Source organism: Salmo salar, chromosome ssa09 (genome assembly GCF_905237065.1).
Source record: "Salmo salar chromosome ssa09, Ssal_v3.1, whole genome shotgun sequence".
In the NCBI taxonomy this organism is placed as follows: domain Eukaryota; kingdom Metazoa; phylum Chordata; class Actinopteri; order Salmoniformes; family Salmonidae; genus Salmo; species Salmo salar.
In genome coordinates this window covers 103827942-103949837 of record NC_059450.1, presented here as the reverse complement: position 1 = coordinate 103949837, position 121896 = coordinate 103827942, and the positions used below count along the sequence as shown (strand labels likewise).

The following is a 121896-nucleotide window of genomic DNA, read 5'->3' as shown; positions in this document are numbered from 1 at the left end:
TCTGTATACTTTCCGAATGCACTGTGTATGCCCTCCAAAGAAAGGTTGGTGGCAGTGGCATGTATTCATGGAGGCCAAGGAATTGTATCCTTGGCATCCATGAATATTGTATCTCACAGGAGAAAGCATCCGAGTGAGCGAAACAGCACCCCTCTCTCTCTATGTGTAGGCTATGTATCTGATGTTGTCTGGGACCAAACAAGTATTGTTGCAGCCCATAGCATTGAAGGGAAGGGAAGCCAGCGAGCATCTGGCCTCCATTGACAAAAAACTATAAATAAATAGCCAATCAGCATTGAGCTAAACTGAGCGATCTCAACTGTGAATGGTCCTGTTGCACCAAAGAAAAGTGTCAAGGGAAGCCAACTTGGATTTGGCGTCAGTCCTATCAAATCCCATTGAGATCATTCGTCATTGACAGAAAAACTTGTTGTTCTATGTCGTTGTGTTGTTGTCCTCCGGTGGTTAGCTAGCCAGCTAGCTAAAATTGGCCCTTTCCTAAATTAGCCATGGATGGAGAAAGGGATTTGGACTTGTGCTTTTACTTTATCCTCTGTACTGGCCAATGATTATAATGCCAATTCTGATCCAACCATTATGTCATACATTGTTGTGCCCCTGGCCTGAGAGGATGGAAGTTCACTTTGTAGCTAGATGTAGAAGGCTAATGTTAACTAGCTAATGTTGCCCATGAATGGAAGTTAGGCTAGCGAGCAAGCATTTTAGCCAGGTAGCCTAGGACAATAAAAATAAATACTTTACTGTATGACAGAGTGATAGACCGTTTCGTCAACTTGAAAGAGAGGAGGATGGCATTGGTGTTTCTCTACAAGTATGGTGAGTCAACATGTTTTACTACTTGTACAAACGCATGTGCAGCCACATCATATTTAGCTTATGTTGATTGGACTAAATTGTTTTTGGTATCTTTTAGTTGTGACTGTATTAGACTAAGCAGAGGTGATTTGTGGATGTTGAAATGTTGAAGTTGAAATGGTCCTAGAATAGTGGAGGCAGCTCCTGTTTTCGTTGCGACTTGCGTTAACTGTCTGTTGTTCTAAATTAATAGTTGTTTAGTGGTCTGCACATGTCGGATACATTCACTTGCTTGACCATGATGTAGGTCATGTAACGGTCTGTTACTGTACATGCAATATTCTTCGTGTACTTCACTGAACAGAGGTTACTATCTGGTTTTGTGATAAAACAAAGGTGTGGTTGAATTTATTCTGCCACTGTGTCTTCTTATTGTCTTGGCCTTTAGGCCTATATATCATGGTCGCAGGGCATAGGAATTAACAGGTTATAGAGCAAACAACACAATTATCACAAAACAGGTTGTATTATGGCTTGAAATCATCATCACATCTGGTTGGCAAGCATGTGAATGGTTTGTGTATGGTAGATGAAATGGTGGAACATGTTATATTGTTTTATGTTGAAGAGAGGCGAAAGGCTATAGTTATTGAGGTTGGATGGAGTTTGGAAAGGGATTGTAGAAGTTAGTAGGGCTCTTTTTTCTCAGAAGTACTGAGTCAGGTAGAATGATTTAGAAATGTGGAGCTTATGTTGTAAACCGTGATTGACCACACACTCCAGCACAGTAAGTGGCGGCATGCACCTTTAACGTTTGTTTGCAGAACCGCCATTATATCATAGAAGAAGAAGGGTAAGGTCAAAGTTGATTTTGCCCATGTGTGTCGCTGTTGCTGCCTGCAGTGATTGCTATCTAGCTTGTAAAGGGTTTCTTGCATTTTTGTTTCAGATTGTACAGCTGTCGTAAATGGATTAACTGCCAAAGTGGTGCTATAAGCAAGACGTGTATTTAACGATTTTTTGTGGATCACACGTGAGTCTCCTGCAAAGGATTTTTCCTATTTATTGCTGGTCATGGTAGCTAGTTAGCTGGCAAGGTAGAAAACCATAGGCAATTTGTATTTGTTGTGTGATGAAGCTAGTTTGCCTAGCTGAATCGGTAACGATAGCTAGCTGGCTCCTATTTAGATCTTCAGAACTTAAAACATGATCAAATGTCATTAAATGAAGACTTAAGAAATGATGAAAATGTGTCCACCAGTGTTGCGTATCAGAAGCGACAGTAAACCTAATTTAACGAAATTAGCTGACTACTTTGGAAGAAAGTCAAATTAAGAGAATGCATATTGTTGTGGTGTTCTAGTGTTAGTAAACGTTCATGTAATGATGAGCATTAGCTCCTCCTCCAGGCAGGTAGTCATGTAGATCTGAAATGATTGGATGTGTTACCTGTAGTGATTCTAGAGTACCTAGGGGAAAGGGGCTAGGTATCGATTTCAGCCTTAAGCCCACTGCTGGATTTCATTCCAGAAGGTTGTTCCCTCCGTTCTGGTCTCCTTCACTCCCCTTCTCAGATAGGATTTTTTAGATATGAAGTGATTTATTAGGAGAAAGGAACAGGGTGGAAACTTAACTCACTCACAATACTATCCCTTTAACTTGCTGTGTTTTCACCAGGTTGGCTTTACAAGTGTGCAGGGATCCGGTGGATGATGAGTGAAGAAGAGTCAGGAAATATGCTGATCAAGCCACTGAAACGAGTGGAGGAAGGAAATGGAGAGTCGGGTGAGAATGGACACATCAGAAAGAAGCTGAAGTCTGTAGAACCGACTGGCAATGAGAGGAAACACCCCAAAAGAAAAGTGGTCCTGCTTTTGGCATATTCAGGCAAAGGTTACTACGGTATGCAGGTTGGTATTAATCTTAATCTTTTCATGAATGGATGTTTTAATATAAATAGCTAGTCCTCCATTTAGGTGCAGCTTTCTAAATATACTGAACAAAAATATAAACTCAACATGTAAAATGTTGGTCCCATGTTTCATGAGCTGAAATAAAAGGTCCCAGAAATGTTCCATACGGACAGAAAACATATTTCCCTCAAATTTTGTGAACAAATTTGTTTACAACCCTATAATCCATCCATCTCCTGTAACAAGATAATCCATCCACCTGACAGGAGTGGCATATCAATAAGCTGATTAAACAGCATGATCATTACACAGGTGCACCTTGTGCTAGCGACAATAAAAGGCCACTCTAAACTGTGCATTTTTGTCACACAACACAATGCCACAGATGTCTCAGGTTTTGAGGGATCGTGCAATTAGCATACTGACTGCAGCTGTTGCCAGAGAATTTTAATGTTCATTTCGCTACCATTGGCAATGCGTCCAACCGTCCTCACAACCGCAGACCATGTGTAACCACTCTAGCCCAGGACCTCCACATCTGGCATCTTCACTTGTGGGATGGTCTGAGACCAGCCACCCAGACAGCTGATGAAACAGGAGTATTTCTGTCTCTAATAAAGCCCTTCTGTGGGGAAAAACATATTCTGATTGGCTGGGCCTGGCTCCCCAGTGGGTGGTCCTATGCCCACCCTTGGCTACGCCCCTGCCGAGTCATGTGAAATCTATAGATTAGGCCCTTATTTCAATTGACTGATTTCCTTATATGAACTGTAACTCAGTAAAATCGTTGAAATTGTTGCATGTTGCGTTTTAGATTTTTGTTCGGTATGCTTAATCTGCTGGGTTTTGTGTTTCAGAGAAATGCTGGATCCTCCCAGTTCAAAACCATTGAGGATGAGCTGGTCACAGCACTGATTAAGTCTGGGTGCATCCCAGACAACCATGGAGATGACATGAAAAAAATGTCGTTCCAAAGATGTGCGAGAACAGACAAGGTATGGGAGGCAAGCATGGAAAAGGCTTGGTTGCTGTCTGCACAAATGCATCCCTTGAGCAAGTATCCTTACAAATGTTTTATACCTGAAGATATTAAATGCACAGGAAAAGACATACACTTTGTGTGGCCTCAAACACAAATTCATTGTTATTACCTTGCTTTGTGATCAGCTTCATTTGTTTTCTGTCAGGGTGTTTCTGCAGCAGGTCAAGTGGTCTCTCTAAAACTGTGGATGATTGAAGACGTAATGGAAAAGATCAACTCCAATCTTCCACCACAGATCAGAGTGCTGGGTGAGATCGCACTGCTTCCTGTCAAATGTGTTGGAGACAAGCCTAAAACCGTCACAAAGCAGCCTATGGTTCTTGTATAAAGACAAGTCTTGGTGGTCCCTTTTGGGAAGTAATTGATTCAAGGTGTTATGTGAAAATGTGTTGGACATGCGCTGGCAATGCAATGTTGTTTGTCCAATGCTGTTTATTCTGCCTATTGGCTTGAACATATAATAAAAACAATTGATATCAAAAATAAAACTTTAAAGACGAGAACAGTTTAGTTACCAATGTTGTTCTGCATCGTTTGTGATCTTTTGTCCCTATAGGTCTGAAACGAGTGACTGGGGGCTTCAATTCTAAAAACAGCTGTGATGCCCGCACATATTCCTACATGCTCCCCACTGTGGCCTTCTCCCCAAAGGACTATTACACCAAGAATTACGCTGCGTTCCGCCTTGAGCCAGAGACACTGCAGAGAGTAAACCAGCTGTTTGGCAGCTACAAGGGCACCCATAACTTTCACAACTTCACCTCCCAGAAGGCCGCATGGGACCCCAGCGCCCGCCGCTACATCACAGAGATGTCCTGTGGCGAGCCCTTTGTTCGTGGCGGCGCCGAGTTTGCAGAGATTACTGTGCGTGGCCAGAGCTTCATGATGCATCAGATCCGGAAGATGATCGGCCTGGTGATAGCTGTGGTGAAGGGCTATTCGGGGGACGAAGTGTTAAAGCGAAGCTGGGGTGAGGAGAAAGTGGACGTGCCCAAAGCCCCCGGGCTGGGCCTGGTGCTGGAGAAGGTGCACTTTGACAGGTACAACAAGCGGTTTGGTGGGGACGGCCTCCATGAGTGCCTGGAGTGGACTGAAGAGGAGCAGGCCATCTTGGCTTTCAAGGAGGAGCACATCTACCCCAGCATTGTGGAGACAGAGTGCCAGGAAGGGTCCATGGCTAGCTGGATGGCCACACTGCCCATACATGACTTTGAGGCAACTGCAACAGGAGCTCAGGATAAGGATAGGGAGCAGGTGGGTGAATACAACACAATTATATATTTGCCAGTTCAATTATCAGTGGTTCTTTGTTAAAGTCCTACAAAATATTGAACATTATTAGATGAATCATCAACTATAAGCACTTCACACCCAGACCTCATAAAACCTGCTGTGTTTTTGGGAGGTGCCATCACCTTCACTTTTTTGAAACTCATAAAACTATTTTCCATTTTCAGGATGATGAGGAGGGTAATAGATCAGATTCTGCACTTTGAAGTCTCTGGCAAGTGGAAAGACACCTTTTGCTTTGCTGTATCTCAAGAATGAGCTTTTGTTTTGCTATGGAAATGCATCGTCAGTAATGCCACTGATTTACTCAATAATGAAGACATTTTAATAAACATTTTTGTTATTTTTAAATCATTGTGTGAATCCTTTCTAGTAAAATCTTTCAACACATTTTATTTGTAAGGATTTGTTAGTTGGATGTGTTTCATGAAACAAACACAGCTTGATAAGACATGTAGGTCTAAGACAGGATGCAATGATAGGAATGATGGTATTTTTATAAAGCTTTCAATTTGTTTTGCGATGTCACATGTAAATTATGGTAGTACATTTGTTACAGTACTGCTAGAATATTTATTTGAGATATTTGGCCAGGCCCTGCACCGTACACGCCGACCGCAAGGGGGCGAAATTAGAACGTAAAGGACGTCAACACTACCCTCATCTGGGGGGAAAATGGCGACTTCGAAGAGGTGCAACGTGAGTTCGGAAAACTTAACCGTAAATGATGTGAAAACACCTAAAATAGACATCAACAGTAAAGTAGATCTGATTATTCAGAGCAAAAAACATGCCAACGATGTGTTCGACGTTCTTGAGTATCTTCAGGTATGTAACTTAACGGAAACGTTCTAATGTGTGTGTGTTCAATGTTAGCTTTGCCTCTTGGTTTTGGAAAGCTAGCTAGCTAGCCCCCCACATTTTGTCCCCATGGTTCTCTTGGTGATTGACGATCTATATTACATATCAATGCACATTCTCCCCACTTTCATCCTCAGTCAGAGAAAGAGAAGAACGTTGTTTGTGCGATTAATGGATGTACTAAACTGTTCAGCACGTTGTTGGAGAGGGGAGACCTGTATGTTGGGCAACTGCCCAAAGAAGAGTTGTTGATTGGTGGTGAGTATCAGTTTTGCTCTGCAACTCCAGATCTGGCAACCAGAAAAAAGGTATACTAAAAATATATAAACGCAACGACCAACAATTTCAACGATTTTACTGAGTTACAGTTCATATAAGGAAATTGGTCAATTTAAATAAATTCATTAGGCCCTAATCTATGGATTTCACATGACTCGGCAGGGGCGCAGCCATGGGTGGGAGCCAGGCTCATCCACTGTGAAGCCAGGCCCAGCCAATCAGAATGGCTTTTTCCTCACAAAAAGGCTTTATTACAGAAAAATACTCCTCGGTTTCATCAGCTGTCTGGGTAGTTGGTTTCAGACTATCCCGTAGGTGAAGAAGCCGGATGTGGAGGTCCTGGGCTGGCGTGGTTACACGTGGTCTGTGGTTGAGGGCGGTTGGACGAACTGCCAAATTCTCTAAAACAACATTTGAGGCGGCTTATGGTAGAGAAATGAACATTCAATTCTCTGGCTACAGCTCTGGTGGACATTCCTGCAGTCAGCATGCCAATTGCATGCTCCCTCAACTTGAGACAGCTGTGGCGTTGTGACTAAACTGCCCATTTCAGAGTGGCCTTTTATTGTCCCCAGCACAAGGTGCACCTGTATAATGATCATGCTGTTTAATCAGCTTCTTGATATGCCATACCTGTCAGGTGGATGGATTATCTTGATACAGGGGAAACGCTCACTAACAGGGATGTAAACAAATTTGTTCACCCAATTTGGGAGATTTGTTTTTGGTGTGTGTGTATGGAACATATCTGGGATCTTTTATTTCAGCTCATGAAACATGGGACCAACACTTTACATGTTGAGTTTTATATTTTTCTTCAGTATTATTGTGGCATTTCCTCACCAAGGACAACAAATGTAGTCTGATTGGGAAAAGTCTTTAGTTCAGTAACATCTATAGAGTTAGACTTCACAAATGAATGATATACCTTTAGGTGTCTTGTATCTCTATGTTGCTTGGGCCTCAGTCTATGCCGGCCACTGACTTTTTGTGTCCTGGCAGGTGATCGCAGTGCGGATGAGAAGTACTGCATGTTCATCCGCCACCGATACAACGGTTGTTTGGAGCTGCTGCTGGAGCACATTAGCCATGAATCATACCAGATTAAGGCGAGTTACTTTTTTGCCAACACCAAAAGGTCATTGTTAGGGCCAGGAGGGAAGACTCTGGCCTGGTCCCAGATCAGTTTGAACTCTTGCCTACTCCTTATCACTCAATTTCATAAGGAGTTTGTGAGAGAGCAGAAACACTGGCAACCAGGCTAAGAAAACTCTGGGCCCTAGTTAGTCCCAATTGTGGCACATAGAAGAAAAAAACGAAATGTCCCTTGTCGGTCACAAACGTTATATAAAATTATATTTGAACATACTCTGCCGATTGGCCGTCGGGGTTGTCCTTCAGTGGGTTGAAATTTGAAACAAAATATCCACAGGAAAGTATTATTAAAACTACTTCTAAACGCAAGTCTCGGGCTGTGGCAATCAAGAGTTGTGCACGTGCTTTAGGTCAAGAGCAAACAAGATGGAAGTACATGCACTTAATGCATTCATACTAACTGAAGTCTTGCAGGTGTTTACATTTGCACATATGCTAGGGGTAGACATTTCAACAGCAGTACTGGCACTCTAAAAATTCTGATAAGTAATACTTTCCTGTGGATATTTTGTCAAAAATGTTGACCCACTGAAGGACCAAACTCACAGACAACCGGTCAAGTAAGTTAAAATTGTATTTAACATTCTGGCTTGTAATTAAACTGTTTGCAGTGCTTTGTTTCAGACTGTATACCAGTAATTGGTATCTCAGTCTGATTTAGGTTCTAGAATAAAGGGTCAGCTGCTTCATAAGTTCTGCTTTATTAGGGCCTGGTGTTTTTATGGTGTCTGGTCACACGGTAAAGAAAAACATTGGTCCTAATCATTAGTAACGTATGGTGTGTGTGAAATGTACTTTTTTTAAATGAAGGATTTAGTAAAATGTTGAGTGTGTTTGGGCTGACGATGCTATTTATTCCGATGCAGGAGAGTGCCCTGTGTGCACTGATGGAGTTTGCCTCCATGGAAGGGAAGTTCCCCCTCCAAGACTTGGATTGGAGCGAACACTACAGCTTCCCAAGAGAACTCATCCAGGTAGGGGTTTCAGTTAAATACTGTACTACATGTTAGTTGCCTGGCGCAAATGTTACACAATTTAAACTGTCATAAGGGTGCATTTGCGCACCAAGATGCAAGTTTGAAGCTGGACCACATCTATTTATGTTTTATTCAAATCAAATATATTTTATTCAAAGCGACTTAGTCAAGTGTGCAGACATTGTTGGTATGGGTGGCACCAGTGGCAATCGATCCCAGAATCCTTGGCGTTACAAGCGCCATGCTCCACCAACTGACCCACACCTGTTACATTGAGATTTTGTCTGTAACGATCCATTGCTCTGTGACCAGGCAGTGGTGGAGCGGCTGCTCTCTCAGGAGGAGGATATGGCAGTTCTTATCTCCAGATTTCAGGAGTACCTGGATATGGAGGATGTGCGTTACTACGTCATGAGCTCCGTCCGGGAGAACGTGGGCAGGGTGATGGACAAAACCAAAGGGGTAAGCCCAACCAGGACTTGTGTCTGCGTTTGGAGGTTCTAAATGAGATGGTTTATTGTAACTTGTTTAGGTGTTTGTTTTTTATAGCAGTTATGTATTTTTAACATTCTTCACTATTTTGTCTTCAATCACCTCAGTTGACTTGTGCTCCATGCCTTAGCTCAAGTGTTGGGCTGTCATATCTGGCTGATATTGTTTGTTTAGAATGGTCTTGTCTTGTCGCTTCAGGCAGTGATGCCCATTTACCAGAACAACGTATTCACTCTGCTGTCCAATATCAACATGCCTAGCCAGGAGTCAGAACTCACCAACTACCTGGTCAAACAGGAAGGTCGGCCTGCTGTTTTGCTCTTATGCTATATATTAAAATGAAAACAATGCATTTTTAGTAACTTGTATGCAACATGTTCTTAAAATTGTCCATATTATTCAATGGGAAGGTGCATAAAGATGGAGGCCCCCCATGTACTTAGCACAAATGCTTAGTTCGCCGTATTGTACATTGCTCCGTTTTTTTACAGCATTAGCACAGTATACATGATCCAAATTCTAGCTCCAAGACGGTGGCAATTGGGAAAAAAACAAAGTAAATTGTGCTGGTTTACTGGTACATTGAACCATGTCGTGCGCCGTAGTTTACGAACTCTATGGGTAGTGCTAAAAACAATGATGTCATATCTGAATTCCTCTATCTTTATGCACCTTCACCATTGTTATGCAAAGGTACCGTTAATTTATCCGAGTGGCTGTGTTGCCAAATTCTCTGGATGTCTCTTCCTATAGCTAAACACCTGAAGCTTCTGTGTGTGCGTGGGATTCTCTACGCACAGATTTTTTTTTAGCTGCTGCTCCTTCCACTGCCGCTTCCCCCTTCCTCTCCGCAGCGATGATCGGACGTCTTTGTCTGGTGTAGCCGACAACCTTTGACATGTTGTAGAAAAGATGATTTAACAAACTTTGTCTGTTGTAACAGTAGGCTATTATAAAACATAAGCACAACAGACGGGCAGTCTAAATAGCGATTTCATGTTCTTTTTACATGAGCTATGTAGGCAGCAAATCAAACACAAGCAGAACACAGGCAGTCTAAATAGAGATTTAATGTTATGTTTTCATCGTCATTCAAACATTGTCGAGGCAGACAGTCAAAGTTGTAGTGTTTTTTTTGGGGGGGGGGGTAAGTAAGAAATGTGAAGGGAGGGTGAGCAGCAGCTACGTAGAAAAAAGGTGTGCGTAAAATAACACATAAGCAGAATGTGATTCGGTTCTTTAGCTCTGGGGAAGATGCTTCCAGACTTCCTTCTGTTGCTCAGCCTTAACTTACTGTGTGATCGATTGCCCCTTGGTTCATTTTACAGCTAAACATGAAGACTGGAAAGCAGCCAAACTAAAAGTAAGCAAAGCCTCCTATCAACTGGAGAAAACATGCTTTTTGTGTCTCATGATTAGAAGTATTGCTATAAGTGTGAATGTAATGATTATCTCTCCTTCCCATCAGGAACACAAGCGTGCCTTTGAGCGGTTGTGGCTCGGGTTTCTGAAGTATAAGGTATAAGATCCACTTTAACATATAGACCACCTTTGTTCCAGCCTAGAGTCCCAGAATTTTCAGTCTCATGTCTTTCATACCCTGTAGTTGCCCAGCAGCATGTACAAGAAGGTGCTGGTGATCCTCCATGACTCAATCCTGCCCCACATAAGCAATCCCACAGTGATGATCGACTTCCTGACTGCAGCCTATGATGTTGGTGAGTTGAGTTTCCATAGTTTGTCACCTATAGAACAATCTGACTAGATGCCACACTGTACTGAAAGAGAAGAGTACTGCGAGAAATATCTTATTTGTGGTGTACTCTAACCATGAGTGGGCATGAGTATGTTAGAACTTCTGTAATACAGCCATACTGATCACCCACAGTGGCATCCTGTGTAGCTTTTTTTTGTACGACTGGGAAAGTTAATTTCTGGTATATTGTTTTTTCTGTGTCTGTACAGGAGGGGCAATCAGTCTGCTGGCTCTCAATGGCCTGTTTGTGCTCATCCATCAGCACAACCTGTGAGTATTCCACACTCTTAGTGCAGAAAGTACTGAACCAGGGAACGTTGTCTTCATTAAGCTTCTGAAGGTTTAGGTTTTTGCATTGGATGCAAACTATTTAAACAGAGGTAGACATTACCCACTATCATAGGAACAAAAAAACCTGGTCCTAGCTATTGAATATGTTTCAGTTGGAGTTACTTTCCCTCAACACTAGAGTCAAGTGACTATTCTAGTAATAACCGTCTAAGTGTGTGCCTGTGTGTTTGCAGAGATTATCCCGATTTCTACAAGAAGTTGTACAGCCTGCTGGAGCCCTCTGTTTTCCATGTGAAGTACAGAGCACGCTTCTTCCACTTAGCTAACCTCTTCCTCTCCTCCACGTAAGACCTCTCTGTCATGATCACTCCATTAACTATCGATGACTGGCATTTTATCCTCACACTTGCTGTAAATCAGTAAACAGTTATCAACTATTTGTCCATGGTGTCTTTTCTTTCTCTCTCCAGTCACCTGCCAGTCTACTTGGTGGCAGCGTTTGCCAAGCGTCTGTCCCGCCTGGCCCTCACGGCGCCACCTGCTGCTCTGCTCATGGTACTGCCCTTCATCTGCAACCTGATCCGCCGCCACCCTGCCTGCCGAGTCCTCATTCACCGGCCTAGTGCAGCAGACGGTAAGTGTCCCCATTTCACCCCATACATTCACCTGTCTGGAGATGGGAATGAATTAATTTGATTATGATGATAATATTGTGGTGGTTTGACATATATAGGCTAGGTCTTAAAAGGGCTTTCCAATAGATAGATTTTTTGACATGGCTTGTCATTTTCTGTGTGTTTGGACAGAAGCCTGTGATGACCCCTACCTGATGGAGGAGGAGGACCCCTCCCAGTGCCACGCCCTGGAGAGCAGCCTATGGGAGCTTCAGGTGTTTAGGGGCATCCAGAGAAACAAACACATTATCCATAGAGATGAACACAGCCAAACTCACTGTGCTCTTCACTTTCCCCTCCTGCTCTCCTGAGTGTAGACCCTGCAGAAGCATTACCACCCTGATGTGGCCAAGGCTGCCATGGCGATCAACAAGCCACTGTCACAGCAGGAGGATGACATCAGTGAGCTGCTGGAGCTATCCACCTATGAGGTGAGGTGACATGACCAAATTCTGATTGTCCTTTCGTCCACTTTTTGGTCCTCCTGGTGGTTCACAATCCCAAGTGTTTTTACTTTGTTGGTGAGGATATTAATCATTTGTTAGCATGTTATGTTTGTCAGTGTATTGGTGTCTGTCACTAAATGATAAAAGCCATGCATGTACACCATGTTGTTGATGGAATGTGGCTCTGTGTCTGTGCACACAGCTGATGGAGCGGGACCTAAAGCATAAGCAGAGCAAGACTGTGCCGCTGGAGTTTGACCCTGCCACCCAGCTGCTGCAGGGCTCTGGGGGGGTGCTGGGCCTGAACTTCTCTCTAGAGTAGAGACAAACAACCCCAGGACACTCGCATACCTAGCTCTCTGAACCTCGCTGTCTCTCTCCCATATCCCCTTTTCATTCCACATCCACGATTACATCTTTCTGTTTGGAATTAATTGTACCCCAATAAACCTTTCTAGAAAACTGTGAGCTGTGTTTATAATTTAGTCTTATTGTCAGATAAGATTTACAATGTGTTGTAGATGTTGACTCATTGGTATGAATGTCAGCAATCTCTGTGAGACTGATATAATTTTATACAGAAGTTAAATAAGGTTTGACAGGGAGGGAGTAGCACTTGAAAGATACATTCACAACTCTATGCATTATGTTTATAATGCATTCGAATGGGGGCATTGAGATAGAAAGTAAAGCAATGAAGTTCAGAAAATGGAAAGAATCCACCTTGCTCACATTCGAGTATGTTCTACATTGGCCTCCGTAAAATTGCTCGGCATTCATTGGCTGATTGAATGACTTAGTGTAAACGTCATTACGTTTTCTTGCGTAGCTGCTTCCTGAAGCCCAACAGCAAAATAGACGATGGTAAGTGAAAATAAAGTAAATATTAGATTTTTTTTTAACCTTATTTATTTTTCGTTAACAGTGCTTGTATGTTGATGTATGGACTAATTGCCTTGTGACCGTAAACTCTCTAGATCCCAGCATATAAAGCATGTTGGTCTGCTAGGTAGCCCGAGATGGATGAACGATGATCACATGACAAAAAGTGGTCTGAATAACCAAACGCAGCACTGCTCAAATCAATCACCCTTTCAATCTGCATTGGGTTCTACTTTAAATTTGTCATTGTCTGTGAATCTGTGTGATGAGATTGAGTTTGCTCGAGTAGCTAGCTAACGTTAGCTAATTTCCTTCTCCATGTCTTAGCTAGCAGGTGATTTCTTCATTTTCTCTGGTTGTTTAGCTACCACACCATGTCATTTCTCATTCGTACTCATCGCAGCAAGTTACGTATTTAAATTCAGTAATATTCGTTTTTGTATTTTAGTTTGATTTCAACTTTATGGACCTTTTTACTTTGTGTCAGTGCACAAACCTAACGTTAGTGTTTGGTAGGGGCACTACTATAATCACTCACGCTTTAGTTTTGATCTAACTTGCAACCCACTAACAATTAAGCCTATCATCTATTGTCACCTTACTAACATTTATTTGTTTGTAGTTTCCTTAATTTTTTAAGTTTTCACTTTTGTCCCACCTTGTTTTATTTTTTTCCTTTCCAATCTTCGATCTTGCTTCATGTCAATCTCTCCACACACATCCTGTTACCCACCCTACCCCTGTCTCCAATCGTCTTCTGCTCTGTATTCAGGCTGGTCACCGGGTAAGTGCACGCTCTCTGTGTTGGACCCTGTCCTCTGCCTGTTCTACCTCTTCTGGAGGCTTGTGTTGCAGACTAATGGAGCGATGCCTGTCATAGTAACACCCCGTACCTTGCTAAACTCTAATTGTTAGCCCAATAATGATGTCCTGGTAATAAAGACATTTTACATACATACATACATACATAAACACCAAGAATGTTGCCATGTATTCAGGTGAGGTTATTGAGCAATCTGTTTGATACATTTAGAGGCAACTCTAAAAACAAGCTGTCTTATTTTGGGTACACTGACCCTTTGCTGGATGGTTGGTGATGTAGTATGACCTTTCTAATGTGTGATGTGGAAAAATAAATACACTTTAATTATTTGTTAGATCAGTTTGTCTGAACAGCGACTATCTGTGGGGATAGAGTATTCTGCGGAATTGGACCAGAAGCTTTAGTCCTTGATCAAATTGGCAAAACACAATCTTCTTCTAATTACCATGGAGTACTGATATACCCTACTCGAGAACTTATAGTTATCTTCCAAATCAAGGACCAAAGTTGTGGCATTTTTAAGATGAATTGAAATTCAATACGACAGACTAGTTGAGCATTTGCAAGTCACATGTTGAATTTCATTTCCTGAGTTGGCTGAGCTGAAATGGTATCGACTCCAAACTTGATGTCATCCTCCTAATGGACAGCCTACATTTTGTAAGTATGACAGAGCTCCCTCCTGTAACTGTTGCCAACATATCTCATCTCTCCATCCACTGTTTGATGCCAGTTGGTCCTGGTGTTAGGTGACCTGCACATCCCCCACCGATGCAACACCCTACCAGCCAAGTTTAAGAAGCTGTTGGTGCCTGGCAAGATCCAGCACATCCTCTGTACAGGAAACCTCTGCACCAAGGAGAGCTATGACTACCTGAAGACACTGGCCGGGGACGTACACATTGTCAGGGGAGACTTTGATGAGGTTTTTATATCCGCTTCCCTTATGCTTTATTACATGATCCATTATATCAAAATGTATGTGTAATCTTTTAATAGGTAAGGAAAGTGGATGACCTGTGGTGTTTTCTGCCTTCTCTGCCCTACAGAACCTGAACTACCCGGAGCAGAAGGTGGTGACAGTAGGTCAGTTTAAGATCGGCCTGATCCATGGGCACCAGGTGATCCCCTGGGGGGACATGGCAAGCCTGGCCCTGCTGCAGAGGCAGCTCGACGTCGACATCCTCATCTCTGGACACACGCACAAGTTCGAGGCCTTCGAAAACGAGAACAAGTTCTACATCAACCCCGGCTCAGCAACTGGAGCCTACAACGCACTGGAAAGGTAATGGTGGAATTTCTACAAATTAAGCCGTTGGCATATTTATTGGGTCATTTAGCAGATGTTCTTAAAGTGACTTAGTAAATTGCTAACTGCTAGCATTACACTGGTGTGTAAACATAAGCATTCCTCTCCCCTGTTTGGTTTCTCCTCAGCAACATCATCCCGTCCTTTGTATTGATGGACATCCAAGCATCCACAGTGGTGACGTACGTATACCAGCTCATAGGAGATGACGTCAAAGTGGAGAGGATTGAGTACAAGAAATCCTAAACCCAGGGCTGAAAAGGGAGGGGTGAGGCAAGGGGTGCTGTCGTTCAGTGTATCGTTTCATTCCTTTCTACCTGCAGCTCCAACTACATAACCACAAAAATGCTCTACCATAACTGTTTGCTAACTTAACTCTATAAAGAAATGTATAATATCTTTTATGTCATCCCCATTGGCATGTGTTCCACCCACCATGTGGTGTCTGTAAAATTTTTAAAATAAAAAAATGCAATTGTCACATGAGTTTGCATAATGTCATTCAAATAAATATTTGGTGCCACTTTTTGAATTGTATGTATTGTCATGTAAAATGTCTTGTAAGTACATGTAGCTCCATGGCCTTTTATTTTCCTGTAGCGAGTCTTCTCTTACTAATTTCACCCACAATAAGAATCCCATTTCATTCTCAGCCACCTGTTCATATTAAATTGTAAGACACTTAAAGAAAACACTTTTAGGGATACTTCAGGATTTTGGCAATGAAGTATGCTAGCAGATACATGTGGACTTCCAGTCATTGCGCTAATGCTAGTTAGCATTGGCTCGCAAAACTACCTCTAACTTCCTTCATACTGGACACAGAGACATAAAATGATATCCACAAGATCATCTGACTCTGGGGAAGTAGATAACAGGCCTCATTGCCAACATCCCGAAGTATCCCTTTAACACTAAAAGAAAATTACACCACATGTAAAAACACTGAAAACAAATGAGCGATGCCGTCATATGATTGAGGATAAGTCGTCTTGCTCCCCCATAGACAATGAGCTCATGCATTCACTCAGAGTCATCAGCCATCTAACTCCAGGAAGTATTTTTATGAACACTGATAAAGGCACAGATGTAAGCATGGAGTAATTTGGATAACAAAATGTGTGCAATACTAAAGCAAAAACTGCCCTGAGCACTTTAGTCCTGCTTTTTGGACTTCCTGTCTTTTGACACAGAATAACCTGGTGATGTCCTGTAGGGTTAACCACAGGCAAAAAAAAAGTTTTTGACATCAGATTCTAAAAAGTAAACTCCATACACCTCATTTGTTGATTGGGGATATTTGGTAGAATGGTTTATCCATATGTCCTTGGGTCCACGATGCGGTTGAGGCGTGGTCTTGCTGCGAATTTTGGAATGATGTTAATTCGTCTCATGACTTAACATGGGTGTTCATCCAACCTCTGGATACACATCTAGGACTAGGTCCTTCTCCCTTACAGAACCTACAAACAAAAATGTGAATCCTATGAGCACTTTTCTTATGCCTCAAACAGGTATGACCACCAATCTTAAACATCATCATTGTAGTACTTCACTGTCCCCCAACCTCCTTGTAGGATGTGTCCACCATGGGTATAGAGTAACCCCTATGTCCTACCTGTCCTGATGCATCTGTGCAGCACATTTTAGGTAATGTTTCTGGATGAGTTTATGTGCATGCTCTGTAAGCATCAGCAATCGTGTATGGGTAACGCTTCTGTCCTGGTGTCAGCTCCGAGTGCTGCAGTAGGAGAGGGACAGAGTATAGTGTTTCATGTCTCACCCTAAAGATCTAGAATCTGAAGAAACATTTGATATTTACCAGATTTGTCTTTCAAGGTAGTGTCTGATTTGACTAAAATGTGATGGTTTGCGGATGTGTTATTTGCCCCAAATACCAGCCAAAATGGGGCTTCAGCCATAGTCATAAGACTCTGTATGGTTTATAGTATATGCTGAATTTTTGGTGTCTGCCTTGCAGCTGGTGTTCTTTCCTGGATCTTTGGTGTAAACCCTGCAGCTGGTGTTCTTTCCTGGATCTTTGGTGTAAACCCTGCAGCTGGTGTTCTTTCCTGGATCTTTGGTGTAAACCCTGCAGCGGGTGTTCTTTCCTGGATCTTTGGTGTAAACCCTGCAGCTGGTGTTCTTTCCTGGATCTTTGGTGTCAACCCTGCAGCTGGTGTTCTTTCCTGGATCTTTGGTGTAAACCCTGCAGCTGGTGTTCTTTCCTGGATCTTTGGTGTAAACCCTGCAGCTGGTGTTCTCTGGATTCTCAAGGCTTGATCAAGGTTAACACTGACCAACGCTGCACCAAGAAAAAATGAAAACACATTTTAATTTGACTAATAGCCAAATACAGTTTAGCCGAATTATATTCCCCATGTCTTTTTTTCAACTTTCCTCTCATCGTGTGTGTATATGTTATTATGGATCAATGGGTCTATATAGAGACAGGTTGTTTTACAGTGGAGAATTAAGGAGAGTGGATCAGCAAAATAATAGCACATTTGGTAGCTAACAAAAACAACACCTTTACTTCTACTCCTGAAATAGTCTTATAACTGGTGTGTACTGTAGAAGAAATAAAAAAAAATGAAATAGAAAGGTTGACGGGGCTCCCAGACACTGCGCCAGCCATGACTTAATCAGTGTTACAATGCTGACAACCTCTGAGTCAAGAAGCAATTTTTCCCACATTTCTAACATTACATTTGAAGGACATTTAAGCATCTTTGCGCATAACTTGATACTTGGCAGATAATGGATATGGAGTCCTCCATTCGGTCCTGTCATACTTTGTTCTAAACTCACCATAGAGATGATACTTGCGTACAGTGAATGGAGAAATGATCAACCATCAACTTGACCACATAGTAGTAATGTCATAAATGAGACTGGACATGTCTTGTTAGCAGCCTTCGGTGATATAAGTGACTGTATGGCACTACCATGGCAACTTAATTCCAACAATCCAATCAAACATTCTGAACACCATAACTCATCTTTCTTTCTAGAGAGTGGTTCATTTTCTCTGAGTTTAGTTATTGTATTTGCGATGGTTTTGTAGTGTACTATTGTTGTTTTGTTGGTGTCTCTTTACATGGTTGCTTTACACCCTGGAATCCTTGATGGACTCCCAAATGGCGAAGTGCTTCAGGACACCTTGTTCCCCCCCATGATCCCTAAGGAGTGGGCTGCCACCTCTAAGCTTCAGACCGATACTTACACTGTTCTGAATATTCTCTACGAACGACACCTGAAAACTGAACATACCACGACCACCACCAACACTGAACAAACCTCACACCAGACAACCCAAGATGATGCTACGCCCACCTTTGAATCACTACGGACCCATTTAAGCTGAGCTCCGGACTGGGGAGAACGCTAGAGTGTGTGAGATTATCTGGAGGGGGCTTGTTTAATGAGACTGAAGATAGAAAACTGGAGGCAACAGGTTCTGTAGTTTTAGGTCAGTCCTGTGTGTTGGGTGGACTGGGCCTGCTACTGAAAATCAGTTTCAAAGGCCTTCTACAGGTAAAGTATTTGTATTTATTATGGATCCCCATAAACTTCTCTTAAGGAAGTTATACAATTTTAAAAACATTACAATACATTTCACAACAGATTTCACACCACATGAAGTGTGTGCCCTTGGGCCACTACTGTACTACCACATGTCTACAACACAAAATCCATGTGTACATGTGTGTATAAATCAAATCCAAATCAAACTTAATTTGTCACATGCGCCGAATACAACAAGTGTAGACCTTACTGTGAAATGCTTACTTACAAGCCCTTAACCAACAGTGCAGTTCAAAAAGAGTTAAGGAAATATTTACCAAATGAACTAAAGTAAAAATAAAATAAATACAAAAGTAACACAATAACATAACAATAACGAGGCTATATACAGGGGGTACTGGTACAGAGTCAGTGTGTGAGGGTTGAGGTTAGTTGAGGTAATTTGAACGTGTAGGTAGGGGTGAAGTGACTATGCTGTCCAGTACTTTAAAAATATCTTCTCATGTTGTCCTGGTTTCCAGTGGTTTCCAGAAGAGGATGTCTTCCTTAATTGACCCCCCATAAACGTAACAGACATATACCAGGAGCTGTGCCAGGCCCGCCACGTCTGTTGACTCAATCCATCTGTAATGCATAGAATTGACTGGCTTGTATGCGAAGCAGTAATTGTTTCAAAACATCTCCTGCCATGTCACTGATGCGTCGTGAAACAGTGTTGTTTGATAAAGATATTGTCTGTATAGTTTTTTGGCCTTTCCCCCAGCATTCTCCCAGCCATTTCCGTGGCAGCAGGAAGAATGAAGTCCTCCACAATAGCACGGGGCTTGCCTGTCCTAGCCACTCGGTAGCTCACCATATAAGACGCTTCTAGCCCTTATTAATGGTATTTGTTGCTTTTATACATGTCTTACATCTGAAAAGTCGTCTTAATTCTCGCTCCAAAAACTCCTGTGGCTTATTTTTTATCAAATTGGCATGTTTTATTTCTAAATGTCTGCGCAAGAGTGAAGGTTTCATCGAGTTGTGAGATAGTACTTTTGCACATATAACACACTGTGGCTGAGGAAAGGCACTACTCCCAATATAAGTCAACCCCAAATCGTAGTTTTTGCAACTCTTCGATGGTCCAACGTCCCTGTCCGTTGTTCGGTGCTTTCCTTCAGCTGCATCAGATTCACAACTGTCAGTGTCCATGCTAGCTGGGCTAACAACAAATGTTGAATTACTGGTGCTAGCATTGGATGTCCTCGTGGATGCAGATCAAATTGTGTCGTCGACAGGTGCAGGTGTAGTACTGCTGGTAGTAGCAGTACTACCAGTAGAGCTGGAATGTGTCCATTTAACCGAATGAGCAGCAGCTACGTTTGGCTACATACGGACCATTAGTGGAATTCCCGCGAGAGAGTAACGGTTAATGTGATTGGATGTTAATTATTTGACTAGGCTACCTGCATTTGACATTGTGTTGTTATTTCGCTGAACACTAGGTGGTTTAATTTTATTTTGAGCAGTGAAACGAGGCTACTCAGGTTAGAAAAAAACACACCCAAATGTATAGCTCCTTTGGAAAATAGAAATTAATCACATTTTTATTCGACGGCATTGCGCGTAGCCCAGTTTGGGAATACCTGCTGTAGAGCATCTTCTGTTTCCAAAAGGTGTCAAAGTTACCTATGAAAGTTATGCCAACATAGCTACAGTAGTCTTTTAGCCAAGTGTGACATGCCAGTAGCCTGTTGAATCTTTCACAGACATGTACCAGTGATGGTGTCTGACCCCACATGGACTATGACAGCTTGAGCCCCCAGTGATGTGATGCTTCCTAAGGCTTTAGGAAAACACTACAACGTTATCCATTAATATCAATATAGTTTTGCTTTCCTACTGAGACGAAGGGTCTGGTTGCCTTGGAGCTTGATGTTGACCAAGAGGAGTGGCCCTAGCAAGAAGAGCGGCTGTTACTTATGTTTCCACCACTGAACACACTGCCTGCCAATATGCAACATTCTTCATTTTGATATTTGAAATATTTTGATAAAGATGTTCCTCACTAATATACTTGCTGTTTCCACATAATTCTTGTGCTTATTGGTTACTTTGTAATCTCAGTTTTCCCGCAAATTAACGCGCTGCCACTCAGTCCCCGTTAGAAAAACTCGTCTCAGATTGCAATCTACACATATCATGATATTGAAAACATGTTGTTTTTCCTAAAGTTACCTCTCTTTGAATGATGAAATTCTACAATAGAAAATAGGTATTTTAATTGTCTGGTTAAAGTCCTTGAATTGACCAATTGAATGGATTTATTGACGAAGTGAATTGACCTATTCCATTACTTTATGCCAATGTTACATTTAATTGAACGCTATAACAGAATGTAATCTATAACATTTTTTATGTATTTTTTTTTTATTTCACCTTTATTTAACCAGGTAGGCAAGTTGGGAACAAGTTCTCATTTACAATTGCGACCTAGCCAAGATAAAGCAAAGCAGTTCGACACATACAACAACACAGAGTTACACATGGAGTAAAACAAACTTACAGTCAATAATACAGTAGAAAAATAAGTCTATATACAATGTGAGCAAATGAGGTGAGATAAGGGAGGTAAAGGCAAAAAAGGCCATGGTGGCAAAGTAAATACAATATAGCAAGCAAAACACTGGAATGGTAGATTTGTAGTGGAAGAAAGTGCAAAGTAGAAATATAAATAATGGGGTGCAAAGGAGCAAAATAAATAAATACAGTAGGGGAAGGGGTTGTTGTTTGGGGTAAATTATAGATGGGCTATGTACAGGTGCAGTGATCTGTGAGCTGCTCTGACAGCTGGTGCTTAAGGTTTGTGAGGGAGATATAACATTTAAATATAAAATTTAAAATAATTAATTGTACTATTTCAATAAGGGACATAGACACATGATTAGAAACGTGCAATGTAATTTGTCCTATATGGGTTTCAAAGCAGATAATATTTAAGAATGACATCAAGACCATTGCGCTGAGACAGCCATACCTTTTTGTCAACATTACATATTACATTACATTTAAGTCATTTAGCAGACGCTCTTATCCAGAGCGACTTACAAAATGGTGCATTCACCTTATGATATCCAGTGGAACAACCACTTTACAATAGTGCATCTAAATCTTTTAAGGGGGTTAGAAGGATTACTTTATCCTATCCTAGGTATTCCTTAAAGAGGTGGGGTTTCAGGTGTCTCCGGAAGGTGGTGATTGACTCCGCTGTCCTGGCGTCGTGAGGGAGCTTGTTCCACCATTGGGGTGCCAGAGCAGCGAACAGTTTTGACTGGGCTGAGCGGGAACTGTGCTTCCTCAGAGGTAGGGGGGCCAGCAGGCCAGTGGTGGATGAACGCAGTGCCCTTGTTTGGGTGTAGGGCCTGATCAGAGCCTGAAGGTATGGAGGTGCCGTTCCCTTCACAGCTCCGTAGGCAATCACCATGGTCTTGTAGCGGATGCGAGCTTCAACTGGAAGCCAGTGGAGGGAGCGGAGGAGCGGGGTGACGTGAGATAAAGCAGGATAAATAAATAAATAAATAAATCAAGATACCATCATCGTGTTTCATCCGATGCACTCTGACATAGTCTTGGCATTTTCAGCAAATATCACCTGTTTTTTCATTCAAAATCAGAAGTAGCAATAATATTAATGACTGACAAAATCCAAGTTGCTGTCGATTCTTGACATTGGCGTGTAGGTAAGATTATTTGTACGCATGCGTGAAAATCTACAGCTCACCCTGGTTCGAACGGTAACTTTTGGTCTTCACACAATACCCGTAGTTAGCGAATGTCTTCTGCCTGCATGCATGTTAGCTGTGAATGTAGCCGCCGACATGGTTTAGCAACATTACTCTTTAATAATTAAGCGACTCAAATTGTTTTGTGTAGTTTCAGTCCTTGGGATAGGATAGTATAAATGCCTCGTTATGCTCAACTCGTGATGGGCCCCGCGGGAAGTGGAAAGGTAAGTTGACTAGCTAGCTAGCTAGCTAATGTTGTTAGCGACCCACAACACTTTGAAACGTTACTGTTAGCTTCAGTGGGTAGCTAGTAGCTAGCTAACGTTAAGTGTTTGCTGTTTGTTCCATGTCATTCCAAAATGTAGCTAAATGAGTAGGGCTAGGCTATGTTTTACAATTAAAGCCAATTCACATATTAAAATAGTTATAGTTAGCGCTTGCAGGTTTAGTTGCAACATCCAAGGTCTGAGCTACTGCCATTGACCATGACTTGTCAGTGTCAGAAATGCAGTTCCAGCACTTCTAATGTGCTTGTACTGTAGATGTTGCTTGATTTATCCTATTAAAAGTTATATCATCACGTATGTTTTTGCCACTAGTATATAAACCACAGCTGACTGAAATATCTCCCCTCCTCTCTGTAGAGTACCTACTGCTCTACACTGATCCAGCATGCAGAAGCCATAAACCGCTCTGTACAGGTGGTCAACCTAGACCCAGCCGCTGAACACTTTGATTACCCGGTCATGGCAGGTAAAACACATCTCTGAGGAGTTCTGTGATAGTCCTGTTTCTATGACAGTGAGTGGCGCTGACTGGCTGTTTTTCTACCCTCAGATATCCGGGAACTGATTATGGTGGATGACGTGATGGAGGATGAGTCACTGAGGTTCGGCCCAAATGGAGGGCTGGTGTTCTGCATGGAGTACTTTGCCAACAACTTTGACTGGCTGGAGGAGAGCCTGGGCCACGTGGAGGACGACTACATACTGTTTGATTGTCCTGGTAAAGTGCTATTCATAGAGAGGGGCAAGGAACATGACTTTGATGTAAATGATGATGGATCTGATTTTGATGTTGAACATGATGATGATGATAGTTGTTGAGAAGTTTGTGCAGATGTTGTGGTGAGAGTGGGATTGACTAAAATTATGACGGGTTGGTGATGTCTGCAGGTCAAATAGAGCTCTACACACACCTCCCTGTGATGAGGCAGCTCGTAGAGCAGCTCCAGCAATGGGAATTCCGTGTTTGTGGCGTCTTCCTGGTAGACTCGCAGTTCATGGTGGAGACCTTCAAGGTAATATGGCCACTATTAACACACCTTATTCCTGATCATGCTGCCTTTTACTCTGTCAATAATATGCTCTGACAGTAGTATTTGAAGTTAATTGCTAAACAATTTTCTCTCATCCCAGTTCATCTCTGGTATCATGGCTGCTTTGAGTGCCATGGTGTCTCTGGAGATTCCAACAGTCAACATAATGACTAAAATGGACCTGCTGAGTCCCAAGGCCAAAAAGGAAATTGAAAAGTAGGTGCCAGAATGAAGGAATTCCTCCTTTTTAATGTGTTTATCTGTCACTGTGGTCTTTGTTTATCTGATTTTGTGTGTGTCTGGCTCTGAATGCATCCTATGCACATGCTTAGCGGACCTGTATTGGCTGACACTGACAGATCTCACTCTCCATGCAGATACCTGGACCCAGACATGTACTCAATGATGGAGGACAACTCTGTCACCATTAGGAGCAAGAAGTTCAAGAAACTGACCAAAGCCATCTGTGGCTTGGTAAGTTCCTGCTGTGTACACAGCCATGCTCAGAGAAAAGGCAGCAATGGTGTTAATGATTTGAATGATTTCTGAATTTGGAATTCATTAAAAAATATGTATGTTTGTTTGTTTTTCCAGATTGATGACTACAGCATGGTGAGATTCCTGCCATTTGACCGCACAGATGAGGAAGGCATCAACATAGTGCTTCAGCACATTGACTTTTCCATACAATATGGAGAAGACTTGGAGTTCAAGGAGCCAAAGGTAAATACATAAAAATCCACTATGTGGACTGAAATGTAAGTGTAGTGGTTAACTATAATTCTGCTTTGGGAAGTAATGTACTACATTTCTAAGTATAGTAGTACTAAGTGTTCTCCAACTACTTAAGACCTTTCACTCACTTTACTTGTTTTTCTGTCCTTAGGAGCCTGAGGAGGAGCCTGACAACACAAATTATGATGATTTATTTCAGGACAAAGTAGAGGACTGAGAGGTGCCATAAGAGGCCCAGAAAGAAAAGCAGAACATTTGATGGTCACAGGGAAATGTTAATTGCAGTATCATGCCACCTAATTATTTATTTCTAGACTTATGTCTGTTTTTATGTTTTCAAAATGTTATTTATCATTTTAAGATTGTGTATTGTGACCCTGATATTGCACCCCCCCCCCGTTGAATATTTGGATGATATTTTTCGAATAAAAACTATTGTAAAACAAAGTTTTCACACAAGTATTGCTATGAAAATGTTAAATTGGCACCACCCTGTGGCCATTCAAATATTCTACACACCTCATCTGGCCACTTCCTGTAATTCTGTTGGGTGGGACAGGCGGAAGCAGTGTTCTGGAAAACGATATATTTTTATTTTGCTGGGTTAAAAGATTGACGTTTATTTCTCAAAATGCCGGTAAGTAAATTACAATATGAACACCTCTTAAATGAACAACCTTTATCAAGTGTGTAGCAATACTGAAATGTGATTATTTGTATGATAATTGTGCATGTATCCACCCTAATGACGTACAGACAGTAGAATTGCTAGCTATTGGTGATGCCTTTGCCTCCCCAGAAGAAATTGGCTACGTAATTTGATGTACAATATTGCATGATAGTGAGACAGACTAGTTGCCAATTTAAATGAAAACTAGCAAATTAACATGTTAGCGCGTGCAGCTAATATGGCTAGCTTCTAAATTGGCTAGCTAATCTCGTAACTACTAGTATTATTGACAGCTATCAGGCTTCTCATCTTGTTTATTTATTTTTTATTTAACGAGGCAAGACAGTTAAGAACACATTCTTAATCTCACGAAAGGGCCATTATACTATACAAACATCAACTTTTTCAATTTGTTTTACAGGCGTACCACTCTGGCTTGATGGATGGGGACACCAAGATGGTGGGGAACATGGCTATGCTGCCACTAAAAACCCAGTTCAAGGGCCCTGCAGCAAAAGAGAGTACGTTTCAGCTTGCAAACTCGTACCATTCACACATGGTGTTTAGAAAATAGCCTATCATGTGATACGAAAAAGTTTTCTGTGATTTATAATTAGGCTATCCATACTCTTTCAAACTGCACATTTTTTTCATTCGCTTCTGAATGTGGTTGCATGTTTCTTCCTTATTTGGTGTCATGAGTCAGTCGCGTGTTCATTCTCTTTATTTTGAAGAATTTGTCCATCATTCCCTAACTTCCTGTATACTCAATACTCTTGTTATTTCAGCCAAAGATTCTGACATCATTGATGAGGCCATCTACTATTTCAAAGCCAATGTCTTCTTTAAGAATTATGAAATCAAGGTAAGGGAAAACTGAATTATTTTATTGTCTGAGTAAAATGGTGACTGTAAAAGTAGTCACCTGACGTGTAAGGACTACTGTCTATGTTTTAATGAAGTTACTTTTTTTTTTACAGTACCTACCCTTTAGGCCTCTTGCTACAGTGCTTTGGCCCTAGTTTTCCAACATGCCCCAGCCTGCCTCTGAATATTGCCAATACAATATCGGCAATACAATCTTCTCATAGCACTGTTAGCATTCTAACCAATGCTGCCCATAAGTTGGATGGTGACTGAAACTAGGCTCTGCTCGCATACACCATACATACATCATATTGTTATCAGATAACAGATAGACTAAAGTCAGTAGTAATGAGAATACAAAAGGCTTGGTGTATTCCTGGAGTTAACAACCTGTCCCCCTTCCCAGAACGAGGCAGACAGGACACTGATCTACGTCACCCTTTACATTTCTGAATGTCTGAAGAAGCTACAGAAGGTAACTGAATCTGATTTGATTGCCAACATGATTTTCTAATAAACTAAATGGCTAATGAATCCAAATAACCCCTCCCTAAGTTATAGAATGTTAGGTCCTCAGAATAATGCAAAGAAAGACATTTGTATTGTGAACTCCCCTCCCAAATTCTTTGTGTTTGCAGTGCAGCTCCAGGGGTCAGGGAGAGAAGGAAATGTACACTCTGGGCATCACTAACTTCCCCATCCCTGGAGAACCTGGCTTCCCTCTCAACGCCATGTACGCAAAGCCTAGCAACAAGCAGGAAGAGGGTAAGGAGCGTTAGCACAAGTCCTTGCAGGATGAGATGTGGGAATGCCAGTAGTACGTTAATCATTTATTTTTAATTGATCTGATTTGGTCTCTGGTTGTCCCTGATCAGAGACCATGAGGGCGTACCTGCAGCAGATCCGCCAGGAGACGGGGCTGAGGCTGTGTGACCGTGTGTTTGACCCCCAGTCAGACAAACCCAGCAAGGTGAGACTAATATTTGACCTCCCTATCTGTCACACTAAATCCCAAGTGTACTAACATTGATAAAAGCGAAATTGCCGATTACTTAATTGAACTGCTTTTAATGGACTAACCTGGACTGTGACCTCTTCTTTTTCAGTGGTGGATGTGCTTTGTCAAGAAACAGTTCATGAACAAAAGCCTTTCAGCTCCTGGACAGTAGACAACTCAGGACCGCTGGAGGTTATTCTAAACTAATGCAAGGCAGATGGATTTTTGGGCCTCCACTTTCGTGTGGCTAAGATGATTTTATACTGAATAAGAAATGGACGTGCTATTGTTTCATTGATCATGTTAAGCTGGTGCTTAATGCGTTAAAGTTAGACGTGTACCTGTCGATCTTTGACAAAATGTAAGAACAGCGTTGTGTAAATCAACATGAAGATGATCATTTTCAAAACTTTATTGGGCTCAAGTTTTAGACATTAACTGTGGGTGTAAATGCCTACAATTTCACAACTCATGTTAGCCTTCACATCACACAGGTGAATAGAACTATTGAGCTACAAGTTTTATTTCTTGTTCTAACAATCCATCACCACTTCCATTATCAGATATTTTGCATTACACTTGCGTAAAACGCAAAAGCACCTCTTGGGTTCGAAATTGTTGCGGATGGCCAGTCTAATCCACTTGCACAGGATAAAATGTCAATACTTGAGTAAACTTTCAACCAAAAGTGGCATCACTTCATTCATCACACAAAACACCTTTCAAACAAAAAGGCTGAGCCAAATCTAAAATAAGATTACTTTTCTGTGTACATGTTAACATGACCAAAGCTAAATTGATTCACTCACAAGAATAGACAAAGGGCAAAATGACATGTCCTTAAAAAAAATTCTAAGCTATAACAGCAAGGAGAATCAAGTACACAAACGACAACTAATTTGATACAGAATATATTTACATACACAAAAAAATTACATTTTAGAGATGATCTTTATTACAAAAAAATATTCTCTGTTCTCATGCTAATGTTTTTGGTTTATCCCCAAAAATATATTGATCAAACACAGAAATGTATGTTGACATCACTGGAGACAGTTTCCTTTGCTTACAGGGAAACAACTTAAGGCAGCAGAGTGTATTGACCCCTGTGAAAGGACTTTGCAGAACACTTGAGGGGATGGGCTTCCAGAGGTATAGAACGGGCAAGGAAAGCCTGTTGGTAACAATCTCTTCAAATGCTCTGAACTCGAAAATTGCATAAGAGACAAGTCTAAAATAGATGGCTCAGTGGCAGGTTGAAAATAAAGAACAAGCTCATCAAAACAAAAACCACACATCTTGAATTGTCATTATCATCTAAATAAATAAGTATAAGGTGAGAAAACTGGACGATAACCATGAGGGGGATGTTTATCTCCAGACATTTACTTGACCCTGACCCTATTTACACATCTAAAGAAAAGGGCTGGCTTTTTATTCCACATCTTCCTAAGAGCAGAACACTGGTGCAAAAGTCTTTATTGAAGAGTGACATGATGTATTCGCCAAGGTAAAAATAGCTAAAAAGAAAGAACCGTTAGCTTGCAGACATAAAATATAACAGACAATCAAAGGAGCATCAAGACTGACTAGGAAACCAAATGGAAGATTATTTAGTGACCAACCAAGGCACTGAATGAGTCTCACTTTCTGCAACATGAGTGAGATTATAGCTGTGTGGATCCAGAAAGGGACTCACTGGGTTTGTGTAGAGGAGGCGGCCTAGTCAAACGCCATCTCCTGACTCTTTCGTACACAGCGAGCCACCTTCCTCTTGAACTCGCCGCAAGGATCCTCTCTCCATTCCTTCTGCAGGGCACAATACAATTGTACATCAAAACCCTGGGTTTAACAATCACTACAATCAACTAAATGGTGGAGTATCCCTCACTACTACCAAATTTCAAGACTAATCATGAGCAGTGAAATTTCACATTGAGACCATTAAAAACAAACTAGCACCATAATTTCAGCTTTTTCTAACTGAATGGAATGCATATTTCCCCCGTCTGAGGATGTATGTCTGAATTTATGGGACTTAACGGCTGCGTCCACGTTGGCGGGTGAGTCGCCGTTCGGGTCAGCCAGCATGGAGATGACACTGATCATGATGGTCTCTACAGTGTGGATGGGCAGCCAGCGCTCCTCAGGCTTCTCATAGCCAAACTTGTCCTCTCCGGGCTCGTGCAGAATGGAGATGCACACGTCACCATTCTTTGCCACTGAGAGAGAGGGGGAGGACAGGAATCATAACCTGTGCTGACCAGCTGACAAACACAGATCTTTAGCTAGATGTATAGCACATGAAACAAAACTGACTTGAAATAAAACTGAAGACAAACTCAAAATGTCAAATACATTCTTCTGTACGGATCTGAAACATGGATAACTACTACGAACACGCTGAACAAACTAAAGTCATTCATTAACCACTGTCTTCGACGACTTCTGGGAGTCCACTGGCCAGACTGCATCAGCAACATCAAGCTGTGGGAAATTAAAAAACAGGTCCCAATAGAAGCACAACTTAAAAAAGGAGGAAGTGGTGCTGGATAGGACACACACTAAGAAGAAACAAATCAATCACAAAACAGGCCCTAACATGGAACCCACAAGGCAACCGCTAAAGAGGAAGACCTAAAACCACCTAGAGACCAAGCACATAGCAGATGGTCTGACATCGCTAGGCCTAGAGAGGATGGCACATTTTATTTTTAACCTTCATTTAACCAGGCAAGTCAAAGAACAAACTATTATTCACAATGACAGCCTAGCAAGAGGCCTATGGGGACGGGCTGGGATAAACAATTTAAATGTAGGACAAAACACACATCAGGACAAGAGACACCACAACATAAAGAGAGACCTAAGACAACACGGCAACACAAACATTGTTAGGCACAGACAACAGCACAAAATTGTAGAGACAAAAAACAAGACGCAGCCACAAGTGTCAGAGTGTAGAGATAGAGATAAAACTGTCCAGTTTGAGTGTTTTTTTTGTAGGGAACTGAAAAGAGGAGCGATCCAGGGATGTGGGCCTTTAACAGAATGTGACTGTCAGAATGGGTGCTGTCTGTGGAAGATGAGGGTTGCTGTAGGTATCTTAGACAGGGGGAGTGAGGCCCAAGAGGGTTTTTAATAAATAAGCATCAACCAGTGGGTCTTGCACCGGTATACAGAGAGGGCCAGTTTACAGATGAGTACAGAGTGCAGTGATGTGTCTATTGGTGGAAAATCTGATGGCCGAAGAGTAAAGAACACCTAGCCGCTCAAGAGCACCCTTACCTGCCGATCTATAAATTATGTCTCCACAATCTAGCATCTAAATCTGGGTTAGTTTGGCAGCTGGGGTGAAAGAGGGGCACGCACAGAAAGGGTTGGAAGCGTTCCACGATGGCCTATGTTCCACAAGGAATACAAAGGCCTAAGTAAGTAAGAATACCACATGAAACCAATTACCATTGGGATGCCATATTTCTGTGATGAACTTCATCTTCGGGGGCCTATGAGGGTAGTCATGGGGAAAGGTCAGGTAGGCTTTAAAGAAACCACCCTCACTGTAAAGAGAAGATGAGATTTTTTTTTCAAATCAGATGGACGGTAGCTAAGTAGGCAAATGACTTCCAAACACACCAAGTTAGTAAAACATACTCACAATAATGTATCTTGAGGGCCAATAACGACCACCTCCCACTGATGGATGTCATCATCGTCTATGAGACCGGCAGAAAATCCCTCCACAGGGTTCTTGTTGAGCTCTAAAAAGGGTAAACAAACACGCTGACGTTACCCAATACCCCAACCTTGAAAATGTGCTTTACTTGTAACGTTAGCCATGTGTGTTGTCAAGCTTTTCTCAAACATCCTACTGGAATTCAACTAACTCAGTTAGCTAACGCGGACCAGTTACAATGGAAATGTATTTAGTTTGAGACAGCTGGCTTTGAAGTGACCTAACTGGTACACTACTCGACAAGCCTTAGCGAAATAGCTACTAACGTGTTAACGTTACCATCAATGTTGTGTTTCGCTAGTTAACTAGCCAGCTTGCAGGCTAGCTACAAGCAAAGAAGTGGTATGTCACGCGTTAGCTAGCTAAACATTTATCAGCTGTGGATTTGCATTGCGTAGCTACTAGCCATAAATAGCTAACTAAGTTGACATATTCAATACAAGCAAAACCAACACAATTCGATTACAAGTCATTAGCCACTAACGTTAGGTAGAAAGGTAACGGTAAAAAGCGTGGTAGTTTAACGTTAAGTTAGCTAACGGTTGTGTAGCGAGCTATTTTACCTGCCAGTTGTTTTCGAAGCAGCAGTGATGATTGATCAGTCATTTTATGTGGATTAGTTGAGCTAACTATATAGACAACGACCTGACCTGCCTCTAACATAAAATATAACACAACAAGGAATTAGAGAGACACCTAACTACAGTAGCCTGCTTCCGATGTTAGAATAAGGCCTATTTGGTTGATCGTTTCACACAGGGATGCACAGCTTGCTACACGGCTAGGCTAGCAAAAGCCCCAAACAAACACCGCATGCGCCTTGCTCGTATTCTTCTTCGAGGTTTATTGGCAGACTACACTCATTAGATGTATTGCCGCCACCTATTCTACGAGGTAGTAAAAATACCCCAAAAACGAAATATGTTTTGGATGAACAAATTCATACTAATTACCAAAAACAAAAAACACAAAGCAAATGCACGCTGCATGTCAAACAAAACACTGTACTCCTTCAGTAGGATTTAAATGCCTATTCAGATCTATACACAGCACAGGAACCTCTTCATTCAGTAGTCTGTGTAACATTTCGGCTGTAAAGACCCAGAAATCGACTTGCCGCTTTCACAACAATGTCAAGCTTCTTAGATTTCTGATTTGTTTGACTAGTGCAATTTATCACTTGCACTATAAACGCAACTAAGTCCACCATCTTCACTGTTCGTGTGTCGGGATCCTTCTCCTGCATGGCATTCACTGCAGATGTGGGACATCCACTACCATCTCTACTCTACTCACTCCATCAGCAATTTTCACTGTCTCTACATAGAAAACCTGCTTGATAGTCCTGATCCTAGCTACTGCGACCTTCATCCTTACAGGGCACTCTGGGGACTTGGGAACGTGATTCCCATCACAACTACAGAAACATGCTTAATCTGACTCTTCAACTACTACATACTTATTCTTTCGACAAACACTTTCCACGTGTCCAATGTTTTACATTTGTACCACTGCAGCAATTTCTGTACATAGGGTCTCACAGCATATTTCACATACCCAACTTTTACATAAATCGGGAGAACCACTTCATCAAATGACAGTAAAACCGATAGGCTTAGTTCCTTCTTTCCGTCTATCATTCGATTTAAGCGACGTGCATCTACCACTCCTGGAATGCTATCCCCAAACCACATAGCCTCTATGTCCAACGTGAAACAAAAGATAACACCTTTAACCAGTGCCCTACTCTGAAACGCCAAGAGTTTTGTCCCCGTCCCTCCATTTAGGTAGAAATACTGAGGGATGTGTAAACCACTCAAATACAAATCTATGGTTGCAAAACTGACAACCGATGATATCAACATTATAGTTTTAACCAGGGTTTGAGGCCATATAGTGTTTGTTTGCATTTACTTTGTTTACAAACATTGGAGTAAAACAAGCTTATATGTTGGGTTCTGATGGGGTACAACAGTTGATCTAAGCTCACGAGACATAAATTATATTCTTCCAGGATCAATGAATGGTTACTTATAATTAATGTAGAAGTCCTAAAATGGATGTAGCAAGATAAATCATTTTAAACTTCTTCCACTACTGCAAAAATACTATAAACCCAGGGTCGTTACAATGTAATGAAACAGGCAGGGAGCAGGTCTCGAACCCTCGACCTTCTAGCCCGAAGTCCGGCGCACTATCGACTGTGCCGCAAAAACATTCTCGAGCGGCAGAGTCGATATCCGCGGTTATAAACCCAGGGTCGTTACACTACTTTTAAACAGCTGAAAGAACGCTACACAATGTTTCTTCATATCTTGAAATTATAACATGCCAATGGATACAATTATTCTGAACCAAAAATATAAATGCAACGTAAAGTGTTGGCCCCATGTTTCATGAGCTGAAATAGAAGATCCCAGAAATGTTCCACACACACCAAAAGCTTATTTCTCTCAAATTTTGTGCACAAATTTGTTTACATCCCTGTCAGTGAGCATTTCTCCTTTGCCAAGATAATCCATCCACCTGACAGTTGTGGCATGTCAAGAAACTGACTAAACAGCATGGTCATTACACAGGTGCACCTTGTGCTAGGGACAATAAAAGGCCACTCTAAAATGTGGTTTTGTCACACAACACAATGCCACAGATGTCTCAAGTTTGAAGGAGCATGCCATAGGCATGCTGACTGCAGGAATGTCCACCAGAGCTGTTGCCAGAGAATTTAATGTTCATTTCTCTACCGTAGGCCACCTCCAACTTAATTTTAGATAATTTGGAAGTACGTCCAACTGGCCTCACAACTGCCAACCACATGTAACCACGCCAGCCCAGGACCTCCACTTCTGGCTTCTTCACCTGCGGGATGGTCTGAGACCAGCCACCTGGACAGTTGATGAAATTGTGGGGATGCTCTGGATCGACAGCGTTGTTCAAGTTCCAGCCAATATCCAGGAACTTCACACAGCCATTGAAGAGTGGGAATACATTCTACAGGCCATAATCAACAGCCTGATCAACTCTATGCAAAGGAGATTGTGCTGCATGAGGCAAATTCTGGTCACACCAAATACTGACTGTTTTTCTGATCCACACAGCTACCTTTTTTTTAAGGTTCTTGTGACCAACTGTTCCATATCTGTATTTCCAGTCATGTGAAATCCATAGATTAGTGTCTAATGAATTTATTTCAATTGACTGATTTCCTTATATGAACTGTAAGTGAGTAAAATCTTTGAAATTGTTGTTTCTATTTTTATTCAGTATACAATAATGTTATAAGTATAGAAGTAGCTAGACTAACATCCTTTCAATTACATTTCAGAGTTTGTTGCACACCTCCAGAAGTATAACATTGGAACTTCAACTTCTTAGAATATAAAACACAATCAAATTAACCACATGCACTAGTAAAACAACTTCATTTCTTGCACAATTTTATTATTTTAAACCAAAAAAATGATACATCACACAGACATTTAAATGTGTATAGTTCTTTATCTTTTACAGGCTTAAATGTACAACAGTCAGAGATATACAGTGAGCTCCAAAAGTACAGTGAGATTTGTTGTTTTGGCTCTGTACTCCAGAACTTTGGATTTGAAATGATACAATGACTGAGGTTAAAGTGCAGACTGACAGCTTCCATTTGATGGTATTAACTGTTTAGTAATTACAGCACTTTTTTGTACACTGTCTCCCCAGTTTAGGGGACCAAAAGTATTGGGACAAATGGACTTGTGTATTAAAGTAGTCAAAAGTGTAGTATTTGGTCCCATATTCCTAGAACGCAATGATTCCATCAAGCTTGTGACTCTACAAACTTGTGCATTTGTTGTTTGATTATTTTGTGCCCAATAGAAATTAATGGTAAATTATGTATTGTGTAATTTGAGTCACTTTTATTTGATATTTGTGCATCTAACTTTCCCACTCATCATTATTCAGGAGTATCCATAATCATAGTAGCATCCACATGAATGTAGAAGTCTTCAGAACATATTCTATTCTTATTTACAATAAAAGTGACTCCAAAATGACAATACATTATTTACCATTTCTATCGGGCACAAAATAATCTGAAACAACCAAAACAAACAACAAATGCATCCAACTAGTTTGTAGACTCACACACACTTGACGTAATCCCGGTGTGCTAGGAATATGGGCCCATATAACAAAACATTGAACTACTTTAATATACGTATAAGTGGCACCTTAATTGGGGAGAATGTGCTGGAGCGGAATTAGTGGACTGGTATCAAATACATTAAACACATGGTTTTCAGGTGTTTGATGCCATTCCATTTGCTCTGTTTCGGCTATTAATATGAGTCGTTCTCCCCTCAGCAGCCTCCTGTGAATTTTGTCCCAAAATTTTTGGGGGGGACTATGTACAAAAAGTGCTGTAATTTCTAAACGGTTCATTCACACGATATAGATGAAAATGCCCTCAAATTAAAGCTGACAGTCTGCACTTTAACCTTGTAGTCATTGTATAATTTCAAATCCAAAGAGCTGGAGATCAGAGTAAAAAAAAGAAAAAATAAGTGTCACTGCCCCAATACTTTTGGAGCTCACTGTAACTCTGACTAAAATCTAGAATTTACTGTAGGGAAATGTAGTATTTGTTGTAATACTATTCTTTGGAAAGATATGTGTGTGTGTGTGTGTGTGTGTGTGTGTGTGTGTGTGTGTGTGTGTGTGTGTGTGTGTGTGGGGGGGGGGAAATTCTGTCCATGCTTTGTAATAGAAACACATTCAGAGCAATAACTTACTTTATAATCCTTATTTACAAGTGATGCAGAGTCTGAGATAGTAAGGTAAATTAGCAGTGTGGAACAAACTTGCAGGTATACTGCATTTATAAAGCAAAACTGCAAACCTCTCAAGTTGTATGGCAAAACCTTGTTTTTTCAGCGATATCCCTTATGAAAGTGGGTGTGTATTTTTAGTGTCACCTAAGCATTGGCGTGCAGATCAAGCTTTTACTTCATGGGCTTTTTCAATTAACCACCTTCTAAGTTGTAATTCTTCTACAGAGTGATTTATTTGACATTTATGTGGCTTTAGGCTACTAATCGTAAGAAACAAAACAAAAAAGTGACACATGCATAAAAAGCTTAAAGGTCTACCATTGCCTTGCTACCAGCCACTCGTTGAACATTTCCCACTTTATACTAGCTGATCAGTAGGAATCACACTGGGTGACAAGAAGCATATGGGTCACTAGACATGACATAATAATCTGGAATGTGTATAATATAAACTAGACATTAATGCATTGACATACGCTGTATGCAAATTAAACATGTCAAAGTAAGAACAAAAATACAATTTTTACTGACTGGTGAAAGGAAAAGGCAAGAAAGCATATATGGGGAAACCAAAATATTCAGACAGAATCTTCACAGGGGAAAATGCTCCCTTCCTCATACTGCTCTACCCATGACGAACAAGGCGATCAGGTAGGATCCATAGCTCGATATGCAACAGAGCTGCAGGACTGCTCTCGTTTCTGTTAGTTCCCTGTAGTGAGGAAATATAAAAGCCATTCACTCTTTCACAAACACTGTTTCACACAAATGCATACACGAAACACGCAAGCTTTTTGGAGTGGGTAGAAGTTGCTTCTAACCACTGGTCCATTGCACTGTCAGATATATTGTCAGATATTTTATCTATCCCCAAATTGTTATTGCTGGGATTACAATGATGTGGTCCTAGAGTTGTGGTTAGGGAAACATCCACCCACCTCAAGCAAAACTCTTTCCAGCAAATATAAATTCAACAACCGATACACTACAATTCGATAAACTCCAAGCATCAGTCCTCATTTTGGCTACTGTGAAAGGAAACAAACACACTCAAAACAACAAATATTTTTTCAGTGTACAAATGTAGCGGATTTTTTTAGGGGGGGGGGGTCTTCTTCTCAAAGGCACCTTTCAAAATGTAATAGCTTATGACATTTCCCTGTCAAGATTCAGACACCCATCACACTTAGACATCTGACTATGAATAAACCTAACAAAACCGCCTAAAACTACAATAAAACCCATAGAAATTACTCTATATAAACTGAAATCTCTCCCAATATGTACATGAAAAACTCAACATATAATGTTTCATGTACATCTTATAAGTCACCTTCACTCTTCCTTCTGTACAGTACTGATAAACCTCAACACAGTGCTATAACACCAAACACCAGTAATCAATCCCTGGTGTAGTCATCACAGGGGCTGCTACTCTACTGCCAACATGTCTTACAAACTGATTGTGATTGCTGTACTCCGATAAGAAGTTTGAATGGGAAAATATGCAATAAATAAAGCTCAACTAAATCTCACGTGTTTGGTCAGATCAGTGCAAATTGGTTTATTTTTCAATTTGGGCAATATCCATTTGTCTGATTGGTCTACAAAGTGCTATTCCTGGCCTTCACTGGTTAAAATAACAATATTTGCTACAAACTTCAGGAAATATTAATAAAATGATCCATCTCAAGCACTCAGACTAAAAAGCTCAATGGGTTTATGCAGTTCCAGCTGTTCTTCCACCATGGCAGCCATATCAAACACTTTGGTCAAAAGGAAATGCTCAGTGAGGTCCATTTCCTGTCAAGGCCCAGAAGTGGCACATACAGCAATCCTCTCTACATTCTCCTGTTTATGGTCAAAATAATGTTTCTGCTGGGTCCAAAAGGGCAACATTGTCATTCTTAATACGGCAAACTTAGCGTCAACAAATTGTCACAGACAGGGATGAATAAAGTACAATACTTATGTAACAGCACCTTTATATGGTTCTATCAAAGGAATGTACATTAAGCTGGGTCAATAACAACACATTTTTTTCTCCACACACAGGCCTGTGGGCTGTGACAGGCCATACAATTGTGTTAACGCTCTTAAACTCTTCTGGTTTCCTTGAAAATGACAAAAAAATCTAAATCAAATGTAAACCATCAAAGAAACCAAAAAGAGGCAAACAGATGGTTGACAAGTTAAGCCCACTCACTGTAATATCACGCTATACTATTGTCCACACATCACCATTACAAGCCAAACTAAAAATAGCACAACTATTCTCAATGCCCCGCATAGGGGTTGAGATGAACATTTTTACACAGAGTGGCTTCTTATAGAGTGATACCTCATGTCTTAAGAGGAGTGAGGGTCTAGTTGTGATTGCTTAGCGCTGAATTATTGACAGGATCAAATGGAGCGTGTCTGTGACTGCAGTAGAATCCTCCGGCAGACTGCGTGGCTGTGATTGCTCAGGGCAGCGTTACTGACGGTAAGAGGCTGTGTGTATGGGACACTGCACAGAAATGAATAGTTAACACACTCAGTCTGTGTAGTGGGGTCCTGTCTGACACACGGAGGAGTGTGTAGTGGCCTTCTCACAAGCCCTTCATCTCCAACATCAACCAGGCAGTCACAGGCTCCACTGTGAGTATGAGAGACCAGCGTCACCAGTCCCAAGCATACTCAGTCCAGGCCCTTCATAACACACACACACACCCCACTGGCTGGCATCTCCATGGAAACTAGCGGGTGGAGGGAGGATATTGAGTTGGTAGGGAGGGGGTCAGGTTGAATGGGCATGGTGGTGTCTGTCCAGAATGACTGACATCATAGTTTAGCAGCATCCATGGGTGCTGAGCAGAGTCCTCAGACGCAGAGCCCTGACTGTAGTGCTGTGAGGCGACGCTCGATGCACTCCTTACCTGCAGAGAGAGAACGGGGAGATGGGGGTTTAGAAGTAGTAGTAATCAATGGATATGGTCAAAGGGACAAGTCACTGAGCTAAGTAAACAACAGTATTTAGTGTGAAATTGCATTCCTGTAGCCATGGAAATAAAATGGTGTTCTATGAAGATATATGTTCCTTTATTATTTTCCCCTAACCCTATCACCCCTCCCGACTGGAGAAAACTAATGGACAACAATACTTAGGCTTCTACTTCCAGCTATACGTACATTTTACAGACACAGTATATTTAAGCAATAAGGCACGAGGTGTGGTATATGGCCAATATACCACGGCTAAGGGCTCTTCTTATGCACGACGCGCGGAGTGCCTGGACACAGCCCTTAGCCGTGGTATATTGGCCATATATCACAAACCCCACCGAGGTGCCTTATTGGTATTATAAACTGGTTACCAACGTAATTAGAGCAGTAAAAATAAATGTTTTGTCATACCCATGGTATACGGTCTTATTAGATTTGTTCTCTTTTGTTTGTTTGTTTTAGTCCCATCCTTCAGCTACCCTCAACCCCCTCCCACCTGGGAGCTGATTTATCTAGAGGATGATTTAAATCACGCTACAGAATGTTTTATTGATTTGCTGATTGAGGTAATGGACCATCATTTACATTTACATTTTAGTCATTTAGCAGACGCTCTTATCCAGACCGACTTACAGTAGTGAATGCATACATTTCATACATTGTTTTTTTTTTTTTTTACTGGCCCGTATAAGAAGAAGTACAGTTGGTGCTCGTCCATCTCCATGGATTGATGATAAACTGGGTGAGGCTTTTTCTCAAAGAAATATAGCAAAAGACTTATTGATGAATTGATGAACAGAATTATAGAACATTGCATAATTATGCAGTTAAATTGAATCGAAAGGAAAAAAAAGTTATTTTACAACAATGCTTTTATTGATTGTTCTAAAAAAGGTACGGAACACAGTTAAGGGTTTACTTGGTACATCTATCTCATCATGCCCATCTAGTGTGGAGTTTGACGGGAGAATAATAACAAAACCAGTTAATATTGGCAATCATTTTGCAGATTTTTTTACTAAGAAAATTAATTTACTGAGCAACAATGTAAACATACATTCTTCCAAACAAGCTATTGTCCAATGGATTGATGATCATATTATGAGCAACAAGATCTGCTCTTTTAGTCTGCAAATGGTGTCAGTGGAGGAGGTGTTAAACCTATTGAAGTCATTACCTGATGGGAAATCTACAGGTTATGGTCTTATGGACAATTTTTTGCTTAGCTGTGCTGCTCCCCAGATTGCAGTTCCACTGAGATACATATTTAATTGGTCACTGGAAAAGGGGATTTTTGCAAATTTATGGAAGCATGCGAAACTGTGTCCTATTCCGAAAGACTGCAAAGAACCCATTACTCCTGCCAATAGTCGACCAATTAGTCTACTCCCTACACTCAGTAAGATATTGGAGGGTATTGTGAGTAGACAAATATGGGAGTACATGGAAAATAATGATCTGATTACAGCCAATCAGCATGCTTATGGCAAAAACCATTCCACTACCACTGCATTGGTTGACATGACTGACCAGTGGCTCAATGCTATGGATAACGGCAAGTTTGTGGGTGTACTATTTTTAGATTTCAGTGCAGCATTTCATTTAGTGGATCATGAAATCATTTTGACAAAATTAATGCATTATGCCTCCCTGGTGGCGAAGTGGTCTAAGGCACTGCATCGCAGTGTTAGCTGTGCCACCAGAGACTCTGGGTTCGAGCCCAGGCTCTGTCACAGCTGACCGCGACCGGGAGGCCCATGGGGCGGCGCACAATTGGCCTAGCGTCGTCCGGGTTAGGGAGGGTTTGGCCGGCAGGGATATCCTTGTCTCATCGCGCAGTAGCGACTCCTGTGGCGGGCCGGGCGCAGTGCACGCTGACCAGGTCGCTAGGTGTACGGTGTTTCCTCCGACACATTGGTGCGGCTGGCTTCCGGGTTGGATGCGCGCTGTGTTAAGAAGCAGTGCGGCTTGGTTGGGTTGTGTTTCGGAGGATGCATGGCTCACGACCTTCGCCTCTCCCGAGTCCATGCGGGAGTTGTAGCGATGAGACAAGACAGTAACTACTAACAATTGGATACCATGAAATTGGGGAGAAAAAGGGGGTAAAAAAATAATATATATATTTTTTGAATGCATTATGGTTTTAAGGAGGTAGCATTGAATTGGGTACAGTCATATCTAACTGACAGGAAACAGTCCACCTATATCAATGGTTCCCACAGGGGGCCAGTGCAGAGAATAAAAAAAAAAATGTATAAAATGTATGCATGCACTACTGTAAGTCGCTCTGGATAAGAGCGTCTGCTAAAATGACTAAAATGTAAAAAAAAATGTTCATTTTCTTCCCCTCATGTGTTAAACTGTGGAATACCGCAGGGCAGCTGCCTTGGGCCGCTTCTTTATTTAATATATACCAAAGACCTTCCCTATACCTTAGCTGACAGATTGTAAATTAAAGATACACATTTTTGCTAAGAGTGTTTTGCTACCCCAGTTCTAGGTAAGGGGTTGTGGTGAGAGATGAGAGGTGACTTGCATTTGGTAACGCTGAGGATGTCGTCGTGCTCGGTGAGGAGCAGGGAGAGGCCCTCCATCAGCAGCAGGGCCTTGTGGTAGCGCTGCACCGACGCCTCTCCCTGGTGGAACATCTCATCCAGAGCAGCAGCCTGCACCTGGGGAGAGACAGAGGGGGAGTTAGTGGGCAAAGTCAGAGAGGAGAGAGGAATACTGCCACGATAAAGGTTTGCAAATGGGTTTGAAGACAAGGGATTCTATTTGGGAGCATGGGTGAATAGCCATGACCTCAATCATACTCCTTATTATCAGCTTATCTCAAATATCACTTTATGACAGCTACACACTATATGCACGTGGCTGATGAAAACATGTAGCTGTATAAATGGTGAAACGAGTCAACCACAAGCCTAGTAGAGAGGGTGAAGAAGAGATCAGATGCTGAGATGACAGAAACGGTGTTGAGCTGAACACAGTGTCTCCCTCACCATCTGAACGGTGTTGAGCTGAACACAGTATCTCCCTCACCATCTGAACGGTGTGGCTGAACAGCAGCCTCTCGGCGGTGATGGTGTTAATGTGGTCCATGAGACGGTGCTTCCTGGAGAAGAAGCGCTCCAGCCGGGCGTTGAGGGAGAGGCAGGATGACACGCTGGACTTGAAAAGCTCGTTTAGTCTCTTCACCACTAAACACACAGTCACAGAGGAGAGGGTTAAGAGAGGAACAGTGTTCACGTTGGAAATACAGACAGAGAGCCTACCTACTCCAAGTAGGGTTGGGCTCAAGAAAATTTACTGATATATCAACTACTACTTAGGTTTAATGTTATATCCTCCTGTAAATGTTGGCTTTAAATGTTGGCTTCTCCAATCAGCCATGTTCTAAGGTTGTTGGGTCTTACCTTGTTTGACAGTAGCAGAGGGGTACAGTTTGCCCTGTTTGATGCGCTCCATGGCTGTGTGTAAGGCAGACGACAGGAGCTCTGCAGTCTTCATGTACAACACCAGCTGCTCCGCATAGCTGAGACACAAACACACACAGATCAGACTCATGGCAAGTTTTTTAGCTAGTGCTGCACTCATCGCAAAGTGTCCCTGAATGTCAAAGTGAGCAGTAAACAAGTCTGACTTGCTTTTATCATCCATTTGTAAAGAGCTCCTCTTCCATAAAAAGGAAATACTGGACAAAGTCATTTCAGTAATATTGGTAGAACTGGTTGAGCTTTATTGGCTGGTGGCTCTCACCTCCACTCCCGGCTGAGGGAGCTGATCTGGTCTGCCACCAGGCTCTGCTGCTGCAGGAGGGAGGGTGGGGAGGTGTCCCCTTGCTCCGCCACAGCCCCAGCCCCGGTCCCCCTGACTCCCGCAACCTCCATCAGACAGCAGGCAAAGTCCAGGGTGAAGCGAAGGCTCCTCAGGATCTCTGTGTGCTCCTGCTGCTCTCAGACAGTCAGAGGGAGAGAGATGGAGAGAGACAAGGTCACTCACATTGACCACTACAAAGTTCGGCTATTACAAACCTAATTATACCATAACATGTCACGTTAATTCTCCTAACCTGCTACGAAAAGTCATTTCTGCAATTCAAAACCGGCAAATATGCCCTGAGAACAGTCTTGGTTTACACTAATGCGATAGAGCCGCTCTGCATTTGAGTAGCCATAGCAACTGCTGCGTTTGGCTGCTGCTCCACGCTCACGAGACAGTTGCCTAGGCTGCACACAGGTGATAATAACCACATGAGATTTTGGCAACGAAGCCAGCTCTTGCACTTTATTTGACCTGACGAGAATCTGTTTCGAATGAAAACATTGTCAAGAAAGCAGTGAATTGGGAGCTTTAACAGTGTGTGGGCCTTCATGTTCTATACTAGTATTCTTTATTAGCCCTGCAACTATGTTTTTAAGGATGTGCGTATGACCAAACTTTTCTAAAGACAGCCCTTGTACTTACCCACAGTTGGATGAACTCATGGATATGGACATGTGGAATTGTGTAAGTCTCTGCGTGCATTTGAGGTAAAGTAGTGACTGGCTACAACTGGAGCGAGAGTGAGCCGACAGGAGGGGGTGGGGCAAAATGACCATACATTTTTTTATAGATTTCTATTAAGTAAACTACTAGGCCTACACACAGTCTCCTTCTGAAATGATCCACACATTACATATTAACCCCCCAAACAAACTCTGTTTAGAACTACTGCCCGTTATTGTGGACTGTCGATTCTGTCCTGTCCCAAACTTGACTCTAGAACTTCACTCCCATTCCTGCTGGAATACCACTGGACCTGCAAGACCCACGGGAGTCCTGTTCCCGTGTCACCCTCTAACGAGCATTCCTTAATACAGACACAGAGATGAAATGAGAGAAAGAAACATGCAGAGACAGAGAGAGTGACAGAAAGAAACATGCAGAGACTGAGTGACAGACAGCAACAACCCCACATCCCACCCCATGCCCACTCTCATCCTCTCACCGCCATCAGTGTCTCCTCTGGCAGCTCAGGGGCCAGGAAGGTGACCGGTCCCCCCATGTTGGCCGTGATTGGGTCCGTGAAGCTGTAGCGTGGACTGGAGGGACCCTCGAAGCCCTCCAGATAGGTGCCTGTCTGATATCGGCTGGTAAAGGACCCCACTGGGCTGATAGAGCTGGAGGAGCCTGCTATAGAAAGTAGAGGTTAGAGCATGGCAAGAAGCTCAGAACAGGCACTGAGTAACAGGCACTGGGTAACAGGCACTGGGTAACAGGCACTGGGTAACAGGCACTGGGTAACAGGCACTGGGTAACAGGCACTGGGTAACAGGCACTGGGTAACAGGCACTGGGTAACAGGCACTGGGTAACAGGCACTAGTTCATGGCCAACATAGGGAAATGTATTGTGTACATTGTTGCCACTGAGATGGCATTCTAATTTTGTGGTGGGACAGCTAGGAGAGGTCTCACTATCTTCCCGGCAGGTGGGAGCTGGGGAGGGGGGATGGGAGGGTCAGGTGTATGGGGACCTGGGATTGTGGGAGGAGGGAAAGGGGTTCTTATGGTCTAAAACAACCTTATTTTAGTTTCATACTGCCATATCCAAATTGTACCATTTGTAACCTTTACCAAACTGTGCCATTGTATACTCCACTGCTGTTTTTCATCATTGTTAAAAAATTATGTTGATACCACATTACAGTGGTGCTGTGCTGAGTAAAGGATGACATCACCAGGCTGCTGAGAATTTACCTGAGTACTGCCTGGTCCTGGAGGTCTGTGGTAGGGTGCTGCTGTTGGGCGGGGAGCCCAGAGTGAACACCACCTGGGCTGGGCTGGCTGAGCCTGCAGCCACGGCACCACCACCAGAGGGTGCTGGCGGACAGAAACACAGCACTAATCATCAGAAACACATAGGCCAGAGAGTATGAACCGTGGTAACTCATGACCTAGCTACGTGCAGTGGAGCAAGTAGTGATTTACGCTGGTAGTTAGATGCATGCTTTTAACATCCAGTTTGCCCATATTATTAGCAGAGCAGTAGAAATAAAACCTGATGTCCTCCAACAGTAGGGGTTAAAAACAGTTCATGTTTTAGTATGTTGAAACATAATATTCCACTATGGAAACTTCCATCTTATCAGAATCAACTTTCACTGACCCACTTAGACAGGCAATCTTGAAAAATGATTGGCTCTTTGTGTGGTTTTGCACGCAAAATGTGCTACCGTTACAGACCAAAGCTGAACGCCACACTGAAAGCCTCTATCTTGATCAAACTGACTAGCATGATATTCCACCTTATCTAATCTAGAAAAAAATGGGATCCTTGTCCCTTTTTCAAAGGTTTAAGTGAGGAAATCTGTTTTGTCTTGCTGAACATTCATACAAAGAGTGAACCAACGAAGTTGCTTAATTTTAAACAAGGATCTCCACTGATATATATATCTAGTCAAGCTTAGTTGGTGAACATAGCAGCTCTCTCTTTAGTCATTCAGGTAGTCATCTACTGAAGCGTAAAACTTGGTAAACAGGTCTACTAAGCCCACCTGTGATGTCTATGGCTCCTCTGTTAGAGCCGAGGTTCTCACTGCTGTCCCGCTCCCCCAGCGGCCCTCCAAACGCAGCCATCAGCAACATGTCAGACAGACGACCTGCACTCTGAGACCTGCCAAAGCTCTTGTCCTCTGCGGTCCTGTGGCTGTATTGACCAAGCTGGCCAGTGGGCGGCTGTCCTGGGTCCCTGTGGTCTGAGGCAGTCCTGCTGCCAGGCGGGGCCAGAACCAGGCCCTGCTGGGCCAGGAAGGTCACCAGGTTGGGGGAGCTGGGAGGTTTGGGAAACTCAAAGGGTGGGATGGCCTGTAGACAGGATGTCAGTGTCAGAGGCAAGACACAGCCAAAGTAGAGAATAAAGACTATGGACAGTGGGATTGACTGATTAAAGCCATTTGCTGGATACCTCAGTTTCCTGCAAACACAAGCATAGGTCTTATACTTGATGCGGTGTCCAAAACATGAACTCACTCTAGAGGGAGATCCTAGAATGGTGGGGAGGGGGCTGCGCTGCATGAGTTCACTCAGCCTGGGGGAAGAGTGCAGGGGCCGCATAGTCACCATGCCTGCCTGGTGATTGGCCACCACTGGGTCCGAGTGCTGCTTCCTGATCTTTTGCCGGCCGCCTCTGCTAGCAGCCTCGAGGAGACATGGGGCGCTGTGAAGCCGGGTGACCAGGCCTTGCTGCTGAGGGGGAGACCGCGTGTCGAGGAACTGGAGAGCTGGAGAGGGACAGGGGTTAGAGGTTAGAGGAGGAATAACAGTGCAACACTCCAACACAATGTGAATAATGAAATGTCAATTTACATTATATTAGATGAGGGACTAACTATATACACCGACAAGGTGAGGGAAAGACACATGGAAGTAAAACATCAAAAGGTTCCTTTAAGTCAGTTTTAAACCGCAATGATCAAGCCAACAGGAAAGGGATAACCTTGGGATACCACAAAGCAAGAGTCTCCAGTGCCCCTGACCAGTTTAACCATGACATCCACCACTAACAAAACACAGAAGTTATGGGGACGAACAGGGAAAGAGGGAGGGGAACTCCGGGTTCTCACCTCCGCCCTGCGACCCTCCGCTACCTGTGTCTGTGCCCAGCGGGTGCGCCTGCCCTGGCAGCTCAGGGATGGTACCCACTTCAGACACAGAGGGAGATGAGAGAGGGGGGGGGGGAAAGAAAGAAGAAGAATAAGAGGAGAGAAAGAAGAGAGACATTTTCTGAAACATCAGTGCACTCTAGCAGACCTTGAGGTGAAAGCTGGAAGGGTCTGGCCCCTCCTACAGACAGCCTGCGGAGGCCAGCCAAGGCCCCGTGGCCTCCTGGGTATGGCGGAGATGGGCCAGTCCTTCCGAATCCCAGTGAACTATTGCTGCTACAGCGGCGCACTGGGGTGGACAACCTGTGGTGGGGAGAGAAACAGAGAAGTCACAAAATAAGACAATATTCCCTATTACCGCCAAGCCAGAAATTATACTACTGTTCCACAGAGGAGACTATAGGTTTATATAAGCGTGTGTGTAAATAATGCATGTATATCTGCAGTGCTTTCAGAAACTATTCATACCCCATGACTTATTCCACATTTTGTTGTTACAGCATGAATTCCAAATTGATTAGATAACGTTAGAATCACCTTTGGCAGTGATTACAGCTGTGAGTCTTTCTGGGTAAGCCTCTAAGAACTTTGCACACCTGGATTGTACAATATTTGCACATTATTCTTTTTTAAAATTCTTCAAGCCATTTTTGTGTCTTGCCATAGATTGTCAAGCCGATTTAAGTCAAATTTGTAACTAGGCCAATGTCTTCTTGGTAAGCAAAGGTTCTTGATAAGCAAAGGTTAATTTGTCTCCCAGTGTGTGTTGGAAAGCAGACTGAACCAGGTTTTCCTCTAGGATTTTGACTGTTCTTAGCTCTATTCCGTTTATTGTTATCCAAAACAACTAGTCCTTGCCGATGACAAGCATACCCATAACATGATGCAGCCATCACCATGCTTGATTATATGATTCGTGATACTCAGTGATGTGTTGCATTTGCCCGAAACATAACAATTTGTTTGTTATTCAGAACATGCAGTTTTACTTTAGTGCCTTATTGCAAACAGGATTAATGTTTTTTACCCATCTACCAATAGGTGTCCTTTTTTGCGAGGCATTGGAAAACCTCCCTGGTCTTTGTGGTTGAATCAGTGTTTTAAATACACTGCTAGACTGAGGGACCTTACAGATTATTGTATGTGTGGGGAACAGAGATATGGTAGTCATTCAAAAATCATGTTAAACACTATTATTGCACACAGTGAGTCCCTGCAACATATTATGTGACTTGTTAATTAACTTCTCCAGGATAGGGGGCAGTATTTTGACGTCCGGATGAAAGGCGTGCCCAAATTAAACTGTCTGCTTCTCGGGCCCAGAAGGTAGGATATGCATATTATTAGTAGATTTGGATAGAAAACACTCTGAAGTTTCTAAAACGGTTTGAATGATGTCTGTGAGTATAACAGAACTCATATGGCAGGCAAAACCCTGAGAACAAATCCAACCAGGAAGTGGCTTGTAGTTTTTCTATCTAATCCCTATTCAAACTACAGTGTCTGTGGGGTCATTTTGCACTTCCTAAGGCTTCCATTGGCTGTCAACAGCCTTTAGAAACTTGTTTCATGCATCTACTGTTACTGGGCAGAGAATAGGAGCTCAGTCAATCAGTGGACTGCCTGGGACCAGTGAGTTGTTTACTGCGCGGGGACGCCGCTCCTTCTTTTTCCTCTGTAATGAATACGCTTTTGTCCGGTTGGAATATTATCGACGTTTTATGTTAAAAAGACCCTAAGGATTGATTGTAAACATCGCTTGACATGTTTCTACGAACGGTAATGGAATTATTAGACTTTTCGTCTCTGGTTTTGCACTCTTGCGTTATGCCTTTGGATTAGTGATCTGAACGTGCGAACAAAACGGAGGTATTTGGACATAAATATGGAGATTTCGAACAAAAAGAACATTTCTTGTGGAAGTGGGACGACGAAGATCAGCAAAGGTAAGGGAAGATTTATAATACTAATTCTGAGTTTAGTTGACTCCAGAACTTGGCGGGTAACTGTATAGCTTGCTTTGATGGCTGAGCTCTGTACTCAGAATACTGAAAAATGTGCTTTCGCCGTAAAGCTATTTTAAAATCTGACACAGCGGTTGCATTAAGGAGAAGTGTATCTATAATTATTTCAATAACTGTTGTAAATTTTATCAGCGTTTATGATGAGTATTTTTGTAAATTGATGTGCTCATTCACCGGAAGTTCTGGTGGGAATACATTTTCTGAACATCACGCGCCAATGTAAAATGGGGTTTATGGATATAAATATGAACTTTATCAAGCAAAACATACATGTATTTTGTAACATTGAGTCCTGGGAGTGCCATCTAATGAAGATCATCAAAGGTTAGTGATTAATTTTAGCTGTATTTCTGTTTTTTGTGACGCCTCTCCTTGCTTGGAAAATGGCTGTGTGGTTTTTCTTGTCTCAGCGCTGTCCTAACAATCTAATTTTATGCTTTCGCTGTAAAGCCTTTTTGAAATCGGACACTGTGGTTGGATTAAGGAGAATCCTATCTTTAAAATGGTGTATAATACTTGTATGTTTGAGAAATTTGAATTATGAGATTTTTGTTGTTTTGAATTTGCCACCCTGCGATTTCACTGGCTGTTGATAGTGTGTACCGTGGGGGGACGCTAGCGTCCCAGATGTCCCAGAGAGGTTTTAAGCAAATGTTTACTCCTGAACTTATTTAGGCTTGTCATAACAAAAGGTTGAATACTAATAAAAAAATTCTAAAAACGTAATTCCACAATGTATACAACAAAATGTGGAAAAAGTCAAGGGGTGCGAATACTTTCTGAAGGCCCATACACTGACCGTGGGGAGCCGTCCTGGCTGGGGGAATGGAGGTTCTGCTCCATACGGTGGTAGTTTTGGACCTGAGTGGGAACTGGAATGGGCACCGACTGACCATAGTTACCACAGTTACTGCCAGAGAACTCGTTAGGCCGACTGAAAGAAGAGAGAAAGGGGGAGTTGATTACGTTCAACCATTCCATCTGTTAAATGCATTAACAGAGTGAAACGGCAAAAATACTGGGGAAAAAATCTATGTAAAAGTGTGTGAGAGAAAGAGAGAGAGTGAAAGAGAGAGAGAGAAACAGAGAGAGAGAAACAGAGAGAGAATGAGAGCTGTGAGAGCCCTTGCTTTGGTTGACCTACTGGCCAACCGAGAGGCGCAGCGGTCTAAGGCACTGCATCTCAGTGCTAGAGGCGTCACTACAGACACCCTGGTTCGAATCCAGGCTGTATCACAACCGGCCGTGATTGGGAGTCCCATAGGACGGCGCACAGGGTTTGGCTGGTGTAGGCCGTGAATTGTAAATAAGAATTTGTTCCTAACCGACTTGCCGGTCATCGAGCCTTACACACGAATCCTCTTACTATAGAAGGGTATATTATTCCTCTTTGCTTTCAGTGCACAATACACCACCCAGCTGCCAGGGTGACCTGACTAGCATGTCTAGATGGTTTAATCTGTCTGAACACTGAGAATGAATTCCTTTCCAGTAAGAGTGTGTTTTGCTCTTACCTGATAGGATTGGGGGAGCAGCTGTAGGAGGGGGAGTGGGGTGGGGTCTTGCCCTGACTGCCCAGGCCACCAAAGGCTAGCAGAGAGCTAATGAAGAGTTGAGAACACAAGAGTTTTGTGATTATATTGTATATTATATTACTGTGAAGAAGTGGGATTGGGTGCATTTCCCATCAGCATCCAGGTACGACCCTGACCACTAAACTCACCCGCTGTTCATCAGACTGTCGTGGAACACCTTTCCAGTAGGCCCCTCACAGGTGAGCTCACCTGCTGAGAAACCATGGCAACACATCAAACCAAACTGATGAAACCTTGGAGTAGAAACCTACTACATCCTTAAATCCAGACTTAGTAAGTCTCATTTAAATCATTTGTGATTATGAAATATCAAATTGTCGAGGCGACAAAACAAAACCAGGCAAGACATAATGTAAACAAACCCAGACAAGACGTCATAATGTGCTCTATCAGAGTTCGCTCTATCAGAGTTCTCAAGTGGCTGCTGGGCCAGCCACCCTTCCATCAGTCAGTACCAGACAGCTGGTTTTCTCGTTTGCTTGTAGCCTACAACAAGCATGTAGGTTACTCTACTGTATAAAAATTACAATTTATAAGTGAGTCAGCTATGAACGTTGCAGCAGTAAAATGTAATTCTAATTGACGTAGACAAGTTCAACAATATAGGCCGCCTACTGCCATTCAATGGTAGCGCTGGTATAAGCTTGATCTCTTGCAGTGCAAACACTTGCCTGGAAAAGTTGACACTCAGCAACTATAGGGTTTAATAAATTCGCCATCAAAAATGTTGCAATAGAATAAACTCCACATCCAAGAGGAAAACAATAAGCCAGCTAGCAACTCCAGCTAAATTTGCAAGTGCATGAACGTTTATTTAGCTGTAGGCTAATCACCCAACGGTAGGCTATGCACATTAGCAAGCAATGCGTGTGTGGTCAGATCTATCTGTTTCCTAGCTAGCTTGCTTCACTTACCAGTAGACAGAACTGGCTTTCGTGAATATTATCCATAGTGTCCGGCATGCTGCTGACACAGATCGTGCTGAGAAGTCTGAAATACGGTCAAACTAGCAAGTGCTACACTAGGAAAATATTCTCAATCCCCTGCTGAATGAAAATTGCCCAAAATTAATTCAGTAGCTAAGCTAGCAACATCAAAGCAACTTTAACAACAGACCCACCAGTGGTTTCGAATCTGCAAATCATCAGCTGTCACAGACAGACACACAGACAGCCAGGAGCCAATATTAATAACCTTTACGACATGCATTTGTCAGCTAAATTACATGTTTATTCTGTATCACTCAACTCTCATTTATGAGCCTTGTTTGTATTGAGAGGGATATAGCTAGATTGTGTTGCTGTAGTCGTGGATGAATCAGAGGGACAGATCGGCCTACTGCATGTTCTATGTGTCACAATTACCTGGATAAATCTGACCTGCAATTTCTTAACAATGCTGCTGTACTTATAATTTGTAAAAGCTTCATTTGTATCACTTCGAAGTGATCCAAATGACAAATTCATCTTTCATCTATACATTGAGATATATCTTTTAAAAAGTAACATTTTATTAGTCGGGCTTTAAACCTTTATTTTCTTATTCAGAGAGAAAGTGATCGATTCTAAACAACTTCCCTCACAATTTCTGGATTCTATACATCACTGATTGAGCTCTATGGGAGTACATTGCTAAAGAGTGTACTCACTGGGAAGGTGGGCGGGCACCATGACAAAGTCGTCTGTGTCACAGGAGGAGTTCTTACTGCTGCAGCCCCTCCAGACGAGTCCTTGAGGAGGAAGCCAGGGGAATCCTGGGTAGGAGAGGCAAGTGTCTTAGCACGGAGCTGCTGGACCTCAGCCAGGGACTGCTGCAGAGAGAGAAAGGAGAGAGAAAGATAGAGGTAGGCAAGAAGGATGACCACAGCACTGACCCTGAACTACCCACTAGATCTCAACACCGTCTATGTTTCAAACAATCAACCATCCACCATATACAGTATCACTGATAACAGACTATAATCACAAGGGCGTCATCACAAATTTCACAGGCAGCAGCACATTACACTACAGATTAAACAAAAAGCCCTATACCAGCCAGCAAACCCAAGACTGAACACACAATGACAGTGTATACTGTATTTTATACCATCTATTGTATCTTGCCTATGCCGCTCTGTCATTGCTCATCCATATATTTATATATTCTTATTCCATTCCTTTACTTAGATTTGTGTGTATTGGGTAGTTGGTGGGAAATTGTTAGATTACTTGTTAGATATTGCACAAGCATTTCGCTACACTCGCAATAACATCTGCTAACTATGTGTATGTGACCAAATACAATTTCATTTGATCAACAGTAGCTCTAACCTAGTATGTTTCAGTTAACAACTGTTGGGCAAAAACAGTCCAATCTGCCTGTGGGTCATTAAGTCAAACAGCTGGGCCTTATCACACAGAGTTGAACACATCATCAGTGATAAGACTGAGGCCCCATGGATGACTTACTACGGTCACCTCTGAATCACGATGTTTACAAGATGCTTTAAACAAACACATGGTATATACACTGTATAGCATGCACACAAGCATGTATATATTGATGCACACACACTCACCGGTGGGGAGGCCAGGTGTGAGGTGGAAGAGCTGCTACAGGAGCTGGCTGAAGCAGAGCTGGGAAAGCACGTCATGGTCACAGCAGGAGTTGCTGTATGAAAGAAAAATATCAATATCAATTCTCAAAGTAATAAATCAGACTGTCCTCTTGATATGATAGATAGGCCAATTAAGTCAAACCCATCAAAATTCACCAAGAAAATAAGTGAAAATCAATATTGGCATGGTTTGGATGTTTCAGTTAGGGATGGGTAGATGGATGAATAAGGAGTGTTAGTCACTTTTCTTCATGGACGAGCTCGCCTCCAGGAAGGGGTGACAGAAGAACTCCTCTATAATAAGAAGAGAAAAAGATTGAAAGTGAGGAACATGCTACCCTATCAATTTGAAACATCTCTTAAATAATGAGTGTGGCCCCACTGACCAAAGTCCATGCGGTCCTTGTGGTTGCGCTGCAGAAGACCCAGCAGCAGATGCCTCAGGGGACAGGAGGTCTCTCTGGGGATACTGGGAGGGGAAACACACAAGTCACCATGAACACGTGATGGTACTTTGCACTTCATTCCTGCTGTAACAACTGATCAGGGGCATGTTTTGCAATTCGCCACAAATGGTTAAAGTTACCATTGTGGTAGTGAAAGATGCTAAAAGCAGTGTGTGAGAGTATGATAATCAAAAGTAATTTGTAACACAGGCAATGATGAAATGTGATCTACCACAACATTAGTACATTAAAATGAAAACAACATTCAACAAACAATCTCCTGTGAAAGAAGAAATCTAAGAAATCTGAAACCTCGGTCTCTAAAAACAGACAGTTGGTGAACACTTACTTGGGGCTGAGGTTCTTGTTTTTCTCATAAAATAGCCGGAGGTCCTGGGGACTGCTAGCCTACGGGTAGCACACACACATCAAATCAAAGTTGAATGGTCATGTACACAGACTTGCAGGTGTTATAGCAGGTGCAGTGAAATGCTTATGTTACTAGCTCCAAAAGTGCAGTAGAACGTTTCGCAAATACAATACAAATATTTTTTTTATAGAGACAGAACAAATCACTTGAATGTTTGCATGCACACAAATTATTTTCAGAGTGGAAAGATCTGAAGTGGAAACAGTCAGTTGACCTTTAAAAATCCTGTCTGGCCAGTTTGGGTTACTTGTATGTAGTTGACTCTCAGAGACAAGACACCTCTATGGTTTCCCTAAATTAGACTGTCATGTTTTGACCTACCTGAGAGCCTTAGGAAAGGCTGGATAAATAGTATGGTTGAGATAAGACGGTTTGCACGTGTGTGCAATTGCCTGAGGTACAATGAGTGTGTGCAAATGGCTGGGGAACGACAGCTGGCTGGTGGTCAGTTTGTTCATATGGGCAGAATATAGAGCCTGAATAAATAAAAATGTGCTGCATTCGTTGCCTTTCTTTTAAACAGAATAACCTAAATAAAACCGGATTGGGCGAATAACTTGGCAAATTTAATCCATAAGCATACATTAGTGGGTAAACTCATTTAAAACCCGTCTGAAGGCTTTCATATATTTGTTCACGTATGTCTTAAAATACATTTGTTCATATGGGCAGAATATTGTTTAAAATATATATTGTTTAATGAACTGCAATCGTTGTCTTCCTTTTATACAGAAAATAAATCAAGGTTGGGCGAATAACTTGAAATCGATAAGCCTATTAATATATTAATATATTTAAAACATTCACATATAAATAAAGAAAAGTTATTTCAAGCGTGTAATAATTAATTTTCTTTCAATTTGCTTCATGGAATCTAATTATCAATATAATAAAACTAGGCCTATGATAATTCCTTGATATTTCCTTCCAACCCCTTATGGGCCATCAGCGGGACACGTCTAGCTGAGTCTATAACAAGGAGTGTTATTAACGGCAGCACCGCTTTATCAAACGTTCATATTGATATTTTAGGCTACGCGATGAAAACAGTTTTCCTGGGCACACAAATCCAAAATGATTGCAAATTCAAATGCTTCTTCCCAAAAGAGTCACCTAACTTTTGCATGGCTCTTCAATAGGCTATGCCAAAGTTAATCGACCTACCTGTTGGATGCGCATTTGGTATCCAACTGTTTAATTAGGCCTAGTGATAGTCAACCACCCTGGATCATTTCCAGCTGATCCAGGAAATATTTGAGCTGTTGTGATATAGCATACGATGCAAAAACACCCAGTGCAGAAAACAGTGTCCAGAACATGTTGATGTCTCATTCGCTGCGCGAGGGAAGTTTGGATCCGCGTAAGATCCAATCCAATACCCCTACATTTATGTTGATTATCTGCTATTGTCTACAGATTTACAGTAGGGTCTTAAAGATTTAACAGAGAAACCACCAGGGTCTTAGATATTTAACAGAGAAACCACCAGGGTCTAAAATATTTAACAGAGAAACCACCAGGGTCTAAAATATTTAACAGAGAAACCACCAGAGTCTTAGATATTTAACAGAGAAACCACCAGGGTCTTAGATATTTAACAGAGAAACCACCAGGGTCTTAGATATTTAACAGAGAAACCACCAGGGTCTTAGATATTTAACAGAGAAACCACCAGGGTCTTAGAGATTTAACAGAGAAACCACCAGGGTCTTAGATATTTAACAGAGAAACCACCAGGGTCTTAGATATTTAACAGAGAAACCACCAGGGTCTTAGATATTTAACAGAGAAACCACCAGGGTCTAAAAGATTTAACAGAGAAACCACCAGGGTCTTAGATATTTAACAGAGAAACCACCAGGGTCTTAGATATTTAACAGAGAAACCACCAGGGTCTTAGATATTTAACAGAGAAACCACCAGGGTCTTAGATATTTAACAGAGAAACCACCAGGGTCTTAGATATTTAACAGAGAAACCACCAGGGTCTTAGATATTTAACAGAGAAACCACCAGGGTCTTAGATATTTAACAGAGAAACCACCAGGGTCTTAGAGATTTAACAGAGAAACCACCAGGGTCTAAAAGATTTAACAGAGAAACCACCAGGGTCTTAGATATTTAACAGAGAAACCACCAGGGTCTAAAAGATTTAACAGAGAAACCACCAGGGTCTAAAAGATTTAACAGATAAACCACCAGGGTCTTAGATATTTAACAGAGAAACCACCAGGGTCTTAGATATTTAACAGAGAAACCACCAGGGTCTTAGATATTTAACAGAGAAACCACCAGGGTCTTAGATATTTAACAGAGAAACCACCAGGGTCTTAGATATTTAACAGAGAAACCACCAGGGTCTTAGATATTTAACAGAGAAACCACCAGGGTCTTAGATATTTAACAGAGAAACCACCAGGGTCTTAGATATTTAACAGAGAAACCACCAGGGTCTAAAAGATTTAACAGAGAAACCACCAGGGTCTAAAAGATTTAACAGATAAACCACCAGGGTCTTAGATATTTAACAGAGAAACCACCAGGGTCTTAGATATTTAACAGAGAAACCACCAGGGTCTTAGATATTTAACAGAGAAACCACCAGGGTCTTAGATATTTAACAGAGAAACCACCAGGGTCTTAGATATTTAACAGAGAAACCACCAGGGTCTAAAAGATTTAACAGAGAAACCACCAGGGTCTAAAAGATTTAACAGAGAAACCACCAGGGTCTAAAAGATTTAACAGAGAAACCACCAGGGTCTAAAAGATTTAACAGAGAAACCACCAGGGTCTAAAAGATTTAACAGAGAAACCACCAGGGTCTAAAAGATTTAACAGAGAAACACCAGGGTCTAGAATTTAACAGAGAAACCACCAGGGTCTAAAAGATTTAACAGAGAAACCACCAGGGTCTAAAATATTTAACAGAGAAACCACCAGGGTCTAAAAGATTTAACAGAGAAACCACCAGGGTCTAAAAGATTTAACAGAGAAGGCATCAAGGCAATGAGTTAATGTTTTTATATGTTTCTGTGCATGGGATTGGACACCGAGGTCAGCTACTTTGCGTGACTGTGTAGGATAGGCTAGGCTGTTGTAGAAACACCCAAAGGTATTTCCTTTCTATTATACAGGACATTTAATGACAACAAGTTAGTAGCCTAGTGGGCTTCTAAATACATTATTTGGTGATTTTGAATTATGTAAATCATGATAATGATGATGGTAACAGATGGACTCTGGTCCCTTTAATCATAAACTATTGCCAAGCGGTAGAGAGTCTCTGAAATCACAATGTTCCCATTTCATGTAACAGTCTTGAAAGGACCAAATGTTGTCGGCCTTTCACCAGATGTAATATTTTAATAAATCCAGTAGCCTATGCTACAAAGTATAACATTCTGACCATATGAATTCATTTATTTTAGGCCATAGCCTAAAGAACAGCTACATGATTGAATGTAAAGCAGCAAATAGACAACATTGTTTCACATTCTTCAATAAAAGACTCAAACAGAAACAGGCAATATGCTACGGGGGGATGTCTGTTTCTCTCTCTCCTCTCTCGCTCTATGAATGACTCGTTTTGCATTGAGTGGATTCATTTTAAGCACCCTCTCTTTGAGTTGGGTATATCTGCGTATGATTGAGTCTTATATCGTTGGGACTATGGTGCTCACCTGAAACGGGGCTTTCCCAGTCAGACACTGGAACAAAATGGTTCCTATGCTCCACAGGTCAGCCTTGGCATCATAGTTCTGAGACATGATGACTTCAGGTGCCTGGTGGATACAGGAAAAAATGTCAGAGTTGCACACGACACATATCAAACATTGTACCTAATGGCAGATTAAACATACAAATAAATAAAAATGCTGTATTTAACCTTTATTCAACTAGGCAAGTCAATTAAGAACAAATTATTTTTTACAATGACGGCCTACCCCGGCCAAACCCAGACGATGCTGGGCCAATTGTGCGCCGCCCAACGGGACTCCCAATCACAGCTGGATGTGGTACAGGCTGGTTTCGAATAAGGTACTGTAGTGACGCTTCCTGTAGTGCTTTTTCACCACTCGGGAGTATGACCATAGGCAGTTTGAGGTTGTGTAAGGAACTAGAAGTGCTCACCATGTACATAGGGGATCCACACAGAGTAGCAGCCATCATGTTGTTCTGAAGGTACCGTGCAAACCCAAAGTCAGCTGGAGAGAGGAATAGGAGAGCGAGAGATAGAAGGGGGAAAAAATGATTCAGCAATAAACAGGTTGGTTGTTTAGCAACAAAACCGACGCGTGCGGAACTATGGTGTAAAACAGACAAGGTTGGCTTAGATTGCTGATAACATAAACTATTTGTCTTCTCCAAATGTTTATTGCAACATTTGTTGATTAGCTAGCGATTTTTTGTAATATTAGCATTGACAAGAAATCAGTCAAAACACCTCTACTAAACTAGATGAAATTGTTTTAAGGTCATACCAAGGATCATTTAGCTATTTGATTTTAAGTGTTGAGACCCCTTGAAGTATCAAAATAAATATATATTATTTTTTAGGCCTTACTGCTATTAGCCCATACAAACGCATTGAATAACAGATTCACTACATGGAACAACAGAGTGTGCCATTCATTTTTTCAACTGGTACCGGGGACCTTTGGACAAGTCTTGTGAGACCTGTGGGCGTCCTAAAGCAACATCTACATGTCCGTGAGAGTCTCATCTTACCATAGAGGGGTCATATTAGTGTGTAGGCCAAACCGTTCCGATGCTACAGATGATTTTGTGTGAAGAACAATTTTCGGGATGTCTCATGGTCTGACAAACACTGCTCTAGCTCTGTCACCTTTCACCACAGATGCGGAAGTGCAACATAGGCGGATGCCTGACTGATTTTTATGGGGATTTTGTTTAATGCTAATTAGATTTTCATGGGGGCTCGTACATCGACCTTTGGGGGTTAAAAGGCTAACATTTAAGATCAATAGGCACTGAGAAACAAATGAGCAAGTTTCAAAAGAAGTATCAGGATTATAGCAGTCGGTTGTGAAGCATGCTACAGTCTTCACAAAGGCAATCAATTCAGTCTGCAGGATACATGGGCTTGAGAGGGATTAATATGAGTAAGGTCTAACGATGTATAAAATGCTGCTCTTCAGTCTTCGGCCCTGCACTCATTAATTCTTCACAGCTATAAGATTGAACACGTCACTATCATTTATATGATGCATTACTGAGCATGTGCACACACCCCCCCCTACCTATCTTGATGCAGGTGTTGGTGGAGTGGGACTTGCGTCCTGCGGGGTAGGAGAGCAGAATGTTCTGTGGTTTGAGGTCTCTGTGAATGATCCCCTTGGCCTGCAGCACCCTCATGGCCCCGGCTATCTGCTGCAGGAACACTCGGATGGTGTCCTCACTCAGGGTGCCCTTGGCTAGGGGTGGGACAGGACAGACTGCCATTAAGGGAAAAATAAAAGACTCAACCTTATTTGACTATCAAAAGTATGTAAATTATGTTATTTTTCAATACTGAACTTTCTTTTTGGTGCCATTTGACTGTCGTGTGGTTCACAGACCATAACAAGCATGTTCATTTCACTTCCAAATGTAAAGGCAAAAACAAGCCCAGACAAGGCATCGTCTCTCATTCCACCTTCCTCTGGCTCTCACCGTTCATCACTCCACTGACCTCTCTCTCCAATCACTTCCCTGGCCCAGAGATGGTGTCGGAATCCCTCCCTCCCCCTCAGTCGTCTGTGGAAGTCAGACAGCGTGCCCCCTTGCATCCTAACAGAAACACCAGACCTGTACCCCAGCAGCCTATGAAAACACAGCTTCTCTGTAGCCTGGGACTGGAATCTAAATAAACAAGCAGCCTAGGGAGGGCCTAAACTTCCTGTGCTAAATTCAGAGGCCTGGTTGTTTCAGCCCACACCCTCATTACCCACCATTACATCATCCCAGCTATCATTTTCACTTTGCCAACATACTCTAAAACTCTGCCTTGATGCTCTAGGTGACTTTCATTATACCCAGCTTTTTCCACACACAAGCTGGCTCCAGTCACTGTGTGCTCTGAAACCTTCCCCCATTTCATTGTGTGCTCTGAAACCTTCCCCCACTGAATTTGCCACACTATGTGCTACAGAGGCCCAACTGAAGGAAAGCAAGCAATTCTAATGAGAGCTTCTCTGGGCTTTTGACAGATGAAATAGTCCACTTACAGTGGAGATAGTCCGCCAGGTCCCCACCATTGCAGTACTAGAGAAAGATAGAGATGAAAGGGAATGACATTAGGAGACATACAATCAGCAGAGAGCAACACACAGGTTGAATTGCTGAAGAAACATTAAGGCTTTAAATGTCTGACATTACCCTCAATCAAATTACATTTTTTAACCAGATATACAAAGTTTTAGTCGGGGACAGCCCTAATGGGGATAGATACATAATACTCCTCACTAAGGAGGTGTGTGTGAGAGAGAGAGAGAGAGAGAGGGGTGGCGGCTAAGTGAATGACACTGACGGTGCAGCATTAATATGAATGAAGCCTGGTCATTGGGTGGGGTAAGTTTGGACAACAGGAGGTCTTTTGACTCCTTTGTGTAACCCTGAAAAGGTTTTGTCTTGTGTCACTTCACTCTAAGACATACAAGTTCCCTTTTAACAAGAAAGCTAGAAAATCAGTCAAATTGAGTTCAGCAGGAATTGGGTCTGTTTTATTTTGTTAAACTACCGAGGTGTTTAGTCAGAACCCTCATAGATAGAGGGTGGTTAAGTTGACATGACCCAACGGAACCCATGAAACCTACTAGCCTACAGAGGCAAGAAAAAGAATGTGAACCTTTTGGAATTACCTGGATTTCTGCATAAATTGGTCATAAAAATAAAATCTTCACAACCATAGACAAACAGTGTGCTTATACTAATAACACACAAATTATTGTATTTTTGTCTATATTGAATACATCATTTAAACATTCACGGTGTAGGTTGTAAAAAGTATGTGAACCCCTAGGCTATTGACTTCACCAAAAGCTAATTGGAGTCAGGAGTAGGCTAACCTGGAGTCCAATCAATGAGACGAGATTGGAGATGTTGGTTAGAGCTGCCCTGCTCTAGAAAAACCCTCACAAAATTTGAGTTTGCTATTCTCAAGAAGCATTGCATGACGTGAACCATGCCTCGAACAAGAGAGATTAAGATTAAGAATTGTTGACTTGAATAAAGCTGGAAAGGGTTACAAAAGTACCTCTAAAAGCCTTGATGTTCATCAGTCCACGGTAAAACAAATAGTCTATAAATGGAGAAACTGCAAAGATGACTGCAAGAGCACAGCGCAGATTGCGCAATGAGGTTAAGAAGAATCCTAGAGTGTCAGCTAAATACTGGCAGAAATCTCTGGAACATGCTAACATCCCTGTTGACGAGTCTACGATACGTAAAACACTAAACAAGAATGGTGTTCATGAGAGGACACCACGGATGAAGCCACTACTGTCCAAAAAACAAAACAACGCTGCACGTCTGAAGTTAGCAAAATAACTCTGGATGTTCCACAGCGCTACTGGCAAAATATTCTTGGACAGATTAAACTAAAGTTGAGTTGTTTGGAAGGAACACACAACACTGTGTGGAGAAAAAAAAGGCACAGCACAGCAACCTCATCCCAACTGTAAAATATGGTGGAGGGAGCATCATGGGTTGGGTCTGCTTTGCTGCCTCAGGGCCTGGACAGCTGCTATCATCAACAGAAAAATGACTTCCCAAGTTTATCAATACATTTTGCAGGGGAATGTAAGGCTGTCTGTCTGCCAATTGAAGCTCAACAGAAGTTGGGTGATGCAACAGGACAACGACCCAAAACACAGAAGTAAATCAACAACAGAATGGCTTCAACAGAAGAAAATACACCTTCACCTCCTGACCGCATCCCGATTTGAGATGCTGTGGCATGACCTCAAGATAGCGGTTCACACCAGATATCCCAAGAATATTGCTGAATTTAAACAGTTTTGTAAAGAGGAATGGTCCAAAATTCCTCCTGACCGTTGTGCAGGTCTGATCCACAACTACAGAAAACGTTTGGTTGAGGTCATTGCTGCCAAAAGGAGGGTCAACCAGTTATTAAATCCAAGGGTTCACATACTTTTCCCACCCTGCACTGTGAATGTTTACACGGTGTGTTCAATACAAGACATGAAAACGTATAATTGTTTGTGTAGTATTAGTTTAAGCAGACTGTTTGTCTATTGTTGTGACTTAGATGAAGATCAGATCAAATTTGATGACCAATTTATGCAGAAATCCAGGTAATTCCAAAGGGTTCACATACTTTTTCTTGCCACTGTAAATAGGTTTGTAAAATTCTGGGACCTTCAAAAAAATGCCCTTTTCCCCCCAGAAATCCATGTTGGAGGATTCCTGTTTTCCTGCATATACCAACCCTCCTGATTCTCTGGATTCCTCCAACCGGGATTTTGGGAAACCAGGGAATTTATAGAAAGTTCCCCGAATTGTTCAACCCTAAGCCTAACTGAACTCAATAGCAGTCCTGAGGTCTGATTGTAATTTGATTAGGCACAACCGAGGATCTGTAGCTTATTTTTCTTTTCTTTATACAGAAGTTAATTCTCTCCCCAATGCTCATGTTTCCTGCGAGCCTAAGGACCTAGCTAATTACAGTCTCAGTGAGGGTCGAGTTAGAGCAAGAGTGTTTGTGTTGAACCGCAGACCAAAACAAGGGCCTAAGACAAACATGACAACACCAGAAGCTTACCTCCATGACCAGGTACACAGAACTGGCCGTTTCCTAGAGTGAGACAAACAAACACAAGTCAGGGTGGGTGCAGAGGACAAAAAGGAAAGAGAAAAACAATACATTCGGGTATCGGAGGTTTTCACGTCAACACTTTGGCCACTTGGAACAATATGATCTGTGACGTGTTATGGAGCAGGAGTAGATGAAGGCACATACCTACTTGTGCTCAGTGACATAAGTAAAAAGTCATTGCTTCACTGGAGTAGGTAGGGTAAATTAAGAAGGATGACTTCTGAACAAGGACATTTGTAGAGAAGAATATGCAAGCAAAAAATGTATGTTAGTCAAATTAAAGTCTAACTCACTGGAACTTATGTTACATCTTCTTTGACATAATCCACTACAATGACTACTGGCTTTTCAAGTTGTTTGAGCTCAAACCAAAGAGGCAACGGCACATCACTACGCTAAGTCCCTGGGCCATCCGTGCTGAGTTAACAGTATGGGCTGTGTTTGCCTGGGGGTCACAGAGGTTAATGCAGACCAGGAGTAGGCAAGAGTTCAGAGGGTCACACAAAACCTCCCCCTGTTGTGACAGATAAAGTGTGAACCATGCTAAAGCGATTATCTGAGTCATCGCGCTCATTCAGCTAAAGGTGGAGAGGATCAACATCTAGCAAGCTGGTTCTCCAGTACTGCTGCCTTCAGCACAAGTAGCACACCAATAGAACTGAGCTCATCATAGAACATATTGGGAGCAAGGCTTAACCTGACTAATTAAAATTCAGAAGTACCATGAATATGCCACAGAGCCATATGAATATGGGGGCTGCCTGCATGACACAAACAGGAAAGGTCAATTTAGAAACTGATAGGCTAGTCTTCGCCATAGCAACAGTTGGCATGTCAAGAGTATAATGGATTATAAAGCACTGTAATAAAAAATTACTGTATGCCGTGTCTGAGCGTTCATTTCAGAGAGGCATCTGCATTAAAGCTAATTGGGTTTTTGTGGGGGACAGCTTGACTTGGCTGACAAAGGCAATATTGGACCACCAGGGAGGTTCACTGTTAAAGAGATGGTACAAGTCTGTTGTCTGAAATCAAAACAAATTATCTTCCAAAGCACAAACAAACAATTAGAGTCGTACGCCATATTACGCCCACCTCAGTAGCTTGTAGGGCTGTGACGATACCAGTATCAGAATATATTAAAACAAGAAGCAGACCAAACTCTGAGGTCCTTTAAAAACCTGCTCCGTCAAATATTGTGTGCTACATAGCTTGGAAAATATATAAATGTGACACTGGATGACAACATAATGTTTGTTTCCAACATTAGGGCTGTTTTCCTAAAGAAGTTAAATCAGCCTGTTTTGTTTCCTTGCCACGATACTAACGAGTATCACGATACTGGTATCGTTCCGGCCCTAGTAGCTTGGCTGCTTTTTGACACTGAAAACAGATGGGCATTACTGAGCCCTGGCAACCCTTTTTTTCTCTCTACGATTTACCAACAGCTTGTCAGCCATGGCACAGGCCTTATGAAAACAAGACAGTGCAGCACACTTCAAAAAGCCCTTCACATAGAAACAGATGACCCTGCTCTTTCTCCATGTCTAGGTCTCTTTCAACAGCCAATCAGAGCTAGAGTACTGGCTGATCTCAGAGTTAACTACTGCTGAGTCAAAGCTTCTGAAGTTGTTTTTTTTGGCGAGACAGCAGCCAGCCCAGCCACCCATCTGGTTTCCATTGTACTTTGCCAGGCAGGCAGGGACAGACATACAGTATGTCTGCCCAAGGTGGTTTTGGCTTACTGACCTGCTAACATCTCCTGTTTATGACAACCAGCATACAATAGAAATCGATGCATACAGCGCTCCTCCCCAATGCTACGTGCCTAGAGGAGTGTAGGCCTACATGCCAGCCAGGTGTTCTACCAACACAGGAGCTTAACACAGGGCATGGCTTTTCTTCTCCCTACACCACACCAGTCACATGTAGTAATGAGCCAAGGAGCCCAGTGAACTGCAGCACATATCACGCAGGCATGCACAGAACTGTGTACCTCACAGGTCAAACATACATGTATGTTTGCCCAGAGGGCTACAGTAGCCTAGCCTCGAAAATTACCAGACTGTAGCGAAACAGAATGTAAGCCCCGAGACTTACAGATGGTTTTACGAGGTTAACGGCAGCAAAGGTAAATACAAAACCTATCTATGTGATGTGAGTCCATTTTGAATCTTATAGAAATACTGTAGCATGAAATACAGTAAGACTTTGAAGCTGGTGGAATAGGAAAAGACAAGGCAAGCCTAATGATCTAGATCAGGCATGTGCAACTTTGATGGGGGCGGGGGCCGCAGTTGCTCGCGGGTCAGCGTACCCGCATCCCGTCATAGGTTGGAGAGAAATGTTTGTAGTTTTTAATATGATATCTGAGTGAGACTAACAAAATCAAGGGGCCTCAACAATGATAACAAATTTAGATTGCTGGCTGCTAAACTATTTTAGCAATCCTAAAAATGTTAGCTGACATGGGCTAATTGACCGACATAAGAGTAAAACTGCTGATACACAACCAAATTTCGAAATTGCAACTTGTGTTCTCGTCACTTCCTGTTGAACGCAGAAGTAGGGAGAGCTCAGTTTGTTATTTTGGAAAGTTTGAAAGGCTATTGAAAAAGTTTGGATACTAAATCAAATCAAATTTTATTAGTCACATGTGCCAAAAACAACAGGTGTAGCCCTTACAGTGAAATGCTTACTTACAAGCACCTAACCAACAATGCATTTTCAAAAATACAAATAAGAAATAAAAGGAACAAGTAATTAAAGAGCAGCAGTAAAATAACAATAGCAAGACTACATACAGGGGGTACGGGTACAGAGTCAATGTGCGGGGGCACCAGTTAGTCGAGGTAATTGAGGTAACATGTACATGTAGGTTTGATTAGATGTTCAGGAGTCTTATGGCTTGGGGGGGGGGGGGTAAAAGCTGTTTAGAAGCCTCTTGGATCTAGACTTGGTGCTCCGGTACAGCTTGTTGTGCGGTAGCAGAGAGAAGTCTATGAATAGGGTGGCTGGAGTATTTGACCATTTTTAGGGACTTCTTCTGACACCGCCTGGTATAGAGGTCCTGGATGGCAGGAAGCTTGGCCCTAGTGATGTACTGGGCCGTACGCATTACCCTCTGTAGTTCCTTGCGGTCGGAGGCCGAGCAGTTGCCATACCAGGCAGTGATGCTCTCGATGGTGCAGCTGTATGACTTTGAGGCTCTGAGGACCGATGCCTAATCTTTTCAGTTTCCTGAGGGGGAATAGGTTTTGTCGTGCCCTCTTCATGACTGTCTTGGTGTGCTTGGACCATGTTAGTTTGTTGGTGATGTGGACACCAAGGAACTTAAAGCTCTCAACCTGCTCCACTACAGCCCCGTCGATGAGAATGGGAGAGGTTAAAAAGGTCAGTGAAGACACTTGCCAGTTGGTCAGCGCATGCTCGCAGTACACGTCCTGGTAATCCGTCTGGCTCTGCGGCCTTGTGAAATGTTGACCCATTTAAAAGGACTTACTCACATCGGCTACAGAGAGTGTGATCATACAGTCGTCCGGAACAGCTGGTGCGCTCATGATTGTTTCAGTGTTATTTGCCTCAAAGCGAGCATAGAAGTAGTTTAGCTCATCTGGTAGGCTTGTGTCACTGGGCAGCTCTCGGCTGGGCTTCCCTTTGTAGTGTAATGGTTTACCAGCCCTGCCACATCCGACAAGCTTCTGAGCCGGTGTAGTACGATTAGATCTTAGTCCTGTATTGTCGCGTTGCCTGTTTGATGGTTCATCGGAGGGCATAGCGGGATTTCTTATAAGCTTCCGGGTTAGAGTCCCACTCCTTGAAAGCAGCAGCTCTAGCGTTTAGCTCAGTGCCGATGTTGCCTGTAATCCATGGCATGTACGTACGGTCATTGTGGGGACAACGTCATCGATGCACTTATTGATGAAGTTTTTAATGTCCCGTTGGTAGTTTAAACTTCCTTGTATGTCGTCAATTTTATTTTCCAATGATTTCATGTTAACTAGTAGAACGGAAGGCAGTGGGGGTTTATTTGATCGCCTATGAATTCTCAGAAGGCTGCCTGACCTCTGTCCTCTTTTTCTCTGTCTTCTCTTCACGCAAATGACAGGGATTTGGGCCTGTTCCCGGGAAAGCAGTATGTCCTTCACGTCGGGCTCGTCGGACTTGTTAAAGAAAAAAAAAAAGCATCTGCCAGTTTGTGGTGAGTAATCGCTGTTCTGATGTAAATTTTGTCAATTTAGTGTGGGAGAGGTGTAAAAATTATTTTTAGTGATCAATAATGGCAAACCTCCTGGCATTGACAACTCTACCACTGAATGCTCGACTAAGAAAAGCCAACTGGCATTAACTCCTGAGGTGCTGACCTGTTGCACCCTCTACAACCACTGATTAGTATTTGACCCTGCTGGTCATCTATGAACGTTTGAACATCTTGAAGAACGATCTGGCCTAAAATGTCCATGTACTCTTATAATCTCTGCACGGCACAGCGAAAAGGGGACTGTCAACCCCTCAGAGCCTGGTTCATCACTAGGTTTCTTCCTAGCCACTGTGCTTCAACATCGGCATTGCTTGCTGTTTGGGGTTTTAGGCTGGGTTTCTGTATAAGCACTTTGTGAAATCTGCTGATGTAAAAAGGACTTTATAAAGCAAAGTGATTTAGGTAGCAGTGGTTACATTACAACCCTTACCATCCCCAGTTTTATGTGACTCCATAGGAAAACAAATAAAATCTCATCATGTACCTGAGAACACAAAGTTTGCATGGCTGCCTAGGCTGCGGCTCAGAGGACAGGTGTAAACATGGCAGGCTGCTGTATTGGCTTAGCACTGTGACAACACAAACTTCTGACTACTGGAACACGCCTGTAGGAGATCATCTTCAATCATCGCCACTCAGAACCATATGGTTTCATAGCGGGACCACAGAAAGATGGCTACCAACACCCTTCAGTGGGATGTGACATTCCAGTTTCTGGAACCGTTTTCCACCTGACCGTGACCTTGTTATTGCTTAAGGCTGAAAGGATCATCAAATGAACTAACGTGTCTTGAAATTAGCACAGATCAAGCTACACTGGATCGGGCCAATTTGTGTTGTAAGATGTGGATATTTTAAAGCTGCTCCAGTATTCACGATTGTCAATGTTTTCATGTGTAGAAAGACCACGAATAACAAAAATGTAGATAATTGGCAAAACGTTTTTTAACTATTAATATCAAAAATGTTGTTCATTAGCTAAAACTTTTTTTTATATATATATGGAAATGAAACAGGCAGGGAGCAGGCCTCGAACCCTCGACCTTCTAGCACGAAGTCCAGCACGCTATCGACTGTGCCCCAAAAGCATGCTCAAGCGGCAGAGTCGATAACTGTGCTTATAAACCCAGGGTCTTTACAATATAAACAGGCCTATGATTAGTATATATCCCAGAGCCCAGTATAGAAACATCAAACTTGGGTCACAACCAGCAAGTGATGTAACAAAGATTAAATTAACAGAAGTGGGTAAAAATGAGCATTTCATCCAACATGCACAAATGCTCTACTTGGCTGATATGACAACTGGGACATGGAAGAAAAACATGACACGCTTTAAACTTAGTGTAAACAGCAGTTCAAACTCCATAGTAGAAATCTAGCCATGTCCACACATTTCCTAAAAATGTATTTGGCTTAATAATACATACCTGAAAGTCATGCAATGCAACAATGTTTTCATGTTTTAGTTCCTGGGGGAAATAAACAGGAAATGTTAGTTCTTTGCAAATAAAAACTCAATTTTAGTAAACATATGGAAATTATTGAATATACTACATCAAAATAAAACTGGTTGCCTTACCTTGAGAATTTTGATCTCTTTCCCCAAAAGGGTCTGAGATTTTGCCAAGTTCTTCTTGTTTATGCATTTCACGGCCACCTCCCAGTCGTGTTTCTAAAGACAGACAAGAATTATGAATTATAATGCACAGTTTGACTACAGTATTCTGGGTGCCTGTACGGCTGTTTAATGAATGTTAATAGTTGAAATGCATGGAACATAAAATAGTGAAAGTGGTAAGGTAGCCTACTATATAGCGAAGGAATTAACGATGGACACAGGACTTAAATCCTTAGTTACCTACTAGCTATAAGAGGCATGGTGACAACATATAGAGGAATGTATAGCAGGCTTGGCTCCATTTTCCCATGGACCAGAATCCTCCCCTCAGCATGAAGTGTGTTGTTGTTGGACAGACATGTCTCAGCATGCCTTTGTGGCCAATACTTAAATTTGGACTTTGTGAATAGCAATTTTTTTCCCCTCTTTATCATTTCCCATCTTCATCTCGATTTGAACACCCTCCCCACCCACTTCAACATAAAATTATAATTCTAGCCTAGATGTTAGACCATCACAAACCCACCCACCAAACTGTTAAAGAAAAATACTGTAATTTATGTTCATTGTAATAAATTATCATCAGGAGACTCAAAAGATCACATTTCATCTGCAAATGGCTGTTGATATTTTTCATCATCAACCCAGACGATCACGTCCTTCAGCTGCCAGGCCTCTCGATTTAAGGTCGTACTAAAACAACATAGAGCAAATTCTACAAACGTAGAAACATGATGAACAATGCATACGGGAAGACTTAATTTGAATAATAGCTAAATTGATACAATCTTGTTAGATCTAGATAAAAATAAATTAAAACACGTTAAAAAAAATGCCACATCGTCCCCTCACCTCTCTATTCCTGCCTTTGAACACCACCGCAAATGCACCGTGTCCTATCAAATCCTTCCTGCTGAACTCGAATTTCCCCACGGTTTCCATCACTCCAGAACCTCTGGGTTTTATTTTGATGTAAAATGAAAAGCGTTGCAGGGTTGCAGATCTCTCTCGGATGTCCCTTTCTCCTCCGTGAAGTCGGCACAGCTGGAAAGTTCACCTCGTCTTTCGATTGCCATGGGCTGCCTTCCTGAGAAAGAACGACTTTCTTCTCTCATGTTTAGCTAACGAATGGAAAGGAGTCGGCCTCCTTTCAACAATATACGAGTCCCATGTTTTTTTGTTATGGTAGTTAGCTAGTTAGCACAATTGACGCAGTGTTTACAAAGAGACAATAACTCCAATGTAGACTGGCTAGGTAGCTGCTAGCTTAAATATCCACCTTAAAAACAGAAGCCTCGGTTTTGTTTGTATACGGAGGAAATCGTTGGCTCCATTGCAAATAATGTGTTGTAATTTGTTCCAACGCAAGTTCACGATAATTAGGCAAGCGGCATCTCGTAATATTTTCAATGGGCTTGAGTAATAGTTATTTTTTCTTTGCAGAGCAATCCTCGTATCGATGGTGGTCTCAACAAAGCCTTCAGTTACTCTCCAAGCCCCGAAATGCTGCGCAGGCGCACGAACTTAAAGCTTTATTTTAAAGAGGTGTCACATCGGTGTTCTGTTGTTGCCTACTCTACTGCATTTAACCACGTAGCGACTATACCACCTCCTAGACTATAGGGGACAACAGTATGAGCCATTAAACCTAGCGGTCATACAGGTAAGTGGTTCCAATCGTTTTTCCACCATTAATTTTTCTCATAAGGGACTATAGAAAAAAAGGGCTGTTTTGTGTAGGCTTTTAAATCTTGTAAATCATGTAAATCTCTCTAGGACAAGGTGACTTTTATCAATATATTCGCCTGTATTGACCTCCGAAAAATGAAACGCTAATTAGCTGCTAATGTGGCTATCAAATAAAATAAAATTTTATTGGTCACATATTTAGCAGAAATGCTTGTGTTCCTAGCTCCTACAGTACAGTAATATTTAACAATTCACAACAATACACACAAATCTAAAAGTAAAATAATGGAATTAAGAAATATATAAATATTAGAATGAGCAATGTCGAAGTGTCATTGACTAAAATACAGTAGAATAGAATACAGTATATACATATTGTTAAGTTGCGTCAATTCGATCTGGTATCGGAACAAAATAGTCAGCATATAGTAACTTCTGATTTCTTTGTACTTTAATTAATGCAAACACTTGAATGGTAAATAGGTGGTTCGTATATACGGGCTCTCTGTAACACCTCGCAGGGCAAACAGAGAACTGAAAATGACATCATAAGTTCTTCCTTAATTACTTCTTGACAGACGTAGTTCCCTCTCCCTGAGGGCCTGTCATAGTAGAGGCTTGGGTGTGGTTTAGATTTACTCCAGCCTATCGTTGGCGTGCAGGCTGGTCCCAGCCTCTAGACACATCTTTGTTGCCAAGCATAGTTGTCTTCTAGCTTATCTTCGTATGTGTACCCGAGAGTCAGACACCCAAGGACAGTGCCTGTTCTTGTGCCACAGCCATTCTCCCCTCTATTAGTTCCTCACATACACCTGTCCTTGAGCGGCCCCACAACCAGGCATTGTGTGTGTGTGTCACGAGTCTACTCAGCCTACACTACTAGCCAGCAACCCTCCAGTTAGTCATGTCTATTATATGTCGCTCAATCTATGTTAATACAATATAAACCTCTTATGTTTAGCATTAGTATTCATAAGTTATGCACCACAACTAATTGTATTATCTAGGTTTAAATAGTTGTATTATATTGGTTATGCAAACAAATAGTTGGTTAAACCCTAACAATATGAAATGAGTAAAGCAGTATGTAAACATTATTAAAGTGACTATTGTTCCATTATTGAAGTGACCAGTGATCCCATGCCTATGTATATAGGGCTGCAGCCTCTAAGGTGCAGGGTTGAGTAACCTTGTTTTCAGTATTTATTTCCCATATTTGATGCACCTGTAATGACCTCGCCTTCTGCATGATAGCAGGGTGAACAGGCCGTGGCTCGGGTGGTTGATGTCCTTTATGATCTTTTTGGCCTTCCTGTGACATCAGGTGCTATAGGTGTCCTGGAGGGTAGGCAGTGTGCCCCCGGTGATGCGTTGGGCAGACCGCACCACCCTCTGGAGAGCCCTGCGGTTGCGGGCGGTGCAGTTGCCATTCCAGGCGGTGATGCAGCCCGACAGGATGCTCTCAATCGTGCATCTGTAAAAGTTTGTGAGGGTCTTAAGGGCCAAGCCAAATTTCTTCAGCCTGAGGTTGTAGAGGCACTGTTGCGCCACACTGTCTATGGGGGTGGACCATTGCAGATCGTCAGTGATGTGTATGCCGAGGAACTTGAAGCTTTCCACCTTCTCCACTGTGGTCCCGTCAATGTGGATAGGAGCGTGCTCCTTCTGCTTTTTCCTGAAGTCCAGCATCAACTCCTTCGTTTTGTTGACATGGAAGGAGAGGTTATTTTCCTGGCAACACTCCGCCAGGGCCCTCACTTCGTCATTGTTGGTAATCAGGCCTACTATGGTTGTGTCATCTGCAAACTTGATGATTGAGTTGGAGGCATGTGTGGGCAAGCAGTCATGGGTAAACAGGGAGTACAGGAGGGGGCTGAGTACGCACCCTTGTGGAGCCCCTGTGTTGAGGATCTGTGAAGTGGAGGTGTTGTTCCCTACCTTCACCACCTGGGGGTGGCCCGTCAAGAAGTCCAGGACCAAGTTGCACAGGGCAGAGTTCAGACCCAGGGCCCCGAGCTTGATGATGTGCGTGGAGGGTACTATGGTGTTGAAGGCTGAGCTATAGTCAATGAACAGCATTCTTACATAGGTATTTATCTTGTCCAGGTGGGATAGGGCAGTGTGCAGTGCAATGGTGATTGCATCGTCTGTGGATCTATTGGGGCGGTAAGCAAATTGAAATGGGTCTAAGGTGTCAGGGAAGGTAGAGGTGATATGATCCTTAATTAACTAGCCTCTCAAAGCACTTCATGATGACAGAAGTGTGTGCTATGGGGCGATTGTCATTTAGTTATTAAAGTACTACAAATGCCATGATGATCTGGACGAGACTGCCTAATCGAGGCAAAGGTAAGGTTCTATGGATTAACTATCTAATGTTAGCTAAATGTAGTAATTAATAAATTGGCTACATTTCAACTGTCTTGTGCAAGTTTTAAATTGACACAATACCTGGTAGCAAAGGTGTCACCTAGAGATGACGTGCAGGAGCTTGCAGGTATTTGTAGTTTTCCATGCTTTTTCAAATCAAATCAAACGATGTCTACGTTGATGCTAATTAGCATTTTAGAATCTGAGAGTAAATAGAGCTGAATATATTGATAAAAGTCACCTTGTCCTAGAGAGATTTAAATGGGTATTAAAAGGTCATGCCAAGGTAACCCTACACAAAACACAGCCCTTATTTTAAATGTTTCTAAAATCCCCTATGGGAAAAAATGAATGGTGGAAAAACGTTTGGAACCATTTCCCTGTTTGACCGGTAGGTTTTATGGGTATTATGAAACCTCCACTGTGGGGCTATAGACCACCTAGTCCTAGCCAATACCAGTAGTTAGACTACAATTGGCTGTTGTCTTTGATAGCAGAACTGATGTTGAGTCTTATTATGGGTCTTATTATTATTATTATTATTATTATAGTAGTAGCACACATTTTATGGAATCTTATAACACAAGTGTAATAATAACATTATTGTTGAAACCAAATTGACATCTCTACTGGCACCATGTGTTATAAATTAGTGTTGACTGAGGGTCATACAATACCCGTCTGTGCAAGCGTGCGTGTGTATGTACACAGACTTATGAGTTACTTATTATAGTTTTAAATATGAATGGCTGCATTATTGAATATTAAAGGGCCATTATGATGAACACTAGCTAGCTGTATACTGAACTACAGTACAGGCGTTTTTTAATTGAACCTTCATTTAACTAGGCAAGTCAGTTAAAAACAAATTCTTATTTACAATGATGGCCTACACCAGCCAAACCCAGACAACGCTGGGCCAATTGTGCGCTGCCCTATGGGACTCCCAATCACAGCCGGTTACAATACATCCTGGATTCAAACCAGGGTGTCTGTAGTGACGCCTCTAGCACTAAGATGCAGTGCCTTAGACCGCTGTGCCACTCGAGAGCGTTAATAATTGAATTGATTAAAATGTCCTTATGTGTTGTCCTGAGTGTTTTATCATGGCTACAAAACAAAATGTAATAATAAGGCTTGACATCACAATATAATAGAATGTGAGAATAGAATGTTGTCTACTCTGTAGTAGACAGTGTTTCCAACATTCTAGAGACAAACTGACTAACAAACAGTATTTCAATTGAATTGACCCCCAAAAAACATCTGGGTCAGATGGTTTAGACCCTTTCTTCTTTAAGGTTGCTGCCCCTATCATCTCCAAGCCTATCTCCGACCTTTTTAACCTGTCTCTCGTTATAGGCCTATTTCTATTTTGCCATGTTTATCAAACGTTTTGGAAAAACGTATCAATAATCAACTGACTGGCTTTCTTTATGTCTATAGTATTCTCTCTGGTATGCAATCTGGTTTCTGCTCAGGCTATGGACGTGTCACTGCAACCATAAAGGTCCTCAATGATGTCACCATTGCCCTTGATTCTAAGCAATGTTGTGCTGCTATTTTTATTGACTTGACCAAAGCTTTTGATACGGTAGACCATTCCAATTCTTGTGGGCTGGCTAGGGAATATTGGTGTCTCTGAGGTGTCTTTGGCCTGGTTTGCTAACTTCCTCTCTCAAAGAGTGCAGTGTATAAAGTCAGAAAATCTGCTGTCTCAGCCACTGCCTGTCACCAAGGGAGTACCCCAAGGCTCAGTCCTAGGCCCCACGCTCTTCTCAATTTACATCAACAACATAGCTCAGGCAGTAGGAAGCTCTCTCATCCATTTATATGCAGATGATACAGTCTTATACTCAGCTGGCCCCTCCCCGGATTTTGTGTTAAATGCTCTACAACATAGCTTTCTTAGTGTCCAACAAGCTTTCTCTACCCTTAACCTTGTTAAGGTTAAGGAATACCTTCAAAACAAAGGTCATGTGGTTTGGTAAGAAGAATGCCCCTCTCCCCACAGGTGTGATTACTACCTCTGAGGGTTTAGAGCTTGAGGCAGTCACCTCTACAAGTACTTGGGAGTATGGCTAGACAGTACACTGTCCTTCTCTCAGCACATATCAAAGCTGCAGGCTAAAGTTAAATCTAGATTTGGTTTCCTCTATCATAATCGCTCCTCTTTCACCCCAGCTGCCAAACTAACCCTGATTTCAGATGACCATCCTACCTCTGCTAGATTACGGAGACATAATTTATAGATCAGCAGGTAAGGGTTCTCTCGAGCGGCTAGATGTTCTTTACCATTCGGCCATCAGATTTGCCACCATTGATCCTTATAGGACACATCACTGCACTCTATACTCCTCTATAAACTGGTCATCTCTGTATACCCATCGCAAGACCCACTGGTTGATGCTTATTTATAAAACCCTCTTAGGCCTCACTCTCCCCTATCTGAGATATCTACTGCAGCCCTTATCCTCCACGTACAACACCCATTCTGCCAGTCACATTCTGTTAAAGGTCCCCAAAGCACACACATCCCTGGGTCGCTTGTCTTTTCAGTTCGCTGCAGCTAGCGACTGAACGAGCTGCAACAAACACTCAAACTGGACAGTTTTACCTCAATCTCTTCATTCAAAGACTCAATCATGGACACTCTTACTGACAGTTGTGGCTGCTTTGAGTGATGTATTGTTGTCTCTACCTTCTCGCCCTTTGCGCTGTTTTCTGTGCCCGATAATGTTTGTACCATGTTTTGTGCTGCTACCATGTTGTTTTGCTACCATGTTGTTGTCATGTTGTGTTGCTACCATGCTGTGTTGTCATGTGTTGCTGCCTTGCTATGTTGTTGTCTTAGGTCTCTCTTTATGTAGTGTTGTCTCTCTTGTCGTGATGTGTGTTTTGTCCTATATTTATATGTTATATATATTTTTTAATCCCAGCCCCCATCCCCGCAGGAGGTCTTTTTGTCTTTTGCCTTTTGGTAGGCCGTCATTGTAAATAAGAATTTGTTCTTAACCGACTTGCCTAGTTAAATAAAGGTTAAATAAAAATGTAAATTAAATCCTCCAGAAGTGACGCTTGGGATTTAGGCCAAAGAGTTCAATCTTGGTTTCATCAGGCCAGAGAATCTTGTTTCTCGTGGTCTGTGAGTCTAGGTGTCACGTCCTGACCATAGTAAGTTGTTATTTTCTATGGTAGAGTAGGTCAGGGCATGACAGGGGGTGTTTGTCTATGTTTTGTATTTTTATGTTCAGTTTCTAGTTTGGTATTTCTATGTTGGTTTTGTTTGGTATGATCTCCAATTAGAGGCAGCCGGTTGTCATTGTCTCTAATTGGAGGTCATATTTAAGTTGATGTATGTCCCACCTGTTTTTGTGGGTGATTCATTCTTGAGTAGTGTGTTTTCTCTCAGCGTCACAGTTTGTTGTTTTGTGTATTCAAGTATTTACTGTTTGCATTTTGTTTCACGGTAAATAAAATATGTGGAACTACGAACACGCTGCATTTTGGTCAGATCCTTTGAACAGCCGTGACACTAGGTGCCTTTTGGCAAACTCCAAGCGGGCTGTTGTGCTTTTTACTGAGGAGTGTCTTCCGTCTGGCCACTACCATAAAGGCCTGATTGGTGGAGTGCTGCAGAGATGGTTGTCCTTCTGGAAGGTTCTCCCATCTCCACAGAGGAACTCTAGAGCTCTGTCAGAGTGACCATTAGGTTCTTTGTCACCTTCCTGACCAAGGTCCTTCTCCCCGATTGCTCAGTTCGGCTGGACGGCTAGCTCTAGGATGAGTCTTGGTGGATCCAAACTTCTTCTATTTAAGAATGATGGAGGCCTTTCTGTTCTTGGGGACTTTTAATGCTGCAGAAATTTCTTGGTACCCTTCCCCAGATCTGTGCCTTGACACAATCCTGTCTTGGAGCTCTACGGGCAATTCCTTCGACCTCTAGGCTTGGTTGTTGCTCTGACATGCACTGTCAACTGTGGAACCTTATATAGACAGGTGTGTGCCTTTCCAAATCATGTCCAATCAATTGAATTTACCACAGGTGGAAACATCTCAAGGATGATCAATGGAAACAGGATGCACCTGAGCTCAATTTCGAGTCTCATAGCAAAGGGTCTGAATACTTATGTAAATAAGGTATTTCTGTTTCTAAAAACCTGTTTTTGCTTCGTCATTATGGGGTACTGTTTGTAGATTGCTGATGAAAAAAAATATTTAATACATTTTAGAAAAAGGCTGTAACGTAACAAAATGTGGAAAAAGTCACGGGGTCTGAAAACTTTCCAAAGGCACTATACTGTATTCTAGTCAAGACCATCCTATTCAACTGTTGCTATACATATACTATTTAATCCTACGTTTTCTTCAAATATACTACATATACTATAAATACAAAAGTATATGGACACCCCTTCAAATGAGTGGATTTGGCTATTTCAGTCACACCCATTGATGACAGGTGTACAATATCGAGCACACAACCATGCAAACATTGGCAGTAGAATGGCCTTAACTGAAGATCTCAGTGACTTTCAACATGGCACCGTCTTTGGATGCCACCGTTCCAACAAGTCAGTTCGTCAAATTTCTGCCATGCTAGAGCTGCCCTGGTCAACTGTAAGTGCTGTTATTGTGAAGTGGAATTGTCTAGGAGCAAGTGGTAAGCCACACAAGCTCACAGAACCGGAACGCGATGTGCAGAAGCGCATAGTGCGAAACAACGTCTCTCCTTGGTTGCAACACTCACTACCGAGTTCCAAACTGCCTCTGGAAGGAACGTCAGCACAATAACTGTTTGTTGGGAGCTTCATGAAATGGGTTTCCATGCCCGAGCAGCTGCACACAAGCCTAAGATCACCATGCACAATGCCAAGCGTCGGCTGAAGTGGTATAAAGCTCACTGCCATTGGATTCTGGAGTGTGGAAACATGTTCTCTGGAGTGATGAATCACGTTTCACCATTTGGCAGTACAACGGACAAATCTGGGTTTGGAGAATGCTACCTGCCCGATTGCATAGTTCCAACTGTAAAGTTTGGTGGAGGAGGAATAATGGTCTGGGGCTGTTTTTCATGGTTCGGGCTAGGCCCCTTAGTTCCAATAGTATGCAAGTATAAACACCATGGGACCACGCAGCCGTCATACCACTCATCTCTATCTCCTAGAGATGAACGTACTTTGGTGCGAAAAGTGCAAATCAATCCCAGAACAACAGCAAAGGACCTTGTGAAGATGCTGAAGGAAACAGGTACAAAAGTATCTGTATCCACAGTAAAATGAGTCCTATATCGACATAACCTGATCGGCCGCTCAGCAAGGAAGAAGCCACTGCTCCAAAACCAACATAAAAAAGCCAGACTACGGTTTGCAACTGCACATGGGGACAAAAATCTTACTTTTTGGAGAAATGTCCTCTGGTCTGATGAAACCAAAATGGAACTCTTTGGCCATAATGACCATCGTTATGTTTAGTGGAAAAGGGGAGGCTTGCAAGCCGAAGAACACCATCCCAACCGTGAAGCACGGGGGTGGCAGCATCATGTTGTGGGGGTGCTTTGCTGCCGGAGGGACTGGTGCACTTCACAAAATAGATGGCATCATGAGGGAGGAAAATGATGTGGATATGTTGAAGCAACATCTCAAGACATCAGTCAGGAAGTTAAAGCTTGGTCGCAAATGGGTCTTCCAAATGGACAATGACCCCAAGCATACTTCCAAAGTTGTGGCAAAATGGCTTAAGGACAACAAAGTCAAGGTATTGGAGTGGCCATCACAAAGCCCTGACCTCAATCCTATAGAGAATGTGTGGGCAGAACTCAAAAAGTGTGTGTGAGCAAGGAGACCTACAAACCTGACTCAGTTACACCAGCTTTGTCAGGAGAAATGGGCCAAAACTCACCCAACTTATTGTGGGAAGCTTGTGTAAGGCTACCCATAACGTTTGACTTAAGTTAAACAATTTAAAGGCAATGCTACCAAATACTAATTGAGTGTATGTAAACTTCTGACCCACTTGGAATGTGATGAAAGAAATAAAAGCTGAAATAAATCATTCTCTCTACTATTATTTTGACATTTCACATTCTTAAAATAAAGTGGTGATCCCAACTGACCTAAAACAGGGAATTTTTACCAGGATTAAATGTCAGGAATTGTGAAAAACTGAGTTGAAATGTATTTGGCTAAGGTGTAAGTAAACTTCCGACTTCAACTATATACACTGCTCAAAAAAATAAAGGGAACACTTAAACAACACATCCTAGATCTGAATGAAAGAAATAATCTTATTAAATACTTTTTTCTTTACATAGTTGAATGTGCTGACAACAAAATCACACAAAAATAATCAATGGAAATCTAATTTATCAACCCATGGAGGTCTGGATTTGGAGTCACACTCAAAATTAAAGTGGAAAACCACACTACAGGCTGACCCAACTTTGATGTAATGTCCTTAAAACAAGTCAAAATGAGGCTCAGTAGTGTGTGTGGCCTCCACGTGCCTGTATGACCTCCCTAAAACGCCTGGGCATGCTCCTGATGAGGTGGATGGAGCGTCTGTGGTGCAACGTGGGGTTGGTGGATGGAGCGAGACATGATGTCCCAGATGTGCTCAATTGGATTCAGGTCTGGGGAACGGGCGGGCCAGTCCATAGCATCAATGCCTTCCTCTTGCAGGAACTGCTGACACACTCCAGCCACATGAGGTCTAGCCACATGAGGCATTGTCTTGCATTAGGAGGAACCCAGGGCCAACCGCACCAGCATATGGTCTCACAAGGGGTCTGAGGATCTCATCTCGGTACCTAATGGCAGTCAGGCTACCTCTGGCGAGCACATGGAGGGCTGTGCGGCCACCTAAAGAAATGCCACCCCACACCATGACCGACCCACCGCCAAACCGGTCATGCTGGAGGATGTTGCAGGCAGCAGAACGTTCTCCATGGCGTCTCCAGACTCTGTCACGTCTGTCACATGTGCTCAGTGTGAACCTGCTTTCATCTGTGAAGAGCGCAGGGCACCAGTGGCGAATTTGCCAATCTTGGTGTTCTCTGGCAAATGCCAAACGTCCTGCACGGTGTTGGGCTGTAAGCACAACCCCCACCTGTGGACCTCGGGCCCTCATACCACCCTCATGGAGTCTGTTTCTGACCGTTTGAGCAGACACATGCACATTTGTGGCCTGCTGGAGGTCATTTTTCAGGGCTCTGGCAGTGCTCCTCCTGCTCCTCCTTGCACAAAGGCGGAGGTAGCGGTCCTGCTGCTGGGTTGTTGCCCTCCTACGGCCTCCTCCACGTCTCCTGATGTACTGGCCTGTCTCCTGGTAGCGCCTCCATGCTCTGGACACTGCGCTGACAGACACAGCAAACCTTCTTGCCACAGCTCGCATTGATGTGCCATCCTGGATGAGCTGCACTACCTGAGCCACTTGTGTGGGTTGTAGACTCCGTCTCATGCTATCACTAGAGTGAAAGCACCGCCAGCATTCAAAAGTGACCAAAACATCAGCCAGGAAGCATAGGAACTGAGAAGTGGTCTGTGGTCTCCACCTGCAGAACCACTCCTTTATTGGGGGTGTCTTGCTTATTGCCTATAATTTCCACCTGTTGTCTATTCCATTTGCACAACAGTATGTGAAATTTATTGTCAATCAGTGTTGCTTCCTAAGTGGACAGTTTGATGTCACAGAAGTGTGATTGACTTGGATTTACATTGTGTTGTTTAAGTGTTCCCTTTATTTTTTTGAGCAGTATATATATATATATATATATATATATATATATATACACACACACACACACACACACACACACACACACAGTATCATTCAAAAGTTTGGACACATCTACTCATTCAAGGGTTTTTCTTTATTTTTCCAAATTCTTCATTGTAGAATAATAGTGACAACATCAAAACTATGAAATAACACATATGGAATCATGTAGTAACAAAAAAAGTGTTAAACAAATCAAAATATAGTTTATATTTTAGGTTCTTCAAAGTAGCCACTATTTGCCTTGATAACGGCTTTGCACACTCTTGGCATTCTCTCAACCAGCTTCATGAGGAATGCTTTTCCAACAGTCTTGAAGGAGTTCCCACATATACTGAGCACTTGTTGGCAGCTTTTCCTTCACTCTGCGGTCCAACTCATCCCAAACCATCTCAATTGGGTTGAGGTCGGGGGATTGTGGAGGCCAGGTCATCTGATGCAGCACTACATCATTCTCCTTCATTGGTCAAATAGCCCTTACACAGCCTGGAGGTGTATTTTGGGTCATTGTCCTGTTGAAAAACAAATGATAGTCCCACTAAGCGCAAACCAGATGGGATGGCGTTTCGCTGCAGAATGCTACGGTAGCCATGCTGGTGAAGTGTGCCTAGAATTCTAAATAAATCACAGACCGTGTCACCAATAAAGCACCCCAACACCATCACACCTCCTCCTCCATGCTTCACGGTGGGAACCACACATGCAGAGATCATCCGTTCACCTACTCTGTGTCTCACAGAGACACGGCGGTTGGAACCAAAAATCGCACATTTTGACTCATCAGACCAAAGGACCGGTTTCCATCGGTCTAACGTCCATTGCTTATGTTTCTTGGCCCAAGCAAGTCTATTTTTCTTATTGGTGTCCTTTAGTAGTGGTTTCTGTGCAGCAATTCAACCATGAAGGCCTGATTCAAGCAGTCTCCTCTGAACAGTTGATGTTGAGATGTGTCTGTTACTTTATTTGGGCTGCAATCTGAGGTGGAGTTAACTCTAATGAACTTATCCTCTGCAGCAGAGGTAACTCTGGGTCTTCCTTTCTTGCGGCAGTACTCATGAGAGCCAGTTTCATCCAGTGATGGAAAAAGTACTCAATTGTCATACTTGAGTAAATGTAAAGATACGTTAATAAAAAAATGACTCAAGTAAAAGTGAAAATCACCAGTAAAATACTACTTGAGTCCAAAAGTATTTGATTTTAAATATACTTAAGTATCAAAAGTAAATGCTATTGATAAATTGTAGTTAAGTATCAAAGGTAAAAGTACAAATAATTTCAAACCAGACTGCATGGTTTCAAAATATTTTTTCTTTAGGAATGTAGTGAAGTAAAAGTAAATGTCAAAAATAAAAATAGTAAAGTGAAGTACAGATACCAAAAAAAAAACGACTTTAGTAGTATTTTATAGTATTTTTACTTAAGTGCTTTACACCACTTGTTTCATGATGGTGTTTGCGACCGCACTTGAAGAAACTTTCAAAGTTATTAAAATGTTCCGCTTTGACTGACCTTCATGTCACCTTCAAGTAATGATAGACTGTCGTTTCTCTTTACTTATTTGAGCTGTTCTTGCCATAATACGGACTTGGTCTTTTACCAAATAGGGATATCTTATGTATACCCCCCCTACCTTGTCACAACATTAACTTATTTGCTCAAATGCATTAAGAAAGAAGGAAAATCCACAACTTATCTTTTAACAAGGCACACCTGTTAATTGAAACGCATTCAGGTGACTTCCTCACCTGGAATGCATGGCCGAGAGAATGCCAAGAGTGTGCAAGCTGTCATCAAGGCAAAGGTTGGTTACTTTGAAGAATTTGTTTAACCCTTTTTTGGTTACTACATGATTCCATATGTGTTATTTCATAGTTTGATGTCTTCACTATTATTCTACAATGTAGAAAACAGTAAAAATAAAGAAAAACCTTTGAATGAGTAGAGGTGTCCAAACTTTTGACTGGTACTAAATATATATATATATATATATATATATATATATATATATATATATATATATATATATTACATGCATACATGTCGTTTCCTTATGTTTTATACCATCCCATTGATTCCATTCCAGCAGTTACAGTCAGCCCTCCTACTATAGCGCCTCCCACCAGCCTCCACTGCCGTAATAACATCCATCTGCTAAATATGTGTATGCGAGAAATACAATTTGATTTGATGTAATTAGCAAATCTTGTCGTTATTAATTCATATCATAGGCTAATTTGTGTTTTATAATTTGGCCAACCATCAAAAGTATCAATATGGTCAGTAAAGCAAGTTCGAACTCTCTTGTGGTGGTCACATTAGGCCTCCTACTCCGACTTTGCCCTCCTACTCGGACTTTGGTAGCCTATTACGAACCTTACTTTCTGTTTCGCTACAGACTTTGGCCACAGAGTGCTGTCTATGCTTTAGCCTCCTAGTCAGACTTTGCCCCCCTACTCTGACTTTGCCCTCCTACTCAGACACAGTCTATTTCCTGTCTTCTCCATCTACATTCTACCTTCATTCCTTGGATTGGATTATCATCTTTCCACCTTTATCTTCTAAATGTCAGATTTTTTTGCAAGTGCAAAAAAAGTCCTATATTACGAAGATAAAAAATAGTTTTTGCACGTTATCACAATAGTATTTGATTTCTTTTCACCACTAGGGGACAGTGCAGGTCTTCCCAAGTGAGGACACGGGAGCTAGAGGTGATATACTGCAGATGAGCGACACCAAAAAGTTGTTGCCTAATAGTAGTCGATAGCCTTCCCCGGGGGCGTTAGTTGGGTCCCCATACCCCCCCATACCCTAGGTAAAGACCAAAAAACTATTCCTTTAAAGTTGGCAACAACAACAAAAAGTAAAAATCATTCCAATTCCGATTAAAATGCAACGGCTGTTTAGCGTTGTGACTGGCTTTAGGACCATGGGACCATGACTGTTTTAGAAAGCTGAGGGCAGTGCCTTTTAGGCAGTGCACCTATTGCTTTGAATTTGATGTTGGCGTTTGAAAATAATGTAATTTGATAGCCATGGGTTAATTTAACTGGGAATTGAGAGGTGGGCACCATTCGAAACTAAAACCTGCTTTATTGCTATTAAAATATAAGTTGTGATAGCTGTAAGCCTAATTGTTATTTTAATTTATTTGCCCAATAGGCTAGTGCAATTTTGGTTTCATGTAGGCCTATTGGTATGAACTGAACAACTTGCTATTTAGAGCATTTCCCCTAAACACATGTCTTGTTTTTGGCTTCAAATACAATAACAATGGTAGGCAATAACACATGTGCATTGCATTGCAGTGACAGAATGATAATTGAGAAAATGCAAATCATTAATGGGCTAACTTTTTAACTTCTTGCTGTAGGCCTACTTCATCATCATCATCCTCTGTCTGCATCTCTAATCCCTACCGGAAGCCTACCTGCCTCTGGTATAATGCATTTCCACCTCTCACTCGATCAGTCTTGCTTGCCCATCTTCCTGAATTAAAATGGCATATTGTAACTGATTAATCTTGCTGGCAAAACATCATTAAATATTGCTAAGTAAATATAATGAGCACCCAGATAGTGCAAATGCTATGTAGGCACCACAATAATCAGACAGAGACAAGCTGGCCCGGGGAAACATTTGTGTGGTTCTCCTCCTTGTTGGCAACTATGTTGCAATGTTAATATTCTCGCTGCCTTGTTGATACAAAATGTTTCTATATTCTCAGAGCCGCCTTCTTTGTTTATGTAACCGATGTGAAATGGCTAGTTAGTTAGCGGTGGTGCGCGCTAATAGCGGTTCAATCAGTGATGTCCCTCGCTCTGCGACCTTAAGTAGTTGTTCCCCTTGCGTTGCAAGGGCCGCGGTTTTTGTGGCGCGATGGGTAACGATGCTTCGTGGGTGTCAGTTGTTGATGTGTGCAAGGGTCTCTGGTTCGAGCCCAGGTTGGGGCGAAGAGAGGGACGGAACCTACACTGTTACATTTATACAATCAGTGGTGATTTTAGCATGTAACTCTTGGTGGGGCATGCCAGCAAAGCCACTACACAACACTAAACAATACATGAATTGCACTATAACGGTGCCAAACGGTGCCCACAAACTGTTAGGTCCTACATAAAGCTGTCCCAACAGCAGAGTCCCAACAGCAGTCCCAACGCCTGCTACACCTGGCTATCAGCGGAGCCTATTCTGGCAGCAAAACAGTTCATTCAGCCTCATTTACTGCCTTAAAAAAAACGTAGCTGATATGGCTGACTTGCTTAAACAAATGGGGTTTCTGCTGACAATTGGGATGTACAAACTATGGCATAAGGGAATGATGAGCGGATAGGAAGGAATCCATCATTTAGATTAAGACGTTAATGAGCGAGCTAGGACGGACGTAGTCAATATAACTAGTTGTTCAGCACTTTTGAAATGTACTGAGATAGAATTCAGAACATGGTCCGTTCTGACAGTATTCTCCCTGTACACCAAGTCAGAACCGTGGGATAAATAAAGGGGGCATATAAGCAGACAATGAAAGCTCTTACAATATTCGATGATGGCATTTTTCTAATACAGACTATAGGCTAAATGTGTGCCACCAAGTCAGAACAGTAGGCTAAGTTTTTAGGTGAAAAGGGAGCAAATTATTAGGGTGAGGCACATGGGCTACTAACAGCTTACTACACAACATACACTTGGTATTGCTTTCTTAGCTATAGTATACATATCTCCCTGTCATGTTACATAATTTATGCAGCAGCATACAATACATTTTTGGACTCACCTTGTTGTGCTGTGCTCACTTGAACAGGAAGGTGGCGCAGTGATCCTTTGTCGCTAATTTTGTCATCAAAGTTTGCCATTCTCTGGATTTATGGTGCTTTCAAGACAACTGAGAACTCGAGGAAAAAAACAAGGTTGAATCATGACATCAGTGATCTTCAGTTCCGAGCTCTAGAAAGAGGCCAGAGTTCCCAACTTGGAATTCCGAGTTGGATTACCGTTCAAAACGAATTTTCCCAGTCGGAGTTCCCAGTTGTCTTGAACTCACTGAAGTCTGAGATTTCCCAGTTTCGAGTTTCCAGAAGTCATGCTGGATTGACGGAATGGCCAATGTTGAATGTTTATCCTTTTAAGCTTGGAAAAGAGACCCTTAAACCCAGACTTGGACCACACACCCACTCCACTGAAAAGAAAAGGATTTGCCAGTAGATTGTCAACTTGATTCATGATGATGACTGCTAACTTGTTAGCTAAGATTTATAAAGTAGGATGTTGACATTATCAGTCCAATTTAAGTTACGGTACATATAAGGTGATTCGACGTCATTTTATCTGTGACCTTCTTGGATGTGCACTTCTAATGTAACTCTATGGCAGCACCCAAGGGGCTTGAATTATCGAGCTCTCCCCGTAGATTTTGCAGTGACGTGGTGTCCCCATGAGTGACAGAACACTGAGCCAATCACGGCGCGACTAGAGAACATTACCAACCCCTACGCTCTGTATTTTCCGCTTGCTGCGCCACCACCACAGAAAGCACTGAGCTAGGCTGAAGCACCTACATTTTGGAGATGCCTTAATCAAGAAAGCAAAAATGGCCTTTATAATATATATTTTTTTACATTGTTTTCTAAACTGACATGGCATTTCCAGTCAACTGTTTTATGATCTGGTTACTTTCACATTGATGTTGGTACAGTATTTGAAGTCGACCTTGATAGCATGTATTATGCATCTATTTCTTGTTGCACTGTATGCGCTGATCCACAAGTAAATAAGTCAATGTATGTACACTGAGTATACCAAACATTAGGAACAGCTTTCCAATATTGAGTTGTACCCCCTTTTGCCCTCAGAACAGCCTCAATTTGTCAGGGTGTCAAGGTGTCAAAAGCATTCCACAGGGATGCTGGCCCATGTTGATGCCAATGCTTCCCACAGTTGGGTCAAGTTGGCTGGATGTCCTATGAGTGGTGGACCATTGTTGATAGACATGGGAAACTGTTGAGCGTGAAAAGCCCAGCAGCATTGCAGTTCTTGACACAAACGGTACACCTGGCACCTACTACCATATCCTGTTCAAAGGCACTTAAATCTTTTGTCTTTCCCATTCACCCTCTGAATGTCACACATACACAATCCATGTCTCAATTGTCTCAAAGCTTCAAAATCATTCTTTAACCTCCCCTTCATCTACACTGATTTAAAGTGGAATTAACAAATTACATCAATAAGGGATCATAGCTTTTACCTGGATTCACCTGGTCAGTCTATCTCATGGAATGAGCAGGTGTCCATAATGTTTTGTACACTCAGTGTATGATGAGTAGCAAGATTTTTATAAGTGTCAGGGTTAGTGTCCCGCTCCTTGAAATTTGCAGCTCTAGCCTTTAGCTCTGTCCAGATGTTGGCTGTAATCCATGGCTTCTGGTTGGGATACAGTATGTACGTACGGTCACTGTTGGGACGATGTCATTGATACACTTAATAATGAAGCCGGTGACTGAACTCCTCAATGCCACCAGATGAATCGCGGAACATATTCTTGTAGCTTAGCATCTACTTCATCGGACCACTTCCGATTTGAGCCTATCACTGGTACTTCCTGTTTGAGTTTTTGCATGTAAGCAGGAATCAGGAGGATAGAGTTATGGTCAGATTTGCCAAATGGAGGGCGAGGAGGAGCTTTATATGGGTCTCTGTGGAGTGAAGGTGATCTAGAGCTTTTTTCCCTCTAGTGGCACAGGTGACATACTGGTAGAAATTAGGTAAAACGGATTTAAGTTTTCCTGCATTAAAATCACCAGCCACTAGGAGCGCTGCCTTTGGATGAGCGTTTTCTTGTTGGCTCATGGCCCTATAATAACTTGTTGAGTACGGCCTTAGTGGCAGCATCAGTTTGTGGTGGTAAGTAGACAGCTATAAAAAAATAATAGTATGGTAAATAGTACGGTCTACAGCTTATCATGAGGTATTCTAACTCAGGCGAGGAGAACCTCGAGACTTCTTTAATATTAGAGATCGTACACCTACTGTTGTTGACAAAGAGACACACAGCTTGCCCTTGAGTTCACGAGACGCTGCCGTTCTGTCCTGCCCATGCATTTAAATACTAGCTAGATTTATATTGACCATGTCCTTGTTCAGTCACGACTCTGTGAAGCATACGATATTACAGTTCTTCAGGTCCAGTTGATAGGATTGTCTCAGACTGAGCTTGTCTAGTTTGTTCTCCAGTGATTGTACATTTGCCAATAAAACAGAGGGTAATCAATCAAATGTATTTATAAAGCCCTTTTACATCAGCAGATGTCACAAAGTGCTTATACAGAAACCCAGCCTAAAACCCCAAACAGCAAGCAATGCAGATGTAGAAGCATGGTGGCTAGGAAAAACTCCCTTGAAAGGCAGGAACCTAGCAAGAAACCTAGAGAGGACAAACGGTCTGAGGGGTGACTAGTCCTCTTCTGGCTGTGCCGGGTGGAGATTCTAAGAATACATGGCCATTAAGGCCATATTGTTCTTCAAGACGTTCAAACGTTCATAGATGACTAGCAGGGTCAAATAATAATCACAGTGGTTGAAGAGTGTGCAACAGGTCAGCACCTCAGGAGTAAATGTCAGTTGGCTTTCATAGCTGAGCATTCAGAGGTCGAGATAGTAGTTTTGGTAGAGAGAGTAAGGGGGGGGGGGTCGAAAATTAGCAGGTCCGGGGGAAGGTATCACATCTGGTGAACAGGTCAGGGTTCCATAGCCGCAGGCAGAACAGTTGAAACTGGAGCAGCAGCACGACCAGGTGGACTGGGGACAGCCAGGAGCCATCAGTCCAGGTTGTCCTGAGGCATGGTCCTAGGGCTCAAGTCCTCCGGGAGAGGAGGGAGAGAGAGAGAGAATTAGAGGGAGCATACTTAAGTTCACACAGGACACCAGATAAGACAGGAGAATTTCACCAGATGAGACAGGAGCCCCCCGGCACATAGACTACTGCAACATAGATACTGGAGGCTGAGACGGGGGGGTTGGGTAGAGGCGGTTTATTCACTTGCCGCTGTAGTTTAATCAGATTGCCCCCACGCCAGCCTCTATTTTGTAGTTTCATCAGATTGCCCCCATGTCGGCCTCTATTTCGTGGTTTCATCAGATTGCCCCACGCCAGCCTCTATTTCGTAGTTTCATCAGATTGCCCCATGCCAGCCTTTATTTCGTGGTTTCATCAGATTGCCTCACGTCGGCCTCTATTTCGTAGTTTCATCAGATTGCCCCACGTCGCCTTTATTTCGTAGTTTCATTAGATTTCCCCACGTCGGCCTCTATTTCATAGTTTCATTAGATTGCCCCCATGTCGGGCTCTATTTTGCAGTTTCATCAGATTGCCCCACGTTGGGCTCTATTTTGTAATCTTTTCCTCTTTTCCTAGTGTCTGGGATTGAAGTAGAATTGAAGTAGAATTTTCATCCAAACCGAGGTTAGTGAACACTATCCTGATGTCCAAAAGCTATTTTCGGTCATAGGATATTATGGCGGAAAGATTATGTACCAAAAAAAGCTAAGATCAGCGCAATTTCTTTTGTTGCATAATTGGTTAGGAGCCCGTAAAACAACTGCTATACATGCCAATGCCATTCTTGTCCCGATAAACTCCCAGACACACAGCAGCACTGCAGTCTCTTTAGGCTCTGCCTTGGGGTGGCAGGTAGCCTAGTGGTTAGAGTGTTGAACTTGTAACTGAAAGGTTGCAAGATCAAATCCCTTAGCTGACAAAGTTAAAATCTGTTGTTCTGCCCCTGAACAAGGCAGTTAACCCACCTAGGCTGTCATTGAAAATAAGAATTTGTTCTTAACTGACTTGCCTAGTTAAATAAAGGTAAAAAAAGGGCTGGTTGGGTGTAGAGGAGCAGGTGGCTTTGGAAATTGAGATCAGAGAGCCAGAGCAGTGTAAGGTTTTAACTGTTCCAGTAGTCAGTGTGGTGAACAATGTGACATGTAGTTGTTGTACAGTGCCTTTAGGAGGCACATCAGAAAGGGTTATTAAAGAAGAGTATGTGTGTGCTTGTGTGTCAAATATCTCATCAGCAGAGGAACTAAGGTCAAAAGATCCATCTAAAATCAGACTGACAAATGCAGCATGAGTGCTGGCAGTGGCACATGGCTCATGTATATAACATTACATACAGTGTAGACAATACTAAGATTCAGTGGTTGTTCTGTTCTCACTTCCGGTGTGTATTTTCATGTCAGAATCTCCCTGCAGTGCAGGTGGTGTAACCTGCCGTAAGCATCACAACACCACCTCCTGTCATTGCTATCAATACCAGCAGATGCTGCACTCTGTAAGCGTTTTCTCTGGTCTTGGATGTGGACGGCATTGTGACACCCCTGGGGGTGATGGATTGGTTAAACCTGGCCCATCTGCGGCTTGGTCCAAAGCCTTGCGGTCTTCTGGCTGAGTAGGGATTGAGATTAGCTCAAACACACAGGTTAGACACATACATGCACACACAAACTCATACAGTACACACACGCACACGCACACGTCATACCTGTCCTACAGTGCACACCTGGCACTGCTGCTAGTGTCTGAGTTTAGATCCCAGTGTCTCCTGCAGGTAAGAGCACAGCTGTGTGTGGAGGTGATAAGGATTGTGTGTAGTGTAGCAGGGTTGTGCAGAGGTCAACTCCAACCACTGAGATGAGGCCCGTTGTGATCGTCATGATCTTTCTGGTTGAAACAAATTACCATGATGTTCCCTGAATTTTTCCTCTCTTTGAACCTGATAAGATTTGGCCCTGTACGAAGACCCTCCTAGAGTTCAAGTTTGCTGCTTGAAATGCAGCTGATTCGCAATAATGAAGTTCCTTCCTAGGGCTGTGGTGGTCATGACATTTTGTCAGCTAGTTATTGTCATGCAAAAGACTGCCGGTCTCACGGTATTCAACCTTTAATGAACATAAATACATTTAGCATCTCCAGGCTGACGCGTGCCTTTGGAACATCTACATTTAAAAAAGTTGAATAAATACATTTAATATACACCATCAAAATAAATCCATTATTTATTTTAGTCAGGTCTAAAGAAACATTATGATAGGAAGAAAATTAATTTTCAGAAGGACAGAATATGAGTTGGCCTACTGTATGTTAACTATCTGACTATGCTCCATGCCATAGGCTGTAGGATTGTTCATTTAGTAGATAAGATATGCTTATAAGTCTTGGACCATTATTTTATATGATTTTATAGTAAGAAGAATATAATTTAACTTAGCTGAATAAAATAGAAAGGATATTTTTCCCATTACAAGTGCGAGTGTGCAATTTGAAGTGGCAATGTTGAGCGTAAAAGTGTCAACTTTAGTTATGAATGATACAAACCTTAGAATGTCTTAGAAATGAAAACCTACAGTGCATCCGGAAAGTATTCAGACCCCTTGACTTTTTCCAAATTTTGTTACGTTACAGCCTTATTCTAAAATGGATTAAATTGTTGTTGTTTTTTTCTCATCAATCTACACACAATACCCCATAATGACAAAGCAAAAGCAGATTTACATAAAATTACAATCTTTCAGACCCTTTACTCAGTACTGTGTTGAAGCACCTTTGGCAGTGATTACAGCCTCAAGTCTTCTTGGGTATGACACTACAAGCTTGGTACTCCTGTATTTGGGGAGTTTCTCCCATTCTTCTCTCCAGAGATGTTTGGTTGGGTTCAAGTCTGGTCTCTGGCTGGGCCCCTCTAGGACATTCAGAGACTTGCCACAAAGCCACTCCTGCGTTGTCTTGGCTGTGTGCTTAGGGCTGTTGTCCTGTAGGAAGGTGAACCTTCGCAACTAGTGTGAGGTCCTGAATGCTCTGGAGCAGGTTTTCATCAAGGGTCGCTCCGTTCATCTTTCCCTCGATCCTGACTAGTCTCCCAGTCCCTGCTGCTGAAAAACATCACCACAGCATTATGCTGCCACCACCATGCTTCACCGTAGGGATGGTGCCTGGTTTACTCCAGACGTGACACTTGGCATTCAGGCCAAAGAGTTCAATTTCGCTTTCATCAGACCAGAGAATCTTGTTTCTCATGGTCTGAGAGTCCTTTAGGTACCTTTTAGCAAACTCCAAGTGGGCAGTCATTTGCCTATTTCTGAGGAGTGGCTTCCATCTGGTCACTCTACCATAAAGGTCTGATTGGTGGAGTGCTGCAGAGGTAGTTGTCCTTCTGGAAGGTTCTCCAATCTCCACAGAGGAACTCTGGAGCTCTGTCAGAGTGAACATTGGGTTCTTGGTCACTTCCCTGACCAAGGCCTTTCTCCCCGAAATTGCTCAGTTTGGCTGGACGGCCAGCTCTAGGAAGAGTCTTGATGGTTCCGAACTCGGTTGGGTAGGCTATGTGGAGTGTTCAGCCGACTGGATTTAGGACCGCACGGACAACACAGAGCGGGCTGACAGGCTGTGTGAATGCAAAGCTTCTGGAAGGCTGTCTGGACCAGCACGGGAGAGTTGAGCATAGTTCAATTTGTATGTTTTGCGCTCTTTCACCGAGTTGCAAAAGCAAGCAGAGCAGAGACTGGCTACTCTTAAGTTGGCTGATGTAGCTGGCAAGGTAACTTCTGTTTAACTTAACAGAAAAAAAACTAAACTAGTGTTTATTCGCAGTGCTGAGCTTGTACTGTAACTGACATGTAACATTAGCTAATGTTTAATCCCCTCTCGACTGAGGGGAATGAATAAGCTAAGGTTTCCATGGCCGAGCAGCCGCACACAAGCCTAAGATCACCATGCACAATGCCAAGCCTTGGCTGGAGTGGTGTAAGCTTGTCGCCATTGGGCTCTGGAGCAGTGGAAACGTATTCTCTGAAGTGATGAATCACACTTCCCCATCTGGTAGTCAAACAGACGAATCTGGCTTTGGCGGATTCCAGGAGAACGCTACCTGCCCCAATGCATAGCGCCCACTGTAAAGTGTGGTGGAGGAATAATGGTCTGGGGCTGATTTTCATAGTTCTAGTGAAGGGAAATCTTAACGCTACAGCATACAATAACATTCTAAACGATTCTGTGCTTCCAACTTCGTGGCAACAGTTTGGGGAAGGCCCTTTCCTGTTTCAGCATGACAATGCCCCCGTTCATCAAGCGAGGGCCATACAGAAATGGTTTGTTGAGATCGGTGTGGAATAACTTGACTGCCCTGCACAAAGCCTTGACTGCCACCCAATTGAACACCTTTGGGATGAATTGGAACGCTGACTGCAAGCCAGGTCTAATCGCCCAACATCAGTGCCCAACCTCACTAAATCCTTATGTGTAATATGAGATAGGTTATGTTGGCTATTGTATAATTGCACAATCATGATTTTAATTCATTTTTTGGGGGGGTCTTGGCTCATAAGTTTATGCATATGAATAAGCTCTAATATGTGTATGGGTGTTTTTCAATGAATCATCACCTTAGAAAGGTGAGTTTTAAAAGTACTATAGGACTACTGTTTTGATGTGTGTTTGATGTGATTTATGATTTCATTTGCATTGATGTCAGAGTGGTTAGAGGGACAATAGAGCCCTGAGTAACAGGCCATTAGGACCTGATGGTAGTTGGCAAGTTGGGTACTACCAAAGCATGTATGTCCAGAGTGCATAAAAGGAGATTACAGTGACTCAATGGTCACATGGAATTTTACCGCGGTCATGACTCATGACTGCTGGTAATATGGTCACAGCAACAGCCCTATTCCTTCCTCCTCTGTGGATCCTTTATTTTGAAGTGGCATTATGCTGCTTATGTTCCCCATGAAATGAGTCAGACCCACTGCAGCGTGCCCATCTCCCTACCTGGGCCTGTGGGCACTCATTAGCACCAGTGTGGCATGGAGGGAAAAAAAATCTGCTCTAAGCAGAAATGGATTAAGTGGTTTTAAAAAAAAACTACATTTAACTACAAAACAGCATAAATCCAGACCCTGGAGTGCAATAAACACACACCCACACCCACACCCACTGCTGCTTTTCTCTGGCTGCTCATTTCTTAACCTCTTAAACGTAACTTAATGTCATCGAAAATGTAATTACGTATTCCCCAAAAGTAATTATTTATCATGAGAGGGTCATAAACAATAAATAGTAATGCTACATACTCCAAGAAATGAAAAAATCTCACCTTTCTGGTAGAAATAGTTATAAATTGCTGAGGTGTAGTCAGTTTTGAGGACACAAGCTCAAGTACACAGTACAAATATGATACAAACATGAGAATATGAAATATTTTATATGATGTATTTCCTATTCAACAAACCTGTATGAATCAGGCTTGAAATGACATATTTTTTCTAATTATAGTATAATCAATTTATAAAACGACTAACTATAAGATTTCACCTTCCTTATAAATGTAAAATACATATTTGTACATTTGTACAAGCCTACATCAAACACAGCCCTTATTTTAAGTGTTTCTAAAATAGTGGAAAAACTATTGGAACCATTTCCCTGTTTGACCGCTAGGTTTTATGGGTATTATGACACCTCCACTGTGGGACTCTATTGTCATGCCATTCATCCGTCACCATCACCTGATGTTTCAGCATGGTAATGCCGCCCCCATGTCGCAAGGATCTATACACAATTCCTGGAAGCTAAAAATGTCCCAGTTCTTCCATGGCCTGTATACTCACCAGACATGTCACCCATTGAGCATTTTTGGGATGCTGCTCTGGATCGACTTGTACGACAGCGTGTTCCTGTTCCCGCCAATATCCAGAAACTTCGCACAGCCATTGAAGAGGAGTGGGACAACATTCCACAGGCCACAATCAACAGCCTGATCAACTCTATTCGAAGGAGACGAGGCAAATGGTGGCCACACCAGATACTGATGAGTTTTCTGATACCTTTTTTTTTACGTATCTGTGACCAACAGATACATATCTGTATTCCCAGTCATGTGAAATCCATAGATTAGAGCCTATTGAATTTATTTTAATAGACTGATTTTCTTATAAGATCTGTAACTAAGTAAAATCTTTGAAATTGTTGCATGTTGCGTTTATATTTTTGTTCAGGTTATATATTTAGTGTTTGAGAAAATGTGCATATTTTCTAAATGTCTCTCTTGATCAAAACATCTGCCTCCATCGCTGTGAATGTCTCACAGAGCTCAAGCTTGGCTTCCTGAACTCGTTAGGAACTTGCCTTTCATCTCATATTACTATTGTCAGTCTATGACAAACAGAAAGTGTTTTTTGTTTAAAATCTATGAATAATTTTAGATTACTGGTTGTAAATCGATCTCTGAATGTGCTACAGTGACAAAACCACTTTCTCCTTTTGCGTTATGACGTAAGGATTCCAGGCATATCCGTTAGTGGCTGTAACATAGGGTTCAGCCAGGAGTTGATGGACAGTTGGAAGAGCGAATGAAATGGTAGGAAGGACATCCCAGCTTCAAGTGGTTCAGATTTTACATCCTGCAGAAGAGACATACTCCTGTGTCCCTGAGAATTAAGGCTACCGCTCAATGCAAGCCATTTCAATCTAAAGTATGGTGTCCACATAACGATTTATAAGCAAAAATGTCGGTTGGAACCGGTACCAGAACCACGCAGGTCCCCAAAACAGGGGACTTTACATCTAACAGGTTTTAATGCTGAAAAATCTGTCTACCAAGAAACGGTTTGTTTCAATCCTCACGGCATGCATTGTTTGTGTGCGTGTCTGCTTCCTGAGTGTCTGCCTCACATTTCTTTATCCTTGAGTCAATAATATCTGGAGTTTTATGGTCTCTATTCACTAAGTCAACATTGTTCAGTCTTCCTCTCAGAAGTCACTGATTCCTATGACAAAACATACATACGCATAATATATTATGTATACACATAATCCTGAATAAACAGATCTGAAACAAGGAATGCATGTAGAAGAAGATGTCTTATTACCAGGAGGAGAGCACATCTTGATTAGCATGGTTTTGGAGTGAGGAAACAATAACCTGCCTGTACATGGGAAACATGGCTCCCAACAGCTCAAAGCAGAAAGTAACAGCCAGCCTGTGACTGCAGCTGTCGCGTGTCCTCCTCTCCCTGTTCCACCTGGGTTCCCTGTGACACAAAATCATTACACAACCCAGCACAGACTCTCTCTCTTACCCCCTCTTTATTTTCCTACAAAAATATTTCACCTTAGAAAAGACGGCTTAAAATGTACATGTTTTTTGGGGGGTAAGTGCCATTGAACTTTTCAGCTTTTCAGAAAACTTTTCAGAAAACTTCAATTTATATTCTATATATATATATATATATATATATATATATATATATATATATATATATATATATATATATATATATACTTACAGTCTATATATATATATATATATCTGAGCAATATTAATAAATCCAGTTGTGTAGTGAGTGGGTGCACTCCTCTAAGCAGGCAGGTCTCTGGTGGATATCCATGTCCTGCCACTGCCCTGTTCCCAGACATCCCCCCTATCCTTAGAGAAAGTTAATGTTAGGAGAGATGTCCACTGGAGAAGGAGAACGGTGTCCCTGGGTGACTGTTGGTTATCATTGACCGCTGATCGTTGTGGTGACCACTGACCAGACCAGACAAGACCAAGGCATTATGAAAACCACATCATGCACATCCCCGAGTAGGGCTCAACCACAATCCCTCTGTGTTTATTACAAAAATACGTCCTAATAATCAATACTAACAGGTTACCCTCTCTGATAATGGCAGGAGGTGCTACTGTTACTGAGCTGAGAAAAAAAAGAAAGATACAGGTGCAAAGGTCAAAAAAAGGGCACGTGAGTAAAGTCAAGGAAGGACAGTCAGTCATTACAGGAAGTAGTGTCCATTCCATCCAGATAGTCCTGACATTAAAAACTCAGTGAGAGAGCAAACTGTCCAATGAGAGCGTAGTGTCCATCCGGCCAGACCAGACATTACCATTTGAGAGAGTGAGCAGAGACGGAACATTATTTCCCAGCTAGCTCAGTCCATAGAAACCGCACATGGAGTGGTCTGTGTATGTGCGAGGGTTCTTAAAGCACTTATAGTGATTTCAGGAACAAGGGGACAGGGCGTGCGGCATCCCAGAGTACCACTCTCTTGCTAGACTGCTTAGTCACAGAGGAACTATTTTGATGTGAACTCATCTATAATCAAATTGACAAACTATTTCCATTTGTCATGTTATCACATTTCTAATTCAATCCAATATCATAATTTTAACATAAATAGTTTAAAAGCATGTTGATCCATTGAATATAATAAATAACAAAACACAAAAAAAGAAATTAACAACGAGGATCCCAATTAAGATAATAATAACAATAACAGCTAATTCCTCCAGTCATCGTTTTGTCGGACGGTGAAGCTGGTCTGACAGTACCCCTTAAGCCACTTCCCAACTCTCATCAGATTGGCTGCTGTATTTTATGTCATAGAGTGAGGCTGCTCACCTCTACTTACATCATAGAGGGACGTAGGATTTTACCACTGAGAGAGTCAAGAGAGGGGTGAGCAGCCAGAGGGGGGAGGGCGAGGGCCGGGCTCCCAGGGGTAAAGCAGAGTCAGAAGTGCAGGAGCATACCTCGTAGCCATTTTCGGCGTGGTCGGCGTGGTGCTGCCCATGTAGCCGCGTGTTAGCTGTGTTATTGGCCTCTGTGGCTGGGGAGTCCGACTGCATCTCTGTGCACACCAGCCAGTCCTTTCCTATGGGCCGTGGGTACCCAGCCTCCACCTCCATATCACTGCCAACCACGCGCCAGTACTCCTTCCCCTTGAAGAAGTATGAGGAATCTGAAGGAGAGGAAGAAGACAGAGGCTGCATGAGGACTACAAGGGGACTGTGATGATGATTGCTATTGCTATGGTAATACATCAATGTTGCTCGATTCTGTCGCACTGTTTTCCTATCAGGCTGTTCTCGCTATCCACCAGTTCGTTTTTTACACAAAATAAACTCTCCCTCTCTTGCATGTCATTTTTTCCTCCCTTATCTCTGTCTTTCCCCCTCTCTCCATCCCTTCCTGTCTATCTGTCTCCTCCTTCTCAGCCGCTATCTCTCCCTCTCTCTCGCTCCCTCCCTAGCTCTCATCCTCCCTAGCACTATCTCTCCCTCTCTCTCCATCCCTGTCGCCACAGCTCTCTCTCTTCCTGAGGTGATGGAATAGGCCTGGAGAGAGAGCTCTCTAATGTGCTTCCAGTTCCCAGGACCACAGGTCTGTGTGTGTGTATGAGTGTGTGCTTCCACTCTGGTAGCTCAGGCTATGTGGGGACTATTGCTTTCATACTTGGCTTGCGCTTACACACACACATCAATCAGCTCTGAGCAGGACCTCTGGAGCTGGAAGTGGTAAAGAGCCCGGACACTGAATGAGGGTAGCGCTCATGTGAAGACTGGGCTCGTGCCATGTTTGTGTGTTTGCAATGCCTTTGTGTGTTACTGAAGAATTTTGATAAGCTATTTGATATTCGTGTGTACTACGAAGCTACAGCGAAGGCTTGACTGTTTGTTTGTGTGTGTGTGGGCTTGAGTTTGTGTGAGACAGATGGAGAGGTGAGTATAATGCATGTGTGCTTTGGTGTGATATGATTTATGTAAATATTTCCCAATGTTTAACGCGGTAAGTGGCCCTCCATGACTAAGGGTCTGACTCTGAGATAGGCATGAATAAGGAGCTCACTGCTGAGAATGCTGTGCATGAGCTGAGACATGATGCCCTAGCAACATCATGCTCTCTCTGCCGCGCGCACACACACACACACACACACACACACACACACACACACACACACACACACACACACACACACACACACACACACACACACACACACACACACACACACACACACACACACACACACACACACACACACACACACACACACACACACACACACATATCCCAGCTGCAGGTGCTTGCTGCCAAGACGACCCAACAATGAAAACACAGACTCAGCTCAGCTACTTTCGCTCTCCTTCCTGGACCAGCCAGCCACATTCACCCAAACACTATGGTTGTCCCAAATGACACCCTATTATGCACTACTTCTGACCAGAGCAGATTCCTATGGGCCCTGGTCTTTTGTAGCTCAGTTGGTAGAGCAGGGCGTTTGCAATGCCGGGATAATAGGTTAAAATCCACCCATACATAAAATGTATGCACACATGACTGTAAGTCGCTCTAGATAAAAGCGCCTGCTAAATAGCATTTATTATTATTATGTTATAAGCAGGAGGGAGTGGAGAGAAAAAGTATCCAGTGTGGGCTAGTCTAGTGGATATGGAACTAAACCTTCTGTCAGTACCCTAAGGGCAAGCATGAATAAAATACAGTGAGGTACTCCATTATTTTTGTGTTCTTTTTGACAAACATTTGTGTTAGTGCAGTGTACTGTATGTGTAAGTATTTAGCTTGTATTGTGTGAGTGTTTAGAAGTGAGTGTCGTGTGTATATGGAGTGTGTATGTGAGAGTATATGTGTATGTTTAGCTTGTTGATGTGTGTGTGTGTCACAGGAGGTTGGTGTCACCTTTATTAGGGAGGACAGGCTCGTGGTAAAGATTGGAGTGGAATTAATGGAATGGTATCAAATAGATCAAACGCATGGTTTCCATGGTTTCCAGGTGGTTGATGCCATTCCATTCGCTCCGTTCCAGCCATTATTATGAGCCGTCCTCCCCTCAGGAACCTCCACTGGTGTGTTTTAAGTTGTATTAGTCATACGGGATTTGTATGGTATACATCATCCAATGAAATGCTTACTTGCAGGTTCCTTGTCGACAATAATAAATAATACAAGATAAGAATAGAAAAGTAGTAGAATAGAATACATTTTTATCATAAGTATAGTACAGGAAGGCACAATTTATAGTCCAATATTTACACATGTATTGGGTAAGGGGGGATGGGGGGCAGTGTAAAAACTGAGCGCCATAATAAGTCTGGTAGAAGCAGCTGTGACGTGTGTAGCATGAATGTAAAATCAGCAACCAATTTATTAGGTACAATTTATTAGGCACCCTGTTCACGATAAAGGATCGCTTCTTGCAGACAGTGATTCACGTGGCCGCGGCTTGCTATATAAAGCAGGCAGACAGGCAGAGGCATTCAGTTACTGTTCGATTGAACGTTAGAATGGGCAAAACTAATGACCTAAACGTCTTTGAGCGTGGTATGATCGTCAGTGCCAGGCGTGCCGGAGCCAGTATCTCAGAAACGTCTGCCCTCCTGGGATTTTTACGCATGACAGTGTCTAGAGTTTACCAAGAATGGTGTGAGAAACAAAAAACATCCATTCAGCTGAAGTCCTGTGGCTGAAAACAGCTCGTTGATGAGAGAGGTTGAAGGAGAAGGGCAAGAATCGTGCAAGCTAACAGGCAGGCCACAAATAGACAAATAACGGTGCAGTACAACAGTGGTGTGCAGAACGGCATCTCTGAAAGCACAACTCGTTGATCCTTGTCATGGATGGGCTATTGCAGCAGACGATCACACTGGGTTCCACTCTCATCAGCTAAAAACAAGAAGAAGCGGCTTCAGTGGGCATGCGATCACTAACACTGGACAAGAAGAAAGTTCAGTTTACTTGAGTGACCTGGTCAGTCCCCAGACTTCAACCCAATAGAGCATGTTTGGGATGAGAGAACAGGCTGTTCACAGCATGAATGTACTGCTGTCCAATCTACAGAAACTGAGTGATGCCATCGCTTCAGCATGGACCAACATCCTTGTGAATAATTTCAGTAGAATGCCTCAAAGAATTCAGACTGTTCTGAAGGCAAAGGGGGGTCCGACCCAGTCCTAGATGGGTGTACCTAATAAACTGGCCAGCGAGTGTATATGTCTGTCTGCATGAGTGAGTGTATGTGTGCTAAGGTGCGGAGAATCAGTGCAGGTGGTCAGTCCAGTTCAAGTGTCTGCCCGACGGTAAGGGAGTGAACAGCTCATGACTGGGGTGTGTGGGTCCTTGATGATGCGGAGTCCTTTCCTCACCGTTCCGATGGCTGGAGCACGTTCCCAGTGATGTACTGGGCCGTCTTCACCACCCGCTGGAGTGCCTTGCGGTCGTGGACGGAGCAATTCCCGTGCCAGGCCGCAATGCAACCAGTCAGGACGCTCTCGATGGTACAGCGGTAGTATTTAGAGAGGACCCAAGGCAGAATTTCTTCAGCCGCCTTAGGAAGTAGAGACGGCTGTTGCGCCCTCTTGACAAGAGTGGTGGTGTTGTTAGTCCATGTCAAGTCCTCGGTGATGTGGACGCAGAGGAACTGTGTGTGTGTGTGCATTTGTCTAATACTCACCATCCGACCATCGCATGGCATCGTCTAGTTGGGGCGGGACCCCCTTCCACAGTGTGCTGTCTTTGGGGTAGCCCAGATCCATACGCCGTAGATGGTCGTCATAGCGCCAGTAGTGGCTGTCCTTGAAGAAGTAGGTCTTGTCGTTGTGGAGCCACACGAAGGCTGCGTCCACGCCCTCCATGGGCAGGCCGAAGTCACTGATTGGCCGAGGATAACCCTCCTCCACGTTGTTGTCCTTGAATATCCAATACTTTAGTCCTGAGGAGGCGGGACAAAGGAACGTCAATCAACGAGAGTTAACTGGATAAGTTGTTTTAAAAAAAATTCTATCACTTTGGTGCAATTTTCAGAAGTACGTGGTACATTTTCACAACTCTAATCACAAAAATCTAAACAGGTCATCAAAATGGCTCATGTTCCAAAACTCGAAGCACATTTTCAATAGACTGAGTACAATAAATACATTCGCAAAGTCACTTGTTCACTGCACCAAATCACTTTTTCTAAGTACATTTATCTGCTTTTCAAAATGCTATAATTACCTTACTTTTGATATGATTTTCTTGTCATTTGTTAACAATACAATAAACTATCACTTAAGTAATTAAACTGCTCAAAACTGATAACTACTGAACCAAAATGATGTATTGCCTAGTTAACGTATATAGTTTGATTCTGCTGAACGCTGTAAAACTATATATTTTCACCTCATAAATGTATCAATTTGACATGAATTTGTGTTGGAAGGTAAAACCATTATATATGGATGTGGCTGTAAATACTACATTGTCCTTCTCCATCAGCCAGGGTGCTTCATTAGGACAAAGTGGAAATAGCCACCATGTGCTACCGTTTGGAATTATAGTGTAGTGTACAATGCACTGATTTACCTGGGTTGTAGAAGGCCCTAAAAATTGTCAACGACTCCAGTCACCCTAGTCATAAACTGTTCTCTCTGCTACCACACGGCAAGCGGTACCGGAGTGCCAAGTCTAGGTCCAAGAGGCTTCTAAACAACTTCTACCCCCAAGACTCCGGAACATCTAATCAAATGGCTACCCAGACTATTTGCATAGCCCCCCACCCCTCTTTTACACCACTGCTGCTCTCTGTTGTTATCATCTATGCATAGTCACTTTAATAACTCTACCTACATGTACATATTACCTCAACTAACCGGTGCCCCCGCACATTGACTCTGTACCGGTACCCCATGTATATAGTCTCGCTATTGTTATTTTACTGCTGCTCTTTAATTACTTGTTATTTTTAATTTCTTTGTTTTTACAATAGCCAACTGCTTTACAATACCCCTATTTGTCATGATATTTCCTACGTAGGTATTGCATAAGAATAATGAAACTGTAAAAGTAGCCTTGGCTTGTGCGAGCCGCCACTCATCGGAGCAGGAGCCTATCTCCTGTTTCTGTTGGGCGAGGCTGTTTGATGTACAAGTACACCCCCTGGACAGGACGCTAGTCTATCACAGGGCCTGACATAACTCAACTAAATGAAAGTGATTAAATGTGTTTTGTGGGTCCTGGGTGGCGCAGATCGGACGTGATAGGGAGCCCCATAGAACGGCGCACAATTGGCCATCCGGGGTAGGGGAGGGTTTGACGGTGGTGCTTTCCTTGGCTCATCGTACTCTAGCAACTCCTTGTATTTATTTGTATTTGTATTTATTATGGATCCCCATTAACTGCTGACCCTTCCTGGGGTCTGACAAAATTAAGGCAGTTATACAATTTTAAAAACATTACAATGCATTCATAACAGATTTCACAACACACTAAGTGTGTGCCCTCAGGCCCCTACTCCACTACCACATAAAATCCATGTGTACGTGTGTATAGTGCGTCGGGTTATCATGTGTGTGTATGCATGTCTCTGTGCCTATGTTTGTGTTGCTTCACAGTTCCCGCTGTTCCATAAGGTGTATTTGTATCTGTTTTTAAAATCTGATTCTACTGCTTTTATCAGTTACCTGATGTAGAATAGAGTTCCATGTAGTCATGTAGTACTGTAGTACTGTGCGCCTCCCATAGTCTGCGCCTCCCATAGTATGCATGGGTGTCTGAGCTGTGTGCTAGTCGTTTAAACAGACAACTCTGTGTTTTCAACATGTCAACACCTCTCACAAATACAAGTATTGATGAAGTCAATCTCTCCTCCATGAAGTCAATCTCTCCTCGAGCCAGGAGAGATTGACATGCATATTATTAATGTTTACTCTCTATGTACATCCAAGGGCCAGTCGTGCTGACTTGTACTGAGCCAATTGCAATTTTCCTAAGTCCCTCTTTGTAGCACCTGACCACACGACTGAACAGTAGTCCAGGTGCGACAAAACTAGGGCCTGTAGGACCTACCTTGTTGATAGTGCTGTTAAGAAGGTAGAGCAGGGCTTTATTATGGACAGACTTCTCTCCCTTTTTGCTACTGTTGTATCAATATGTTTTGACCATGACAGTTTATAATCCAGGGTTACTCCAAGCAGTTTAGTCACCTCAACATGCTCAATTTCCACATTATTTATTACAAGATTTAATTGAGGTTTATGGTTTAGTGAATGATTTGTTCCAAATACAATGCTTTTAGTTTTTTAAATATGTAGGACTAATTATGCCTTGACACCCATTCTGAAACTAACTGCAGATCTTTGTTAAGTGTTGCAGTCATTTCAATTGTTGTAGTAGCTGACATGCATAGTGTTGAGTCATCTGCATACATAGACACACTGGCTTTACTCAAAGATTGAAAAAGGTAAGTGGCCTAGATAGCTGCCCTGGGGAATTCCTGATTCTACCTGGATTCTGTTGGAGAGGCTGGATTATGTTGTGACTGACTCCGGTCGTCAGTCGAAAGGTGTTTCCTCCGACACATTGGTGCGGCTGACATCCGGGTTAGAGAACAATGTGATAAGAAATAGGTGGCCAGGTGAGTCATGTTTCAGAAAACACCTTTGCCTGTCCCGAGCCCATTGAAGAGTTACAGAGATGAGCCAAGGGACCAAATTCAGGGAGATAACGGGGTAATAAAATATGCTTGTGGCCATACCAACCTGGACACACCTGTTTAGGGTTAGACCTGGTTAGTACTGGGTCGGGAGACTGCCTGGAAATACCAGGTGTTGTAAGCTCAAAAAATAAAAAAAAATACATGTGTTTTGTGATGAAAATATTCAATTAACCTTGAAATACAGACAGAGAAAGAAACATTTTTACCAAGAGGTGTAAGAGAGATGTCCTTGCTTTTGTGCTTTTGTAATGTTGATTGCATTTTTAAGCCCTCTATCATCCATAAAACCGTTAACAAAGTTCAAAGCCCATAATGACACATCACTTGATGGACCTCTTTTCATGTGTTTCTCAGAACACCTTCACATTTATTTGAACAGCCTTGACTTCAAAATAATAGTCATAACAGTCTCCTCGACAAATCAAAAACCTTCAAATTACATCACAACACTCCCTTTCATAGTTGATGTAACATAGTTGGTATATGGTTGACCTCCTTGCCACCACCACAACCATGGTTGGGTTTCTGGGTTGGGTACCTTTGAAGAAGACTATCTTATGGTCCCCAGGTCTCTCGTAGACAGCATCCACACTGTCCAGGTTGGTAGGTAGGCCTCTCCAGAACCTGTGGATCTGAGCCGGACGCAGAGACACCAGGTGCTTCTCCCGCGTCAGACGCCAGAAATACTTCCCTAGGAGGAGGAAGAGAGAGAAAGTAGGAAGAAAATGTATGTAGGGAGAAAAAAATGGTAAAGGTGGTAAATGGTAAAGTCATTCAAATCAAATCAAATTCTATTTGTCAAATGCGCCGAATACAATGCTTACTTACAAGACCTTAACCAACAATGCAGTTGAAAGAAAATAGAGTTAAGAAAATATTTACTAAATAAACTAAAAGTTAAAAATAAAATAAAAAAAGTAACATAATAAAATAAAATAAAATTGAAAACATATTTTTTTAAATGAGGCTATACAGGGGGTAGTAGCAGCAGTGTAAAAACAAAGGTGAGGGGGGGTTGTCAATGACACCTCTGACACCACCTAGTATAGATGTCCAGGATGGCAAGAAGCTTGGCCCCAGTGATTTACTGGGCCGTACTCACTACCCTCTGTAGCGCCTTACGGTCAGATGCCGAGCAGTTGCCATACCATGTGGTGATGCAACCAGTCAGGATGCTCTCGATGGAGTAGCTGTAAAACTTTTTGAGGATCTGGGTACCCATGCCAAATATTTTCAGTCTCCTGAGGGGGAAAGGCGATGTCATGCCCTCTTCACGACTGTCTTGGTGTGTTTGGACCATGATAGTTTGTTGGCGATGTAGACACCAAGGAACTTGAAACTCTCAACCCACTACACTACAGCCCCGTCAATGTGAATGAGGGGGTGTTCGGCCCTCCTTTCCCTGTAGTGCACAATCAGCTACTTTTTCTTGCTCACGTTGAGGGAGAGCTTGTTGTCCTGGCACCACTCTGCCAGGTCTCTGACCTCCTCCCTATAGGCCGTCTCATCGTTGTCGGTGATCAGGCCAACCACCGTTGTGTCGTCAGCAAACTTAATGGTGGTGTTGGAGTTGTGCTTGGCCATACAGTCGTGGGTGAACAGGGAGTACAGGAGGGGACTAAGTACACACCCCTGAGGGGCCCCCGTGTTGAGGATCAGCGTGGCAGATGTGTTGTTGCCTACCCTCACCACCTGGGGGCGGCCAGTCAGGAAGTACAGATGCAGAGGGAGGTGTTTAGTTCCAGGGTCCTTAGCTTAGTGATGATCTTTGTGGGTATTATGGTGCTGAACGCTGAGCTTTAGTCAATGAACAGCATTCTTAGATAGGTGTTCCTTTTGTCCAGGTGGGAAAGGGCAGTGTGGAGTGTGATTGAGATCACGTCATCTGTGGATCTGTTGCGGCGGTATGCGAATTGGAGTGGGTCTAGGGTTTCTGGGAGGATGGTGTTGATGTGAGCCATGACCAGCCTTTCAAAGCACTTCATGGCTACCGAAATGAGTGCTACGGGGCTGCAGTCATTTAGGCAGGTTACCTTCGCTTTTTGGGCACAGGGACAATAGTGGTCTGCTTGAAACGTAGGTATTACAGACTAGTCAGGGAGAGATTGAAAATGCCAGTGAAGACACTTGCCACTTGGTCCGCTCATGCTCTAAGTACACGTCCTGGTAATCCGTCTGGCCCCGCGGCCTGATTAAGTGTTTGTGTGAATGTGTGTACACACTTGTGTATGTGTGGGAGTGTACTGTATGTGTGTACACTAGTGAAAAGTGTATTTGTATACATCCTGTGTGTCAATGTTTATTTGTGAGTGTGCTTGTTTACGCTGTTGTCCATATTCAAATGGTCCACAGGACAAACATGTGTGGATGCCGCAGAGGAGATTGCACCCGGTTAGGCACTCAACTGGCTGAACCAACCAAGCGAACACAGAGAGGCAGATTCAGCCTGGCTTCCAGTATCTGTGTTGGACAACTTTAGTCTAAGTTTGTCTGAGTTGGGTCACAGCCTCTGTATTACTTATGTGATAATGCAGAGGAGCCAGTGTTTGGAGGATCTATTGGCACAGGTGTTGTTAGGCCCAAGACAAAGTCGAGGGCCGGCAAACCGTGCCAATATATCCTCCAAACACCGGTTTCAATGTCATTATCACTTTTATACAACGTGTTACCAACATATTCAAATAGTGATTGACATATTTTCATTACAAATGTTATTTTGATAAATGTATTCATACTTTCATCCTTCCACAAGATATAGTCCCGACACAAATCTAGGGTTGCTACCCAAGCTGGGTGGTCATTCATTGTATAGGTTTCGGTTGCCAGAGATGCGACCCAGTCGTTCAGTTTTTTGTTCTGTATCTATGGACGCCACCCAGTCGTTCGTTCTAAATGTTTCATTGCCATGCTGCCTGACAACGTTCTTATCCCTTGCTTGCTAGCTAGCCAACTACAGCTAACTTACAGTCACGTCAGACATTGCAGCCAGAATAACAGAAAAGTAGCTACATTTGCGTTTGTTTAAGCTGTTTTCTAGTGACATTTATTTGGATACATCCATAACAATGAGCTAATGATGCACGATTTCACCTGGCGGAGAAAATGTGCTCTCTCGTCAGGACACAGTTGTTCAGAGGCGCTAGCCAACAATAAAGCTAACACAATCACTTCAAACTGAAGCTGGAAAGACAGCAAACTAGCTGCACTTTGTTTTGTATTACCTGTTTTCTATTGATAGTTATTTGTATATATCCATAAAAATTATGCAGATTCATGATTTTGAATGGCTGAGAAAAGTTGCCTGCCTTTCTGTCTCATCCCGACTCCAGACAAGTTCATTACTATGGGACTGTCACGACTTCTGCCGAAGTCGGTCCCTCTCCTTGTTTGGGCGGCGTTCGGCGGTCGATGTCACCGGCCTTCTAGCCATCGCCGATCCACTTTTCATTTTCCATTTGTTTTGTCTTTGTTTTACACACCTTTTCACTTCCGCAATTACTTGTTCATCATTTAACCCTCTGTTCTCCCATGTTTTTTGTGAGTGATTATTTGTATGTTTTACGGTCCGTATTGTGGGCTTGCGTTATTGCATTGTATTTGCCTATTTTGAGTACATTACGTTTATTTACTCATATCTGCTGTCCTGCGCCTGACTCCTCTACACAAGCTACACACAGACCTCATTACAGGGACAGCTGGAGATTGAATTTGCATATTGAAACAATGTTGCAAATGTCGGAGACAGACAGCAATGTTTATACAAATCTCTGCTGTTGAAATCTAAATGCTGGTCTAAAAGAAATGTGAGATACTGGAGATCAAGTTTATAAATTGCCTGGCTGGGCTGATAAGACAGTGGATTGCGCAGTCAGATGGGACAGAGTAAATAGGCATTTCAACGTCATAGATTTAGCCGGTGGTAACTTGTGGAATAGACACCGGCTAGAATTCGGTTTTAACCAATCACCATTCAGGATTAGACCCACCCGTTGTATAATACTTTTTAATCTGCAGCTCTACAAGCTATTAACATCGTCCATAAAATACAGACCAAACAAAACTTTTTATATTACCATGGAGATCTCTTGAGGTTGACAGATGTTAATTAAGAATCTATCTCCTTAATTCAAACCATATAGTTTTACAGTCAACATGGGACCATGGGCCCCTCCAGGGTCTGTCTAGCTGTCTGTCTGTCTGTCCGTTGAGTGTGAAGGTGTGTGTGGAACTCTGAGAGAGATGCTTGGCTGCCTTTTATATCGATCGCAGGCAACGCCACAAACTGTTCTCTCTCCCTCTGGCCCCTCTCTGTACCTTTAAAAAAGAAGGCCTCCCCGCGAATCTGGGCCACTGCATCAAAGTGACTGGTGCACCTGTCAGGGGAATCTCGTGCTGGCCTAAGAGAGGAAGAGAGAGAGAGAGAGAGAGGGGGGAATTAATTAAAGAAACTAAGACAGAATGTACACCAAACCACTTCTCTATCCCCAGTCACTATGCCAGTCTAAATCAGTGTCTTCTCATCTTAAACCATTGTGTGCGTGTCTCTGTTTGTGTTTGTGTGCAGAGCGATCATGCACGCTATGCTTGTGTGTTTATCTACTGAGTGTATGTGTGTGTGTGTCACTTAAAAAAACAGGCCAAACATCCGGGGAGATGTTATCGTCCTGACGCAGGATACCGAGGTCCTCACATGCATTATCCCAGTGCTAATGACTGACTTTAAGCGCCTGACGTGTCCGGGCTGCAAATGACGAGGCAATTACCACAACAGGGCTGCTTTTGTGAGACGCTACTCGCCTAGCTCCTTATTAACAAAGATCTCTATTCAGGGAGTATTAACAGAGTAGCTGCGCAGGGAGGACTATATTAGTGACCTTTGTCAGGCTAAATCCACCTTGTCCATACATCATCCTGCAAGATAGAGTGGCCGAGAAATTATAAGGGAAAGCTACACAGAGGAGTGAGGAAAAATAACAAAAAAGAGGACAAAGTATCCACTTGCTACCAGTCAAGTATGAAAATCTATTATTTTCTCAGGGCTTCTGTTCTGTCACTTGCTGTTGAGTGCTGTGTAGTCTGGTGTGTGAACACTGGCGACGTGGTGTTGTATAAACATACAAATGTAATACTGAGCACACTGGGAAACAAGGACTGTTATCTCTCTCTGCGGCATTGTGACAATGTCCAAACTCACTGAACTGCAGGACAGTCTGGAAACAGAGGGAGAAAGAATGGATGTATACGGGTGTGTGTGGATATACACTCAGTGGACAGTTTATTAGGTACACCCATCTAGTACCGGGTCAGAACACTTTTGCCTCCAGAACAGCCTGAATTATTTGGGGAATGGAAACATTGCTCAATTGGTATAGTACCAAGGGTCCTAACGTCTGCCAGGAAAACATTCCCCACTGCACAAACACCACCAGCCTGTACAGTTGACACTAGGCAGGATGGGGGCATGGACCCAAATTCTCACTCTTCCATCAGGAACTGTGATTTGTTGGACCAGGCAATATTTTTCCACTCCTCAATTGTCCAGTGTTGGTGATAGCGTGCCCACTGGAGCTACTTATTTTTGTATTTAGCTGAACCCGGTGTGGTCGTCTGCTGCAATAGCCCATCCGTGACAAGGATAGAAGAGTTGTGCATTCCGAGATGTTGTTCTGCACACCACTGTTGATCTGCGTAGTTATTTTCCTGCTTGTGGCCCGTCTGTTAGCTTGCACGATTCTGCCATTCTCCTTCGACCTCTCACCAACGAGCTGTTTTTGCCAACAGGACTGACGCTGACTGTATGTTTTTAGCTTGTCACACCATTTTCTGTAAACCCTAGAAACTGTCATGCGTGAAAGCCTAGGAGGCCATCCGTTTCTGAGATACTGGAACCGGCGCGCCTGGCACTGATGACCATACCACGCTCAAAGTCGCTTAGGTCACTCGTTTTGCCCATTCTAAAGTTCAATCAAACAGTAACTGAATGCCTCGATGATGCTCGTCTGCCTGCTTTATATAGCAAGCCACAGCCACCTGACTCACTGTCTGTAGGAGTGAACAATTTTCATGAAAGGGGTGAAGTACCTAATAAACTGGCCTCTGAGTGTATGTGAGTGGGTGAGTGTATGTGTGTCAGCAGATGTAATATATGGAGTGCGAATGTGTGTGTTTGTGTGGGTGTGACTCACGGGACAGTAGATCTGTTCTCAGGGAGGTCCAGTAGAACCGGTGGGTCAGCGGTCTGGGAGGGGTCATCTGGCTGGGCCGTATGTGACACTGAATCGCTCACCCCTGGGAAGGACGAGAGGTCAAGGGTCAATTCAACTGTACTTAGAGACACACAACCCCACATTCACATACACACATTCCAAGCATCCAGCCCCACTTTACGGCGGCAGCATAAGTCAACATGTTTTCTCCCTCCCTTCCTTTCCCTGTCTCTATCTCACCTCTCTCTCTTTCCTTTCCCTGTCTCTATTTCACCTCTCTCTCCCTCCCTTCCTTTTCCCTCTCTATCTCACCTCTCTCTCTCTTCTTTGTCCTACCTTGCCTGTTACCTCTCCAGTCTCTTCCCTTCTCCCCCAGCCACTTATCCCCTCTCACCTATCAGTCTTCCTGTCCTCCCTCTCTCTCTTCTCATCACCCCTCACCTATCTGTCTTCGTCTCCTCCCCCTCTCTCAGTAGCATGGCACACAGTGATAAGCAGGGTCTGTGCCACAGGGATGACCAATTAAAGCATTCTCTTCACTCCCTCCCACTTTAACCAGAAAGCTAGTTAAATCAATTATCACTGCATACAAACAAATCAATTCTGCTTCCTGTGCCGAGGCCTTGGGTTTCCTGCTCTACACCCCCATGTTGCACTAAGGGATGGGCGGACACGTCCCATTAGGAATCATGGGTAATTCTAGGAGACATTTGCAATGAGAGGTTTGAGGGGTGATGGTGGGGTGGTCTGCGCCTGTAGATTAGACAGTTAATGTATACAGTACCTCTAGGATCTTCTGCACAGTATATGTACATAGAAGGGATGGCAGAATGCCAGTCCATTGATGTATGTCTAGTATAAGTGAGGTAGGCGTGTGGAGGGGCGGGTATAACATAATCATAGAGGAGTAGCTAGGCAAGAGGTGTTCTGATTTGTGGAGAGAAGGATAAGGATGACTGAAATAGTTTCAGGTTTAATTGTCACGTGTTCAAGTACAGTGAAATGCCTTTCTTGTAAGCTCTAAACCCAACAATGCAGTAATCAATGTCAATGTAGTACTATAAATAACATAAGGTAATAGGAAAGAAAGGTGGTGTGATGGCTTTCGTCGTAATGAGAAGGGGACCAAAACGCAGCGTGGTAAGTGCTCATATTTATTCATATAACGAAACACTTAAACAAAGAAACAAAATGAAAGCAAACAGTTCCGTCAGGCAACAGACAACTAAACGGAAAACAACTACCCACAAAACCAGGTGGGATAAAGGCTGCCTAAGTATGATTCCCAATCAGAGACAACGATAGACAGCTGCCTCTGATTGGAAACCATACCTGGCCAAAACATAGAAATATAATGACATAGAATGCCCACCCCACACCCTGACCTAACAAAATAGAGAAATAAACCGTCTCTCTCAGGTCAGGGCGTGACAGTACCCCCCCAAAGGTGCGGACTCCCGGCCGCAAACCTGAACCTATAGGGGAGGGTCCGGGTGGGCATCTACCCATGGTGGCGGCTCCGGTTCGGGACTTAGCCCCCGCTCCGCCCGTTGATCCCTTCGCTCTTGTGCCACCGGACCGTAGATCCTCGCCGGAGGCTCTGGACTGCAGACTGCCGCCAGAGACTCTGGACTGCAGACCGCCGCCGGAGACTCCGGACTGCAGACCGCCCGTCGGGGGACTCTGGACTGCAGACCGCCGCCGGGGGCTCTGGACTGCAGACCGCCGCCGGGGACTCTGGACTGCAGACCGTCGCTGAAGACTCTGGACTGCAGACCGTCGCTGAAGACTCTGGACTGCAGACCGTCGTGAGAGACTCTGGACTGCAGACCGCCGCCGGAGACTCTGGACTGCAGACCGCCGCCGGAGACTCTGGACTGCAGACCGCCGCCGGAGACTCTGGACTGCAGACCGCCGCCGGGGACTCTGGACTGCAGACCGCCGCCGGGGGCTCTGGACTGCAGACCGCCGCCGGGGACTCTGGACTGCAGACCGTCGCTGAAGACTCTGGACTGCAGACCGTCGCTGAAGACTCTGGACTGCAGACCGTCGCTGAAGACTCTGGACTGCAGACCGTCGCTGAAGACTCTGGACTGCAGACCGTCGCTGAAGACTCTGGACTGCAGACCGTCGCTGAAGACTCTGGACTGGGGAACGTCGCTGGAGGTTCCGGACTGTGGACCGTCTCAGGAGGTTCCGGACTGTGGGCCGTCTCAGGTGGTTCCGGACTGTAGACCGTCTCAAGTGGTTCTGGACTGTGGACCGTCTCAGGAGGTTCCGGACTGTGGACCGTCTCAGGAGGTTCCGGTCTGTAGACTGTCTCAGGAGGCTCTGTGCCATGGATCATCACTACAGGTTCCGCGCCATGGATCATCACTGGAGGCTTCTTGCCATGGATCATCACTGGAGGCTTCTTGCCATGGATCATCACTGGAGGCTTCGTGCCATGGATTATCACTAGAGGCCCTGGGCCATGGATTATCACTGGAGGCTTCGTGCCATGGATCATCCCTACAGGCTCCGGGCCATGGATCATCACTGGAGGCTCTGGACCATGGATTATCAATGGAGGCTTCGTGCCATGGATCATCACTACAGGCTCCGGGCCATGGATCATCACTGGAGGCTTCGTGCCATGGATCATCACTGGAGGCTTCGGACCATAGATCATCACTGGAGGCTTCTTACGTGGAGCTGGAACCGGTCACCGGACTGGGGAGACGCACAGGAGACTGGGTGCGCAGAGCAGGCACAGAGTATACTGGGCCGTGGAGGCGCACTGGAGGTCTGGAGCTTAGGGCTGGCACAACCCATCCTGGCTGTATGCTTACTTTAGCCCGGGAAGTGTGGGGCGCGGCACAGGACGAACTGCCTGTGCAGGCGCCCTGGCGACACCGTGCGAATCACCGCATAACACGGTGCCTGACCAGTCCTACTTTCCCCACGGTAAGCACGGGGAGTTGGCTCAGGTCTCCACCCTGACTCTGCCAATCTCCCGTGTGCCCCCGCCCCCCATTTTTTTGGGGGTGCCTCTCGTGCTTCCGTCGATGTTGATTCTCCCCGGTCCAGCACGTCTTCCCAGTAAGCGCACGCTGCTTGGCTTTCTTGTGGTGGGTAATTATGTCATGTTCACTGTCCTCAAACTCCCTGTCATAAATAAGCCAAGAGGCAGCGTGCCGGTAATTCCACATCCTTTATTTTACGTGAAACCGAACAAAACAATAAACAGGATAAACAGAAATGAACGTGACGCAACTGAGGCACACACAAAACACTCACAGAAAGAATAATTACCCACAACTACAGGTGGGGAAAAGGCTGCCTAAGTATTATTCCCAATCAGAGACAACAATAGACAGCTGCCTCTGATTGGAAACCATACCTGGCCAAAACATAGAAATATAATGACATAGAATGCCCACCCCACACCCTGACCTAACAAAATAGAGGAATAAACCGTCTCTCTCTGTTCAGGGCGTGACAGGTGGAGAGGAGAATATCCTTGAGCGGCCCGACCAGCCCCGGACTTGAATCAGATCGAACATCTCTTGAGAGACCTGAAAATAGCTGTGCAGCGACGCTCCCCATCCAACCTGACTGAGCCTGAGAGGATCTGCAGAGAAGAATGGGAGAAACTCCCCAAATATAGGTGTGCCAAGCTTGTAATGTCATACCTAAGAAGACTCAAGGCTGTAATCGTTGTCAAAGGTGCTTCAACAAAGTACTGAGTAAAGCGTCTGAATACTTATGTAAATGTCATATTTCAGTTTAGTTTTTTATTATACATTTTTTTCATTATGGGGTATTGTGTGTAGATTGAGGAGGAAAAAAAACAATTTTATCAATTTAGGAATAAGGCTGTAACATAACAAAATGTGGAAAAAGTCAAGGGGTCTGGATACTTTCCGAATGCACTGTATGTATTACAGTGTTGGGAAACATTGCGGGGTAAGAAGCAGCTGTGGTGTTATGTCTCTATGTACTATATACCCCTTAGCAGCCTTTTCCCATGATGGTGAGGCGATTTGAGGTACGTACCGTAGAGCTGCCAGACGCGGACCTTGTCCTCATAGGGGAGGTTGTACTTGAGTGGGTCCCCCACAGGACCCTGGTAGTATGGCCTCATGATAGACTCTATGGCTGAAGTGTGGGCCAGGCCAATAGCATGACCAAACTCATGCACTGCTACCGCAAACAAATCCATCCCGTGAGAGTCTGAGGGAGAGAGAGAGAGAAAGAGAGAGGGAGGATAGACGTGAGAAAGATAACAATGAGATTTCTCCATCCATCGGAGCAGAGAAAAGCTTTGATATGGCTTTCATATCATGAAAACACACCTCACTGACAGACAGAAGAATGCTATTACTACCTTCTCTGGACTGACCTACTACACCAAGTGTGTGGATTACAGAGTGTTTTTCTCTTACTTCTGAACCCATCTCCATATTGTTAGAGTTAAGAGGAGAAGCAGACAGGCACAACGCTTTTAATGCTTTTAGGCACAAAGCATAGAGAGATAGCCATGGAAATACAGTCTGAGCCGCAAGCTGTCAGACACAGAGCATGTAGGGACACCTGGAGCGACTGCAGCAGGCTAAAAACACCTCTTCCCTCCTCGGCGGAATTTGCAAAAAAAAAAGGAAAGAAAACCTGCTCGTCTGGCTCTGCTAAGCGAGACTAAGAGTTCAAACCTGCGGCTAAGAGATTTAGATTGCGGCTCCACCATCCACCAAACTCGTTGGTGTGGTGTGTGTGTCAGCATGCCACAGCTAGCTAGGTTCCCTGCCTCTGTGTGCGTGGCTAGTCTTAGATTAGCACAAGCTTGGCTGTGCCTCAGTGTCATACTCAAACACAGACAATGGAGAGAGGTGCTGGTATATTCCCTCCTGGTTAGTCACCAGGGTGATTGAAGGCCAAATACATGTCCTAATCTACAGGAGCACATTGTGCAGAAATGGAGTGGAGAAATGGAGTATGTATGAGAGGAAGGGAGGGAAGGAGGGAGGGAGGGAGGTTATGGTACCATTTAATTTACAAGGAGTATGCAGGGTGGAGGACGAAGGGAGGATGAGAGAAAGAGAGGATGGGAGAGAGGGGGAGGGAAGCAGGGAGGTCATGGTATCTACGGCGCCATTTATTTTACACAGAGTCACTGTAGTGTTCATCCCTGTGACTACACAACAGACTGACTGCCTGTGTCCAACCTTGCCACACAGACATTTGGCTGATGTTCTAGATTCAATGAAATGCTGTATTCATTCAGTTGGACCCTGCTGGTAAAAGAGGTGTCTGGGCTGGGATGGTTAGCAGCAGGAGGTGCAGAGAGAGGGAGAGAAAGAGTGCAGGCCAGATGGAGTCTGTCTGTCCCATCAGATTTGGGGATGGGGACCCTCTAAAAGCAAGCCACAGCTGGCCAGGGTCCTGCTTGGTAGGCTTTAGGAGGTCTATGGAGGATGATAGTAAAGGCTGTGTGTGGGATGAGAGGAACAGACCATATTCCCTTTAGACTACATCTGGTTCAGCCCTGTGACTGTTTACTCAGCCAAAATGCTATCAGCTTTGTGGAACCTGAGATAATCGGGGAGAGAGAGGGACGCTTTAGTTCACTCTGACGCCATGCCCTGTTACTCCATCTCCAAATATGAATTGCGCTCTATTCTGATGTCTCTCTTCATTCCTCAAGAGAGGGCTGCTGATCCTCTGTGGTGGTGGTGGTGGTGATGGAGTACAGCCTGTTTGGCCATGGTGTGCAGCCTGGTCCCTGAGGAGCTGAGGAGCCAGTCAGCCAGAGCAGGGAGACTAAGTGACTGACTGATAGCTTGATATTGTGAATGAGCAGTGTGGAGCTATTTCTCCCTTCTACACTATCATTTCATTCTCTCTCTCTCTCTCTCTCTCTCTCCCTCTCTCTCTCTCTCTCTCGCTCTCTCTCTGTCTCTCTCTCTGTCTCTCTCTCTGTCTCTCTCTCTTTCTCTTTGTCTCTCTGCCTCTCTTTCTCTTTCTCTCTCTCTCTCTCTCTCTCTCTCTCTCTCTCTCTCTCTCTCTCTCTCTCACTAACACAAACATGAACACACTAACGCGTGCACACGCGTTGCGAACCAAAGCCAAATTGCGAATGTCATCAAAACACACCTGCTTAATGAGCCTTTTGTTTCGGCCAGCATAATCATTCTGCATTAGCGAGCAACCAGCGGAGAGATAATTAATAAAAGCAATCTGCCTGCTGTCAAAACAAAAACAGCCTTTCCCTGGCTCCACTTATGTGACCCGGACCCTGAGAGTCTGCCCTGGCCACCCCATTGGATGTCTCCCCTGTCAATTAACCAGTGGAGAGCAGAATGCTAGCAAACTTAAATGGAGCATTTAGCATTCTGCTAGCTACGCTGTTCTCCAAACGCCCAGTTTCAATTCATTGCTAATTACAACACATTAGCAGATGGCCCTCATAGGGGGAATGTTTGAAGGCTCTGCCAAGAACAATACACTGGGATAAGTTTTCAGAAAATAGGCAAGGGGAGAGAGAAAAGAAGGGTGAGAGGGAAAGCAATTACTGGAATCCTTATTCCTCTGATAAGGTCCATCCTTCTTATTAAGAAGATTAGGGCCCCAGAAATCTGCTGAACTGCCGTGTTTCACTTCTAGCTCCTGACCTTACAAGTTTACAACTTCTCCAAAGATGATCTTCTTGTTCGAAAGTTGCAGGAACAACAACCCACTCCAATACCTAGGAGGGGATAGGCCTTGAATCCTGTTGCAGACTGACTAAAAAGCACCTTGATGAAAGAATCACCTGTATGGCTCACTATTATGACAGAAAACTAGGGACAACTAGTTAACGTTTAACTCCCTTATCTAACCCAAAGCACCAACAACATTTTCTGGTACGCATGTCAAAGAACACAATCCTTTAGTGTCGTAAACACAACATCAACCATACGACACATACATAACACTCACCAAGGTAAGGCATTGGTGTCAGTTTTAGTAAGAGAGCTTCGTGGTTAGCACAGCCTACTGAGTTGAGGGACTAAGAGCTGCGGTGTCCACCCGACGGACTGTGAAGCTGAGAAGAAATTAAGAGCTGTTTAATTAAGTGGCTCCTCTGCCTCGGCGACTCACGTCTGCCGCCAGAGAGTCAAGGCAAACAAACACAAATAAATAGAGGACTAAATTCCTTGTTCAATCCAAGCAATGAAATTATACTAGAAATCTAGATGGTGGTGTTGGGCATTCAATAGTTTCAGTTAAAGGATTCATATCATAAGCAAATACTGGAGCGATCTCATTCCTTGTGTGGGTTGAGGGTAAATCATAATTTTCATCATTACCATTATCCTTCACTTCCTCCTCATCATCATAATTTATTCATGCAGTGTGCCAATGATGTGAGATTCTTGGAGAAAAGATGGATTTTTCATATAATCTTCCTCCATTTTCTCCCACATCAGTGAATCTACCGCTCTATCCGCCCATCTTTTAAGTGTATTCCCCTGACCACCACCGTCTCTCCCCTCCCTCCCCCTGTACTCCACCTTCCAGGCGCCATGTAAGCATCTGCTGCCTGCCTGGTCTGGCCTGTTGGGAGCCCTAATTGGAGCAGACTGAGCCGCTATCCAGGAGGCCTCCTGCAGGACAGGGGGAGACCAGGGCACGACCTGGCGGCATGGCCCCATCAACATGGCACACCAGCTGGGTCAGTCTGCATCACGCAGCCCTGCTCCTCTCCCACCCCCCACACTGAGGTCTGGTTTGTAGTATCTTTGGAAGGGTGATGTACTGTATCTGTCCTGTCAGAGAGGTCATGGGGCCAGCATACATCACACATTACATCACTTCACCTCTCCAAATGTGTTTGGTTGTCTTGCTATCTTTATCAAGGCAAGTGATGTGGAGGTATTGGGCTTGGCTAGAGTGGAATATGACTCTATAAAGGAGGATCTGGATCTCTGGGTGCTCTCAGTAGTTCTAGTCTCATCATAGGTGGGGAGACGAAGGAGGAGCTCGTTCTCTTTTACCCTACTTGAGAAAAAGAGACATTAACCAACACTGTCTATGGTCACCCGCTATCCTCTTCCTCCTTTTGTCTCAGGCCGGAAGGAGAGGTAAGGGCATAACAGAAAATGTACTAGTTTCTCCATCAGAGATGGACAGGAAGGGAGAGATGGAGGGGGGCACCTTGAGTCCACTCAGGCTGATGAGAATGGGAGATGGAAGAGGGGGAAGTGGTGGGCAGTCGATCAGCCTAGCAGCAGCAGGCGGACTTAATGATTAATGAGAGCATCTGTGAGTCTGGGAGCGGCTAGTCAGACTGAGTGACCCATGGCTGACCAACCAACTGCTAGAGCTGTGAGGTGTCACTGGGCATTGCACGCTCGCACACACTCATGTACACACACACACACACACACACACACACACACACACACACACACACACACACACACACACACACACACACACACACACACACACACACACACACACACACGCACACATGCACACACAAACTTCTGGAAATGTACTTCATACAAATAAATATAATGAACAAATGAACAGTATAGCACATATACAATCCATGTACAATACACACTAGTCACTGAAGGCACAGTAAACTACCAACCACTTACCTGGTGATCTGAAGGTCCAGGCCTCATCATCATCAAAGTGGGTGTCCCCTGCCGTGAACCTGTCTCCGGGGAAGAAAGCGTGCGCCACAGTGCCCCCGGCCCGTCAAAGGGGTACCCGTCGTTGTGGTCAGCCTTGGTGAAGTCGATCTGGATGTCTGCGTCGTTGCCCGCCACTTCATGGAAGTTGAGGGGTGAGATGTCACTCCAGACCTTGAGAGCGTAGTACATGAGAGCCCGTACCGTATCTCGACCCAACAGAGGAGACTCCTTAGGAAAGGTACGTATCCTGGAGGTGGAGAGGAACGAGAGGAGAAGAGGGAGAGGAAGAGACCAAGTGGGAGAAGAGGAGAGGGGAATAAGGAGAGGATGAGAGAAGTAGAGTGGAAGCAGATGAAAGTAGGAACAGGAGTCGAGGAAAAGAGGGCGAGAGGAGGGCGAGAGAGGAGAAAAAGATAAGAGGAGGAGAGAGTGAGAGGGGGAGAGGAAAGGTCAAAATTAGAATACTGTACAAATACACTAGCAGAGCTGCACTGGTCACTGGTCAACAAAATGTTAGCTGATGGCAACAGGTTGTCAGTTCATGAATGAGTATAGGGCTTGTTTGCAGATACCCACTGATTGTATCTCCTTTTCCATTTCATGGCTTGGTGAGCCCTCGCAGTGGAAAACAGATTGACCATAGCGTTCAAATGCATCAACATCTTTGAACTGAGTTGCGGAGAGATGAGAGAGAGGAGAAAGACATAAAATGATCTTTCAGGAATAGCTTTCGAGGCACTCTCCTCCCTTCTCTCTCTCCCTCTCTTTCTCCCTCGTATCTCTCTCTCCCTCTTCTACATCAGTAATAGGATTTGAATAAACAGTGGGGCAGTCATACTCTCTCCCTCTCTCTTCCATTCTCCTCTTTCTATTTCCTAGCAACCAGAGTCATATAACTACCATTAGCCAAGGTTGCTGGCTACTCGATATGTGCAATGAACAAAAATATAAACGGAACATGCAACTATTTCAAAGATTTTACTGAATTACTGTTCATATAAGGAATCAGTCAATTGAAATAAATTCATTAGGCCCTAAACTACGGATTTCACATGATTTCACTGAGAATACAGATATGCATCTGTTGGTCACAGATATATATATATAAAAAGGTAGTGGCGTGAATCAGAAATCCAGTCAGTATCTGGTGAGGCCACCATTTGCTTCATGCAGCGTGACACATCTCCTTCGCATAGTTGTTGATCAGGCTGTTGATTGTTGATCAGGCTGATCAGGCTGTTGATTGTGGGTTGATAAGGCTGTTGATTGTGGTCTGTGGAATGTTGTCCCACTACTCGTCAATGGCTGTGCGAAGTTTCTGGATATTGGCGGGAACTGGAACACGCTGTCATACAAGTCGACCTTGAGCACCCCAAACATGCTCAATGGGTGGCATGTCTGGTCAGTATGCAGGCCATGGGGCTGTGCATTATCATGCTGAAACATGAGGTGATGGCGGCGGATGAATGGCACGACAATGGGCCTCAGGATCTCGCTGCGGTATCTCTGTGCATTCAAATTGCCATTGATAAAATGCAATTGTGTTTGTTGTCTGTAGCTTATGCCTGCCCATACCATAACCCCACCACCATCATGGGGCACCACCATTGCCCACACAACGCCATACACGCTGTCTGCCATCTGCCTGGTACAGTTGAAACTGGGATACATCTGTGAAAAGCACACTTCTTCAGTGTGCCAGTGGCCATCGAAGGTGAGCATTTGCCCATTTGCCGGTTACAACACCAAACTGCAATCAAGTCAAGACCCTGGTGTGGTCGACGAGCACACAGATGAGCTTCCCTGTGCAGAAATTCTTTGGTTGTGCAAACCCACAGTTTCATCAGCTGTCCGGGTCGTTGGTCTTAGACGATCCCGCAGGTGAAGAAGCCAGATGTGGAGGTCCTGGCCTGGCATGTGGTCTGCGGTTGTGAGGCAGGTTGGATGTACTGCCAAATTCTCTAAAATGACATTGAAAGCGGCTTATGGTAGAGAAATGAACGTTCAATTCTCAGGCAACAGCTATGGTGGACATTTCTGCAGTCAGCATGCCAATTGCATGCAAAACGTTACAAATCTGTTGCATTGTGTTGTGTGACAATACTGCAAATTTGAGAGTGGCCTTTTATTGACCCCAGCACAATGTGCACCTGTGTAATGATCATGCTGTTTAATCAGCTTCTTGATATTCCACACCTGTCAGGTGGATGGATTCTCTTGGTAAAGGAGAAATGATCACTGACAAGGATGTGAACAAATTTGTTCACCAAATTTGAGAGAAATAAGCTTTTTGTGCATATGGAAAATATCTGATTTTCTATTTCAGCTCATGAAACATGGGACCAACATTTTACATGTTACGTTTATATTTTTTCTTCAGTGTATATGGCTAAAGGAACCCATAGATAGTTCACATGCTCAATAGCTTTTGATGCAGGGATGGGGAGGGCAGTGAAGTCAGGGAGTGGGGGAGTAGTGGAGGGGTGGGTAATAGCAGCCTGCTAGCCAAGGTCAGAGGCAGCCTCCCCTGCATCACAGATGAGCTCTAGAATCCCATGACATTGGCTGTGTTCACACCCGCTATCTGAGCAAGTACATTAAAAATACATTGACCATCATGGCCCTGGAGCCGGTCTAGGAATAGCATTAAGTAGGAAATATGATTGCTACGCTGAGAATTTCTATACCCGCTGGCAAAGTCCAACATAATGTGTGTGTGATAAAAACCTTTTAATGAATAAATACTTCAGTAATATTGTGAAACCTTTATTTGACATTCACAATGCAAGTGCACAAAGCAAGAGCAAACAGCACAAACAAAACATTTTCCAATTCTTGGAGGTGAGTAATAGACGATAGAACCTTGAGAAGTTTAGACCATAGAATTACAATGACTTTTATTTCAATGCTTTAGAAAGTTAAGACAGACAGAGGTAACCTTTCTGTGTGTGACAGAATGCTGTTACGACCACAGGCCCTGACTCTGACTCTTTCACCAGCCTGGATGAGTCTGGAACCATTATGGTGTTACATCATTGGCTGTGCTGACTGGGCATGGCAACTGGAGGCTATGTGGTGTGTGTGTGTGTGTGTGTGTGTGTGTGTGTGTGTGTGTGTGTGTGTGTGTGTGTGTGTGTGTGTGTGTGTGTGTGTGTGTGTGTGTGTGTGAGAGCACTGTAAATCCTTGTTGTGACACACAAAGGGATAATTGACCCTGAGCTGTAGTTTGACTGAGGGACTTTACAGTAGTAGAATTTTGGAAGAGGGTGTACTACACTAGCACTCCACCCGCATGCACGCAAGCACTCCGCCCACACGCACGCACGCATGCACTCCACCCGCACGCACACACTCCACCCGCACGCACTCTCCACCCGCACTGACGCACTCCACCCACATGCATGCACGCACTCCACCTGCATGCACGCACGCACCTCACCCGCATGCACGCACGCACTCCACCCGCATGCACGCACACACTCCACCCGCATGCACGCACGCACTCCACCCGCATGCACACAAGAAACACGCATTATTCTCCAGAACAAAATCTAAATGCTAAAGCACACTAGGGCTGGGCGATATGGCCAAAATATCATATCACGGTATGTAATGACGATATTTGATGGTATTTCTTGTTTTTTAATAATAAAAGTTCTAAATTTGCTTCATGAGTAGTGAGTGACCCTAGAGTTGCGACACATACATTCTAAGTGATTTCAATGAGTCCTTCTCCATTTTTATATATTTTTTGTTGCAATTGCGATTTTACTTGCAATTTATAGCAAAACACTTGGGTTAACTGTAGGAATCATGGAAATATAATTATTATTCTAATTCTATAATAGAATAGTGTTGTTCGACATGACAACAAATTAAAATGCCAGGGAGGAGTTATTATGACAGGGTAGGAACCAAAGTGTTTCCTTGGGGACCCTATAATCTTTGGCTACATTGAACGTTTTCGCTTAGCTACTTCATGTAGCTAACATATCC

The 121896-nt window shown here is 43.2% G+C and overlaps 7 protein-coding genes and 1 pseudogene across 9 annotated transcripts; 5 read left to right on the top strand and 3 right to left on the bottom strand.

Moving 5' to 3' along the window:
- Positions 1–1781: 1781 nt before the first annotated feature.
- Positions 1782–5409, top strand: pus1 (pseudouridine synthase 1). Its single transcript, NM_001140749.1, is given in 6 exon segments — positions 1782–1849; positions 2494–2726; positions 3587–3724; positions 3917–4019; positions 4328–5025; positions 5229–5409. Coding segments are annotated over 5 exon segments (1179 nt in total). The 5' UTR covers positions 1782–1849; positions 2494–2525; the 3' UTR covers positions 5268–5409.
- A 257-nt stretch (positions 5410–5666) lies between these two features.
- On the top strand, positions 5667–12460 carry LOC123744693 (nucleolar complex protein 4 homolog). The gene is made up of 15 exons (XM_045724282.1): positions 5667–5889; positions 6060–6180; positions 7204–7310; positions 8223–8330; positions 8646–8795; positions 9024–9126; positions 10154–10188; positions 10294–10344; positions 10432–10543; positions 10791–10851; positions 11106–11216; positions 11343–11506; positions 11679–11761; positions 11864–11977; positions 12195–12460. The coding sequence occupies exons 1-15, from the start codon at positions 5737–5739 to the stop codon at positions 12312–12314; spliced, it is 1593 nt and encodes a 530-aa protein (XP_045580238.1). The 5' UTR covers positions 5667–5736; the 3' UTR covers positions 12315–12460.
- A 352-nt stretch (positions 12461–12812) lies between these two features.
- vps29 (VPS29 retromer complex component) lies at positions 12813–15515 on the top strand. Of its 3 annotated transcripts, XM_014133945.2 has the most exons (5): positions 12839–12856; positions 13647–13658; positions 14431–14622; positions 14747–14982; positions 15135–15487. In XM_014133945.2, exons 1-5 carry the CDS (start codon positions 12854–12856, stop codon positions 15250–15252), a joined length of 561 nt encoding a protein of 186 aa, XP_013989420.1. In that variant the 5' UTR covers positions 12839–12853; the 3' UTR covers positions 15253–15487. The 3 variants fall into 3 exon arrangements, with proteins under 3 accessions (NP_001134144.1, XP_013989420.1, XP_045579230.1); NM_001140672.1 differs by lacking the exon at positions 13647–13658 and having other exon boundaries at positions 12813–12856; positions 15135–15515; XM_045723274.1 differs by lacking the exon at positions 13647–13658 and having other exon boundaries at positions 12839–12871.
- Positions 15516–22267: 6752 nt separating this feature from the next.
- Positions 22268–24771, top strand: LOC106566318 (GPN-loop GTPase 3). The gene is made up of 8 exons (XM_014134232.2): positions 22268–22525; positions 22946–23054; positions 23139–23306; positions 23477–23601; positions 23720–23835; positions 23997–24093; positions 24214–24342; positions 24506–24771. The coding sequence occupies exons 1-8, from the start codon at positions 22478–22480 to the stop codon at positions 24569–24571; spliced, it is 858 nt and encodes a 285-aa protein (XP_013989707.1). The 5' UTR covers positions 22268–22477; the 3' UTR covers positions 24572–24771.
- Positions 24772–24884: 113 nt separating this feature from the next.
- Positions 24885–27572, top strand: arpc3 (actin related protein 2/3 complex, subunit 3). The gene is given in 7 exon segments (NM_001142718.1): positions 24885–24991; positions 25446–25545; positions 25813–25889; positions 26298–26366; positions 26530–26656; positions 26767–26861; positions 26998–27572. Coding segments are annotated over 7 exon segments (537 nt in total). The 5' UTR covers positions 24885–24985; the 3' UTR covers positions 27061–27572.
- On the bottom strand, positions 27286–31477 carry LOC123723728 (ubiquitin-conjugating enzyme E2 G1-like). The gene is made up of 6 exons (XM_045724281.1): positions 31188–31477; positions 30547–30649; positions 30351–30448; positions 28932–29110; positions 28588–28697; positions 27286–28408 (listed from the first exon to the last, which is right to left on the bottom strand). Exons 1-5 carry the CDS (start codon positions 31285–31287, stop codon positions 28611–28613), a joined length of 567 nt encoding a protein of 188 aa, XP_045580237.1. The 5' UTR covers positions 31288–31477; the 3' UTR covers positions 27286–28408; positions 28588–28610.
- A 4178-nt stretch (positions 31478–35655) lies between these two features.
- Positions 35656–69428, bottom strand: ulk1b (serine/threonine-protein kinase ULK1). The gene is given in 28 exon segments (XM_045724280.1): positions 35656–38359; positions 40963–41098; positions 41469–41626; positions 41843–41961; positions 42186–42376; positions 43417–43601; positions 44167–44289; positions 44964–45273; positions 45439–45689; positions 46032–46109; positions 46219–46373; positions 48894–49028; positions 49609–49695; positions 49818–49878; positions 51338–51400; positions 51403–51499; positions 52250–52341; positions 52532–52582; positions 52675–52757; positions 53084–53142; positions 56848–56949; positions 57299–57372; positions 58429–58602; positions 59395–59431; positions 61950–61982; positions 67695–67736; positions 67847–67939; positions 68738–69428. Coding segments are annotated over 28 exon segments (3135 nt in total). The 5' UTR covers positions 68828–69428; the 3' UTR covers positions 35656–38303.
- A 25910-nt stretch (positions 69429–95338) lies between these two features.
- LOC123744692 (matrix metalloproteinase-17-like) overlaps positions 95339–121896 on the bottom strand; it is a 98130-nt pseudogene continuing 71572 nt past the window's right edge.

Bases quoted from the DNA above. Each gene is read 5' to 3' on its own strand.
- LOC123744693 (XM_045724282.1), top strand. From the start codon at position 5,737: ATGGCGACTTCGAAGAGGTGCAACGTGAGTTCGGAAAACTTAACCGTA. The intron at 10,345-10,431 runs GTATAAGATCCA...CATACCCTGTAG, and splicing joins TCGGGTTTCTGAAGTATAAG to TTGCCCAGCAGCATGTACAA. The intron at 11,507-11,678 runs GTAAGTGTCCCC...GTGTTTGGACAG, and splicing joins CCGGCCTAGTGCAGCAGACG to AAGCCTGTGATGACCCCTAC.
- vps29 (XM_045723274.1), top strand. The intron at 14,623-14,746 runs GTTTTTATATCC...TCTGCCCTACAG, and splicing joins TCAGGGGAGACTTTGATGAG to AACCTGAACTACCCGGAGCA. The intron at 14,983-15,134 runs GTAATGGTGGAA...GTTTCTCCTCAG, and splicing joins GCCTACAACGCACTGGAAAG to CAACATCATCCCGTCCTTTG.
- LOC106566318 (XM_014134232.2), top strand. From the start codon at position 22,478: ATGCCTCGTTATGCTCAACTCGTGATGGGCCCCGCGGGAAGTGGAAAG. The intron at 24,094-24,213 runs GTAAGTTCCTGC...TTGTTTTTCCAG, and splicing joins CCAAAGCCATCTGTGGCTTG to ATTGATGACTACAGCATGGT. The intron at 24,343-24,505 runs GTAAATACATAA...TTCTGTCCTTAG, and splicing joins TGGAGTTCAAGGAGCCAAAG to GAGCCTGAGGAGGAGCCTGA.
- LOC123723728 (XM_045724281.1), bottom strand. From the start codon at position 31,287: ATGTTAGAGGCAGGTCAGGTCGTTGTCTATATAGTTAGCTCAACTAAT. The intron at 30,449-30,546 runs GTGAGTATGTTT...TTCTCTTTACAG, and splicing joins GGCCCTCAAGATACATTATT to TGAGGGTGGTTTCTTTAAAG. The intron at 29,111-30,350 runs GTAATTGGTTTC...CCTCTCTCTCAG, and splicing joins AGAAATATGGCATCCCAATG to TGGCAAAGAATGGTGACGTG.